At 46.2% G+C, this 143,845-nt stretch overlaps 4 protein-coding genes across 6 annotated transcripts; 3 read left to right on the top strand and 1 right to left on the bottom strand.

The window, feature by feature from the left end:
* The first annotated feature begins 8,433 nt into the window (after positions 1 to 8,433).
* On the top strand, positions 8,434 to 18,537 carry LOC119389665 (leucine-rich repeat-containing protein 47). The gene is made up of 6 exons (XM_037657023.2): positions 8,434 to 9,292; positions 10,315 to 10,473; positions 13,291 to 13,407; positions 13,977 to 14,095; positions 14,460 to 14,562; positions 16,554 to 18,537. The coding sequence occupies exons 1-6, from the start codon at positions 8,465 to 8,467 to the stop codon at positions 16,836 to 16,838; spliced, it is 1,611 nt and encodes a 536-aa protein (XP_037512951.1). The 5' UTR covers positions 8,434 to 8,464; the 3' UTR covers positions 16,839 to 18,537.
* Positions 18,538 to 24,841: 6,304 nt separating this feature from the next.
* Positions 24,842 to 42,165, bottom strand: LOC119389663 (flotillin-2). Its single transcript, XM_037657020.2, has 9 exons — positions 41,825 to 42,165; positions 37,610 to 37,691; positions 36,473 to 36,687; positions 34,599 to 34,831; positions 33,600 to 33,719; positions 32,426 to 32,640; positions 29,755 to 29,938; positions 28,870 to 29,016; positions 24,842 to 27,862 (listed from the first exon to the last, which is right to left on the bottom strand). Exons 1-9 carry the CDS (start codon positions 41,871 to 41,873, stop codon positions 27,830 to 27,832), a joined length of 1,278 nt encoding a protein of 425 aa, XP_037512948.1. The 5' UTR covers positions 41,874 to 42,165; the 3' UTR covers positions 24,842 to 27,829.
* Positions 42,166 to 42,390: 225 nt separating this feature from the next.
* On the top strand, positions 42,391 to 69,906 carry LOC119389664 (serine/threonine-protein phosphatase 4 catalytic subunit). Its single transcript, XM_049414520.1, has 8 exons — positions 42,391 to 42,556; positions 42,936 to 43,094; positions 45,168 to 45,314; positions 50,048 to 50,227; positions 53,549 to 53,675; positions 63,274 to 63,463; positions 64,658 to 64,736; positions 69,271 to 69,906. Exons 1-8 carry the CDS (start codon positions 42,554 to 42,556, stop codon positions 69,319 to 69,321), a joined length of 936 nt encoding a protein of 311 aa, XP_049270477.1. The 5' UTR covers positions 42,391 to 42,553; the 3' UTR covers positions 69,322 to 69,906.
* A 2,180-nt stretch (positions 69,907 to 72,086) lies between these two features.
* LOC119389660 (zinc finger protein 628) lies at positions 72,087 to 143,218 on the top strand. 3 transcript variants are annotated; one of them, XM_049414519.1, is made up of 3 exons: positions 72,087 to 72,780; positions 126,152 to 126,322; positions 128,265 to 143,218. In XM_049414519.1, exon 3 carries the CDS (start codon positions 128,308 to 128,310, stop codon positions 130,072 to 130,074), a length of 1,767 nt encoding a protein of 588 aa, XP_049270476.1. In that variant the 5' UTR covers positions 72,087 to 72,780; positions 126,152 to 126,322; positions 128,265 to 128,307; the 3' UTR covers positions 130,075 to 143,218. The 3 variants fall into 3 exon arrangements, with proteins under 3 accessions (XP_049270476.1, XP_037512947.1, XP_049270475.1); XM_037657019.2 differs by having other exon boundaries at positions 126,146 to 126,322; XM_049414518.1 differs by lacking the exon at positions 72,087 to 72,780 and adding an exon at positions 72,948 to 73,283 and having other exon boundaries at positions 126,146 to 126,322.
* The last annotated feature ends 627 nt before the right edge of the window (positions 143,219 to 143,845 follow it).

Here is a 143,845-nt window from a genome sequence, read left to right as displayed (position 1 = left end):
GGGGGTCACGGCTATTTAATTAGCGCAGCCCAGAGAGAATTATGCAGGCGCCCAGGGAGCCGTCTGTGAAAAGGTGACTTTTTCACAGGAACGGAGCAACACCTGCTTTCTGGACTGTACCACGGGAGTGCAAATGTCTCGGCAGTGCATTCTTGGGGGGTTCACGTATATTAAGGGGAGTATGGAGTGCCCATGGAGTCTTCTGTGAAAAGGTCTTTAAGTAGCGTTAATCCAGTTTGCTGCAGCGGGAGTACAATAATGGTCCTGCATGCACACCAGCTGTAGCGGCGTTCAGAAAACACATGCGCCACGCGGGAGCCGGCGCGTTCATCACACTTCTACATTCTAGCCACTGTAAAGTGGATAAGAGAGGAAGAAAACATCGCCCGCCGTTCACGCCAGGCAGTCGAAGCAGTCGCAAACGTCTTTTTGGAGCCACTGGCCACTTCTGTGTGCGTGCACAGGATTGCGGCAGCAAAATGAAAAGACACTCTGCAACAACGAAGCAAAGGAGTCTTGCGTCTTACTTCAAGAAAGTTCGAACCGATGAAGCGGACGGAGAAGAACCGCCTCCTTCGAAGGATAAAACTTCGCCCTCCTCAGCACTGGTGGAAAGCCAAGCGCGTCGGAACTTCTGTAGCGACTCAGGAGAATGCACCGGTTTATGTGAATCACCTGAGAACGAACACAAGCAGGACACCCATGCGCCGCCGGAAAATGATGGTGGCCGCAGTGCAACTCCAAGTGACCTTTGTTCTACAGTCAACGCTGGGCAAAGTGACGCCTTTACCACTGGGCAATGCCCAAGGAAGGTGAGTGGCATGGCACCTACACATTCTGGTTCGCCTCCCCTCTGTGCGACGAGTGCGAATATTTTGGACTTGGGACTGTTTGTCTCGAAAAGCAATAATGTAAATGATCCAGAGAGGACGGAGAAGCTGCTGCTCAATCCGTGGACCCCTCCGGCTAACTATGATTATCCAGCCACAGGGAAAAGGAATCTGAAGTTCCAACCTCACTGGGTAGATCGTTACCCATGGCTTGTTTATTCAGAGAAGCTTCAAGGAGCATTATGCAAATATTGCGTAGTCTTCGCAAGCGAGTGTGCAGGAAAAGGGGAGCACCAGCGCTTGGGCTGTTTTGTAACTAAGGAGTTCACCAATTACAAGAAAGCCATGGACGCCTTTAAGAGCCACGCATCCAGCAGTTATCACGCCATGTCAACAACGCTATCGGAGAACTTTTTAGCAGTCCGGTCCCGCTCACAGCATAACATCTTAACACAACTTGACCACGGTCTTAAAAAGCAGGCGGAAGAAAACCGCAAGAACTTGCTGCCAATAATAGAAACAATCCTTTTCTGTGGCAGGCAAGAAGTACCGCTTCGCGGCACAGACGACTCTGGTCCGATAAATATGTCTGAAGTGCTGCCATTGAAAAATGATGGAAATTTCCGCGCACTGCTTAGGATGAGAGCAAAATGTGGAGATGCCGCCTTGAGAGCTCACATGGAAACATCTCCGGCGAATGCGCTGTACACGAGCCCAAAAATTCAAAATGAGTTGATCACCCTCTGTGGTAAAATCATACAAAGAAAGATAGTTGAAAACGTCAACTCAGGTTCGTGTTTTTCAGTTCTAGCTGACGAGGCCACTGATATATCTCGCACCGCCCACATTTCCCTATGTGTAAGGTACGTTGGACACGACACGTCGGGAGTGCCCATACTTAAAGAAGATTTTGTAGATTTCGTTCCCGTGTACGATCTCACTGGCAAGGCGCTGGCGAGCACAATCCTGAACAGCCTTAGAGGTCATGGCTTTGACCTGAACCTACTTTGCGGGCAAGGATACGACGGCGCGGCATCAATGAGCGGCCACCTTAACGGTGTTCAAGCCTTCATTCGTCAAACAGCGCCCAAAGCGTTGTACGTGCATTGTAGCGCCCACTCGTTGAACCTTGCTCTGCTTCACGCATGCAAACTCCCCAGCATCCGCAACTGTTTGGGAACTGTATCCTCAACCTGTACGTTTGTGAGAGCTTCGCCACAGAGGACGAACCAACTGCGAGACAAAGTAGAAGATTTAACACAAGAAAATAAAATCAGTTCTCTCCTTTTGCCAAACAAGGTGGGTAGAGAGTCACGATGCACTTCAGCGTTTCCTTGAACTGTACGTGCCTATTGTACAATTCCTCGAATATTTGGAAGAAGAGGCCGCGTCATCTGATACTTCATCAAAAGCTTCTCAACTGCTCAATGCCATTACGAAGCCCGAGTTTGTCGTTTCGCTTCAGATCTGTAGCGACCTCTTCTCTTTGACACTGCCACTTTGCAAGTTTCTTCAAAAAATTGACTGTGACTTGGCTCAAGCGTGCGATCACGTAAAGAATGTTATAGACGTTCTTTCCACAAAAAGGGCTAGTGCGGAAACGGAATTTAATAAGATTTTTCTGAAGTCGCTCTCTTTGCTGAAGATCACAAATGTTGAGATGGCCCTACCACGCATCACTGGAAGGCAGATGCAAAGAAGCAACGTACCTTCTGCTACTCCCGAAGAGTACTACCGGAGGAATGTGTATTTGCCTTTGCTGGCTGACTTCGAAAATCAATTAAGAGACCGGTTCGATGCCCATAAGAAGGTCGTGGTTGGCCTTAACATGCTGCTGCCGAAATTCTGCGCATCGGCTAGCCTTTCTGATATTGATGATGCAGTGCAGTTTTACCTTGGCGACATTCCTTCCGCTAATGTCATCGAAGCAGAGTTCACACTGTGGGTGAACAAATGCTGCCAGATCGAAGAAAAGAATCGCCCAGCTTGTGCTTTACAGGCCTTAGAGATGTGCAACCGCGACTTTTTTCCGAACATCCACAGCCTACTTTCTATCCTGGCGGCTTTACCCGTGTCGACGTCGACCCCGGAACGGACTTTTTCCACACTGAGAAGGCTGAAGAGCTACCTTCGAAATCATATGAACAACGACAGATTGACCGGACTAGCACTGCTCAGCATCCATCGAGAACTTCAAGTGACCCCAGAACAAGTCCTCACAGAATTTTGCAAGTTGCCGAGAAGGAAAAACTTCCTCGTTTAAACTTCCCTCTATGTTTCAAGAGTCAATTAAAAGCTAAACCCAGCTAGCCCAAGCTTCAACCCTTCTATTCTTTCGCAATTACGAGGAAACTATCCAGCAAGCAGAATGTGCGAACGGTAACAAGAAGATCGGAATGTCGGGCGACTTGTTTGTTTGCTTGCATACATACTGTCACGGACTGCCATTTTTGCGACCCGGCGTAACGGCAAATTAACGGGCGCCGCACTCCCCCGCTGACCGGTGGAACCGTTCGCTCATGAAAAGACTGGTCTTTAGTGCAGGGAAGTACTGAATGGGGTGTTCTTCTTCAAACGTTAGTCGCCGATGTTTGATCCTTTGTACCTACGGCGGCGTCGGCAGGGTCGTCAAAGGCCGCGATGCACCCCGAACCAGCTGTAGACTGCAAGACGCACCGGCTGAAACCAAGGAAACTGACCATTCCCACGGGCAAAACTGCTTGTGGACAAGCCGTATGAGAGAACCCCAACAGGTTGTCACTCTCGCTCAGTTGAGGACCCTCTCCTAATTAAAAAGGGACGCGGTCAATATATTTTTAGGGTGGAGTTTCTAACAATGAAACGTGCATGATTGGACCCATGTAGAGGTCTCTTTTCCCCCAGGACGAGAATGAGGGGACACGGAGGTCGATTTAAGCGCAGGATTTCGCCTTGCTAAGCAGTCTAGTTGCTGACCAACATGGTGTAGAAGGAGATCAAGAAGTATCCCTTAAGTGGTTGTGGCTCCGTATCGGCTGGCCACCTAAACTTAGCCATTCGTCTAGTTGTGACGCGAAATTAACGTCTGTAACGTAGGCATCGGTACTTGAATCTCGAGTAAGTTCAACCTGCCCGAGATCGGCTTCAAGCACTAGCCTACCGGAAACACCAGCGCTGCAACACCGCCGACATCGCAGTTGTGCCAGAACTCTCTCTGACTTCTTGCATCCGATCGTCGTGGACTCAACGCTGCCGGTCATCACAGGTATCCCTTCACCTGTTTATACCTTCGGACTTTCTCATCTGTAGTTTTATTGTTGGTTAGTTTTGTGTAGTTTGTAATACTTCTCTCTTGTAAGCTGATTTATTGATTTTATATGTATTTTGTTAGTTGGTATTAAGTGTTGTACTAGATTCCTCGTGCTGCAATATCACTAGAGTTTTGTTTTTCCCCACACACGTCTCTGATCTCTTCACTGTCTCTGCTTACGTACGGAACGACCTAACCTGCTGCAATTCCCGTCGCCGACTTCGCGCTGGCGACGCTAGAGTGGCAGCTTGTAACACATACATACCGTTTTTGTACCGTGGTTACATTGTGTTACTTCATCAGGAGCCGTTGGTCGCGGTGTCCCCGGCTTTGGTGGTGCTATTGTCCAAACTTATTTCTTGCTTTAACCAGAATTTGAGGTTGACATACGAATTTCTTTATTTGGGTACAAATAATTGAAAAGTACCATCGAATTATTACAAGTAAGCGATGTACTTGATTTATTCACAAAAATAAGCCAGTATAAATCTTAAAAAATGGCAGCCGTTCTACACGCAAACCCCCCCCGAAAAAAATTCCTGGGTACGGCCCTGGCATGCAAATACCGTGCATTAGTGATCAGCAGTGAAGCGAACGTGTACGCACATATGAAAAGTGACACCCGGTACTTTCCGCAGCGCACGCGCAACAGCTGGGCATTGCGTAGCTTTCCTAAAGAACACACACAGGGAGCAGCATGCGTGAATCGACTGCGCCGCGGCCCCGCGGCCGCGGTAAAGTCGTAAAGTGAGCTAGCCGCGGCGCCTTGCACGGCGAAAAAAAAAAAAAAAGAAAGGCTCGAATCGCGCATGCGCTTGCAAACGACACGGCGGAAATCGCGAAATGCTTCGAGGCTCCTTCGCTAGGAGGCGATGCGGGTGTTTGCGATGTGGAGGCTTCACGAATGTGACGTCAGGGCCTCTCCTTATTTTTCCTTCCTCCATGTGGTCGCTAGATCGAACAGAGTCGGCACCTAGCGGCGAACGGATGAAGCCCCGAGGTGTGGATGCCTGTGGCGTGTCGCAGCTCCAACAGCAGTGTGTGTTGTGTTTGTTGTTGGAGAATTCACGATAGAAGTTGACGGGTATGATTTGGTCGACGTCGAGTGAACTCATTATTTCCTTTTTTGTAATATAAGTTCGTAAAATCAGTCGCTTTTTTAGAGTAACGATGCGAAAACCATTTGTTGAATGCGACCGCTCCACATACGCTTGTCGCTTTTCAACGTGTTGTGAGTAGAGCTGTGCGCCGCCACGCCGCACCGCCGCCGCCTCCTGTTTTTGCTCGCGCCGCCGCCGCCGCGCTATACTTGCGGCGCGCCGCCGTTTGTCTCTTCTTTTAATATGAACGGTGAATCTGTACACAAAATACAACACACCACCGGGGTGTTCTTGGTGTGCCCATGTAATGGACTGTCCACAACCGCCTCTGATTGGCGGGAGCTCGACGAGAAGCGCGCCCTGTGTTTCCCGTTCTTTTCTCATTTTGACGTCACGAAGCTTTCACAATTCCCAACACAAGTGAGAGGAACAAAACGCGCTTCAAGCTTGCTCTACAACCCTGCAAAAAAAAAAAGGATAGAGTTTTTACTCGCGGGTACAAAACACATGCGCTGCGATGTTGTCGATTTGGACTTTATATGGAACAGTACGGCGACAGTGAAAAGCTGTCCAGAGTGCCATGTTAAAGGGCCCCAAAACAGCCTCTGAAAATACAAACTCGAGCGCGTTATTCTCTTGGCGTTTCTCGCCTTTTTGGCGCACTTCGTGATGCCGCAACAGTGATTCACGTGACATCATTAGGGTACACATTCTCGATTGTTACATATACTGAATGCCAGTTGTGAATTGTCTCCCGCCCTGCTGCCATGGAGTCGCCCACCCTTTCTTCCTTGTCTCGCGTGACTATATATCGTGCGCAATCAACTGATTTCGTTTCATTTTGTCCGTTTCCAACTGCGCAAGAGGAGATAACAGGGTGTAGCATAACAGGCACGAAATCCTGATAGGCTGAACGCTTAGTGCTTACATTGTACACGCGTTTTATGAAGAAACATGTGGCGAGGAGATGTCGCCTGTAAGAAGGGTATGGCGAGAACGAAACCAATCAAAAGGCGTCGGATTATTTGATTCTTCCTACGGACAAACACTTTACAGCGGAGGCGATATGCAGCGCTCCAGAAAAAAGGCGAGCCCTCTTCCACGGTTTTTGTATATTTTTTTATTGTGATAACAATTATATGGACACTCTGGACAGTTTTTCAACGTCGCCGTACTGTTCCGTATAAAGTCCAAATCGACAACACCGCTGCGCGCATCGTATGTTGCACCCGCGAGTAAAAACTCGCGTGCGCTGGCGAGGAACATGACTGAAGCAGAGATGAAACAAGCTGGCCTTCTCTGTCGCACGGAGGGCGCATGAAATAACACCACCCCGCCTGCGAGACTTGCCGTTAATTGCTCTTCAACCAGAAAGGAAACGCCCCGCCCGTGTTTCGCTGGGCGAAGGAGCATGAAGGGACGCCGGGATAAAGGGGATGGGCTGCGTGGCTCGAGCAAACTTTAATTAAAAGGGCGCGGTCACTCTGTCCGTAGACATATCAGCAAATGGCTCGTATACCTTATACGCGCTGTGATTTCACCGCTTCGTGCTGTGTCCACTGATACGAGAAACTGCACGAAAACCGCTTCTCTCCCGGGAGCGGCCGTATTCCCATGCACGAGCGTTTCGTGGAGTTACACGAGATCGAACCCAAAAGAGTTAGCTGCCCTAATTCGTATAGCATTATAACATTACGACATGTTGCTATCGCGTTCACTGCTTCGCCCTTTCCGTGAAACAGACTTTTTACAAAATTCAAGGGACGAAATTCTCCCCCACGATCTCGTGAATCTACGTTTCCCCCCCATCGCCACGCCGCCGCCGGAGGTAGAAGCACCGGCGCGCCGCCGCCAGTGATTTTGGGACCGGCGCACATGTCTAGTTGTGAGACTAACATTTGTAATTCCGTGTTACCCTTGCCTCTGAGTACAATGCTGACTCATGTTAGGGACTGTGCCACGTTTATCGTCGATGGCGACAAATTTGTTGCGGTGGGCCACATCACTGAATTCAGTGTCATCTCTTCTACATGCTGCTCTGACGATGCCGTGCACTTATCGCATTCGTGCTCCAGTCTTCAGGGCTTAGCAAAGACCCCAGAAAAGTCTACGTGAAGTTAACGGACGAGAAAAGAATAGAAGAATTTAACTGCTCATGCCCGGCAGGATGCTCATAAAACCTCAAGTTGTTTGGATATGGCTGGTCGCGGCGCGTATATACCGCTCCTTGTTGTATCGCACCTCGATTGTGGGAGGCCAGCGGGCCCCTTGCCCTCGTAATTACGCTTACGGTATGCTTGTCCTTTTCGGGGCAGCGAAGACACTATATATATATATATATATATATATATCTTCACTGTCGAAACGGTGACCCCAGCGACATTCCCTGTTCAACGATTTGTCATATCACTTCAAGCCTGTCGCCTTCCCCTGAACCACCGTGCCCTGAACCTTTTTCTTGTTTATGAAGTACAGCATACGTCACTCTATCTGGGCTGCCAGTACGGTGACGTGCAGCAGACAAGCGACAGCAGATGAGTGAACACTGACGGCAAGCTAATGTGCATGCGATTAGAAAAACCCAATCATGATCATGAAAAACCCCAATCTGATGTGCGCCAGAAAAATACACAAGGGGATGGGCATAGGCGTGCGCAGGGTTCCCCTTCAAGGGGGGCGAAAAATCATCGCCCCCCCCCCCCCACGGTGTTAGGTCAAAGTATGGGGAAGACTTTGCGCTCCCCCCCCCCCCCCCTCGCGACCCTCCTAGGTAACTAGGGGGGCGGCCGTCCCCCTGCCCCTCCTCCCGTGCGCACGCCTGGGGGGATGGGGGTGCAGTGAAGAGCACATAAGTATTTGCCGTCTCCGCACGGCATGCCAATGCACGGCATGCGAGCGTGCAGCGTTACAAACAAGCACCCAAGATTTACGATCGTAAAGGGTGAAATATGTGGAAATATCTTTAGCGCCTGACAGCATAAATAGAATGATGACATGAATGCCGATTATGTCGTAAGACGTACTGCACGTTTGTAACGCACATTACATGAAGCGAGCAAAAGGAATAGAGACCCTGAGATTGAATTGTTAGGCCCTTTGGGCTTCATTGAAATTGCACAAGATATTTATTTACGATTTGTCGCGAATCTTCTAGCAACCACGAGACGTCGTAGTAGTCGCCGAATCCGAAACTAAAGTCGTTTCAGGCTCGCTTTCTGCCGGCCGATTCCACAACCCTTCGAAAAATGGCTCCCGCGTGGCAAGAAGTGGACCACGCTCGAATAGAAAAACGATGCGAGCTCGTGTTAAGCGGTGCGGAAGTCTCGAAGAGAATCGAGGAGGACTCTTTCGACGTCTCCGTGTACACTCTTTTCCACCTCAACTTCTTAGAGGTAAGCCACACGTGTCTACCGGAGATTCCCGTTGGCATCGCTCGCCTCGTCAACCTCACCCGGCTCGTGCTGAACGCGAACCAACTCTCCAAGTTGCCTCCGGACTTGGGCAAACTGCGCAAGCTCAAGTTCCTCGACGTCTCTAGCAACGTTCTGGAGGAGTTGCCTGTCGAGTTGTCCAACCTCGGAGAGCTGCAGAGCTTCAACGTGAGCAACAACCGCCTCACGACGTTCCCTGACGAGTTCTCAAAGCTGACGCGACTAATCGTGTTCAACTTTTCGAGGAACAAGCTGGAGGAGTTCCCTTCGTTCCTCGCTGGCGAGACCCGGTTCGAGCAGCTCACCGAGCTCGTAGCCAACAGCAACAGCATAGAAACGCTGCCTGGCAAGCTGTCAAACACGCTACCGTCGCTCAAGTTGCTCGATCTCGCCGGCAACTCCGTGAAACAGGTTCCCGGAGAAATTGGAGACATAAGCAAGCTTAAGGAGCTCCTGCTCAAAGACAACCCGCTGAGCGACAAGCGCCTGAAGAAGCTAGTCGAGCAGTGTCACTACAAGCAAGTCCTGGAATACGTCAAAAGCCACGGTCCCCGAGAGTCGAAAGGTTCGGCACAAGACAAGTCCGGTGCCTCCAAGAAAGGCAAGAAGAAAGGAGGCAGCGCGCCCGCCGACATCCAAGAGGTGCGTTGAATGTCGTCATTCTTGACAACAGCAACGCTCTCGTAAAACACAGGCTTATTATATAATGTTCATCTGCTCAGCGCTAATACATCTTAGTTCTGAATTACGGCACTAAGTAGAGGAAGTATTGCTGTAAACTTTGGCGACACTGAGTACTTGTCACCATTTGGTTGCGTTCCAGATGTCTGACAACTTATTTATGATATGTAGCTCTACAAAAAATATTGTTGCTCATTGCAGAGGAAGTATGGTATGCTCTCTAGAACTTGCAACGCAACATTGCACGCTGTAGTTTTGATTGTTGCTGGTACTCTTATAGCATGTTTGTACGGATGAACTTAGAGAACTCAAATCTAAGCAAGTTGGTGTATGTTCATCTAGTCTGGATGCCTCATTTGCCCCTTCCTTGTATTGTTTGTTGGCAATTTGTTTCTTAGATGACTTGTAAAAATCATTGGTATAGAAACTGTTATAACAGTCATTGCTAACAGTGGTTTCTTCCATGTGTGCACGGTAAGAATAATAATAATAATAACGATAATTTTATGAATCCTCCGGCGACTTGTGAGGCTAGACAGAAAACTTGTGTGTCTGCTTGCCTGCCGCTAAAGGGCAAATGATGGCCACAAAGAGAGAGAAGGAGAAGAACAAATGCGCACAGAAAAAGCAAAGTGGACGGGGAGTACGTTTTAGGCGAGGCCTTCACGAGTCATTTATTGCAAAGCTACCTTGGTAGGATAGAGTTAGAAATGCGCGATTCAGCTTAGCAATTGCACAGTATGGCAGGGGCATAGCCAGAAGTTTTTTCGTGGGGGGCGAGGGGTTCATGCATGCGTATGTATTGGCTGCAGGGGCATAGCCAATGGGGGGGGGGGGTGTTTGAATCCCCCCCCCCCCGGCTATGCCCCTGCAGTATGGCATCCGTATTCCACTCCCTGCTCCTGTTTTTTGTGTACTACCTAAAACAAACAGGAATAGCTTTCTCGTGTTTCACTCACTGCTTTGTTCACTGGTGTTTACAGGTGCAAAATGCCTTTGAGGTGCTCCAGCTGAGTTCGCAGAGCCCCATGGTGATAGTCACCGATGCCGTGCAGGAGGTGAGGCCGTACATTGTTTGCTGCATCATCAGGAACGTCTATCTCGACCGAGACAACCGGCTTCGAAAGTTCCTGACTCTGCAGGTAATGCAGCGTTGAGCAAGCCCACGCTTTAATGGTGCATTTCATTGCACTCGGATACAACTTTAGAAGGCAGCGACATTTCCATGTCAGGGGCAGATGCACACAAGCCTGCACCAATAGACTCTTCCATAATTGTAAAGCTAGCTTTCCTGCGATGCATTTAGCCCAACTCACGTTGGCTAGTCACTTCTGCAAACAGCGTGTTCAAGCGCAGTTTGCTTGCGCTATGATGCGGAAAATACAGACTCGGCTCTCTATCTAAACGCGCATAATGGACAAGCCTCAGCAAGTGCAACTAGGACGTCGTCTTGACTTCAAGCACGATAGGTGCCGCCATTAGTTGGGCAAATATGCTGTGCAGGGAAGTGCACTTGCGAATTATGAATGAGGTCTATTAGCGCACATTCTATACTGATGTCATAAGCCGGGCAGTCGGTGACCCTGCCATTGAGGTGCAGTACTCAAAGGGGCCCTGCAACACTTTTTGAGCAGGGTCAAAAAACGTTGCCAATCGGTAGTCGAGGCTCCCGAGAACATGCGAGCCAAATATTATAGCAAAGCGAGCGGCCTGGAATTTACAATAAATTCTTAAAGTCAGCTGAAAATCACTCCCTCTCCTCTCGACAAATGATGTATTAGTCCGCAATATATGACGCGATTGTCGGCAGTTCCACCATTGGCTGATGTTATAATCATGATAACACCCTCATTATTACCTTCTTTGTTAATTTTTAGTTAAATAAGTAGATAATATGTATGTTTGTATTGTGTTATGCCGTTAAAGCACCGAACAAACATTAATATTAGCACTTCCGGTCTCACCGACAGCTCGTCTGCTCGTAGTTGCGTGGTTGCGTTTTCTTCACCATGCGCAGTGCCGAAATCGTGAATATTTCTGTGCTTTTGACCATCGCCGGTTGCCGTTGAGAGTGGCAGCCGTTCGAGTGTTGCCTCGTCAGCTGGAAACTGCATCGTCGGCACGTTCTTACGACCGACCGAGGCAGCGGTGCAGCGTTTCTCCGATAACAATGCTGGCGCCGGCTTGTTTAAGATACCTGTGTTCGCTGTATGGCGATAGTCCCGTTTGCTGTCTGTTCAGTATGTCATCGAGCCGTACCTCGGCGTATCCTCCCCGTAATCTCAGGTTCCCGAGAAACCGGGACACAGCAACCAAGCAGACTCGCATTTTCACGGTAGCTGCAGACAGCCGGGGGATGGGTCCGCGCCGGCCTGATGCCCCACAATCCTTTCTTCTAGTCTTTAGTTCTTTGTTGTCAGCCCGCACTCGCTGTGCGCCCGCATTCGAAGAGCAAACAGCATCGAAGTACCGCCACTGGGAGAAGGGTGCACGCAGCTTTGCCGTGTTGAATACGATTCAAGCGCGAGCAGTGCGACGAGGCGGTGTATCGGAGTGTGGGTTGAAACCCATCTCAGCTGTCATTCGTTCCAAACGCGCACGCAGGTTTGCGTCCATGGTTGGCAGAGCGATGAAAACACTATGGCAGTTCGAGGTGCACACCCAACATTACCAAACCGATGCGCAGTTTTCAAGCACGCGCGATACACGGTGCGATGGGCTCCGCTCGACGACGACTGCACAAGCCAACCGGAAGTGGCGCCACAGACCACGTTGTTGCGCCGAGACGCCAGAGAGAAAAAAATGAAGAAAAAAATGCCGCCGGCGCTGGCGTAACTCTTCGGCGCCTCCTCGCACCTCCGCCCTCCCTCCCTTCACGCCCCGCGCAACTTTCCGCGCGCTCGCGGCGTTGAGTTGAGGGAGAAAGCTGCGGAACGTGATCTCTATAATTTGGTAACACCACTTAGACTTGACGGATTCGAAAAATTTTTGCAGGCATATGACTCGTGAAGAGTCATACGTCAATAATGAGACTATTCCAATATAACTAAGAAAGGTGTTGCAGGGCCCCTTTAAGGATTGGAATGTGAAAATTTAGGGCTAAGTAATGCTCATACATTCCTTTCCAGTGTCTGCAGTTCTTTTCATATTGGCATAATTTTGACTGAGACACTTGCATCAACACCAACATTACCTTTAGCTGCCAGATTTGCAGCGACATGACGGGGTTATCATGAGTAATTGCTCATAGCAGTCGTTATACTAAAAAAAAAAACATTGCGTTTCAATCCGTGAGTACTTTACATCACCGAGTGCATGAGCAGGACTATTTCTAGTCACAGAGGCAATCAGCTGCCATTCTTCGGTCATCTGGGCAGGACCTCGCTTTCCTTGTTAAATAGCACCCGACTATAGTTCATACTACAGTAAAACATGATTTTCACTGATGTTGAGGTTTCTCGACCTGAGATCTGAAGAAATCTTGCCAGAGCTGAACTTTTGTCTGCTCCTAGAGCAGTCGTAGGAATCAAGTAAACGGAATAGTCAGTCCTATCTTGGTCTTGCTCTTAGCTCAAAAGCAACGACACGTCTGAGTACACCGAGCTTATGTGTAGTGCGATGAATAAACCAGGCAAATGCACTCTGAGCAGTCAGTTTCAACTGGCCTCATGTAAAACTGCCCTGTGGTATTCCTCTGTGATGCTTTAATTGGGCATTGCTCTACTTCCTCGGTCATCATACAAGTTATGCCGGTGTTGTTATGACTTGCATGGATTGTCAACTCAGTCAGCGAGTCTATACCTTTTCACACAAACAAGTGAAACATTGAAGATCCATTTCATCAATGACATGTTTAGAGAAAAGGCAGGAATTGTGCAATATTTTCTTTCATTACTGTACTGCAGGCTCTATGCTTATTAATGTTTTTTTTTTCTTATTTATGTTGTCTGACTTTCCAGAACAAATTACACGACACGATTTGTGTGAAGCGATCCGAGGCTACAATAGCTACTCACGACCTCGCAAAGATAACCGGGAACGTCTACTATGACGCCATTGAGCCTGACAAGCTGAAGGTGAGCTGTCCTGAACATCAGCCTTGCTTTATATCCGCAATTACCATTTTGCTTTAACTTGAACTTCTTGTTTGAGAACTTTCTTGCTCATAATGACATTATCGCCACGCGTAAGCTTGCATCAGCTTAACAAACTTCTATATGCAAGTTTGTTTAGAGCTCGTGCTACTGCCACTGAAGTTTTGAAATGTTTTACGATATATTGGCATGTGCTGAAGCTTTCTTTCGTGCATTGTATTTTTGGTCAGTCATAGCTTTTAATACGAGCACTGATTTTAGATTCTTGCATGTGGTAACAGAATGCAATGGTAGAACAATCCAGTGCCCTCTTCGTTGTCGTACTGAACAGCTAAGAATCAAGTTCTTGCGGTCAACAGTGTGAATGTCGTCTACACACGGACATAACTCAAGTACACTGTGTGGTTGCATGGGGATACAAATCTATAGCCTTACACTGCGAATTGTACGCCTTTGCCATTTAAGCATCCTACATTTATTTTTTTGCAATTGAGAAAACACTTGGTTAACACATTGTTCAATAATGTGGCAATCGTTGCTTGTTGTGGCAGCTTACACCACTCGGAAGAAAACAGGAAGTGAGCGGGAAGGAGCTGTATCGGCAGATGACGGAAGAGGCGGATGCTATGCGCAAGGAGAAAAAGCGAAGCACCTACCCGGGAATTTACAAGTGAGTACGCACCACTGAATCTTTACCTCCATCCTGTTCATTAAAAATGTCAGTCGTGGGTGTAGCATCAGCAAAATAGAAGGAACTTGCTTTCATTCGCTTGCAAAATAAGCACCTTTAGTAATGCGCTCACTCAGACTCACAGAACCAGCCTGATTAGGCTTAGGCTCTACAATGTCGAACTGCAGCATGTTCACAAAATGTGTTTTATACACTAGGGCACTCGCAAAAGAAGGTTTGGATTGTTTGTCAAGACGCTGCTACGTGGTGTAGTATGTAGTTATGCCTACACTCCTTTCTCGTCTTTTGTGATTGGGCAGGTTAAGGGTTATGCACGCTATAGTACATAGTTCAATGTTTCTAGGTACCTGTACCTCCTCAAGGACAAGGCCCTGTATCCTTTCCTGAGAGACGAGTCCAAGCTGGTCGTTTCCTTTCCACCAATGACCAACAGTGACGGAACGAGGGTATGTGGATATGTTTACCTCGCTCTCTTGTTTGGCATGGCTTGCTTTGCTTACCTTAGAAAAAAAGATGACAGGCCTGTCACAGTGCAGCACAGTCGCAGCGTAAGCAGGAGTGGGATTTCTAGAGTCCTGTTACAAAATCTCTTAGGTCGACAACTGGTGCAAGTACAGTTGCGAGGTTGCCTCTATTCCATAATCATCATCATTTTGCAAAGTAGGGAAGTACGTACTATGCTATAATTCATCATTTTGCGAAGTAGCAAGGTACCCAGTATGTATTTGTAAGGCAATATGTGCACCTACGTAGCTGCCCACTTTGTCGAAGCTGTGGCTGATGACGAGGAATTATGGCTGAGCCCTTTGTAATGCGTGAGAAGCTTTAAACCACCCACTCGTTACACAATTCACATTGTGTTACGCCTGGTGTTATTTTACTCTTCTGCCATGCAATATTACATCTGTTAACGTGATTTTCTCGTCATCTTAGCATTTGTTTTGGTTCTTTTTGTGAAGAAGTTTTAAGCACCGGCGTGGCTCTGGTGGTAGAATACTCAACTGCCACTCTGTCATGTATTTTACCACAGAGACAGAGACATTGCACATTACATGGTGTCCACGGATATCCGAGGTGCTGCGAAAAAACGTTGCTGAGATTTACGTAATATATCTTCTAACCACCTGCTGCACATGTGGCCTGCTTAGGTGCCATTTAGAAGCTGTTAATAAAATAAGGTGTGCTAGTTATCGGCTTTGTAGCTTTGCCAAGGTTGCTTCAGTGGTATTATGAGACAATGTTTGGCCCACGTGTTGCGTTTATTAACGCAAGTGAGAGGTATAGATGGGGGAGGAATATGATGTGCACACACAGTACTCACAGTACATACAGTCTCGAGAACTACTCAAAGAATTGGTAGGCATTAACTGGTGTATTAATGTCCTTAGCGAGGTTAAAAGAGGGGAAGCATATAATAGTGCTTATTAATGGACATGACCTCAGTCACAGAAGGCTCCCTGAGAAGCAAAAGTATGGCGTGTGGGTTCCAGTCCACCAAGCTATTGCGGATGATGTTGATGAATTCTACGGTATCAACGAAGAGTAGCATGCGTCGTGATGAAGCTAAGTATTAATCTGAAAGCGACTACAAAGTGATTTGACATATTGCTGATTTGATACGAGATATAGGAGCTAGGTAGAACGCTTCGCTATGCTAGTTTTTTATTGCTATTTGTACACTTCACTGCATGACGTGGCTGCTCTACAGTGAAGAATAGTAGGAGCAAACCTGTCGTTAGCAAGCGCAAATAACAACATTGCTTCCTTGGCCACTCATATTTCAAAGCATGCGCCTTGCTAAATTTTTTTCTCCATGACGTGCAATTCGCTTCAGATTCAGTGCCTTGTTTGACAGGATGCGCCTAAACAGTGCAGTTTTGTTGGTCCAGTGACACGAGGAGTGATTGCTGCATCGTTAAAAGAGAACTTGTAGGAGTGGGGAATAGTGAAGTGTTCGATATATGTATCACAATTGGTGGTGAGCGTTTACATTATGCATATTATACAGTGCCACACTTTTGTATAGGATATCCAACGGGCTGTTGCAGCTGTTTGATGCAAATACTTATATAGTCGGATACAACTTTAGAAGTCTGCGGCATTTTCCTCCTCAAAAGGCAGATCCACACAAGCCTGCGCCAATGGGCGCGTACTCCAGACCTGCGGAGTGAGCTGGACTACTGGTGACCCTGCCTTTGAAAAACATTATCGAGTGCATGAGCAGGTGGCAGGTCTATTTCTTTAGTCGCGGAGGCGATCGGCTGCTGTGCTTTGGCCATCTGGGTGGGGCCTCTCCGCACTTCTTAACTTGCATCCGACTATAGGTTCAGCTGGAGCCAAAATGACATTGTGTTGCATTTGGCCTTATATTTTTCTTTGTAGCATTGTTCATTAATGACCATTGTTCTTGCCTCATCTGGCATTCTTTCCAAACCAGATCTCAGAAGAGACGCATGACATTTTTGCGGAAGTGACTGGGAACAACCTTCCGTTCTGTAAGAAGGTTATGGACGCCTTGTTAGCCGAGAGTCTCCAGCTCGGTCTAGGCGATGAGGAGGCGCTCTCCGAGGCTGGAAGCACTGGCGACGGTGGCGCCACCACGCACAGGCTTCAAGTGGAGAAGGTCAAAGTGGTGGACAAGGATGGAAACCTGCGTGTTGTGTACCCTTCCAAGACTGACCTCGTCTGCCCAGGCGTCGTCGTGGAGCAGCGGTCCGAGTGAAGTCTGTCGCGCTTTTTTTGTGCGTGTAGGTGTTTTGTTGGGGGGCTTTACTGGCCGCCCGTTCCAGAAAAAGGACTGGTACAACGTTCCTGGCATTCGGCGGGCATCCAGCTGTTAGGAACAAATTCATACAAAATGGAGGCTTAGAAAATAATGGGAGTCTTGAAGCGATCATTGTAGTGCTGAAACAAGGAACAGTTGTTGGAGCCAATGTTTTGATGAGGGAACTTTTCCAGCTACATTTCTTGCTCTAACCACGTTAAATATTGCAATCTTTAAAGGTATGCTCAAGGAAAGTGTTAAGCCGAGTTAGAGCTACAGGTCAGTAGTGTAGAAGTCTATCATCGTTAACTACTTCTGTGTGGCAATAGTACATATGCAACTTTGTTGCGACAGAAATTACCACCTAAGATCCCGCCGTTGCTCCTTAATTTGAATTGCCTGTGCCAAAACATACAATTTTACGTAATCCTCACATGATTGCCCTTTCAGCTACCTTTTGCAAGTTGGCTAGTACCGACGTCATGCGATAAGTTACCATGGGGCCACAAATATAGGTGGCGCCACTCAGATTTTCCAATTTTATTATCTCCTCTATGAGTGGCAAGTTCATTATTGTGGAAGCCTAATTTTTTTAATCTAGTTCGACCTGATGTCTTCTTTTAGTGTTCCTTTAACAAGTTGATTGGCTCATCAAGATCCAGTGTGCATGCAGGGAAGAGATCAACACCCGAGATTAAAAGCTTAAGGTTTGCCTTGTCCGTGGTGTGAGATTTGGGATGATATACCATAGGGCGTTCCGTTGTTCACTGGTCGATCTGGTGCTTTTCACCGGTCGTTTTGGATCCACTCTCTGCACTAGATTGTTCTCACTGACTCCACTGCCAAGGTGTGGGTTCGGGCGAAAATAAGACAACAAGCATAACGTTCCTTTCGCCTTCATGTAAAATCCGTATGAAACATTGTGGTCACTTTGGGACAACAGCATTAGATTTCATAGCAAAGTGCATGCTGGAAGCCGGGCACCATCTTCAGTTTGCGTGATGCGTGCACGAACAGCTTCCCGTAAGCCCCCCCTCCCCCTGCAGCGAATTTTTGCTATCCACTGGCAGTTCGGATTGATGCAATAAGTGCTTACTTCAGCACTTCAGAAACCGCTCCAGATTTACCAGTGAGAAACACTATTAACAGAGTGCTAGGATTGCTGTTGCCTTGAATGCCAATACAGTCAGTGCTAGTCACGTCATATCTTGTGAAAGTGCAATCCTGAAAGTAACGATTCGACGAAATTGCCTGACAAATGGGTGGTTTCTCACATGTATTTAAATCATTTGCCTGCCTGCCCCTTTCGAATTCCTATCAAATTCCTGGGAGAAGAACTGTGAATTCACACGAGGCTGCCTCTATTGGCATAGTCGCGTGGCTGCTATGGACGACTCTTTGCACATGCCAGGAATGCTAGATTTTAGTGGCATTTTTCAAAGCGAAAGCACAATTACCTTTTCTTGAAAGTCGAACAACTTGCATTGCACTAGGCAGTTACCCTGCCGGTTTTGCTCTGAGGAACTTTGTTGGAGTGAGCTGCTGCCTTTTACTGAACCTCCGCAAGAAAGTGAACCTTAATTTATTGAAAGTTTTACAGTGCCAGATGTCTTTGTGCTTGCTGTTGAAGGAATAAAGAACCTTGCATTGTACTGTTTTTTGTAGTCATTCATTGCCAATATATTTTTTAGCAGCTGTTTACCCTGCTAAAAACAGGTGCGGAAGTTAGAGCGGGCCAGAAATGGAAATGGCTACACTGCGATGCTTTTCTTTGTATAAAATCACAATTGGCACCTTTAGAAAGGAGGAAAATTTATTCAGGTGGCAGTCACCTAACATGCTTGAGAAGATGCAAGCTAAATATGTGCGAGGCGAAGGGAGTGAAATTTCACCCACGTCGCAAAAAATGCACGAACTTTTTCAGCGAGACTGTAAAAGTACACTCAAACCTCGATATAATGAACACTGATATAACGAATTATCGGTGATAACGAAGTAAATGAAGAATGGTGTCGTATATACAGTACTACAAATAAACAGTTATAACGAATTTTCGGATATAATGAAGTTATTTTCGTGGCAGATGTGACTGTTATAATGAGGTTTCAGCGTACCCCACTGCACTGCGCCGCCAGATTCTTGGAGGCTGCATTCTTATTGGTTCGTATGTCGAGTAGCCACCACATTTTCGTATCGGCAAACACAATGGTACCCGCCACGGTGCTGCAGACGCAGAAAAGTGGGTGCTCAGACCTGTGGTCATAGAAAACCCCCTACGATGAATCGGTGACACTTGAAGAAACAGTAGGTGCTTCAAGAAATGCTGTGCGTACACCCTTATTGATGTGCGCTCCACTGCCAAAGCCATGTAGGAATGACGCTCAAAGCATCGAGAAGTGGACATAGCAGTGAAAAAGACGATATGCTGCACTTGGGAAGTTTTTGTTGCAGTTCAGAATGGAGCTATTAAATAAATGTTTCTGGGCAGGCGAGTTGACAAAGTTCAAAGTTCGAATCGACCTTTCAGGGGATCATCGCGTGGAAAACTAAAGTTAATTTGGAGGGAACTTTACTGCTGCTTTTATTCAGCTCCCATGTTAATAGTAGACTTACTTCATGGATTTCTTTGGTAGCTGAACTTGTGGCTTCAAAACGTTAGTGCGACTTTGTTTACTGTACCCTTATCTGCCTTTGTTGGCCTCAAGAAGTTCCCACCGAACAGTATTTTTTTATACGCTGGTAATAATCTGCACATTTGCACAACTACTGATAACTGTTGCATTTATCATAAGATATCTTGTTTATCAGTTTGGGGAAGTCACAAATGCTGTTTGAAGCCAGAATGGCAATGTTTGGGCAAATTGTTGTGTTTAACATTATTCCCATGCAGGCTGCACTGTCATGCTCCTACATCTTACACTACTGACTCAAGAAATGAATATTCTTGATTGGTGGTGTCGCTGGAGCCCAACGTTTCGACAGGTAGTCTTGTCTTCTTCAATATCTATTTTCTTCTGAACTTCTGACTGGTGCCACAAGTCGCTTTCATAATTTTTGTATGAGACTCCCTTGAACAAATCCAGACTTCATACATAGCTACTTTCTGTGGCCAATGAATGTTTCTGGCCACTTCTAGTTTGCCATTCCCAAGTGAGGCACTTATTACATCCTCCTGTGAAATACCATTCTAAGTTTCTTTCTCATACTCTTGCTTCTCTTTGCTAGGCACCATTCACCTGTTGGCTACAAAGCTAGACACACTGTGACCAACATAAATCCTTACTTCCTATTTCTAAAATGGAAAATAACCGTGCTAATACAATACAAGAGCAAACTTTCGCATATTTGAAGACTTCATTGGCTTGTTCCACACTCGTTCTGCAAGTGGGTATGACGGTTTCAGACCGAAAATACAGGCAGATCTGGAAGCCAATGTGGTCTACCACAGTGTCTTACTAAGCCGGATGTCTCGTATTCAAGTAAACTAATGTTTACTTGCTTTAGCACTGGCCCAACATGTTCGTTAACTGATAGCTCATGTTGGCTAATGATTGCTACCTACTATTAAAATATCATTGTCGTAGTTCATCTCTGTCACCTACCATTGTTTGCTTGACAAGACTGGAGCATTCCAGTAGGCTGTGCATACTACTATGTGTATAAGTACTCGCAGGGTGCACATGTATCCATGGATTGCTACACTGAAGAGGAACATACAAATGAGGGAAAGCTGCAAAAATGTAGTTTATTGTCCCTTCACACTGGCGACAGTTGCAACGCAGCAGAGCTCATGTACATTTTTTTTCTCTTCCAGTCTTAACTCTGAAAGCAACACTTTGATGCAAGCGTGCTTATTAGCACTGCGCGAAGCGCCTTCAAAGAGCGCATGTGCCGAAGGCATGTGCAGATATTTAGGACACACGATTGACTTCGTTACAGCTGGTGGCAAATCGGAAGAGTAAAATGTTGCAGGGATGTCGTGGCAGTTCAAAAAAGTTGCAGTGTTTCAATTTCCGAGCCAGACAACTAGCTTTTGTTCAAGCGGACTATTGCCCACCAAAGTTCAAGTGGAGACCTTTGCTACCTTGACCACTGTTCGCTACGCCATAAGACATTTCACAGCCATGACAAGTTTTTTTATCTTTACTTCGTGCCAGTAAACTGGGCTGTAATCACCAAGGAACAGCTCATCACTGTCTGTATGGCATTCTGACACGAACACTGCAAGTCAAGAAGCATGTTTTTAATTTAATGGTTGCGTTCATTATGGCTTTATCTGATTTTGCACTCATGCTCCAGTTATCTGCACATTCCAAGCACAGATGAACTCTGAGTGCTGTTGTCGTTATCAATAGTACATAAAGTTAGGAAGAGCTGTGCATTACACTGAAACTACATTCAATCAAAAATATTTGCCAACTGCGCTGAACACCCACTCATTGTCGGCTGACAAAAATGACACATCATCCGCAGTACACAAGTGGAGTTTCGCTTCAAAATGTTGCTCAAGCAGTGTGCGTTGATGTAATGAGAGCACGCTCGTCATATTACACCATCTAACAAGGTGCTCTAAGGCTGAGTCTGAGAACAGAGTGCACTCTTGCTCATTTAGGTACTAACACTCAAATATAATCGCTTCATCATAGGGCAAACATTCAAGAAAGTACCTGGCCATACGCCTGCATTTGCTTACGTGAAATCATCCCGCCTCATAATGGTCAGCCTCTCCTTTAATATCCATCACTTCAAACAATGTTCTGTGCAATGCAAATGTGCATTGAGGAAAATATATCAATGAAGGATGCTGCACTGATAATGGAGCTCAGTATTAATAGCTCTTCTGGTTAAAGTCGTAACAGTTACATTAGAATTTCATTGAACAGTTGCATGTAAGTGTGTTTTGCTCACTATCGTGCTTGGATTCGGTGCTCAGTGGCTCCATTCAGAGTGAATGAGAAGCATACGTCGGTGGCAACGTGAAATTTCAAAAAAACGCTTTTTGCTTAGCCTAGAGAACAGGGACACAAATTTTTGCCCAAAGAGTACTAGCTGGGTGATCAGTTATCTCTGAGACTTGTCTTTTGAACTTTCGGGCCAGATGATGCCACCTTCCTTTTTTTGTTGTTCTGTGCCCCCGTCTAATTTAAGCAATAGAAGATTGGCAAATACTGCATCCAAGTATGGCATTTTACAAAGCCCACTACGAGGTTAAACAGGTGCGAAATATGAATAAGATCAAGCCCACAATTTTCCTGGGAGGGCTGACTGTACCAGACCCCATCACTCAATGACACAACATACAGTACACGAACGCTTGGAGTTTAAGTCTTCAAGCACGAAACTAAATCAAGCTGTTGCCTCTATAGTACACAACTACCAGTCCACAAACCTAGAGTTTCACGTTAATGCAAGGCATTTCCAGGTGTTCACAAGTCGTTCACAACTCCATTGCAGTGCACGGGAATACTCGATCTAGCAAAACTGAGAAGGCGCTATCTTTTTTTCCTTCTTTCTTTTTTGCCTATGGCACAAAGGCACCGCAACTGTAGGAGAAATAAACAAACCTGAGCACTTTCTTTACAGGGTAGCGAACTGAATTATCACAAATGCTTTCTCATAGATTGCCTTGTCATAGATTCAAATCGAGTATAGTTTAGCAAACTGGCAGCACATGAATTTAGGAATAACTAGGCGATTGGGCAAAGCTCAAGGTTCATCGACGGTAATTGCAATGTTTACAGGGTTTGCATTAATATAATGTGCTGCGCTTTCCGACTACTCCGAAAACATAAAGCTATTAGTATTTTAACGCAGACTAATAGTGCATAATGCATAATAAGTGCGTTTGCACTGCAATTAATGGATTCACATTGACTGGATAATTGGAAATAAAGCCCTGAGATACATTGCCGCTGCACTTGACCTCCTCTGTACCATTATCAAAACAAAACTTTATTTTGCAGACCTATGCCTACTGCCATTGATGCGTTGACATTTTTGCAAAGCTTAGTTGTAAGACTCGAATTTGCTGCAATTGAAGTGCAAAATTTTCAGAAAGAAACAATTATTTCATTATATTCATAACACTGTTGCATGTATAGCGCGAGGTACTACGTAAGGCTGGCGATTTTTAGCAATTTTTTTTTCTGAGTGTTTACAACTAATTTTGAAAGTTACATAGTCATTTTGCAGGAATTTGCATTCTCAGTAAGGTTTGAAGACCACTCAAGAGCATACAGTTGGCCTATGTGTCTCATATTACATCGTTTTGAAATGGTCTGCTTCAGCATTGGAACAAACTTTTACCATTGTGTCAAAACCAATCCACAAACAGTATGTAGAAGAAACACTTCAGTGTGCCCATCGTGTTGAATACTCTCAACACTTTCCACAATTATGCAGTTTAAAGGTGCATGGCTTTTTCCATGGTTTCTCAAATGCTTTTGCCAACATAGCAGCTACACTTCGTACAACAGAGGACAAGCGACAAAAATTACCGAGCACTTAGAGACCACTCCACGCAGAATGCTCACACACCAGAACATGCCACCATAGCAGAAGGTGCATTTAACACTGCAATAGTAAAGAGTTCTCAGCTAATAATTAATACAAATTAGTTTCTTTTAAAAAATGTGGAAAAGACACGCTGTACTCCGTGGTCCAAGCAAATGGCACTGGCTGTACAACTTTGACAATTTGATCTGATCGATGAGAATCGCACGGAGTTCGCATTCGACTAATCTGTAGACTCCACAAAAACAGTGCGCAAGTACTCCACATCTATGTGGCAGTGGTGACGCTAGTGAAAAAGACATTCAATTGCGATTACCAAAGCACCGTACGATGATAAAACCCACAAAAACGTCGATAGATGAACAAATTTTATCCCTTTTACTTGGCACAAGTAAGACTCATTCATGACTGAGACATGGACTAATGACTGGAACGTGACTGGCAGTGAATGAGCGGGACAGTTTCTTGAATGTCTGTGACCCGTGCAGCTTAGCTCTGCTTTAATCTTCATTACCCATGTCATTGCAGGCTCTAAAGCAAATGCACTTTAACCCAATTGCACTGAGCTCAGAATTCAGATCAATAGTCATACGCAGTGGTACTTGTAATGCTGCTCCATTATATTGCTGCGTGGCATTTGACAAAGATGCAGATGATACCCTACTTTAGCTTTTGGAGAAAATGGCTTACTTTAACAAAACATATCTGTAATATTTACTACAGCAGCTCAGGATTAAATTAGGTGTGAAGCCAGTTTTGTGCACTACAGCATAAATCCCTCCACCCCATCCAGCATATTGAACTGTGATGTCTCTTGCCATACATTTGAAATTTCACAAATGCTATTTCACTACTGCAACAGCACGCACACTTCAGAGTGCCCACACAAGCATCCATTCTCGCTCTTCAAGATGCAAAAAGGAAAAATGCTCTCAGCTTTACACCGCTCAACTTCTGAGACATAGGTATAGGTTAATCTTTGTCGGGAGTTGTTCATATTTTTAAGCTACTCCGTGGCATTTATGTTGTTTCTGAGATGAAGATTACGGAGTATACTTCTGCTTGTGCGTTTTCTTTAACTAGTGGATAAGTATGCAGAGGCAGCCCGACTACTCTTTCGCTTGTTTTTGATTACGACGTAATGATGCCTCTTTTTACTGACAATCAACTTCAGTCGAAATGAGACATGAAAAGTTACATCAAGATTACCTCATTTTCTGAGGTTAATGTCTAAGCCGCAGTAACCACCCCAGCCTTTCATCAATAATTTCTGGCGTCATTAAAGTTTGCTAAACCACTGCTCAAAGTCATTAACAAACTTTTGGGTTTAGAAGTGTAACCTACAAGTCTAACCAATAGTGATATGTTAGGGGTGTGCGAATAGTGAAATTTCATCTCGAATCTAATAGTGCAGAAAAGTGTCCAAAAATATGTAATATCAAATCGAATATCAAATAGAAAAGATTTTATTGAAAACTGAAAGAAAGTACAAAGAAACAAAATCTGCTCATGTCCTCGAACACATAACACGGTGAGTGACTGCTACCGAAAGACTAAAAATTGTCATGCAGGAAGACAAGCTGTTCCACATGACCTGGTTTCAGGTTCTCGCCATGATGTTATGGTGTTTCCTGCAGTTGGAAACGCGCCGAAGCGATAGGGGTTTCTGAATAAGTGGTGCGGTGTGGCAGGGGCGACTGCACAGCGTAGACAAATTTTCACTGTGAAGCCAACCATCAAGGGTTTCGCCGGCCAAAGTCTGGACGTTTTACGGCGCTTGCAGCATACGCGACCGAACTATGCAAGAAGTCCATGCCTTCTTTTCGCAAACGAAGCTATAAAGGGCTTGACAGTTTTCGGCATTTTTTTTTTTTTTATATACGTGCGGAAGCGGCATACTCTCCTTCAAAATAAACATGTGCTCTCTTTTCAACCAGGATATCCGTAAAAGTTAATGAAAGACCTACTGTAACGACATTGGCGTTTGTTTTAGCCACCCCACCCTAACCAACTTGCACCATTGGGCGTCGCGTTTTTGATATTCGTCCTGTCGAATTATTCGAAACTTCGAACACTAGCTATTCGAAAGTTGAATCGAATTATTCAATTAGGTATTATTTGATTAGATTCGAAACTCGAATATTCGCACACCCCTAATATATTTCCTTAGCATTTCTACAATACTTTGACAGCAATGCAGAGAGAAGAGACAAATTCAGAACACAGACACAAAAGACACTGTCCATTGTAGTTCCAAGCAGACCCTATGTTGCCAATGTTTTTCATATGCAATCAGCATGTATCAGGCTTTCGAAAAGTGTTCTTTGCAATCTACTTTGTGTTATTTATAGTACTTTTATTACGTCCCTTGCAGTCGCTGGCAAAGAATAACACTCTCAGAAATACCAAAGACAAACAAGGTACAAACACTTCGAACTGACAACGTAAGCAAAAAGAAAAAGCAACAAAAATAAGTCGTGTAAATAGGAGTTTTCTCTTAAATGATGTCACCAGGAACAAGGTGAAGGTACAGAGGCAAAAAACACAAAAGGTGTGACAGCATTTATCAAAAAAAAAAAAAAAAACAAAAAAACAATACTGTACACAGCTGAACACAAGAGTTGTTTCTAAAGTCGTTGTACAAAGATCTAAACAAAAGTTTTGGCTTGCTGTAAAACGAGTACAACATGCAAAGAATGTGCAAAAAACAGCACAGGTAACTGTCTATAGACAGCCTAAAATGTCATAAGTGTTTTTCGTACTGTCCACAGTTTCAGTGACCCTAAAATGCAGAATACAATTTTACAAAAGCTGTTCACTCAACTGTACTCCAGCGACAGTGACAAGAGATTTCTAAAATGAGAAAACATTTGAGAAACAGGTACGAATAAAAACACACACATAGTATCTACAAATATATTGGTTCCAAAGCGATAACGCAAAGCTAGTGTTCAATGCTTTGTCCTGTTGTGACGGTTGTTCCGAGTGCTTAAAAAGAAAAGGTTGTTGCCAATATAAGCCAATACAATGCTCTCGTTAGCAATAACAAATGATTTCACACCATGCTGCTCTCAAGAATATTGCATTTGGTTACTTGCATATCCTTTCAACAAAGAAAAAAGGTACACATATAGGTAAAATTTCTCACATATTACTCTCATCTCTTCCTGCGTTCAAGCACAAGCTCCGGAGCAGGAAATATTTTCACGTAGACGAATCACCAACACCTACATTAAATATACAGCTTGTCTGCTGCTAACCGATCCAGGGAGCATTAAGTTGACATTTGCTAGTGCGTTATCTCAACTGCCTGCATCGGAATGACTGTGCTTTTGACGAACGAGCTCACTGTCAGTTTGGACTGACATTAGCCTCTCCGCAACAACCTTGCAACATTATTTTGAAAGGAACATCTTTGTTCTAATGATTGCATACGTTTCGTAGACGACACGACACACCCATGAAAGAAACGTCTAGCGCTACAAGAAAGTGCGTTGCTGCAGCACATAGCGTCCATTTCAGTTCGCCACTTTTGGACGTGAGCACGTAGCACTGTGAGTTGCTGTCATGACAGCAGATGAGCCGATGCAACACTTAGTGACAGCGCTGTGGCTACATTACACGAACAGAGAGTACCAGCTATAACCGGCATTGTACAAAGTGCCAAGAGCTAAACGAGACTTTCTTGAGAAACATGCAGTTAGATGAAAAGAGGATTGCACAGACAGCTTGCGGTCATTCTCTGTTAAGCATGCACAACTGTGCAAATGGAACTACCTCTAAAAACAAAGAAAGCTGTGAACATTCCAAAACAATAAAGCCAATTAAAATGCCACTTTCTTTAAAGAAGAAATCGACAACAGTGCTAGTAAAGCCGAACGAAGCTGACAAATCAAGTAAAAAAACTAAATGCTTGCATCTGATCCTGATCCACGTCTGCTTGGAGACAGAAAAGCACTTGTGCTGCAGCCACACACGTGATTGGGCAAAGATTTCTTCCAATCAAAAAGTTTGGAGGCACTAGACGGCTTTTTTTTCGCTGGTACGTTGCATCACCAGGCAACTCTCCTAGTGGGGACGCAGCGCATCCTGCCCCCCCCCCCCTTTTTCTTTTCGCTATCCTTTCTGTCCACTGTTCAAAATAGCCATGTATATTATGCGCACCATGCCTTTCTTCCGCTGCCTTGGCTCCCTCTGGATTTATAGTAAGCTGACTGTGACAGGAGCCTGACTAGCCGGGTCACCATTGAAATGGGGGGCTGGCAAAGCTAATGAAGCGACACTGCAAGCACACGTGTGCACACACGCACATACACACATGCACACGCACACACACACACTGCGACAGATGATGCTACACCAGGAGCCCCCCCAAGTTTTCTGTAGCGTTCCGGAACCCCGTGTTCTTTCCTTGACTCTCTTCGCGTCCCGAGAGGTTATTTCGCCATTCCAGGGATTTTCGACATCATCTGCAGAGAGAAGAAAATGTCGAGGGTTGCAAACAACATTTAACAAAGGCGAATTTGGCATCGCATTTTTGGCAACATTATTCCCAGGGGCAGCATGGCAGTTACTCCTAAACCACGGCAGCAGTAGAGCAACACCACAACTGCTGCTGCCACAGTTTCTCGCTTGCCTTCACCACCTTCCCTACAGGTAATCTCCTCTCCTTGTTGCAATGCGGTGAAACTACAGAATACATTAACACATCAGAAAAGGGGCCTCCAGTGTCATCCCCTCATCACACTTTGCACAACACCAACCGAACTGAAGCGTAAGTTCAAAACAATGACAAGATTACGAGCCGTGCTGTTGTGGGGAACTCCCGATCACTTTTGACCACTTGGGGTTTTTTTAACTTGCTCCAATACCTGCATCTGCAGGTGTTTTTGCACTCTGCCTCCACTCTAGTACAGCCGCCATGGCCTTGGAATTGAGCTTGTGCCCTCAAGCTCAGCAGCGCAACAGCTTACCGGTTAAACTTCCACGGTGATAAGGTAACTGTTTGGGCATGTTGGTAAACCATGACAGAAACTAAAAGCGCATAAGACGAGGACAAAGGAGAAGCTTGAGACACACAGCACTCGTGTGTCTCAAGCCTCTTCTGTGCCCCCGTCTCATGTGCTTTTAGTTTGTCCCATGCCACAGAGAGTGAAGGAAGCTTCAGGGAACGCTCATTGGCACACTATAGGCAAGCAATCTTTCTCAAAACATGAGGCCGGCTCTGGTCATGTATGTGGTATAGCTTTCACTAACAGACCAATCAACAGCTTTTACCCTGCTAACATCCAAATTACTAAGTAACTCGGGAGAGTTGGAAAAGGTATAAGCATAAAGAGCTTTGCAAGGACAACCTGCATGCCCAACAGGCCAGGTGATCTCTAGGACGCATAAGTTTGAGGTCTCAGTCTGTAGACATGCAAGTCTTGGTCTGCAAGGGCATACCCATAATGAGTAGCAGCACCGCGATGCTCACCTTGGCGAGGTCTACGCCCGTAAGGGCTTGGACGGTGGGAGGTATCTGGCTGACCAGCTTGGTCACCTCGGCAGTCGTGCGGTCTTCTCCGCTGATCATCACAATCTCATCGGTCTTTGCCAGTGGCGCTGAAACTTCTGCTGCGATCTGCATAAACAAAGGGATGCACGACTGATTACACTCACCAAAACGGCAATACAGGCAAGTCTACCGTAAAGGTTTCACCAAATGGCCAGCATGACCAATATGTACTTCACTGCCTGCAAGCCAATACAAAGGGCAATGCTTTACAATCAGGTTCTACTATAAGGCAATCAAAAAAGTCTCTTGCAGCTACAACCTGCTCCAGTGCTGGCATTTTTGCACATAACCACACTATGAGTCTTTTTGCACTACCTGCCAGTCATTTTATAAACATAAAGGATCAGCGTTAATACGTTATGTTCTTGGATTTCAAGCCAAAAAAGTTTTGATAATGCATCAAAACTTCGAAAAGCGTGAGAAATTATGGGCACAATGCGGAGAAGGTGACAGTGAAAAGAATAACGGGTTCAGAAATGAACTTTCAAATTGCCTCTTAAAACAAAACATCTCTGTGTACACTGACCCAGACAAAATTTCTTAATAAAGCTAATTTAAAACTGACCTCAGACAATGGTTAGCACAGGTCAATATTTAAGAAGCTACTCTGTACGTTGTCATCGGCACACGTTAGGCTACTCCGACAAAGCACGTTGTGTCGACTAAGCCGATGCGTCATAGCAGTGCACTGCAGGCTGCAGTGAAGCCAGACAGCATTGAAGAACTGGTGCATAACCTGACTAGGTACTATTACACAAATGACTGACAACTTGGCACAGCAGTGCTGACGAGAGGATGGCTCACCTTTGGTAAGGTGTCCAGCACAAGACTGAGGATGGCAGCATCTCCAAACTGCTTGTACGCAGCAGCCTTCATACGCATCCGCTCAGCATCAGCCTTTCCCACGGCTTCGATGGCGTACCCTTCCGCGGCACCAATCATCTTGATGCGCTCCGCCTCGGCCCGAGCCACGTCCACTGTCTGCGTTCTGCAGTCGGAAATGCAGCAGCATTTAATATACGTAGATGGCAAGTACTAAAGAGGAACTAGCTACTCCGACGGCTTCTTTATATACACAAAATGTGCGGTTCACAACTATGATGTAGTTTCTTTGCGCAAAACTACAAAGAGTACTGTACGTGGCAAGAAAAGACACAGAACACATCAGTGCAAACTATCAACTGTTTAGCGGTGACGAACATGAAGCACAAACTATCAACTGTTTAGTGCAGTGATGAACATGAGGTATATACATATCACATCAAAGCATTAAACACTTGATAGGTTGCACTGACGTCTTCTGTACATGTCTTTTCTCGCCGTGTCCAGTACTTTTTATAGTTTTGCTGCAAAGAAGTTGATCATGTTTAAAGAAAGTCTATCATTGTCAGGTTTTTCTTAGGTTCACGACTATTTTTCCATTCCATTACCTCCCTCATCAGAGTGCGGCCACTGTGGCTGCAAACCGAATCCACGCATCTTGTGCTCTGAAGAAGAAAGCCATAGCTGCTGAACTGTAATTACGGCTGAATAGGAATGTACCAAACAGTGATGAATTCTAGTGAAGTGATGGTTCTGGTGAAGGAAATGTGTGAAGGGGACAAGTGAGCAGTTGAAAGCCATGCTAGCACTGCCGCAGCAAGTTACTAACAGAGGCCAAAAGCCAGCTTTGTCAAAAAAAAAAAAAAAAAGTAATTTCAGAACCAGTTGTGACTTTACGACTGGTTTTGATGACATCAGTGCCAATGATTTCAACTGACCAGTTGTGCTCAATTAACATTGCACTCTTGTTCTGGTGCAGAAATGCACTACCACAAGAGTGCAAATTCGTTAAATTACAATGATTTATAGGAAAGGAAAGATTTCAATTATACAGCTGTTGCAGTGCTTTTATTTTTTTTTAAATGCCAGCGGTTGTCGCCTGTTATTGCAATAACAGTCCTCCAAATGCCTTCTAAAGACAGCTTTTAATTGTGTCAACATCACTGTTAAGCATAAGTGGTGTCAGATGAAATCATTAATTCGTGGAGAGGTACTGCACATAAACATGCCAACCTAACAAGATTACCACTTGACAAAAAGCTACGTAACTCTGTTAGTTGTTTGGTGCACAGGCTTCAAGAGCGATTGAAAATACACTGCAACCTCGATATAACGAACACAGATATAACGAATTATTGGTTATAACGAAGTATATGAAAGAAAGCATTGTCATAGACACAGTGTTGCGAGTGCACGTTTATAACAAATTTTCGGATATAACGAAGTTATTTTCGTGTAAGATGTGACTTCGTTATAATGAGGTTATAGTTAGGGGTGCGCGAATATTCGAAATTTCGAATATTTTTCGAATAGAGTTTGCTATTCGATTCGATTCGCACTGGAATTTTACTATTCGAACTATTCGAACTTCCCAAAAACAAATACAGTCAACGTCCCATTGAAAGTGACGCCTACAAATTTTCAATATGCTTCACCTCAGTACACCCTCGTATTGCGGCAAAGCTGCCTTTCAAGCTCCGTTACGGTCGAACTTAGTCGAGAGACAACGTCCGATTGAAAGTGGTCTCGAGATTTTCAATATGCTTCACCTCATCACACCCCCGTATTGTGGCAAAGCTGCCTTTCAAGCTCCGTTATGGTCGAACTTAGCCAAGAGACGGTCAGCGTCCGATTGGAAGTGGTCTCTAGATTTTCAATATGCTTCACCTTATCACACCCCCGTATTGCTGTAAAGCTGCCTTTCGAGCTCCGCTACGGTTGCAAATGTACGAACTCAAGAAAACGCTGGTTCCAACATGGCGATGAAAGACGTGGCAGAGGTGGGGCTCAATTAATGCTGTTTTGGACCTGAAATATGGGCAGGAAGTCCGAAAAATCGGACGCCGAAGCTTTTTAGCATCCAAAATTTCAGATGTTCTTTATATTGACGTCATAGGCAGATTTGGAACTCTGGACTTGAAGGGAGCACACTCTTGTCCGCCACATCAGTTGGGCTTCCACAGAAGTTGAAAGAGGAGGAGAGGCTGAGGAAATGGCATCTTTGCCTATCACGTGTAAAGTGTTGTCGGCAACACTTTGGTTGCACCAAATCATGTACATAAATGCAATTCGGCCTCCAGTTTGCCTCATTCTTGATAAGACAACTATGAAACACCACCCCGCCAGTGCTTCATCAACCTAGCGAAAAACACTTTCATGTTGCTATCTCATAAGAATATGCTTAGGAATCCTCTCTACCTTTTTTTTCTGCAATTTCGCTTCGAAGTATTCGAAAAATGTAGACAAATATTCGAAAATTATTCGATCGATTCGCACTCAATCTTTATTATTCGAATTCGCTTCGCACCCAAAATTTTGCTATTCGCACAGCTCTAGTTATAGTGTATTACATCGTATCTATACGCCACTAACAGACCACCGGGGCGGCCCTCTAAAAACTCCGCAATGAGCATAGTAATAGCAGGTGTCGTACCTCTTTCCCTGGGCTACCATTTCTACACGGTAGGCTTCTGCCTCGGCAGGCAACCTGACAGTGGCCGTGAGCTCCTTTTCCCGACGCAGTATCTCTTTCTCTTCGATGGAAATCTGCTTGCGTCGCTCAACAACGTCGATCTCAATTTCCTCGTTACGAATCTTCTGCTTCACCTTGGCGGCCTGAAGCTCGTATGCTAGCTGTGCCTCTGCTTTCTATAAGGTGAACCAAGAAAGAAGAAAAATAAAGCACCATTTAAAATGTGTCGTACAACAAAAACTGGCACTAAAGCATAAAAGCACTACGAAAGGTGACAAGACTTTCAAAAAGTGCTGAGATGTCTGTTCGATTAGCAGTTCCAGACTGTCCAAGAGTGGTATCCTACAAGAGTTCACAAAGTGGATAGCCCATTTTATCGTGAGCTGATTGGATAGAGATTGCAGCCAGCGGTCATGATTGGTGCCGGTCCACTTGCTCTTGTGGTACAGCCAATCACCGCATGCTGAAATGGACAGCCAACTTAGTAGACTCTTACAGAATGCCATCTCAGGACTTCCAGAAACTTTGCAAGCAATGCCATTCATTAGCACCTGTTACTAACTCTGATTAAGTGGAACATTTTTCCTTTCCCCTTGGGTTTTGTTAAAAAGAGGACTACAGTAAATAGCCACGCGTGCTCCCTTTTGTATTTTTATGTAACTGGCCTGTTGCATGTGTAACCACTGCTCTGCTTAGGACAAGCCGGAAGGTGTAGGGAACCTTCTAGATTATTTTAGGCTTCTGATAAGATTATGCAAACAATGCGAACAGTCGTTTATTCTGAAACTAACATAGGCACCAGCGATAACGCTGGAACCTTCGATGCCACATGAATAAAGGCCTTACTCGCTGATCAATTTTTTCTCGGCGACCTCACGATTGTAATCGCCACTATTGTTGCACGTTTGAGCGTTACTTCTTTTGCTGGGCACAAGTTTGCCCAGTGAACAGTTCAATCCCTTTCGGCTTGAGTTCTGTACATGTCACTGCCACGACTACGTGACAATATACTCAATGGTTGAACTGTGGAATACCATACCTATTGTGTAGGACATTGCAACACAAACGTGCATAGTTGGTATTCTTCAAACACAGACCGCAACAACATGGAATGAAACAGTCGGCCCCCGCTTACCCGAGCATTGACTTCAGCGTCAAAGTTGGCCTTCTGCAGTTGGTACATCCGGTTGGAGTCCTCAATTTTGGTGTTGGCCCCATATTTGACATCCATGGCAGACTTCTCACATTCTGCCTCCTGCAAAAGAAAAGAGAAAACGAAAAAAAGAAAAGGTTTGAGGGAACATTAGTATAATTAATATTACGAGAAATATTATTATTATTATTATTATTATTATTATTATTATTATTATTATTATTATTATTATTATTATTGTTATTGTTATTATTATTATTATTATATGAAAATACACACATACTACAGACAGAGGGAAATAAGGATAAAGCACGGTGGCCACTGGCACCGAGAGGGGCACCATACCTGCCTACTATTAGAGCATGTAGGTGCTTTTGTATGACTGCAGAATTATCTGCATTTCAGCAAAGATATTTCCAATTCTTTTCGGTCTATTGTCACGCAGCACAATTTCTTGTGGTGTACAAAAGTGGCAGTAGGAGTAAGTGGTACCACGAGGCTGTTGTGGAGGAGTGAGCTTTGATTGTGCATACAACTGAGTCACTCTTATACACTCATCTGTCTCACCACAAAGAGTACACAGCACAAGCCCCTCTTTCTCTTGACTTTTCAGACACTGCACATTATATATACTTCTTGCAAAAGCAATTTAGCATGACATCGTTATGAACTCGACATTGTTTGTGAGCTTATTTGTAAAGTGATAATTGTTGGGTTATACATCCCAAAACCACGATATAATTATGAGGGACATCGTCGTGGAGGGCTCCAGAAATTTCGACCCCCTGGGGTTCTTTAACGTACTAAATACACAAGCCTCCAGCATTTCACATACACCGAAATGCAGCCGCAGTGGCGGGGATTCGATCCTGCATCCTTCAGGTTACTTTATGAAACAAATGTCATCTCTCATAGCACTAGTTTAAGCCTCAGGTCCAGCAGCACATTGGCACGTGGACCAAGGAATGCAAGACGACGCACCCGAATGCCAGCGTCCCTCTCGGCCTGGGCCACGCCGATGTCGGCGTCCCGCTTGACGGCCGCAGTGCGGGCCCGCCCCAGCGAGGTGAGGTACTCGACCCGGTCGAAGACATCCTTGATGGTGAAGCTGAGAATCTCGATGCCCATGCGGCCAATGTCCGGTGCGGCGACCTCCCGAACAAGCGAGGCAAACTGGTCCCTGTCCCGGTAGACCTCTTCCACTGTGAGTGTGCCTGCACGTGACAAGAAAGGACTTCACCAACACTAGTAGAACAAGAGTGTGCATAAATATAGAGGACTAAAACTTATTAACCCCTTAAGTGCTTTATTTTTTTGAAAATTTCCCAACCAAAAGTGCCTATTTTTTTTATTGCTGATTTCGAATCTGATTGTACTAAAAAATAGCTAGTCGATGTTAAAAAAATATTTGTACCACATACTTAGTCAAATCAAAACATGGAATAACGCAAGGGGGCCTGTTGCAGCTCCTGCACCAAAAGCGAGTTTCCTTTCTCAATTTTTTCCCGTTTTCTCCTCGCTTCCGAGAGCAAACGAAGCACATTTGAAGAAACTGCTGAATATATTCCATAAGGTCATCTGGCAATGACAAGTTGAAAGTTTTGCCTGAAATGACTAAGAATGGAAAGCGAGGAGGCTTCACAGGAGGATTGTCCGCATCAAGCAGGATCCACTGGCGAGCACTCGCGATGTTCGCTTCCGAGCTGTTTTCATCATCACCGGAGGAGATGCTCAATTCACCGCCTTCGCTGTCTTCACTTCCGGACACAAGATAAACATCTGTATCCGAATAATCATCACTCGAAGAAGATGATGAAAACGAAAAGCCTCTTTTCGTGTTGACGAGCCAGTTATGCATAGGTGCCCGCCACCGCAAGCCATGTTTTCATACAAAAACCGCGCTGTTTCCGCAGGAGAAATATAAATTCCCAAGTAAATGCTGCCATCTGGTGGATTACACGCAATCTAAGCTGTAGAAGAGCGCCTCTTGCCCTGAACGCTAGAGGGGAGTACCTGTTCCGCTAGGACGAGCTCTGCTCGTCCAAAGCAGTTTGGGGACAGTTTGGGCAGGACGAGCTCTGCTCGTCTAAAGCAGTTAAGGGGTTAACACTCGAACAAGCGTGAAGGAAACATTGTGAAAATGTTCGCCCGAGTGGAAGTTAACCCAAACGAAGCCTGTATACAGGGCTTTTCTACGAGCAAGGAGGCAGTGGCGGATCCAGAGGGGGGGCGGTAGGGGCGATCGCCCCCCCCCCAAAGCATGTGTCAGCCCTCCCCCCCGCCTGCCTGCAGTGCCTGTCTCTCCTCATCCCTACCCTACCAACCCCCCCCCCCCCCAAAGTTGGCACCTGGATCCGCCCCTGCAAGGAGGGCAGCAGTGGAAAACATCAATGTTATCATTATCAACAGCAACCTAGTAATTAATGACCACAGCATAAAAGCCCCTCTCAGAAATCTTCAATTATAGTAGACTTTCAGTAAACGGAAATCTCTTAAACGGAATTGCTGCTTAAACTGAACAGCGGCTCTAACATGATTGGTTTTGTACATGAATTCTGCACCCCTGTTCATCTCTCAGTAAAAGGAACTCCTGTTAAATGGAATGCATCTTCCTGGTCCTTTTAGGTTCCGCTTAACGAGTCTACTGCACCTTCGACTTGCACCAGCTGACAAGATCTCATGCCCACAATTTCCTAATTAAACATCATAAGCCCAGTATTTCTTGTACATAATGAAAAGGAATCAGAATATAATAGCAGCCATATTTTTACGGCCAAGAGTAACGCTAAACTGCCTCATTTCCTTTTGTTTCTTGCTCTGTTGCAACAGCAACAGTAGGCAAAAAGGTCACGCACCCAAGATTGCACGCAGGTGTCCTTCGAGTGTCTGCAGGATAACTCCCTTGATGTGGTCAACATCCTTGCCCAGAAACTGCTCGGCAGCTGTCGAGAGGAACTCTTTCTCCGTCATCACCTTGCACTGCGCCACTCCCGTGACGGTCAGTGGCACACCTTGCGAGGTCTCCACATGTTCACAACGGGGCGTCAGTGTCATCACTTCTAGTGTCAACCTGAAGAAGGGAACAAGCAATGATTGTAACCTTCAAAAATCATGCAGCCAAATGCATTCATATCAAGCAAGTCTGTCTGCTTAAAGGGACCCTAACCTTTGAAAACACAAAGAACAAGCGTGTTATTGTCTCCTGACATTTCCACATCTTTTTTGGCACAATTCACGACGCCAGCAGTATGTTCATCTGATGTTATGATGAAATAAGCTGTCGATTAGGTCCATATACGAGAGATATCAGTTGTGAATTGTCTTCTACCCTGCTTTGCCATGCAGTCGCACGCCAATTTTGCTTTGTCTAGCATGACTACCATGCGCGATTACCTGAATTCATTTCGTTTTGTGCGTTTTCGACTTCACAAGCAGAGATAACAGCATGTAGCTGTAAAGCGTGAAATCTTGACAGGCTGAACGATTAGTGCAGACATTGCCCACGTGTTTTATAAAAAAATAAGTGGTGAGGAGAAGGTAGCACCTGTAGAAAGGGTAGAGAAGGCGAGAAAGAAACCGCTCTCTCGCCTTTGAACTCTGAATGGTTTAGGGCCCTTTAACAAGCCCAGGGTGTTACATTCTGGTATTCTTGGGGAAAAAAAAAAGGTATAAAAAAAAATAGCACTGCATCTGAAATAATAGCAACAATTTTCAGTTCACTACCATCCATTCAAGGACAGCGTAACCAAAATGCTAATAGGAAATTTTTGAACTATCACATCTACAAAGCTAAAGTCCCATCCATGCCTTGCTTTCCTTACATTGTACTCCTTTTGCATTGATTTGTATATCTTTCCGCGTTTTCTTGTACGTCAAGCAGTTTATGTGTCCCAGCTATGGCCGCCCAAAACCTAAAACTGGCCGATGTTTCCCAGCAGTCCATGCAATGATGCAGATTACAACATTATTGATGCATTTTATAATATACCCACCTTTGTACATCTGTGACCAGCCACCATGCCCATGCCCAGCCACCTACGACCATCTTTTTGCCAGCGTTACCACAGCATCCACCTAAAGGAAGACAGCACAACTGTAGGATGAGTATACCCTTGTTCAACATATTGTTTAATGAAAAGTAAAGTGACGAGAGGTAAAGCTTTAGAGACACCACTTATTGCTTCGTCATAAGAAGATTGCCAAGTTCAGCAACTTACAAAATCCAAGGTCTAAATGCAATATAAAAGTGAAAGTAAAAGTGATCTAAGAGTGAAAGAGATATTCTGTGAGAGTGCCGTGTATAACAAGTAATTTTTCCCCAATACAATTAGAGCCTGGAATTGGCTACCCAGTGACGCTGTGAAGATAAGTTCAAGTGCCGCATTTGTCCAGGCACTCCATGATGTAGTTGTATTGGTATGACCATGTTGTAATGTATTATTATAGTTATGATCGTGTTGTGGTGTTTACTCCATGGAACTTGCACTTTGTATTGTGTACTTTATGTTCTCCCCCACTGTAATGCCTATGAAGGGGCTGTGGGTATTTGATAAATAAACAAATACCATATACTACGTTGCATGCACAGCAGGCAATTCTGTGGAACTTACACAAACAGTGTAGTCATCGTATTTTCACTCTGCACATATCGCAACGCAGTTGCTGATCAGACGTTTTCTGTGGCGTAACCACCTTGCATACTATAAATACAACTTGTGGACGCAAGTTTATGCAAAGTCCCGTATTATGCACATTTGTCCTCACAGCAGGCGATGTACAGTACATCATGGTTGTGAGCACAAGTGAAGCACTGTGGTTGCTGGTCGCAGAAACCAATCGCTTAACTTGTTCGGTCACTAACATGTTCACATTTTCAATGCATTTCACGTAGTTCTGTACTGAATAGCATTTTATGGTAAATCAGATACCAAAGCACTCCACCTAACATTGAACGTGCATCATTGTGCCTGGGCAGCTGTGGGGAGTTAGCCACTGCACACAAAGAGTAATAATAAATGTTGGGGCTTTACGTCCCAAAACCATGATATGATTACGAGAGACGCCATAGTGGAGGGCTCCGGAAATTTCGACCACCTGGAGGTTCTTTAACATGCACCTAAATCTAAGCATACGGGCCTCTAGCATTTAGCCTCCATCGAAATGCGGCTACCACAACCTGTCAGCAATCAAGTGCTATAACCACTAGATCACCATGGCGGGTGCACACAAGCAGTGGTAAGCACAAAGTTTGCACATTGGCCTTGGTGGTACATCACACTAGAGGCCTAGGGTGATAGACACCTTGGGAGTGTACAACGGTAGGAATGCTCGGCAGTACAGTTGTCTTTTGCACAGTTACCTAGAGGATGCCTTACTTTTAGTGCAGTGCTCACAGGCATACATAATTTGCTCTCTAGAACAGTTGTATCTGTGTTTGTGAACTAGAGGTAGCTAAAAAGATTGAAAAGTTACTCTATGCAGAGCTCCCTGTCACGGAATGTTTTCGCACGCAGCAGATTTCACCTGCCATGATCTAGCACGTAACAGTACATTTTCTTACAGCAACCTCAGATTTTTTATTATTATTTTTTTAATCAGAGCATGTTTTATTGCTCACAGGAGAATTCAGACAGCTTCTCATAAAATGTGCCTCTGCTGTAGCACGCACGAGATGTCTGCTTAAGGATTTTTCAGATTAAAGGAGTTTGCAAGCTGCTGCCGTTCTAATTCAATACACAAAATAGAAGTGTGTGCACATGACAAAAAAGGTAGAAACCTTAGTTTTTCACTAATTGGTCCCTTTTTGTTGCATTCAAGAGGGCAGGCCTGACAGCAAAATGAATGTAGCCATTGTCTCACTCGGGCATAATGCCAATTCCTGAGCTTCCAAAAGCACTGGAACAAGGCATTCAAAGGTGAACCACAAAGTATGAGAACCTAACCCGAGTCACCCTATACATTTTTCTGCTTGCAATGTTGGGTCCAGGTACCCTCTTTTGCTTACATCCCCTAATTTTGCACTGGAGCGATACACATACACATTTTAACTAAACAATGTGCCTTATATTTCAGAAGCGTAGATCTTGTGCATTAAACTGAATATCTCAGTACCACATGCTGCTCATAAATCGCATTCTCCTGATTACATATATAACATCCCCCCTCGCGCCGCTACGATTTGGTCACAACTATACAACACCTTTTAATCCAAAATCCTGGACACATTAATTAGAACATCTTGAGGGGCTGGTTGGTGCATTCTAGTAAACCGCACAAAATTAGGAAAAGGACAACACAAAAGAAGACACAAAAAACAGATAGATGCACTCCACCTGTTCTTTGTGTCTTCTCTTGTGCTGTCCTTTTCCTAAATTCACACGGTTTACAATTGTTCTCCTGGATATATGTCTGACTCACCCTACATCAGCACGAAGCTACAAGGACAGTGGAAGAAAAGAATGCCTTACTGATTAAATCAAGCCACTCCACAACAAAAAAAAAAAGAAAAAAAGAAAGGAGAAGCAGCTCCACTACTGTTAAACCTGAAGAAGTGCGTAGCACGGACACCCAGCGATTTCCATTCGTAGAGTTCCCATTGCTCAGTTTGCCAAACTGTCGATGATGTAAATGTTTGAGGTAAGCATGCAGGGTTTCGCCGGAATGAGTAGAATCTTGTTCGGGAGATTCGCAAACTCAGTGTGCGATATGCACTTTATGGACTTCCTGCTTGTTATGGCAATAATATGTGTCGTTTGCAATGAGTTCCGTGAGGTTGTTTCCCCCTTCAGATGTAGCGACGAAGGCGCTGGAGAAGCGCCGGTGTGAGCAGCAATCGCACGCTTGGCGAGGCAGTGGCGCCCTCTCTTGCACAGCGCCGATGTCAGCCGCATGTTTCGGAACCGTTTATAGCGATTTTAAGTTCATTATTGCGATTACTTCTTGGTTATTTTTGTTAATATTACTTTAGCCCTTGTTCGTTTATTTTAACCCGGTTTTGAGCATTGCTAGCCTTGTTTTAGGCCTGTATTGCCCTCATGATTTCGAGCGTGATCACGCCACGTGAGATTTACGGATGGACGACAAGCCGGGCCCCTAAAGTGCTACGAACTAAAAAAAAAGGAATTTTATGCTCATTGCTTGCCGTTTTGTAAGGTTTGTCTTCCGTACGTGTTAAAACGATTCTGGTAATGTGGTTCTTAAAAACTGTGCTCCAGCCGCAGTGCGCTTTCGATCCACCGCGACGTTGCCGTCGGATTGCGCTAGCGCGTGTCCGACAGGAAAAAAACGCTACAAAAACACCGCTACGTCCACGTGCCGAGGCTTGGCGGCTCCGCCTAGATAGCCTCTGGCATGTTTTCGCACACGAGCGCGACCTTCAACGACTTTGTCGTTATTTTTTTGCATCTGTGCAGTCATGTTACATACCAAAAACGAAAGGAACGCAAAAGCTCATCGCGAAAGCTGCGAGCGGGGCGTGACCGCGGAATATCCAGGTCAACGCGCATTTGAGCAATTAAAAGGCCGTTTTACGATCGTAAAAATTCGAGACTAGACCGTCAGACAGTCTGTTTCTCGGCATTTAGCGAAGTCTCGTTCGCAGGCGAAAAAAAGAAAGCACATGTACACTTTTTTTCTACAGCAGCTGTCGCCCTATATATCTTTTGTAGCCAAATTAAAACGTCGATATTGTTTGGACAAACAACGTATTGTTGACTCCGCGAACAGCACTTTCGTCAGGGACTTTGTTACGCATGTTTTCGTGCTGCCGCGAGCAACTGTTTCCCCTCCCCTTCTGTACAGCTGTGCGAAACAAAATAGACGTCAGAAGGCTGCGCAACAAGATTATCAGCGCGTGCCAATTGCCGTCCTCGAATTCAAAAGCGTCCGTGCGATTTGCCGGCTGCGCGCGCGCCTTCTTGGCGCCGGCATCAGTCACGCTCGCGGTCAGCGCTCCGATGAAGCGCGCTTTCGTCACAGCGCCGTCTCACCGAAGGAAAAAGAAGCAATCGACAGAACGAAGCAAAAAAGGAAGAGGCGAAAGCGATATGCTGTTTATTTTACGAGTAGGCCTAGGCGGAGCGGCTGTTTTCGTGCGTGGATGCGGCTATGCGGTTCTCTCGTAGCATCGGAGGCACGGAGAACGAGCGGGCAGCAAGCACCACGAACCGGCACTCCGGGGGGAAAGATTAAAAATTAAGCGCACTCACCGGACACTATGAGGGCCTCGTTGGGGCCAACAGTCTGTATGTTGCCCATGGTTTATCCTTCGAACTAGTCGCACGTTGCAGCCAGCAGAGATCGTATTGCAGAGAAGATGGGACAAAAGACGCCGCCACTCAGTGGAGCAAGCGCGCTCCGCCGAATCCCACCATGGAGTGGTACTAATCCGGCGTCGAAATGCGCCGCGAGTTTGAGCGTGTCGATTAGGGCACTCGTTCGTTTGCGCGTCCGACGCGGCGAGATGGGCGTTCCTGCAGGTATTTCCCGAAGATGATAGTGGTGGTTGCAAGTGCCACAGGACAACTCCCACACCTCATGCAGTGAGAGAAAGCGCGCGGGCGGGAGAGGGGTGCGCGCTTATTACGTGCGTGCAGCGTACGTTAGCAACGGTTGTTAGGTAAGCGTAATCACAGGTTTACACTCGTGGTAAAGCTTCAAACAGTTTCGGGCCACTCTTATATGATTCATCGTCCCGAACAACCGGCTTTATTTCACGATAAGCAAACTAGCGGCAATAACTAGCGGGACGACATCCGCAACTGCGCGCTCACTAGAGCCGGCCGAAACCCATCACGTGTCATTTTTCTTCCGTCCCTTGTTTCGTGGTGCGTCCCAGGCAGGCGCCGAAGTGGTGCGGCGATGGTCTAGAATCGATATTTGTGACTTTTTTTTTTCTTCTCTTTCACCCGGCAAACTGACTTCACGCTGTGGACGAAATGGCAAGTCTATTCCATTCATTCACGTGCCCATTTCGTCTACAGTTAGCCGAGTGTGTTCGTAGACGCCTCGCTGGAATGGGGCAGCGATGCCAGCGCAGTAGTGGTGCCTGTCAACCGTGCCCTGCCAAGCTCTGTTGCAGCGCAGCGGGAGACCTTCGCACTCTTACTCGCGTGTATAGACTTTCATTCACTAAAGCTACGCTGTTTCTTAACTACCCGAGAGTCACCTAGTCGAGAGTAATCGTCGAGTAACGAAAGTGGTGTAGTGTATGTTCTTCCGGCTGGCGTAACACCCGATGACTCGCGTTATGCATTACGCCGGCCTCGGAATCCCTTCGGCGGCTCTTAATTGTTGTTTTGCATTCCCGCGTAATCTCAGGATGGAGGCATGGGCGACTGCAGCGATCTGGATCGCCAGATCGAGCAGCTGCGAAGATGCGAAATCATCAAGGAGTCCGAAGTCAAGTCACTCTGCGCAAAAGCCCGGGAAATCCTCGTCGAAGAGAGCAACGTCCAGAGGGTGGACTCTCCGGTTACCGTGAGTTTCACTTCAAGCTGTGTTGATACCGCCACTGTCCGGGTAAACTGCATCAACATCTTGTACGTATGAGTCGTTTCGAATCACCTAATTACCGTGTTTTCTGTGGAAAGCGCCCTGTATGCGGCGATTATCGTTCAGTTGGTGTCAACTAACCTCGTATGCGCAGTGTTTTCTTGTATCGTCGTCTAGTTAAGTTATCGACTGTATGTATTATGCAAGTGGTGGTCCGTGCATATGCTCCAGAGGGTATTTCACGCGCTGAACTAGGTAAAAACGTTTTGGCTGAGTGGACCGGGGCCTGTTGTAGTTGCGTTGTATAAGAACGCAGAAAGGTTCAGCATCGGATCGAGAATTGTGTGTTAAATCACGACTTAGAAGACTCGTGACGTACTCCAAATGTAGTGTTTAGGTGTTTCCGCTTATGACTCAACCAATTTGCGCCCATCTATTTCCTTGGAGCTGTAATTTTACATCTCTGAGCTGTTGACAATGTTTCGTAACAAAAGAAGAATGGAAGAGTATATTTAGAAACGCGTTTTTGTCAATGCATTCTTGTGAACCAAACCTTTTGTGCCTTAGCAAGCAAGCATGCAGATGTCATAAATACAAAAGCTGTCTCGATGCCGTTCTTTCACGTTGCAAGTGTCCTTGCTCCATGCCGTTCTTTCACGTTGCAAGTGTCCTTGCTCCATGCCGTTCTTTCACATTGCAAGTGTCCTTGACCTGAAATTTCTGTGTGTTTTACTATGGCCTGTATTTCTTTAATGGATACTTTGCAAAACATGTGTGCTACTGTTCCAGTTGACCATGGGCTCTGTAGTCCATTCTTCTGTAGTGTATCCATATTGAGCATATTACTTTTTTCCATCGGTATGTGTTGGCTCATCAGTCATTTGCTATGAGACCTGCATTCCACCATACACACAATACAGCTGCTCATGCACCATTCTTCTATTAGCACATTGAAAGGACAATGTATTGGTTAAAACTAAAGGTGCGCTAACAAGGATTTACATATGTGTGTCTGTTTGTTTGTAAGTTACTATCTACAATAAAAGAAAAACTCTTATTGACAAATTATTGGTAAGCCAGTAAAGATTTTAAAAAAATGAAATGTAGGTTTGCTTTATCCTTAATGAAGGGATCTGAGTGTATCTAATTCTCTATTGGTACATCGTTTTTATCACAGAGCCAAGCCAACAATTAGTATTAAGAAATTTCACTCAGCCATAAGGGCCCACATACGAAGAGATTTTTGGAATCTATCAAGGGCACACTACGTACTCAAACTCTAGCGGGAACTTCGAATAACAGAATGTATCTAACAATAATTTCCTTCATTAATAATCAGCCTATTGCTGCAACATTAGTGATAATGGAATTCATCGAGAATTATTTATCAATCTAAACTGACTTATTCTTTAGCATTAGTGTCCCTTCATTATAGAGCCAGCCCCTGTATGTCACCTTGGCATGTTTACCTGGCTTTTTTTTTTTCTTCAGCATTTTGGCATGTTGTGCTGTGGCATTCAGACATGGTGTTAATGCAATCTTCCACTCGTATGTAAATGAACTCTGCCATTTACGGGGAGACAGTGTTTGGTGCAAATAAGAATGTGCACACTGCCCTGATAGACACCAGAAATATGTTGCGATTGTTCAGGGGTCTGTGGCAGATAACACAATTATCCAACTACTGCAGGTAGATTACTAGCTTGAAAGCCAGATTTTACTTGTACACAATGAAGTATGGCAAACAGTGCAGATGATAAGATCTGTGCACTATCAGTGCAATATTTATTAGGAGGGATAAAGTGTGCAGTAGAGATGGATATATAGTGTGTACGCTCTTGTGTCTTGCTGGTTTCGTTATGTATTGTACAATCGGTGTACTTGTCCTGTTTGCAGCAATGTGTCCCATCATCTGCGCTGTTGACTATGTTAAAATAAGAAATGGTATATCTTCAAGCTCACGCTATGTTCACGAATGAAAGTAACTAGTTCAGGGACACAAAACGGTTGGTCATTTAAACCAGTCATTCTCAGTGACATGTTGCCTCTTACGTTCAGGTATGTGGTGACATCCACGGCCAGTTCTACGATCTGAAGGAACTGTTCAAAGTGGGCGGAGATGTTCCCGACACGAACTACCTCTTCATGGGCGACTTTGTCGACCGGGGCTTCTACAGCGTCGAGACCTTCCTACTACTCCTCGCACTGAAGGCAAGTGCTTCACAAAGTGCTCAACATTGAGATGCTGCTGCTGCCCCCTCGTTTGGAGATGTGCCTCGACACGAAACTCCTTCTCACCCACACCAAGTGTAGGGCGATGCTGCCAGTGTTATGTTTCCGTAATGATTCTTGGCAACACATGTTATGAGAGAAAAGTTGCTTGAGAAACTCCTGTCACACTTTTGGGTGCCTCAGATAACTAAAGTTAGCATTATTCCACCCCTCCCTTGCATGGTCATTTCATTTTAAGCACAAAATTTGATTTCTTTCAGGCTGTGCACAGTTCATTGCATTCGTGAAAATAAACGAAGAAATGAAAACATTGGCTGTACCAGCTTGCACAATTTTTGTGTACATAGGACATGCTGAGAAAAATTTAGAGGTTAAATGTGGTATACACAGGAAAAGGCAGTAGTTTCAAAGAAAGTTGCAGTTGAAGCAGCCACGTCCCTGATGCCTCAACACAAGTAGCTTTAGACAAGTTATGCAAGAAATGCAAAAGCATGGCCAGAAGGCAAGCCAAGACTAAATGATGGTGTTTCGTGCGGCTTGCAGTTGGCATGAACATGAGTGAACTAGCAAAGCATTATGTGTTACTAAAGCTGCTGAAATGTGGAAGCGCTGGTGGCGTGGAGTTGAGAGAAAATTAAATGTTTTGCCACCTGTGGTTTCTTCATCATTCTCTTTTTTTTTTTTCTGAATTTTTATCAGAAGCAGATTTCTTTCATGCTGTAAGGGAATTTATTGATCTTTAAATTTATGATGAAGTATAACTTAACGTTTAGTTTGCCCTTATTGTCCTTTTGGACACACTGCACCTCTGGGAACATGGTCATGTAGCCACTGCATTGGACGGATGTGCTAACCAAACGGCAAACTACAGAGGACACGGGGTGTCGTGTTTAATGTTATGGTTGCTGTCGCATAATTTCATCCAACATCGAAACATGCCGGGAGTGTAGGTGCCAGGATGTCAACAACTAATGGCTGCTAGTTCAGGGACATTCAGCAAATCAACTAAATAACTTTGAAGCAATTTAAATGCCATATTGCAGGGTTAAACTTCAGTACCTTGTATAACTGTACAAATGCTGATAAGGCTTAATATGTCTTTAAAAAAAATAATGCATATCACAATTATTTTAGGCTAAAGACTGTGGGAACCTCAAAGAAAATTCGGAAGCTGTGGTTAACAAGGGAATGCCATCAGATTATTCGTAAAAAACGCTTTATATTTCAGATTTATCCAAAGTAGAGACAGCGGTGATTTAGCCAAATTCAAGAAATTTAGAAAAATCGTTAAAACAAAACCCCATGTAACAATAAGAATGCTGATTTTTTAAACCTATTTGAAAGAGCAAATTCTTGTAGTGATCATCTACTACATTCAGGCGCTTGCCAAACTAAGGAACTGGAGCTCATAGTGCATAATGAAATACTTAGCAGTGAAAAACTGGCAAGTACTAGTTTCAACCAATATTTCACTACTCTTCTCTCAAATAGCACATCAGCTGTGGATAGGCGCTGTGTGTTGCAATTTATAGGCACATCAAATGTGAAATCCACATTTTTAGAACCAGTAACTCAAGAGGAAATACCTTCCACATTTATGGACCTCAAGAACAGTACAGCATGCGATATTGATGACATTCAAATTGGACCAATTAAACATGTACTTAATAAATATCGGGCTTGACATGTACTCGACCTTTTAGTAAAGAGTCCACTTACCTTTCTGATCAACTTGTGTCTGACCACAGGAGTATTTCCTGAGAAAATGTAGCACGCTAAAGTTAGCAAGTTGTACAAATCGGGAAATAAGAATGGTTTTTCAAATTACCGTCCAATCACAATACTCCCGGTTATTTTAAAAGGGTTAGAAAACGTTATCTGTAAGCAAATCCTAGCTTTCTGCGATAAAAGCTCTTTTCTTGCATCAGGGCAATTTGATTTTTGTCAAGGATTATCAACTGAACATGCTTTATTAACACAAAAAGAAGTCATCCTAAAGGGATTTAAAGAAAGAAAGCTAACATTGGGTGTATACGTTGATTTTTTAAAGGCGTTTGACAGAATACGCCACCAAACTCTGTGTACTAAACTAGAACATCAGGGCTTCTGTGGTGTAGCCCTAAATCTCGTCAAATCTTATCTAGGACACAGAAAGCAGTGTGTGTAAACATCAAAGATAGAAGTTCCTCCTTATTAGATACAAACACTGGCATTCCACAGGGACGTGTGTTAGGCCCTGTGCTATTTCACATCTATGTAAACAATATAGTAAGAGTTAGCCAGAATGCCCAATTTTCAGTTCATGTCGATGACACAAGCTTGTTCTCTCAATCTGACGACCTATCACATCTTAAATATATTTGCTCAAGACACACTAGAAAAGTTACTGCAATGGAGGGAAGTGAATTCTCTGGTTATCAGTGCTGCTAAAACGAAGGCTGTTCTTTTCAAACCAGCTAATAAAATAATATATATACTAGTGTAGACCTTCACTTCAGTGATAAAAAGATTGAGAGAGTAGAAGACGTTAAAATATTGGGGTAACTTTCACTTTCATTCTCATGTGTATGGTGTTGTCAAAAAGGTTGCCAATGCATGTGAAGTACTTTCAAGATTCTGAGATATAGTTGCCCCCAAAGTTAAACGGCTTACTTATAAAGCTCCATTTCAGTCGCACATCAATTGTTGTAACCTTGTCTGGGGAAACGCCACGCAAAATAACAAACTAAAATTGCTCGCAATACAGATTGCAGTGTTGCCATACAATGCTCATACATCAAGCTCGTTCACAACATTTAATGTGCTCCAAGTAGAACAGCTGTATGATTTCAATCTCTTTGGTAAATACAAGCATAGTTTGAAGAGTGGGAAGAAAGGAAATAACATTATTCTGAGTCCTGCAAGTTGGTGGGGCGGGCCAAAGGCCCCGCCCAGGTGTTGGCCAGGAGTACTTTAGGTAATGGGGGCTTCTTCAACCCGCTGGATGGCCCAAGTTAATTCTCGAAGGCGTGGCTGAGTAGAAACAATTTATTTCTCACACTACGTCAACTAAGAAAATCATCTGAAAGACCTTACAACATTAGGCAAAAAGACACATGGTATATACCTTTTTCATGAATGAATTATGGCTTTAAAAGTCTTAAGTATATCATGCCAAACTTTTTCAATTTCTTAAACAACAAAGACATTACGGCTGATACATTGTCAAGGAAGGAGTAGAAAGATTATTTAATTATAAGCCTCTCACAGCATCTCTGAACATGATTAATCTTGAGTTTTTTTTTTTTGCAATGTATTATTTATACAAATTTATCTTCCCTTGACATTTAATATCTGGCTTGACTTATACCCCTGTCACACAGGGCAACGTAAGTGCACTTTGAGGGAGTGCACTTCGCCGCTAGTGTCTCTCACACGCTGTCACACGGGAATGCTTAGTGACACTCGCTGCAAAGCGCACTTGCCGGCGAGTGCGTTCGCCAACCTCACTTCGCCAAGACGGAGTGTGTAGCCTCGGTAGCAGTGGCTTGAGAACAAGTAAGTTATTACCGATATTGAGTTCACAGTATTTTTTAAACTATCGTTTTCGTTATTAGGAATATTGTTCTGCATTAAAGCATACCATACCACAAAAAACTACTTTGCTATTCTCGTTCTCAGGCAGTTTACAGCCACGGCTGCCAGGGGCATGCTGAGCACACGCCGTGCATTGGGCGCATCCGCCGCGTTTCTACCTAAAGTTTATTTTAAAGGCTGCTTATAGCTATAATACATTACTTGTTAAGAAACATTGCCGGAAATAACGAATATCTGCTGTTCTACTTAGTTAACCATCGCCATTGCCATCATTTGCAAAGTACACTTCCCTTTCTCGTGTAGCAGCGCGCCGCCAAAGTGACATTGTGGTGGCGTGAGTGCACTCGCTAAAAATGACACTAAATGTGCCAGTGTGACCGGGGTATTAGAAGTGCATGTTTTCTCCTTTAAATATGTGTAATTATGAGCTGTTCATGTATATGTGTTCTTTTTATTATGCGAAATATTTCTGGCGTGTAGTAATGTCTTATTTGCTTGTTTGTTTCTTTGTCTCACTGGTTGTTGTTTTTGCATTTCTTTTTCTCCCATATGCACACCTTATTTTTCACTGTTTGCCGATTGGCATTGTTTATGTAGTTACATTTTGCTCCTCTATTTGCCGATGTTTGCTTGCTTGAGTTTTATTTATTTCTTTATATTACAGTACCATGTGTTTCCTGTCAAACTGCTGAAAGGCCAGGAATCCTGTCAAGCTGCTATTTCAGCAGCTTTTAATTCCTGTCTTGCATCTTTTTCACTCTTTTATCATATTTGCATTTTTTGTGTTGACCATTACCATTGTATAAAAATATTGAACCATTGTACTTTAACACTATCTTGAAAAGAAATGCCAAATAAACTAAAACTGAAACATTAGCTCACTCTAGTGCCTTTGAGAAGGCTCCAACAGCTATAAAAAAAACTGAACATTGTGATTTGCCAAGTTGCGCCGTTGAAGAACACCAACCAAGATGTGGTGCTGCTGTTTGAATCAAACAAGAGATTGTTTAGTGCCATATGTTAGTCAAATAAGGTTGCACCATTTGCCGACTGCTAAGCAGGTCCACACAGCAAGTTTACATGTGGAAAGTAGGAGATCCCGTGGTTTTTCATGTCTCACGTTGTGCAACTTGCAGGTGCGCTACCCAGACCGCATCACACTGATTCGGGGCAACCACGAGAGTCGACAAATCACACAGGTGTACGGCTTCTACGACGAGTGCCTGCGCAAGTATGGCTCTATCACCGTCTGGCGCTACTGCACGGAGATCTTCGACTACCTTTCCCTGTCTGCTGTCATAGATGGCAAGGTACTACACTGTTGCAGGGTTAAGTCACGAACGGTAGCTAGTTTAGGAAAATAGGCAAGCTAGTGCAATTTTGCTGTCTGTATCAGGACAGACATGCACCTAGAGGTGGGATTCTTACTCCAGTAAATCGGAGGATGTTTAATTAAGTTTAGCATTTAAGAGTGGAAAACGATTGCATTTCGTAGGCTTGTGCGAATATCATATTTTAGGTTTGAAGCGAATTCGAAGTGAATAGTGATTTGGTCGAATAATTTCGAATCGAATTCGAATAGTATATATCACATATTTTAAAGAAAAATGAGGCATAGTTGTCATGACCCAACTAACCTGCACAATATTTTTTCAAAAATGAAATGAGGCATGTGCAGATGTCATTCTTTTTGGTTCAAAGGAAGTGAAAGCAACTTTGAATAGTAGCAGGATTTCACTTTTGGTAGAATGCAAGTGATAACCTGCAAAATATGTTACATTTTAAAATTGACTACACTTACCCCCGTATTCACGAACCTAACTTAACCTTATCCTTATGACTTAAGTCGCCCTTAACCATAAGTCCACCCTTAACGCGTTTCAAGAACGAACCTTGTACTTATCACAGAACTTTCCTCGTACTTATCGCCGTCATAAGTAAGGCTCGGTTAAGGTAGCCTATGACCTACCTTAAGGCTTCCTTGTAGACGCACAACATGGCGGGGGACAACTATGCGCAGTTCGTTGATTATATGTGGACCGTAATAAAAAATATTGAACGGCACAGCGTATGCATACGCGTACCCGCCGCGGCGAATCCTCAGTGGAACCCGATGGAGACCTACGATGGGCACGAATTTCTGTGTCGCTTCCGCTTTAGAGAAAGTGCCGTGAAGAAGTTGCTCGCAGTGCTGCCTCTGCAGGAAAATACCGATGGTGGTGGTGGTGGTGGTAAACATTGTATTCAAGAAACTCACAAGATAACACACACACGCACAGAGTACACTGTTTACGAAGTTCATTCACGTTCATGGCCCGAAAGAAAGTCAACAACGCAGTACCTCACGGTACTTGTTGACGAGATCCGCCAAGACGCCGCGACATGGCCGCGATGCCGCATTCTTCGTCGTTGAAGTTCGCCTGGTGCGTCGTTTCATAATGAACGCAATTTAAGAAGGCAAAAGACTCTAAACCGCTCAACCAATTGCATAAATCAAGTGAAGTAAACAAAAGTGAGAGATAACGATAAACGCTGAAGCGAGCACGAAAATACCGTCAACGAACAAAGCAAAAACGTACATGAGAAGACGTCGAAATAGCAATCGTGCTCTCGCGGCCCGACTGTGTCGACGGGGGTTCAACAAATGTGGCCAGACAAAGAATGCGGATTTCACCAAAAGCGGGCGGTGCCTTAGCAAACATTTTTGGTGTTTACGCATGGGTGCTTTTGTGCATACCATTATTGGTTTCTTGCAATGAAACTAATTTATTGTTGCTCGAAGTAATCATTTTGTAACAAAACTTTACCTACCCTGGCTCCCAGGGCACATACTTGACGAGTTAAGGACGCCTTTCATAAGGCGCACTTATGGCAAAATAAGGCAGGTTTTTGAAACTCACCTTATCCTTTTCTTATACTTATACTTTTCTCTTCCTTTCGTAAGTAGCCTTACCGCGATAAGTTAAGGTCGGTTCGTGAATACGGCGGTTAGAGCATATAAGCCGTTATAACAAGCTTTTAAACTTAAAAAATGATGAATCAGTGTGAGGGTATTATGTTCATTTAAGGAAGGACATGGCACTTAAAAATTGTTTTTTATTTCCTGATCGATTGTGATGAAACTTTATAATTTTATGTATGTTTGTGTGCTGATTTCAAATATGCAATTATTTTTCTGGTATAATGAGTAGTTTTTAAAATACAAAATATTACTGTGCCTTTTGGGGAGCAAGATTTTTTTCTAAACTGAGAGAGTTACAAAGTAAATCAGCATATCACAGTAACCTGGAATGAGAACTGAGTGCAGTACTACAACAAAAATGGATGTTCTAAACCCGTTAGAACAAAAGTTGCGGTCTGTTGAACATTACCGAATGAAATCCCAGCTTGAAATCGACGCACTCGTAAATGTTTAACCCTTTGCGGTCCAAAACCTTTACCCACTTTCCGGCTCTAGCGGTCCGAAACTATTTCGCCAGTTTCTGGCGCCGCGAATAAAAACACAAGCTGTGGAAGAGAAACGCACAGGATATTTATTTTTGCTCCTGCATTCTGCAGGCAACTCTTTTAGTGATATTTGGGCAACGTATGATACCGCTCAAAGCATTCCCCTGTGTGCAGGCCAGGGTTATTACTGCAGGTTTCCACCGCCGCCGTCGTCGTCTTCGTCACTCACTTCTGTCGAATCACTGTCATCACTGTCTGGTGGAGGCACGTAATTCTCTTCGTCACTAAAGTCATCCTCGCTTTCGCTAAAAGCACCGCCGTAAAACGCACGCGGTGAAAACGTGGCCATGCTTCTCAGCGAACCGCGCGCGCGAGTGGGTACGCTCTAGGCCCCGTGCTGATCATAGTGCTGCACCCTAGTGTCAAAAAAGTAAAACCTCAACAAACAAAGCTCACTTATTCCTCAAGAGATGGCCCTTCATGTATACAAAAAATGCGCGCGACTCGCGGTGAGAAAACAGCAAAATTTAAACCACGAACACCCTTGTCGGGCGGGGCCCGACAGCGGACCGCTACGGCCGTGTTGCGTTGTCGGGCGCTGCCCGACAACGGACCGCAAAGGGTTAACAATACCATAACTAAGAAACAAGAATGTGCACTAAAAAGTTAAGACTTACTCTTGTACTGCTCCATGTGATCCCATATTACATTTTGTGGGCTCCAAACGTGCTTCGTAACACAGTTCCTTATGCTCCAAATATGCTCTAAAACGTCCTCTTCCTGCTCCATAAATTGATCCAAATCCTAAGCTGGCTGGACCATCACTAGCAAAGCCTAAACTCCATAATAGGTCATAGTTTTGTCATGAGAAGTCTTTAGCACCCTTAGAAGAAAATGTAACTCATTTTTACCCATAAAGAATGTTAGTATGTAGGCCCTAGCAGCCACCACAGGAACATATGTGTTCATAGCATGCTGGTGTGGGGACTTCAAGCCAGGGTCCGCCAACAGTGTTTTCGTTTTGCACGTGACATGTCGAGCATCTTCTTGTGACAAGAGTGGGTTTCTGGTATTGTGGAAGGGTAATTTACTGATATAAGTGTAATCATATCTGTCTTTGGTGTCCCGTTAAATGTACTCAGCAGTCTTTCTTTTTTTTTCCCCCCTGATCCTGACACGTTCAGATCTTCTGCGTTCACGGGGGCCTGTCGCCATCTATTCAAACCCTGGACCAGATTCGCACCATTGACCGCAAGCAGGAGGTGCCTCATGATGGCCCCATGTGCGATCTGCTCTGGTCAGACCCTGAAGGTGAGCGTTTGCAGGACAACGTGGCGCGCCGTTGTACACCGTGTTTTCTTTTATGGCATCTAGTGTGATCTGTACGATTAAAAAAATTTAAGAAAAGATAACTGGATGCATCAGATTGTTTTCGGCAAGAGAAATTGGGATGTTTTGCCATGGACGACTTCAGATTATCCATGGTAATCCTGGAGTTATACAGTAGACTCTCGATAATTCAAAATCTGATAATTCAAACTTTTGGTTAAATCAAATGTTCTCAATGTATCTTAAAGCTGCTTAGTTCAAACTGCCCCATTGCACAAATTCAGTTAATTCAAACTTTTTGCTTATCACTCCTGGAAATACCTACGCGTTTTTATTTTGCAAATAAAGTCGATTGCCTGTCTAAAAAGTGGCCAAACTAGCCAAATCATGCACAGCTGCAAACGCATGCTGACTGAAGGGGGGAGATAAAAGTGGCGGTCTGGCCTTAATTTATCGCGTGCCGAGCCCTTCTTAAAGTCGATTTCACCGCAGTACAGTGGTGTCATGGGAGAAAGCTCCCTAAGAATGGGAAGGGGCTACCAGCTATCACGGGACACATTTCATCCCTCAGTTACACACACTGGAACACGTGTATATTGACGAGCAACACTCCGATCACCGATGTCTGAGAACTTCGTGCACAACTGTCTCTGATGTTGCTGTGGCACTGAGAAACAATAAACATCACAAAGATAGTTGGTATGTTGCCCTGGGTCATATTTTCGAGAACTTCTGATAATTCAAACAAAATTGTGAGGTTCCCTCGAGATTGAATTACAGAGAGTCTACTGTATGTGCCAAAGCCATGACACATTTATGAGGCTCACTATCGTGGGCGGCTCTGGATTCTTTAATGTGCACCTAAATCCAAGTACAAGGGGGTTATTTAATTTCGCCCTCAGAGAAATGTGGTTGCTGTGTCCAGGAATCAAAGTCTCATCCTTGAGCATAGCAGGAGAACAGCTTAGCTGCTAAGCTAGGTACCTTGGTTGATTATGCAGACTCCGCAGCAAGGCCTGAAAAGCAGGTTTACCAGAAAAAGAAAGCGTTTTATTCTTTTATTCTTTGAGTGGCCAGTAATGCTTGTCAAATCATACCATATTTACTTACGCAATGATCACACATTTTTCTTTTTTTCTGTAGAAACTATAAGCCGAATATAACTTGAGAAGGCAGGAGAGACTTCGCCCAGATGATTGAAGCACAACCGCCAATTGCCTCCCCTACTTAACAAATACAGTGGACTTCCATTAAACGAAACTCGGTTAAGCGGAAAACCTGCATAAACGAAACTATGTAGGCACATATGGTTGGTCTTCTATATATTTAATGATAAGTTTCAGGTAATCTGAACATTCTTTTTGCTTACTTCAGTTAAATGAAACTAAAACGGGTGAAGTCCATGAACGTCGAAAATGGCCACAGCAGTCTAGCAAGTATGAAAAGAACAATAGGGAAGCTACTATAGCATAGTCAAGCCAATGCAGCGGTTGCACATGTTCTTGCGCCCCGCAACGATCTCTGGCCGCCATAGTTGGTTTAGTTTGCTGTCCGTGGCATTGACATCTCATCATAGATTCAAGATGGAAACAACAACAAAAAAAAAACGGCAGCACAATGCACTTCCTCTCGCAACAAGAGTAATGATCATCAAAGAACTTGACCGCAACAAGCTATCGAAGACAGAAATCGCGACAAAGTTCGATATCCCGAAGTCCACACTGTAGAGGATACTGAAGAACAAAGGCAGGATCGAAGAAGCTGTCAAGCTTGGGAACCTCGCCACGGACAGAATTCGGATAAGAATAACGGGGCGTGCAATGTAATTGAGGATAAGCTGTTCCTCCGGTTCATTTGGGTGTGCAGTGCAAACTTCCTGATCAGCGGCCCCATTTGGGAAGAAAAGGCCAAAGAGATTTCTTCTCAGATGGGGATTGAGGACTTCAGAGTGAGCGATGGCTGGCTGAGCCGTTTTAAAAAGCGGCATGGTTTTTGTCTTTAAGACAGTTTCCAGAGAGTGTGGGGCAGTCAACAGTGATGTCTGTAGCCACTGGCGACAGGGGAGGTTGAAATAAAGTCATTGCAGTCAACTGCTGATTTTTCGGACGACCGATTTTCCGGACATGCTCGAAAATTCGGACGCTTTCGTGGCACCGTCACCAGCCCCATAGACGTCAGTGTATAAGAACATCCGAAATTTCAGACGCTGAAACTCTTCGGCGTCCGATTTTTTGGACTTCCTGCCCGAATTTCAAGTCCGAAAGGCATTAATTGAAGCCCCCACCTCTGCCGCATCTATCATCTCGTAGGCTCGAACCAGTGCTTTCGCGAGTCGACCTGTTTGCGACAGTAGCAGAGTCCGAAAGTCAGCTTTGTCGCAATGCCGAAGTGTTATGGAGTGAAGCAGACCAGAAATTCAAAGGGTCGGTTATCACGGCACCATGCAGTCTTGGGCAGTAACTAGTTACTAGTAACGCGTTACCGGTAACTAGTTACTTTTTTCAGTAACTTGTAACTGTAACTAGTTACTTTTAAGTTAGAGGAACTTGTAACTGTAACACTGTTACTTTTTTCGCAGTAACTGTAACGGAAAATACCGTTACAGTTAGTTCCGTCTTTATGAAAAATTATCCAACAGCAACACTTTTTCGAACTTTCTTCTTTACCATATATCCTCTCCACCCCTCAACTTTCCAGAATAGGGCTCCCCTCTCAGTTTAGGAGAGGAGGTGACTAAGCGTATTATCTTCCCTGTAGACAGGGTTGCCACTGACTTTCGAGTAAATGTCGCCAAACGAAGAGCAAAAAGTCGCCAAAAGTCGCCAAAGAAGTCGCCATTCTGGATATGTGCGGTATACCTAGTAATAAAAGTTTCCACTCACGTATAGCCCCGTGGAATACAGTACCATCCAAGACCCTGAAATTATGTTGACGTTTCTCAATGCCAGTCGTTTCGCCCGCTTCACCATGGGAGTGCATAGTGCTGCTTCGCCGACTAGCCGCAAGATGTGCGTGGTGGCGCAAGGGTGAATGAATGAAACGCTCATGATATCCTTCCATCCCTGTCCGCTTGTTTCAAAGGTAAAAGTGTGGTAAACCTTGGGCGAAAACCGTGAAAGCGTTGTGTGTAGACAGCTTTACATACCCTTATATGAATTAAAAGTATTAAAAGGTTTATTGAAGGTAACACGACAGAATTCTTACAGGAACCGATCATTAGTGAGTATTATACCTCTTCATTGTGAACTAATATGATACCGGACGCCACTGACTCTTTCTTAAAGTCAGCTGTATCTACACCCGTCAATCTGATGCGTTATTAATAATCGGGTAGACAATGTAAAACGTTACATAGCCATTGTTTTCATTGCACACGCTCACCGAGAACAGTGGAAAATGCCTCAATAAATATTTTTTTAATGCACAAATAGCCGCGTATCCGCCTCTCTTCGCTATTTCAAAACAGTCTTTACGAGCTGAATTGGGGGTACTGAAACAGTGAATAAGTCACCAAGCTGTTCAACACAGTTGGAGCTTTGGCGGAACAAATGGTCGGAACAGGCGGCCAACCCGTCGTCTAGCCCCTTCAGAAGCGAAACTTTAGAGGAGCTTAAAGCACCTAAAGCCATAAACTTATAGTCAAACACTGCCCCCTCGCGGTTTGCAAGGCAGTCCGCTGACTTACATTTTGCTAGAATGTCGCTGGGGGACTTTCCAGTACCTCCTGCATGTGGATGAATTGAGGAGATACGTACACACGAGTTACATGACGGACATACCGAATGACTCGTAATATGCACATACTACTCGTGGGTCTAAACCCAAGAAAAATACAGAGAATGTTGCCGCTCAAGCGTTGGGAAGACACTGAGCTTAGGATGCATAACTCAGTGGAGACATAAGCTGAAAATCGCCAAAAATTCGCCATGTCGCCATTCATAATTTTAGGTCGCCACGGGCCTCTCAAATTCGCCAATTTGGCGAAAAGTAGCCACCATTGGCAACCCTGCCTGCAGAAGACCGAGGTTGGAGGTCTGTCATTAACGCAACATGTAAATCAATCGTGGTTCAACTGAACAGCCTGCTAAGTTCGCGTCCGTTTTTTTTTTCAGCATATATATCCTTTTCGTCACTTGAGCATCTAGCTATGTTCTTGGTGTACAGGTGAAGGAGCATTAGGATGCCATGTTTATAGTCTCCCTCATCTGAGGCTCTGAGCTAATCATGTTTGACAGGTGGCTAGAAAACAGCAGAACGCGAAACGGCTAAGGCCAGAAATTCCGTGAACTAGCGAAGCGATATTTTAAAACTTCTTTGTAACTGGTTGTAAAATGTTTACTCCGACTTAATGCAACAATTATCAACAAAATGACAGACGTTTCACCCCCAATGCAGGTGGCATCCTAAAAAAGAAAAAAAAAAATGAGCCGAGGTCAACCAGTCCACTAGTCACACATGTCCTTGTAAATGTCCAGTGGGGGGCCGCGGCTGTTTTTGCAAGCCGCGACGAATGAACCACGATTCTAGGAGTTGCTTTTCCCCCACCTTCATTCACAAACCGGCGTCGTCGCATTGTTTAGGTCAAAGCTATGACCTGTCATCCAGCAGTGCTCAACAAGCTCGGTCTTAGAACGCGTTGCATGGGTTGCTTTAGCGACATTCCGCTTGAGTTCTTTAGGCCTCGTTGATCATTTCCTGCCCGTTTCGCCGATCCCTGCATCGCACTTTTAGATACCGTCATGATCATCCGCAGGTGTGCAGTCTTACGATTTCATGAACACACGTCATGTTCCAAGGTAGAGTAACGGGACTTGAAAACGGTCTGTATGCCCAGCGGACCGGAAGCTCTCCGAACAGAGTCTGACACACCTTAAACATATGGAGCAGACACAATTAACATCGTAACCACTCGTGATGCACTCCCCGCTGCTCTTCGCATACGCTTCTGGGTATAGTTAATAAACGTCTTAGGATATACTGCCGTCGTTCCAGTACATCAACCACGTTTTCCACTTCAAGTAAAGAGGCGTTCAAAGTGATTGCTGGTGTTGGGCCCCCTTTTATGTTTCCTTCGTCTAGGGTTTTACGACGTGCAACCCTTATTAAATAAATTCTATAATTTGATTAGTGATCTATTATTTTATACAGTAACGGAAAAGTAACGACGTTACTTTTGCACAGTAACTGTAACTGTAACAAGTTACTTTCGGAAACACTGTAACTGTAACAGAGTTACTTTTTTGGCTTAGGTAACTGTAACTGTAACACTGTTACTTTTTACTGGTAACGTGCCCATGACTGGCACCATGCAACGATGTCGTTACGGATAAGGAGTGGAAATGCACGGAGGCCTGATGGCAGCAGGTGGCAAACGCGCCAGTATGGCTTAATCACTGACAACTAGAGCTGTGCGAATAGCAAAATTTTGGGTGCAAAGCGAATTCGAATAATAAAGATTGAGTGCGAATCGAATCGAGTAATTTCGAATAATTTTCGAATATTTCTCAAACATTTTTCGAATAATTCGAAGTGAAATTACAGAAAAAGTTGCAGAGAATCCCTAAGTATGTTCTTGTGAGATCGCAACATGAAAGTGTTTCTTTTCGCTAGGTTGATGAAGCACTGGTGGGGTCATATTTCATAGTTGTCTTTCTTATCAAGAGTGAGGCAATGTAGAGGCCGAATTGTATTTATGTACATGGTTTGGTGCAACCAAAGTGTTGCCAACAACACTTTACACGTGATAGGTAGAGATGCCATTTCCTCAGCCTCTCCTCCTCTTTCAACTGCTGTGGAAGGCCAACTGATGTGGCAGACAAGGGTGTGCTCCCTTCAAGTCCGGAGTTCCAAATCTGTCTTGTAGACGTTGATATATAAGAACATCTGAAATTTTGGATGCTAAAAAGCTTCGGCGTCCGATTTTTCGTACTTCCTGCCCAAATTTCAGGTCCAAAACAGCATTAATTGAGCCCCCAACTCTGCCACATCTTTCATTTCCATATTGGAACCAGCGTTTTCTTGAGTTAATACATTTGCGACCGTAGCGGAGCTTGAAAGGCAGCTTTGCCGCAATACGGGAGTGTGATGAGGTGAAGCATATTGAAAATCTAGGGACCAATTCCAAACGGACGTTGACTGTCTGTTGGCTAAGTTCGACCGTAACGGAGCTTGAAAGGGAGCTTTGCCGCAATACGGGGGTGTGAGGAGGTGAAGCATATTGAAAATCTAGGGACCACTTCCAATCAGACGTTGACTGTCTCTTGCCTAAGTTCGACCGTAACGGAGCTTGAAAGACAGCTTTGCCGCAATACGGGGGTGTGATGAGGTGAAGCATATTGAAAAATCTAGGGACCACTTTCAACCGGACTTTGTCTCTTGGCTAAGTCCGACCGTAACGGAGCTTGAAAGGCAGCTTTGCCGCAATGCGAGAGTGTAATGAGGTGAAGCGTATTGAAAATCTGAAGGGGTCACTTTCAACTGGACGTTGACTGCATTTGTCTTTGGGAAGTTCGAATAGTTCGAATAGTAAAATTTCAGTGCGAATCGAATCGAATAGCAAACAGTATTCGAAAAATATTCGAAATTTCGAATATTCGCACACCCCTACTGACAACCCTTACGATAAGCATCTTCAGTCAACTGCTTGGTAGTGCAGTTGCATGTGTACTGTGCGCATTTAATACGTGAGAACCCAAACGCGCCACGCTGCCATTCATGCTGCCTCTGTGTGCCAGACCGCTAAGTGCACCGCACAGACGCGTTGCCTTCACGAACAAACCAGCTCGTCATTGCCGCACCCGTGTGCGGTCAGGAATGGAGTGGGCATCACGTACCCTTTCATTACAAATGCGTGTGTACGGTACAGCAACAGTGCAGTGACGGCGTCAGCTTAGTTGGCGATGTGCTGCACACAACTAGAAACGATCGGCGTCACACAACAGCAAATTCTGCATATCGGCAGATATTCGGCGATATGTGTGCACTTCGTTTACGTATGCACACTCATCGGGGAAAGCCGGACGAGTCGTCCGCTCTTCCACCACATTCCTTGTGTTCCGCGTCATTGTTTCCAAACGCTCCTCGCGAGATAGCCGTAATCTATTCAGCACTTTCCTAGTATCGGCAGTGCTTATCACGAGACGCAAATTTGCAAGTGGTGGTTGGCACGTAGCACGTAGTTATGCGGGGTTCGCGGCAGGTACCGAATGTATTTGTGAGATCCTGGGCGCACACCAAAATCCCTAAGTGTACTGGGAGGCACTAAAGTTATTTTGGACGTAGCTGTGGTGATTTGACTGCTTGAGCGGAATAAAAAAGCAAGAATACGTTTTTTCGGACTACTCGATTTTTCGGATGATTTCGCGGTCCCCAGGGAGTCTGAAAAATTGGACGTTGACTGTATTTCATTAATTTTGTGTGCTTTGCTTAACGGAACTTCTCATAATTGGAACAAATTCTCTTGCCCCTTCGAGTTTCACTTGAGAGCTCTTTAGTCCACTGTAGCCCCACTGACTAATCTGGAGTGCACACCCATTGGTGCAGGCTCATAATCATCCAACTCTAAGGGGGATATTCCGCTGTCTTCTAAAGTTGTATGCGACTGTAATGTAAACTTGTGGGTCGTTTCAATTATGTGGGCTGAAATTTTCCGAAGAAAAATTCTAAACCGCTGAGAAGTTCAAGTGAATTTCACCTTACTCTTTTTTCTGCTCACCCTACTTTTACTAAACAATTCAGTCACTGGCAAAGGGTCTCGCATGTATTGCAACATGGTCGCTGGTTACCTGTAGTAGGTTTCGCCTAGGTACAGCAACGCTCTGTGCGCAAACATACACAATTTACTGTGTATGTTTGCCACCAAGAGTGGAACGGGAACACCGTCCTGGGGCCTAGTACTGCACGCATTTTTAAAATTATACATGTGCTGACACACTGTCCTGGATCACATCACAAACACTGATACATTTCAGTGTACTAGTAGCCATTCAGCGCTGCTTTGGGTGTAACCGTGATGGTTTTAAGCAGTTCCTTTGTTACGGGCCCATCAGTGTTCCCCACAGGACATTTTGTGAGGTAGACATTTGAGGAACGGAGGTGTGTGTGTGTGTGGGGGGGGGGGGGGGGTGAGAGGGAGTGTAGGTAGGAGTGGCCTATGCCCCATAGAGTTAAGGAAAATAAGGTGCGTCAGAAATTTCAGACAATAATAACTCTTTGGCATCCTATTTTTTAGACATTTTACACTTCATACTATCATTGCAGGTCTGAATTGGCAATATTTGAAACCACAACCGCTGCCACGTTCATTATCTTTCAGCCTTGAGCCAGCGCTCTCATATGCCAATCTATATTTGCTGCCATAGTAGGGGCTCAAAGGTCAGTTTCTCCTCAATGCAGATATGCTACGCACCAAAGCATACCAGGACTTGGAAGAGGCCTTTGTCATGGGACACATTTAGGCACACAAGTGCCTGCCGTTTTCTGTCAGTAAAACAGGGTTAATGTTTACCCGTTTTTAACGTACTAATGGTGAAAACATGGCTGTGATGAATCCCCGACACAGTCTATCTAAAAATTAATGCTTTTGCTGCCTGCACTGCAGTGGCTTGTTCTGCGCTGTGCCTATCGGTTAGTGCATTTTATTCGCACAAAGTGGAAGTAAAGAAGCACGCAATAGTTCTTTTTTTTTTTTGACGATTTCATGGTTCCTATGGAGTCCCAAAAATTGGATGTTGACTGTACTCGGGGGCGACAGCACGTTGTCCTTGTGTACTGCAAACTTGAAGTCGGAGAAGTGGGCTGTGGTGGGCGCAGAATCATAGAGGGGGGCAGTCAGCCAGAGTGGTGGGTGGCAATACTAGTGCTGCCCACTGTGAGGAGAATCATGCCCGTAGTACCGTGTGCAGTTGCAATTTATGTAGCATTTGAAGGATGGCACTCTGCATTCAGGTGTAATCCAACAATGACACTTGCAGCCATAAGAGTGTGGTGCAATCATTTTGCAGTTGGGGGCTCTAAGATAATTCAAGTGCACTTGTTTATTTGGACAGCCCCACCATACCACAACCATACCAACACACGTAAGTATATAAAGACAGCTGACTCCTTGCAGCATTCCGTATGATAATTCATAGTCTGGCTGATTTGGTTGCTAACTAGAACTGAAAAAGCCACAATATTTTGTTTTGTATTTGTCTCTTGTGGGACCCCGAAAGTGAAAGCAAAATATATTGTTACCAAGTAGTCACCGACTGCACCCAAATCACGGGATAGGCCAAGCCATTCACCCAAGGTAATCTGCAGTCACTTGGAGCATGGTGAAGTCAAACCCCGCTTTTCTATGCTTTTTGTTTGGTACCCTTTGAATTTGAGCGGCATCTGTCAATCATGGTCCCCAACCAATATTCTGGACTCTTTAGGATGCAAAAATGTCCAAGAAGGTAGCATTTGGGAAAAAAGAATTGTTATGCATTGTTATTATGTAGCACATTATTATGTATCTCTTAGAACAAGTAACGATTGACTCGCCCTGAGAAACAATATTGATTGCTTCGCTAAATTGTTGAATTCTCTTGGCCTGCAGACACACAGGGCTGGGGAGTGAGCCCGCGAGGTGCGGGCTACCTCTTCGGCAGCGACGTGGTCTCGCAGTTCAATGCGACCAACCACATCGACATGATCTGCCGCGCCCACCAACTTGTCATGGAGGGGTACAAGTGGCACTTCAACGAGACCGTCCTCACCGTCTGGTCTGCGCCAAACTACTGCTACAGGTGACTGACTGCATTCTGCTTCTTCGCACGTGACAGTTGGTTCCCAGGAATTCTTTCTTGGGGCAAATATGTGTGCAGAGTTAATGACCTGGAGACTTGAAGGGTTAAAACGTAAAAGGAAAACTGAAGCTCTCTGAATGGTGTTATTGTCGAACAAGTCATAGGTGATCAGAAAGGATTTGTAGCACCGGAAATACAGACACAAAAGAAGGTATGAGACGACATACAAGCACTTAGCTAACAGCAGCAATCACACTGCTTATTTACTAAGTGCTCATATGTCGTCTCATATCTTCTTTTGTGTCTGTGTTTCCTGCACTACAAATCGTTTCTGGTGTACAACCAAGAGGCCCAAATCGCCACAATTCTTAAGTTCACCGGTGATCTTCTACAATGGCCCAGTGATTGCTGTGGAAGACGCAGTCATGGGTAAAAGTACCCTGTTTGTGAACCTGATACCTTTAAAGCCTATTTCTTCTGCTTTGACCCGATTAGAGAAACAAAAATTTACTTAGAAGAAGTCAATGTTTGAAAACATTTTGTAGTTGGTGCAATCCTGTACTAGCCGTAGGGACTATTAAATGACCCCAATATAGTTGAAAGTCAATTCAGAGCTCTCTTTGACACCTTTTGTAGCATACGTGAGTTGACTCAACTCAAACAGTTAGTAAATACGTGGTGTGATTGCTGCTCTAGCTAATTGTGCTCTCGAAACACTTCAGGCAAGACAACGAAAGGGAAAACTGCCACCCACCCATTCATAGCACAGAGCAACAAGGAAATCCAATTGGATTTCTCAGAAAGAAATGCTTCTTAGTTTGTCCTGGTCCACGGATTTGAACTCTGGACCAACACCTTTTCGAAGCAGTCGCTCTACCAGTTGAGCTAACCAGGAGGCTAGCAATTGGCAACGCGAGGGCGAATTAATTGACGACTTGAAGCACACGCACACTGAATATGGCCATAAGTCGAGACTCCCACAGTGTATCCATAAAGTGTCTTTCGGCAAATGAGTTCGATCCCCAGACCAGGACGGATTTTCTTCAACTAGAAGCTTCCTTTTCTGAGAAATCCGTATGGATTTCCTTGTGGCTTCGTGCTACAAACAGGTGGTTGTCAATTATCCCTTTCAAAGCGTCTTTCTTCATTCTTTTTCTGTACACTCACAGCTGAGACGTTTTTGCTTCCTCATAGGTGTGGAAACGTGGCCGCCATCTTGGAACTGGATGAGCATTTACAACGAGACTTTACTATATTTGAAGCTGCACCTCAGGTTGGTACCCTTGCGCATTAGTCCTAGAGATTGTTGCACTGACTCGTGACCTAAGTTTGGCTGATTGCTTGGAACTTGCGGCTGTGTTATAAAGCTGGAGCAGTGGGTCTCCATGAAGTGGAGGCATAGAGGGGACATTGTTCATGACGTCTATTCACTTGGTGTCACTATTGCAAAATATCGCTCACGCACAGCTATAGTCGATTGCAACCTAAGAAAATATGTAAGCTCGGCCCACAGAACTGCAGCGCGCCCACTCTTCACCTGCGAAAGGCAGTCGTGCTAGCTGGTTTCTGCTCGAACCATAAATACTTTTTCTTGGCTAATATAAATACCACGCATAATACGAGTTGAAGGTTCATTGTTACTGCCTAAAACATTAGGTATCACTTAGCAGCAATGTCAGAATCCCTGACAAAATTTACCGGGACGTTTTAAATTTCCGACATAAAACCAGCGCCACATGGGAAAGTCAACTATCTGAAACATAATTCTGAACAGTAGCGCAAAGAAGCACAGGGACGGCGACAGATCAAGATGGGACAGAATTATGCACTACCAACTAGCCCATCAGTCTGTCCTTTTGAACTTTATCTGAAACACTTGAGAAGTGTTTTAACGTAACGAAAATGAGTAAGTGCTATTGAATGGAGCATTTATGCAAATTCTCTGTATGAGGGACAGCAATGGCTGTGGGTTGAGCTGACACTTTTTCTTGGGTTGTAGCAGACGATAAGCCATAGCAAATGAGCAACCACACTTGCAGCAACACTTGCAGCACCTTTTTTATTGCAACAAGAAACTGTAGCTCAAAACAGAATGTGCCTCTTGCTGTATGCAAGTGAAACTGGTTTATCAGCATGTCAGAACTAGCAGGCTTCAGTGTACATCAACACTCTTCCACTGTCACATAGCTGAAGTAAGAATTCAGTACTCAGGCACTGTAAAATAACTGTAACCTACAGTAACCTGGATTGCCAGGTTACTGTAGGCGTGAGCAGCTGTAGCGAAGCTGGTAGGGACATCTAGTGGCGTTTTGTCTGACTAAAATGTGTCTGGAAAACTTTGGTCTCACATCAGTAGTGCCACTTCCTATTACAATGAGATGCCATTTTTTTCTCAACATTTTTTTTTTTTAAGAATGCAGCTTTCCCACCACCATATGACAAGCGAGTGCCCTCCTCCTCCATTGAAGATGACAGAGAATGAGTTACACTTATGATGTATGAATGCTGCTAACGAACATATAATTGCTGCTGGGATGAATACAAGCTGCATTGCTGTAAACTTGGACCAGGGTCATCTGTGGGACATCCTCTCGTGCACTGTTGCTGTGCCACTGTGCCTTCGTTTCATACTGCAAATATTTCACATGTGAAGTGAAAGAATACTTTGTAGTTGGTATTTCAATGTTATGATTTTGATGTGCTACTCAAAGACAGGCTTTACAGTGTTCAAGGGCTGTGTGGAATTTTGGTCACTTCGATGGGCAGGTGACTTTCCCACCCTTTCATCGGCCAAACACGGCGACCGCACAGCACGGTGAAAGCAAGACTCCGACGCTCGATACGGTGTTTTATCGAATTTACACACCTAGTGGATGTTTGGTGTTGCACACACAACAGGGCTTTCAAAACAGCCCAGCCCACTACATGAACATTGGTGCCTGTATTGTCACTTTCACGCTCATAGGTGCTGCAAGCTTTTCTACACCAGCCTGAAATGATGGTAGGAATGCAAGTCTAACCAAAGTCTGTCACTGGTACTAATAGTGAACTGGCACGGTGATGTTGCAGCATTCACAGGCTACCTAAATGACCATATTGTTGCTGTAATAGACGAGGGGGTTTCAACATTGTACTGTAAGGGCCGTTCCATTAATGTACTGCAGATTCATACAGGACCTGCAGGGCTGTTTCTATATTTTCTTTTGTTTTTCCATGATAATAACGTCAGGAGTTGAAATTTGCAGACAAGCTGCCATTGCTCGATGTAGTGGTTATAGTTAGGCTTGTGCGAATATTCGAGCACTTCGAATATTCGAACGAATATTACAGTATTCGAATTCGCTTCGAAACGAATTTAAATTCTCGGAAATTTCGAAGTATTCGAAATGAACGAGTAGACATATAAACCGCATGTAACTTCCTGTAAAAGTGGTTTCACTGCAGTGGCGGCGTGCTATACCGTGAATACACCTTTACAGGAGAAATCAGCACTGCCGCGAAGCCCCACTTTAAGTCTAAATGAACATACAGTAAAACCTCGTTAATTCAAAGTCACTGGGACTGTAAAAATCTAATTAAGCGGGTTTTCGAATGAACCAAACATAACAAAAAGCGGGATGCAAGAAACTTTGAATTACTGGAAGTAAGCAGAGGTAGTCGTTTGCTGTTCCTGCTAGTTTGCGACTACAAGGGTTATTGATTGCCGTACGAGTGTGGTGTATAAGATTCCTTTCAGCTGCGGCCGCTTCTACGTAGGACAGACGGGCCGATGCATCAACCAGAGATTGTTGGAACATAAGAGATCGCTTACAAAGGCTCACCTTCTAATCTATCTTTACATTGTCGAGATTGTAAGTGCACGCCAAAATTTGATGAATGCGCAGTGTTGTACCGGCATAGAAATGAAGAAACGCGCCTGATGATTGAAGCATGGCATATCGAGAATAGTGGTAGTGCATGTGTGAGCCAACCGTCGATTAACTTGCATAAAGATGAAATCAAATGCCTTAACAGTTATCTTCCACGTAGACCACCACGCGTGCCGGATTGATAGGTTCGCCTGTTGCGTGGGCATGCGCAGATAAGTTTTCGTGCCTTCTTTCTTTTCAGCCGTTGTGCGTCTCTTCAGTTGTTAGTCGGCGTTTGTGGTGTCCTGACTTCTTTCTTGTGTCCGTGTTTGCACGCCCTGTCTTTTTAGAATGAATACAAGGGTTATGTTTGCCAGCAATACCTGGTCCCAATTTTGCCGCCAAACCGGGGAAACGGTGGACGTCGCTGCTGCCAGCGCAAGAAAAAAGAAAGAGGGAAAAAAAATGGTCTCGTGGTCAACTGAAATGCGCGCCTGTGGAAAAGACGTGCTTCGCTGCAACACAGCGGTGACACGCGGGCAGCATGTCACCTGCTCCTCGCAGCGTCAGCGCGTCATGATGAGACCATTCGCCCATTCTTTCTGGTAAAATAAAGAATTTAATAATGACCAGTGTGACGGAATTCGTGATGTGTTCTGGGTGGAAAAGATGATGACTGAAGTTTTCGAAGTAGGCGTTGCAGGCAAGTACTCCGCCAGCAGTGGAAGTGCGCAAATTGCCGGAACAACCGCCATTCGGAGGTTCGCATACATTGCGAATTCCGTCAGACCGCCCTTTATTAATTTCTCTTTTTTCCCAGAGAGAATGGGTAAATCATGACGCGCTGACGTTGAGAGAAGCATGCGTCATGCTGCCCGCGTGTCACCGCTGTGTTGCAGTGAAGCACGACTTTTCCGCAGGCACACATTTCTGCTGATCATCAGACCACCTTTTGTTTAGCTTTTTTCTTGTGCTGGCAGCAGCGAGGCTGGGATACTTCACTTGTCACTCATTAGTATCGCTACATTGCATTGCCTTGTGGCTCCTAAGGGCCATCGTTTCTGCAGATTTGCGGCTAAATCGGGATCGGGGAATTGGCACATGGCACCCAAAGTTTTCGAATTAACCGTGCTGGTACTGACCGCCACTTCAAATTATCCACTCAAATTTACATTCCAAAATACGGGGCCAATGAAATCCTAATTATGCGGGATCTCGAATTACTGAGGTTTTACTGTATTACCCTTGCACTGATTCATCATTTTTTAAGTTTAAAAGCTTGTTATACCGGCTTATATGCTCCAAGTATAGTAAATCTTAAAATGTAACATGTTTTACAGGTTATCGCTTGCATTCTTCCGAAAGTCAAACACTGCTATTACTCAAAGTTGCTTCCCCTTCCCTTTGAACCAAGAAGAATGACATATGCATATGCCTTGTTTAAACTTTTAAAATATTGCGCTGGTTAGTTGGGTCATGACAAATATGCTCATTTTTCTTTATAATATGTGATATAAACTATTCGAATTCGCTTCGACCAAATCACTATTCGTTTCGGATTCGCTTCGGACCTAAAATTTACTATTCGTACAAGCCTAGTTATAGTTTACCTTTGCATAGCCATTACGTCAAACCTTGGTGTGGTTGCCACTTTTACAACCTTGTTTTTACATCTAAGTTGTCCTTGTCTATCCTGTGCCATCGTTGTCATCATCATAGTATAGTAGCAGTAGCAGTGGATGTAACACAGGTCACATGACCCCCTGGGAGGAGTGAATAAATGAAATGACAATGCTGGAAATGATGATGATGGTTTTGTTCAAATAAATAAAACAAAGTGATGATGATTACTTTCTTGTAGCGAAAGTCGTCATCATCATGATCATCATTGTATCTTCTCTGTCAGGCGGTTCTCACGACGTGGAACTGACCGAATTTTTTTGTCTTCTCGCTTTGCAGGAAAGCAGAGGCATACCAACCAAGAAACCACAGCCCGACTACTTCCTGTGACAGGACTCTCCTGCCTCCACCTTTTCCCCAGCCCCCTTTTTGCACCCAAATGTTGTACCTCCGTGTCAACTCCCTCTCCCGTTACGAAGACGCCAAGTCTCATTCACATCGACATTTCTTGCAAGACCGACACTTATTGGACTTCTCATACCGGTTCCTTCCGAGGTCATTAATGCTCTACCATTAATGCTCTACCTTTCTTGGCTGAACGCACCCTCGAAGTGAGCCTGCCAGGACGACAACAACAAAAAAGAAAGATTGTTGCGCCACTTTCACGGCTGGGTCGTGTCATTCTTTTCATCGTCAGTGTCTCGAACTGAAATTACATTTGTGTGTGGGTTACAGGTGTTCTTTTTCCTTTCTTCTTTTTTTTTCTCTCCTAGCCTTTCTGCAGCTACTAGAGCTCGTATTTTATCTTGTTTGGCTGTTTGTTTTATAAAGACCACAGTGTACATACTATAACGGTTTCCGTTTTCTTTCGTTTGGTGTGTAGTGATCCTCTTCTTCACATCAGTTGGTAACAATTTGCGAACCATACTAGATCATTGCAAAGTGAAGCTCTGTTTCAATAAATGCAAAGACGTGCCCATGCAGTTTTATTGACCGTGTGTTGTCCTGTGCTTGTTGACCACCGCATGAATAGACTTGTTGCAGGGAGCCAAAGATTACATTGTCCGGAACGACTAGGTTGTACTTGTCATTCGAAGAGGCAGGCATGCACAACATGAACGTGAGAGGAATAGAGGATAACACAAAGATTGTTGGCTGTCCAGGGCTCTACTACTTTTTAAGTTCTGCGTTTTAGAGTGTTCATAGCATGTGCTTCGTTACATGCTTTACTTTATGGACCAGTTTACCAACACATTTGCTAGACAGATCTGCGTTTGTAATGGGCTCCTTACGTAATCGTAAATTCAACCGCGACAGAATACATCTTGTGCATCTGGCCGTTATACGCTGTGCTGGGACTGTCATTGACAGAACTTGTGTCAAAATCCATTAACCATTATCTGAAAAGGTTTTATTGGGGCCTTGGCAGAGTCATTCTCTCCAACGTGATAGGTATTCTGAATGCTTTAGTCAAATTTTCGCGCCAGAGTGAAGTAGAAACAAGGCTTTGAAAAGCCTTTGTCGATTAAACTTTATTCACCACTATCTCATCCTTGTAATTAACACTTTCCCTCTTTCTCCCTCTTTTTGCACCATTATCTTTTCCCAAAGCTGAGTAGCAGGTCAGAACTTTAATTCAGGCCGACCTCTCGTCCCATTTGCAGTCACATTTGCAGTCACATTTGCAGTCGCTGCATATAAGTGTTGCCTGCTTGTCTTATGAGAGAAAGTGGTGTTGTGGTGAAGCCTTTTGCACGAGATAAGCCATGATGGATGCTATCATTTAGTTGGACAAATCCACTATTTAGGGAAGCACTCCTGTGCACTGGTGGAAGGGTTTACAGTATTGCAGTTATGGTTTTAGCAGTTTGTTTTTTTAGCTTTTCTTGCTGATGTTTGCTTGTTTTGCTCTTATGTATTGAAATACAGTTATTGTACATTACTGCAGTAATGCACTTTGCAAAAGTTTGTGCTAATGAGATTTTTACATGGCCTTCTGTATGTATATTTAACTAGTGTTATGACATTGGAATAGCAGCAGTGGTTCTTTTAGATGATGGCACGCTAGAAACTTTGTGCCTTTAGCTCTCTCTGAATTGCACATAATTGGGAATTGGGTGCCTTGTGATTGTATGCAGTTACACAGGTACAGATCTGTTGCTTTTTATTTTGCGTAGGGGGCATATGTGTCAAGCACCCACGTGAAAGCTAGTTTATCAAACCGTTGGCATGTTCTTGATGTCATGCGCTGGCATATCCCAGAAGCGGTGGTCGTTAGCAGAAGCTGCTTGCTCATTATGAGCCACAGTGTAGCATGTGATTATGTCGTGCGAGCTTAATTTCATTGCTGCAGACACAATGGTCCAAAAGAGAAAGGTAACCTAATCTCAAGCCTCCTGTTGGTCGCCTAGAGGTGCGCTTGCCAAGTTGCTGTCATTGCTGGTTCGCTTCTTTCTACTTGCCATATTGTACGAGTGTTATACCAGCAGTCCGTAATGGACGTACATGTTCCCTTAATCTGCTACTGCTTTCCCTCATTGAGAGAGGGAAAAAAAAGGCAAAAGTTTCTAATCGGTCGCGTTTTCTGTGCCCTGGAAAAAAAAGAGCTTCGTGTCTCGCACTCGAGCAGAAGATTGGGGGAACGAAAGCCGGAGCTACTCCCGGGGGTGGGTTGCCTCTACCATAAGAGTGCAGTCGCGAGGATCAAGCGCGTAAGGAGCTTATCCCTGACGCAAAGCGGCGCAAAAGCATGAATAGCTGCGCAACTCCCTAATCTATCTCCCGGCGTTTTTGCTCCTTTTGCCTGAGCTTTCGCAGCGCGCCCACAGCTGGCGCGCGCGTTCGTAATCGTCGCGGTGGCCGTCCCGCAGTGGCAACAAACTGTGCAGTTGAAGAATTCGGCTCCCAAGTCCAGCCATCTCGTTCTCATTTGAAATCTAAAATACCACAGATATACAAATTGTTGCGCCATCTATGTTCAGCGATAGTTACCATTTCATGATTCGATGGCTACCACTGGTGGCTACGTTAGTAGTGCGTTAAGGTTTTGTTCATTATGCGAGAGGTGGTGCTACAATTTGTCAACGCGGAGCGAACCCGGCGCGCTAGCTTGTCGAAGCATCGTGGTGGCGCGCTTGCGGTCAGCGTCAGCAGCGCTGGCGTCTCCCGCCGGCAGACGACGCGGCAGCAGCGGCGGCTGCTCCTGCCTAGAGGGAGCCGCGGGCGCCGCGAGAGGGGCCCGGCGACCGAGGCGCGCTTCGTCGAGATTGTAACGTGGTTGCAAACCCCCCTCCTCCCTCCCCCACTACCTTCCTGAACATCGATGAAAAAAAATCTTCCTTTTCGGCGCTTTTCCCGGCATTTTCGATATACGTGAGCCTTGTTTCGGTACCGTGCGGGACATCGACGAGTGGAATTAAAATGTGACAGCGTCTACCGACATGGAGCGTCTCCCGAAGCGGCTGCCGACGGACAGACCCGGTGGTGGTAATGCCGTCTGCGGACCTGGCCAGGAATGGCGCTTTTTTTGTGCATCGCGAGTGGTTTCTCTTCGAGCGCTACGAATGATTAAAAGCGAGGAGGTGATTAGGCCTACCGCTTCGGCTCGCCAACTCATCTGTCAGCGTGCGAAGTCTCCGACCGTCTCCATGGTGAAAAAACGGTGCCGAAACGAGAGGTGAACGGCGGCGGTTCCAACGCGAGCTCGTGTCCGCAGCAGGAGAGGAGCAAGAGACGCTTGTTGTCTTGATTTTTTTTTTTAAACTCGCCTCGAAAAGAAACCGACCCCGGCCCTGCTCAGCACCGCCGCTGGCTGCCACCGTCGGATTGACGCTGTCGATCTACGAACAGGTGAGTCGCACGAGCGAACACACCTTTCTTGCTATTTTTGATCGCGTTATCGGGCCCCCCACTGGCGTGTGCCGAGAGTTTAGCGCTTCGCTCGCATGTCCACCAGGCAGCGGCCTCTCCTTTTACCTCTATTTCTGACAAGCGTCCGGTGTCTCGAGACACTTGGAAACGGACCAATCCTCCTCGATGCGATAAAAAGAAAAGATAAAAGAAAGATAAATCGGCGCGTGTCGTTGACTTTGCCGGTGAGGAAGAGTGGGGGGCACTGCGTTTCACGAGCCAAGCGGCACGAGCGCGTGCATAGCGACGCGGTGAGAGAGAGAAGAAAAAAAAAACGTTCTTTTTTTTTTTAATTATCACACTCGGCCATTTTTCCTCCGCTCCCCCAAGTTCGAGGCGTTTCGTATCGTAGTGGTTCCCGAGAGAAGAGGCAAGCTTCAAGAGCGCGCACCGGGTTTCCGATGTAGGAAGTCTGCTCCTCCAAGACGCGAGAATAATACCAAGTAGGTCAGACAGCCGACCGGCAGCGGCAAGCGCGAGAGAGCGAACGCGAAAGAGAAGAAAAAAAAAAATGGGCGAAAGAAAAAAGGAGCCAGCCAGCCGGCTGGCTTTCTTGTTGTTTATGCCGCCGCCACGCTTTGCTGTGATCTTTTTTTAGTGCGCTTTTTCGCGCTGCCATTGAGCGCGCAGACGGCGGGCGGCGAGGGAAAAGAGAAGCAGCAATCGCACAAAGATAACAACCCTAAACACTTCTCTCTCTCGTCGCCTCCGCCAATGCCGCGTCGCTAGACGCCGTTGCGACGTTTGATATTTAAAAGAGCAGTACGGCCTTTTTCGGAGTTCGCGAAGGTCTCGACGGTTCTATTTGGTAATGAGACGATGTGATGCCGATTGCTGATTGTTTTTCGAGTGCCCATTCGTGTCCTTTTTTTTTTTCCCCCCATTGTGGGCAGCGCAGCTGGTTATGTCGCGCTTGCTTTTTTTCTCTCTCTCTCTCTCTTCTTGTTGGGGGTGTCTTTTCGCGGTGTTTTTGCCGGAAATGCGATAAAAAGGTAGCCGGCCGCCTCGCTCAGCTGACGGGAACGTCGCTGGCCGAACACAATTAGGCCTAATCGAACGTGCCGAACGGGTTTCTTGCGTCGCGTCTCTTGCTTGCATTGAGCGAGCGCGGACAACTGCAGCGGCGACTAAGCCTAAAACAGTTAGGCCTAAATGTGAGGCCTAATTTTTTTTTCACTTCATTTTTTTTTCTTCTGACCCCTAATGGTCGCCGAAAGGGTTTGAAAGCGAAATCGCGGGAACTGATGCTCGCTCGTCCGCGCTGGTTTGATTGTGGCTGTTGTCCTGTGTGACAAACACCATACAGCTGCTGTTTCTCTTCATCGGCGCGTTGTTTTACCCTTTATTATTTTTTAAACTGTCGAACAGTTCATCTGCCACGGTTTTGTACGGTGCTGAAGGCCGGCGTCGTCTACATCAAATCTGTGCGCAATGCAGCGTATGTGCGAGCTCGAAATTTGGTCGCAGCTTGAACTACCGGTGATTATAGAAGATGCTCAACGAATGCCTCATTCAAATGTATAAAAATTAAAAGCATTTTTTTGCTGTTGTTGCTGTTACATACTTCCGGAATGACCAGCTCATCGCTCATACAGCTTACCGTTTGTGATATTTGTCATACGTTGGTTGTCGGATTGCCTTGTGTATATCTAACCCACCCTTCCCCCCGTTCTTTTTTTTTTTTTAACCGATTGTCGAGGGAGTGACTTCGTCGTCAGCGAAGTGGTCCGATGACTCCGGCAACAGTATATATAATTGCGCGATCTCCGTGTCCAGCGTGGCAGGCACCTAATGACATGTGGGGCTAATCACTGTATCGGTTGTATAGCTTTTAATTAGATGCTTCGCGACAGCTTTGGTTCTCGTATACTCCAACATGTAGATCGATACTTGTTTTTCGACAGCATGCTCTAGCTGTCAACTACGCAGCGCCGTCCGAACCACATGGTCGACATCCCTCCTTTCCCGCGGCTTGACGCTGATCTCATACCCCTCCCCCCCCCCTTTTTTTTATTTCTACCGACTACTAATAGCGGTGCCACACGGTGCACAGTTGATCGCGATTAAGGCTGATCGGGATGAAATTTCTCAACTGTGATTGGCTCCCGTCTACAGCTTGCGTAAGATGAGCCTATCACGATCAAAGTGACCGCGTTAACGTACCTTCGCTATCGCGATTCGCCCACAGAATCGCGGCGCGCCTGCCCATCGCACGTAAAATACAGACGTGCTAGCTGGCTTCCGCTCGAACCATAGGTGCTTTTTCTCGGCTGATGTAAATACTGCGCATATCGAGAGTTAAAGGTTCGTCGTTACTACCTAAAACATCCCGTTTGGCTGAGCGGCGATGTCAGAATCCCTGACGCAATTCGCCAGGACATTCAAGTTTCCGACCCAAAACCCGCGAAACAAACGACTGTCTGTACAGGAAATTCAACTATCAAACTCTCGGTCAAAGTGCTTGACGTCAGGAAAATGAGTAAGCGCTCTTGGATGGGGCGTTTATGCATATCCTTTGAGGGAGAGGGGTAGCGATGGCTGTGGGCGGAGCTGACACTTTTTCTTGGTAGGTTGAAACCGACTACAGCGAGCTGCTTGCGTGCTGCCAACCAATCTGTGTAATGAGAGTTACTCAACGAGCAAAACAAAACGCCCGCTTTTGTTACGCGCCGCAGTCCCGGTAGTACGTGTCCCCCTCCTCCTCTGGTCCTTGACCCATTGAATCCCCCGCGGCAGTCTTTTTTCTTGGCACCTTCTCCACTCTCCGCATATGCCTTCTTCGGAGGGGAGTGCGCCCGGTTTTTTTTTAGGCTCGCTGGTTCCGATAGGCCCCTTAAAAAAGCGCTCGACATTCTTTTTAGTCATCTCGGTCGCAGCGCACGCTTGCGCATTTTAAAGACAGTAAACTTTCCCTGACCTCCTCCAGAACGCAAGTTCTGTAACTAGGTACGATGACTACATCTGTCCGGGATAAACTACCGTGTTTATTCGCCTACAAGTGGCACTGGTTATAGCGTCGGGTAACGCTGGCTACGTTCTTATTGGTGTTCATTGACGTAGCTAGGGGCGTTGAAACTCACCCCAAATTTTCGAATTTTACATATACATTTTTAAATTTAAAATTTTTCAAAATACGGTAGCGATGACGTCACTGATCGCAAATAACGTGTTGTGTGTGTGTGTGTGTGTGTGTGTGTGTAGGGGGGGGGGTGTATCACTAGGAGGTGCTCTCGCACATAAAATAATATAGTCGAAGCCGGATATATGGAATCTGAAGGGGATCACAAAATAGTTCTATATACATACGTAGGTAAATCGATATATAAGATATTGTAGTTATCGAAAATATCTTCAAGGGCATTTTACAACTGTTCGATACCGTTGTAGACTGTTATATGCGGGTTTGAGTGGAGGTACGAACTTGCATACAGAATAGTTGACCCCCGCCTACGTAAAAATCTCGGGCTAAAACATGAAGACGTGCACACGACGTCTGTGCACAGGACGAACGCTCGTTCATGGGAGTGCACAGGACGAGCGCTCCTTTAGCGCTCGTCCTTCCTGTGCGCTCTGTTCTACGCCTTCGTGTTCTAGCGCTGCATCAATCATGCAAGTATTCCAACTAGCCCAACTTTCCATTCTACAGCTTTCTTCGCTTCCTCGCATAAGCGAACGTCGTTCGTGTTGTTTCAGACCGGCAGTCGTTGTTTGTGTACACACACGCAACCACGCACGCGCGCGCACCAAGTTCACGGCGGCGGCAGACAGCTTCGCGCGTTCATCTCTGTCGGAGATTCCGCGTCTCTCTCCCTCTCCCAATCGCTCTATATGTTTCCATTAAACATTTTTTTCGCTTGTTTACGTCGGTGCCGTCGCCGCGTCTGGCTCTCAGGGTTGCCAGGTACTCGGAGGGCTACCCGCCAAATTTCCGCCCGTTAATAGCCCAAAAGTAGCCAAACGTAATTAATAAAAAATAGCCCAAAATAGCCAAAGAGAGCAAATATAGAAAAAGGTTTCTATTTATTATAATTTATACACAGAGAGTTTATACATGTCTCCAATTGTGCTGCTGCTTGCAAGATCGCGTGTGTGGTGCAGGTAGCAGAAATAGAAAGGAAATGTCACTTTATTTGCTAGAATTTCTGTTTTCTTGTTGCTCTTTATTAATTTGTTTTCTTTGAAGTGACGACACAATGTGAGGATTGTAGTCAAAGGAATGGAGAACCCCATGGAGGAGATGAATGTTTTTAGTAATTGCTCGTTTGGTATTTCACTACGTTTTTTTTTTATGTAGCGGCCGTGGTTTAAAGCAAATAACTAAAGCTAAATGATGCGGATCGCATTCAGAGCATAAGTTGGAATCCACATCAAGTTAAGCTAAAGTAAAGCGGTAAATTATAACCTTTAAAATCAACGGTGATGCGTAAAATCTGGTGATAGTAGGCATAGCACAGAAAAACGTTACGAGGGTCCAAGTTACTTCTTGCGTGCTATCATGTACACTTTATATTTAAATCCACAAATTTATTCGCCATGAGAAGGAACAACTTAGCAGCATCGCGAAACCCGGCAAAAGAAGCTTCGCCTTAAAAGGCAGGGAATATATTCATTATTACTGACTACCGTAATTGTCTGGTGGAGGCTGCTGATACCTAAAGAATGCAAACACACAGGTAAACGATAGTAGAAAGAGTGAAGTAAAGATAACTGTGTACGTAAACACTTGATTCACAACGAACTGGAGGCACAAAACCACCACTAAAGAGGAGAAAGGGCACTGAAAAACAAGCGTTTGAAGCGAAGGCAGGTAATAGCCCAAAAGTAGCCAAATAGCCAACGACAAAAAATCCCGCCAAGTCCACAAAAATGTAGCCCAATTTGGCTATTTATAGCCCAACCTGGCAACCCTGCTGGCTCTCCGTCGCGGCGCGCCGCTGCGCTGTAGCATTTTGCTTGAAGCACAGCGCCGCCGCCGCTGCTTATGCCGAGCCCTTCTCGAGTGTGGCTCGTACTCTCTCTCTCTCTTTCTCTCACACACATATTTTGGCGCTTGTTTTTTGCGTTCGACGGCGTTGCTTCCTTCTCTCTTTCCTTCTCGGAGTTTTTTTTTCTCTCCCCTCTCCGTCTGCCGCTCCCTCTTCTCCGGCTCTGTCTGGAAACGCGACTCGTCTTCTCCTCCGGCGAGGAATATTTTTTTCTTTTTTTCTATTTCCATCTTTCTTGCTTTATGGGGCTTGTTCTCTCGTGCGCGCTGCGTTCAGCGACGAAACAGGTGGCGCCGCCGACGATGACGACGGCGCGGAGAGGTACTGAACAAACACTGTTTCTCTCGCTCGGATCGAGATACCGCGCTTCCTCGCTAGGCTCGGCGACATCTATACGCTGACCGAGTAGGAAGCAAAAAAAAAAAAAGAAAAACAGATGATTTGAGAAGCGGGTGTGGAAACGGTCGACAGGGGCCTGCCACCGATGAAATTCCTCGCAACTCGGGTAGGGATCAACTCGGGTTGTTGTCGATGTAAATGCGAAAGCAACAACCCAATCATTGGAGTATGATTGAGTACAATGTTGCCAACGATACGAATCATTCGGACACCATATGGCAGCAATAGCCAATATTTGCTAATATTTAAAGTTCATTGTCTGTCTGTCTGCCAGTGCTAACCAGTGCTGGTAGCATGCGAGAAAATAGAGTATGCCGTGACGTCACTGTTCGCAAATCAGGTGCCGTGGAATGGAATTGGGGGAAGGGTATCACTAAAGAGTGCTCTTGCACATAAAATAATGTAGTCGAACCCGGATATATCGAATATGAAGGCGCCACAAAAGAGGTAATGCGATATTCAAAATATCTCATATATCGAAAATACATATATTCAGTAGGATTTTACAGCTGTTCGATATACACAATAATTCGTTATATTTGAGTTCGGTATAAGGGGCTTCGACCGTAAAGCGAAGGGAGCTTGACGTGCGGGGTAAAGAAAACTGACGCTAAGGCTGTTGATACGTTTCTGCAAGTAATATAACGTCTATGAGCCCCGTATTTGCCATTTAGATAGGGAAATGTGCCGTATTACGCAATCGATAAGCATCTGACCGCCTGGTTCGATGGTGTTAGTTTTGCTCGTGAAATTCTTCGGATTACCGTGCCATTCTAACGTATGCCGTCGAGGCGCAGCGCAGCTCGAATCGTCACCACAAGAGACATTTCGCTGCTTAGAAGGCAGCTGATGTAAAGCTGTGCTCAAAGCTTTAAAAAGTAGCTAGCTCTCTCGTGTTTCTGACAGACACACCTGCCGCACATAGCTGATAAAGGTTAGCTCTCATCTGCTTCGTTGTCATTACTGACGGTCAGTGTGCGTTTACACATGGTATTGCGCGTTTTTTGCTTGTCTAAGGCCGGCTGTATACACTCCAAGAAGAAAGAAAAAAAAACTATGCATTAATCTTTGCGGTGAGTATTCACATAATATGACCCTGTTTAAAGAGAGATCTTAACTCTCTTTTGGGTCCCACGACTCGTCGACGATAGTGTAATGATTTCCATAGAGAGTTCACGTATCTCTTTAAAGAGAGTCATATACGTGGCAAGTCAGGACTCACATGAAAAAAGAGTCAAAGGACTCCTTTCTATTTTTATTTTTAATTTATTATTATTATTATTTTTTTTTTTTTTGCTTATACAGTGTATGCTCCACCCCTGCAGCTGGACATCGCTGCTCGTAAAAAGGTTGCTGCAAAGATGTTGGATTAGAGTGCTGCTACGTGAAGAAGAAACCAAAATGTCTACGCGATGGAGTGAAATATAGTAGTCGAAGCGCCCGCCCTTGCCACTGGCGAGATCGATGGGCTGCATCCCGCTGTAACGCCCTTCGCGCCGTACGGAAATACGTGGAACAGTCGCGTAAACCCGATTCGTTGACCTAAAGACGCATCCATCATCTTTCTTTCTTTCTCTTCTTTCTTTCTTTCTTTCTTTCTTTCTTTCTTTCTTTCTATCGCACTGCGCAATGCTCCCTTCTAACGTTTCCCTTCCTCCATGGCGGAAAAAGCACCCACGTGCTTAGCATTGCAACAGTCCCGTTGCTACAGGCAACAACGACGGTCATGCGTGTAACAGTGAAGTGAAACTATGAAAAAGGCAGCGGCGAAATGCGGCAACGTGAAGTGAGCAGTGACTTCGCAAAAAAACAACAAAAAAAAGATCGGATTTCCACATCAGAAACGGCTGATCGCCGAGAAGCCCACGATCGAGAGATCATCAATTTTTGGGAAACTGCGCACACGAAATACGCGTGTGACTGCTGGACCTTCGAGTGCCGAATTTGTGTGCACCCGCATTTCTGTGCACTCGCCGGCTCCGGGTTTTGCGCGAACTATGCCGCCGCCACCGAGATCTGCAACTCGTATAAGCTTCGCTCAAAATCTCTGCCTAGCTTACGTAAGGCTCACGAGGAAAGTCTTAGTGTGAGCTGACGATTCCATCCCGGTGACTTTCTGCGAGCCTTCCGCACAGCCGCCATCTTGTGTGGACGCGGCAAAGGTTGCAATGTTACGTTTTTCTTCTTGTACTTCGATTCATGTCTTTGCGAAAGCTGTCTTTTTGTTGCCGCTTCGTCAGGCTTCGAGTGAGACCAGAGATGACCATTTAGCTGTCGTTTAGCAGCACAGCCTGTTTCCAGCAACGGTTCAGCGCACGTTATTGATGGCCGCTCACTTCGCCAAGGGTCGGAAGTCATTATTATCTGCTCTTCGACCGAAGTCAATTTTTTTAAGCGCAGATTTTCGCGCCTATAACGATCCTACGCGGGCTTTCTTTCATTCTTTCTATCTCTTCCTGTGCTTCATAAAATGTCGCGACGAGTCGACTTCTGTAGTACGCGCTATGTGTGCTCCGTTTCGAGGTAGCAGCAGCAGCAGCAGCAGCAGCAGCATGCAGCAGACTCGCTGAAGCAGCTTGAGCGACAAATGTAGAGGCTGCACCTTTCGCGACTGAGACCTCTTTTGTTATTTCTTTTCCTTAGCCTGCGATGGGCTGACACTGCGACGTGTAGCCCATCGCACGACCTCCTCTATAGAATGCTCGAGCGTTAATGCCAGCCCGCTTGTTATATAAACTCCTTTATTATTTTTTTTTTCAAAACCCTTCACTAGCCATGGCGAAAATTACACTTGAAAAACTGTCTGCCGTATAAGTGGTTTGCAGAGCAACGCGTTGGCGAATTGCTCTCCACGTCCAACGCGGCTCGAAATTTATTGCCAATTATCCGACTTGAATACGGACTGCGTCGTCCTTTATTATGTTTTTTTTTTAATTTATCTTGAAGATCTCGCTATACCTTGACTACAGTGAGCTATGTACCTTGACCGACGTGGAACGCGACTATATAGCGACGTACTTTTTTTTATTAAGCTCGGGGTGCGTCGCCCTCCTCCCGCCGATTTATCGCCGCGCGGCGCAATAAATACACGCCGTTTTAATATAATGGCCTAAGTGCTTGTCTCGTCTCGTCGCGTCTACTTTGGATCCGTAATACGAGGGTCACTCGCTGTTACTGCACGGGCATTTTGCCTGAGCGGTCTCCCGAGATTCGCAGCTATAGAGCGCACGCACGCGCTGCTGGGCACTCGGATCTTGGAAGCCATGACAAACGCGCCGGCGCCGCCGCCGCGCTTGTTGGCGCGACGCCGAAAATACATCGGAAAGCGCTCCCATGTGGTTTCCGCGTCAATGCAAATTGAGGTTGAAATTTCGGATTTAGGTGGGCGCAGAAAGACCACGAATAATGTTATTATTATTATTATTATTATTATTATTATTATTATTATTATTATTATTATTATTATTATTATTATTATTATTATTATTATTATTATTATTATATAAATGAACTGTTGCTGTACTCCCGGTCATGTCATGTGGACTGTCAGTTCAGTGGTGCGTAGATTATATTTATACGCCAGCCAGGGTAAGAGAAAATGGGTTTTCAAGTGTACAAGATGCAGTAGACAATGCAATCGGATTTCATTGAGTGTCTCGTGAGAGCATAGGCTTTCGCCTGTGCACTCTTTATCGTCCCCTACTGGGACTGTGACTTCTTGCTTGCTGTTGCACTCTCTAATCGAGACAGGCTTTTTCTAGGGAGGGGTTCAGATAGCTGATGTACACTAGGCTCGCGCTGTCCTCAGTTTTGCAGTAATCTGGCATCGGAACGAAATTTACGAGGCTGTGCTGGCTCTTGATGCTGTGGGCGACAGGATCTGCTGACTTTATCGAGGAAGACACGTTTGGCGCGGTCATCGTTCCTTTTGCTTGGCGTATAGTGACACGTTCCACAGTTTATAGTGGCGGACGGCCCTACGTGTTCAAGAAACAGGGCCCGACAGTCGTGTTTGTGTCGACACTGTCTGTCGCACATTTTATCATACGTCGTCGTATATGCCGCAGCACGGTTCGCGCTTCTGGTTTCTTTCTCTCTGTCTCTCTCTCTTTTGTGTGTGTGTGTGTGTGTGTGTGTGTGTGTGTGTGTGTGTGTGTGTGTGTGTGTGTGTGTCTGTGTGTGTGTGTGTGTGTGTGTGTGTGTGTGTAAAAGTATTGTCTTGCGTACTGCGGCCTTTATCACGTGGCACTTAGAAAAACCTAATCACGGATATTTGTGCTCAATATCTCCACTCGAGGACATCTACTTTATCAACAACCATTCCGTGTCCCTCTTCTTTTTTCTTTTTTTTTCCCTTTTTTTAATGCGGGTGTGCCTCCTTGTGGAAAGCTGTGCCCTCTCCTGTCCATTACATGTCACGCCGTAACGTACTGTAAGGTCCCGTAGTTACACACCTGACGCAACCAACCACCGCGTTGTCACTCTGTTAACAAAGTGACCCAGATTAGGACGTGGCCTCCTATATGGTAGGGCGACTACTCACGCTTCGCAACTCTCTCTGCACGGCCACGTCTGGAGCGGCTGCTGAATGGGCAGAGCGTGAGTAAAAAAAAAAAAAAAAAAAAAAAAGGCGAGCGAGCGCTCGTCGTACCCTCTCGGCAGTAAACATTTCGAGCGAGCGATCAATTACAACGGCGATGTTTTGTCTGCTACTCGCACCCTGCCGAGCGATTGACCCGCCTGATGATACCGGGGGCCTCGGCGGCGCTCGTAAAACCTAAACGTCCTTTTGTGTCACGCGTCGTTCTTGCGTGGAAGTCGTAACATGACTTCGTTTGCACGGGAAGGAAGGAAGGAAGCAAGGAAGTAAACGTCGGTGGCGGAAAGTATAGCTAAGGGATCGTCGTAGCTTTTATCACGCGCTACCGTGTGGCGGAGGCTACGGCTTCCGCCTTTTCCCGCTGCTCTATGTTCGTCTTCTTTGCTTCTTTCTTTGTTTACGCCGCCGTCGTCGACTTGTCTGTCACTCCTCCTCCCTTCATTTTCATTCGTCCTTGCACCTTTCCCTCCGTTTCTGTTCCTTTTTTTGTCGTCGGTCGCGCATTTCGCGCGCCATTGTTTCCATCTCCGGCGGCGGTTTGTTCTTTCCCTCTCTCTGGAACAAGCTGTCTGGGTCGCCGCCACCAGTGTATATTGGTTTGTACCGTGTTTCTCGGCTTCAGCTATTGCAACGATTCGTTTTCCATACTTCGATCGCGTTGTCGTTTGTTGTTTGCTTTACTTTTTTCTGTACTCTTTCTCTCTCGCCCTTTCTTCCCTTCTGACGGGAAATAAGAGAGTCCTTTTCTTCCTCGTCTCTCCGGCGTCTGTCAAACCCGCTCGATGCGGTGACGTCGACTTCACCCCCCTCCTCCTCCCCCACCCCTCTATCTCGCATTTTATTGTCTCGTGTTTTCTTCTTCTTTTTCTACAACACATTTGCTTCGTTTCATTGTTCTCTCTCCTTTCTCCTTGGCCTTTAATCATTGTTTCCTAAGGAAACGCTCGCGGCGGCGGTGTCTGGCGCTGCTATTTCTTCGAGGAAGAAGAGGAGGGGCCCGGTGCTTTTGTTTTCCGCGCCGTTCTTCTCACACCTGCGCGTACGCTCTTCCCTTTCTCTCTCTCCTCCTCCGTCTTACTCTCCTGTTCCGTCTGTCTGCCCTTCTTCCTCCGCCTCATATTCTTTGCATCTCCCGGAACGATTGATATGCGCGCGCTCCGTTTCTTGTACTACCGTCTCGTTTCTTTTCGCGCCTTTTTCTTTAGCTTCTTCGCCTGTTTTTTTTTTTTTTTTCGCGTGTCTGTGGCGGCGGCGGCGCGCTTGTTTGTTTTGGGCTGATCGTCTCCGGCTTGCTTGCTTGCTCGTTCGGAGGAGGGCGGTATTTCGGTTCGTCGTTTTCTCGGCGGACGCGGAAAGGGAAGTCGGGGCGGCTGTGTAAATGACGCGTCCTTGGCCAGGGTTACGCGCCGCGCGTCCTGTTGGTGTTGGTGGCGGTTGCGGCGGTGGCGGCTTGTTGCTTGGAGAGGCGAAAGGGCACGCGCCTCCTTTTTGTTCTTGCTTGCTTTTTTTTATCTTCGTGAGGTCGTTCGTCTCCCCTCCTCCACCTCTCTCTCTTCGACTATTAGTGTTTCGCTCGCTTGGTATGTACGTGTGTGTGTATGTGTGTGAACGCGTAAAGAAGGTGGGCCTCCTCGCGTCGCGCGTACCTTGATCGCTTCCTGGGTGTGAGTTCGCGAGGGCGCGCGCTGAAGAAGACAGGTGAGAGGCCGCAAGCAGCAAGGTGGCGGTGAGGGGATGCACAGAGGCCCCTCTACTCTTTCTTGTTGCCGCATGCGCGCTCGGCGGGTTGAGGGACGGACGTTGGCCACCCCGCCCCTGAATGATCGATTTCCCTTGTCGCCGCCGGCAGCCGCCCGAAAGAAGCTGCGAGACTGCGCGCCGCCGCCGCCGCCGTTCGCGCGATTGCATATGGCGTAAACTCGCTGCTCTGCGAATGTGAAACACTGTCGCGGCGGAGGTCCGGTGCGTTTGGGTGGGGCTGGGCCGCCAGTACCGGTGCAATGAACGACACCTTGGGGATTCCGGTGGCATCGTCGGGCTGTGAAGCCAGTTGTATACTACGTCGTCTTGCTTACTTGCATGACGTACCTGTTCGCCTGTTTTGCAGTGGACAAGAGTAACCGAACCTCACGTCACTGAATTCGTTGTTGCCAAACTCCGATGAACGCACATCCGAGCCCTTGACAGCAGCGACAGAAACAATAGGCAGTTTGCCGTGCGGTGGCCCAGGACCCGTAAAGGGCCCAAACTCGCTCGTCCAATAAAGTTTTTCCTTCCTTCCTTTAGAATAGGGTTCGCAAAACTTTGCATTCGCGTTTGTCGCCCCTGCGCATGCGTCCTGCGCTATCCTCTTGGGTACCCTCGATCGTTAAGTTACGGAAAGAGCGTATCGTACCCCAAACGAACGCTAACGCTACTAACTACGTTACTAAGATACGCTACTAAGATACGTTGTAAATGTAAAGGGGGAGAAAGCTGGGTCACATATTGCGTGTCATAACGTTGCTTTATTTTCGCCAATGTGTAGCGACACACGTAAAGGTAACACTGACGCAGCCGTGGTAAGGAGTCGTCGGTAAAAGATCCCGGAAACGGTGATCGATTGGCGCCGAGATACGCGCGTTGGCGCGGCGTTCGCACTCGGTCCGCTCCGGGAGTAGGTAAGTGGGAGAAGTTGGTGATTCTTCCCTTATCCGGGATTCGAACCCTAGGCAAACACTTTTGTTTTTTCGCTCCATGTGTATACTACCATCAGAGCCAACCAGGTGGATAGCAGATCCTTGACTCTTTATCCCTGACTTCAGGCACAGGCTTTTGGTGTGATCACGTGAGCGATATATCTATTTTTTTTTTCATGTTCCTTGTAAAAGGTGTTAGTTGGAAGTCAGCGTCAGTCCTCGCCAGCCCCTTGTTCTTTTTGTCCCTTCCGCGCCATTTATTCCACAACAGTAGATCGATGCGCGAGGGCGAATCAATCGAAAGCTCGAAGCAAGATCATCAGATTTCTGCGGAAGCCTCGAGCGCCTACATTCAATGAAGTCATAGCGCCGAAAACGCAGGAAACGCCGTAGTCTTCCCGTCCTCTTTCTTGGACCCTGTGTTTTCGGCGCTACGGCTTTGAATGTATCGAACCAACTCGTCCCAATGTCTCTGCTGCAGCGCTAACTCTTTCGTGGACCCTTCTCTACCTTCGATGGAACTGATTTCGTCCACGTGTGTGGCTCCTCTCTTCTCTCGTGTGTGGGCGGCCGGACGTTTCGTAAGAGCATTGCGCGCAATGCAGTTTTTGCGTGTGTGATTCTGAGCGACTCTTATATGCGCGAGAGGAGCTCCTCGGCGCCACAGTGCCGCGCGGCCTCCGCACGTTCCGTCGCCTCGCTGGACGTGACCGGACCTGCAATGCCCGCCGGCTGCATTTCTCCAAGGACCGAGCAGTGCGATGGTATAGAATATACAGTGCTGCTGCCGGCATGCTGTTTTTCGTCGTTACTTTTGCTTCTAAACGTTTGAACTGATTAGCAAATAATTAGCGGACATCATCTTGAGCCTATTATCCAACGAAGCTGTGTAGCGCACGGATTTGTTTATTTCATTTATTCATTTTTATCTGTATACATTTATTTCTAATTCTTGAATTTAGCGTTTGCGGGGACCAAAATGCCGCTCGTAGGTTATTTGTGCAATTATTTATTTGTTAGATTACTTATTTATTTATACATGTATTCATTAATTCATTTCAAGTTGTTTACTTATTTATTTTACTTTATTTGTTTCTTTTTAGTGGGCCAGTGTGGAGTAGTGGGGCTTTCCTAATTTCTGTGGCGCATACCGGCTGGGGGTTTTCCGTTGAGCAGGTAATTGGCGACGGCGTAACTGTTCGCGTAGTTACGAATGGCCCTAGTTGTATGCAGCTTCGCTGTTTGACAAAGGAAGAAAAAAAAAAATCTGACTAGAAGGGAGTGCGTCGCTTGTGTGGAATAGCAGTGCGGGAGGTGGTGACCGCACTGCTACTCCAACTATATGTGGTAACTATATTCACCTTGACGGATTATAAGTCAATATTGCGAAGTTGCTGATGGTACTTGAGGAAGCCTCCGCGACCATTGTGGCCGAGGTCGCGCGAAGGCACCGTGCGAACAATGTGCGCAACTATTTTTTGCGGAATTCGCACGGCAGCCTTGTGTCATGTTTTGGGGGTGAATAGGTTTTGGGGGGCAGTTACGCGTGGGGCCTGTGTAAGAGGAGGAGGAGAGGTTGAGGAAAATACGTTATTTCTGCGCTCTTTGTGAGCACGGCTCAACGCCTGTAGGAAAATGGGAGAGAGAGCGATGGAAAGAGAAGAGATCTAGTGGCATCCATGGCCGAGGACGCCGCCCGCCGCGGGCGGCTTCTACAGCCGGTTGTTCAGTCCGGTGTCCGTGAAGAACCACCCTGAAGACCTGGGTGGGGCAGGCCCGTAGCCAGAAAGTTTTTTTTTTTTTTTTTTTTTGCGGAAAGGTGGGGGAGGGTGGGGGGGGGGGTGGGGGGGGCTCACTTGCTGAAGACCTTGACGTTGAGCATAGTCTTTCAATACTTCAAGCTATTGAGGGACTGATGCTTTGAGGAAAGCACCTACTCTTTAGCAATTTTTCTTTCGCTAAAAATCGCAGTGTGTAAATTATGTGAATTTTTAAACACTATTTTATTAATAGTTTATTTCTTTTTTAGTTTAGAGGAATCATCGTAATAGTAAAATATACTGTGCGGACTATTTCGATTGGCTATGGGGGAGGGGGGGCGTACGGGCCTGGGCTGTGGCTAGATGACTACGTCGTTCTGTGCCTTTTCCACTCACGCACTATAACGAAGCACGATGAGCATTGCTTCATAACGAATTGAATTGTAGCAGCGCAGAATACAAGACGAAAGGACGAAGAAGCGCACACGAACAGCGCTGACTCTCAAATGAAGGTATATTGCGTACGATACAGGCGTAATCATGTACCCACATGCGCGAAGACAATTGATTACAAACAATAATAACACGAGAAGTACCACAATCTATTTGCCGCCCGTGCGCGACATTCAGGCGTCAATGATTTGAGTGAGTACAGATGAGTTCGTTCATATCGCCGACCTGTATACGCTGCATGTGTGAATGCATTGCGGCGACGGCGACATCAGCCGCTTGGGTCGCAGCGCCCTCTCGTGGCCTTCCTTCGTGCCTCTCTTCATTTTCCGACTCTGTTCAGAGTCTAGCCACAATAGAGTCGCTTTTGAGAAGAGGGACTGCGTAGACACGCGCCTATGACGACAGTATGGCGCGAGCAATACGGGCCAGCAGCAGCTGTGCTCTCGCAGCTTCGTCGTATACGCTGGCGTATGTACCCTCCCCCACACCACCAGCGCATCGTGTCTGTCTGCCTGCTTGTCTGCGCTTCCTCCTCTCCCCGTCGCCCCTGGAAGGAAATTTCGCGCTCGGTGTCGCCGCGCTATCGGAGTTTCAACCCACGTCGCCCCTGCTGTGCGTCGTCTGCGTGTGACACCGACAAGGCCGCCTGATTTCATTCGCTCGCTGCGGCGTCCTCTCCTCTTTGAAAGAAGAAATTTATAATGCCAACTGCGCTTGGCGCTGTCTGGCAGCCGCGGCGAGCGCCGCACACGTAAAATAAAGCGAGGAGGAACTTCGTCGAAGGCCTCGTCGTTTTCTCAAAGCGAGGCTAGAGGGAGAGAGAGAGAAGATAAAAAGATTTCACTCGTATTATTAAATTATACCCTTCCACAATACTATTGTCGCGAAAAGGTGCTTCAGTGTTAAGAAGACTGGACGTGCAAGCACGGACACAAGAGAAGTCAAGACACCACAAATGCCAAGACATTTGACGCCATACCAGGAAAAAAAATAATAAAAACGCTTGTTAATGCCGGAAAAGTCAGCATGGTTCGTTATGCACTTGCGTAAGACGACTAGAAGGCGAAAGCCATCTTTTTCTTCTTAGTCGATTGTATATTGACCCCCCCCCCTCCCCGTTCCCCAGCCTTCGAATGCTTCCTGCACCCAACGTGCTTTTGCAATGCCTCCGGGATCGGCCCACCTTTGACCAAGCAACGATGTCATGGTGACGTCATAGTGCCGTCCTGACGACGTCACATATCTTGGAGACCCGTGATGCGACGATGAAGGTCACAGGGTGACGTCATCACGTGGTTTTCCGCATCACTCCTGTTCAAGCCGAAGGGCGGCGCTTTTTGTGTTTGATGAGACATCTAATAAGGCTTTTGATACTGCCTTGATAATTTAGCATGGTAAGGTGTAGACCGCCGCGGTGGTGTATCTGTTACGATGCTTGGCTGCTGACCCGAAGGTCGCGGATTCGATCCCGGTCGCGGCGGTCGCATTTCTACGGAGGCGAAATGCTAGAGGCCCGTGCACTGTGCGATGTCAGCGCACGTTAAAGAACACCAGATGGTCGAAATTTTCGGAGCCCTCCACTATGGCGTCCCTCATTCATGATCGTGGTTTTGGGACGTAAAGTCCCAACAATTGTTATGGTAAGGTGTACTGTTAAGCTCGAGGTCGCGGGTTCGATTCCCGGCCACGGCGGCCGCATTCCGATGGGGGCGAAATGCAACGTACAACACCCGTGTACTTCGATTTAGGTGCGCGTCAAAGAACCCCAGGTAGTAGAAATCAATACGGAGCCCCCACTATATGAGGTGTGCCTCGCAATCATATTGTGGTTTTTGGCACGTATAGCCCCAGCAATTTTTAATGTCAGAAAAGGCGCAAATACGAATTATAGAGGTGGCAACGCCGCCTCTAAAATTTCCTGGCCGCCCCGCCGTGATGTCATAGATTTTGAGGGCATCGGCTAGGAGGAGGAGGAGGAATAAACTTTATTAAGGGAAACCAGCAGGTTTAAGTGGCCGGGCCTAGGCCTCCCATTAATCGCATATTTTTTTTATCAGTAAAAATTAATTACGCTGTATTCTGCAGGTGCCAGATATTTCACGTGCCTACAGTTTCATGAAGTTGTATTGAGTCGGTGTCGCCAATAAAAAAAAAAAAAGAGGGGTGGGGGGGGGGGGGAACTGGTGTCTGTGACGTCAGACTGACATTCAGGTGTTGGGATTTTAGCGCGAAGTTTAAAAAAATGTAACTTTGCCGTTTTTTTCTTCGAATCATTAACCTATTGGGTTTCGTATAATTTATCTAACTATTTATATATTTATATTTGCTTTGGCAGTATTTGTTTGATTTGGTTTTCTTTATGAGGTTTACCGTCCCAAAGCGACACCGGCTAGCTATGAGATACGTATACGCCGTAGTTGAAGGCTCCGGGTAATTTCGAGCACTTGGGATTCTTGAGCGTACACCTAATCGCATTTAGTGCAGCATTCCTCCAGCATTTCTCCATCGAAATGCGAGCGCCGCGTCCGTGATGGAACCCACGTCTTTCGGGTCAGAAGCCGAGCGCCATAACCACTAAGCCACCCCGACGGCTTTGTAGTGTCCTGTATGTATGTGTGTGTGTTTCAGATTATTTGCCTTATCTACCAAGACACCAATTTTGTTTGCGCTTGTCTGTTATGCTAACAGACAAGCGCAAACAAAATCTCGAACTCAAGTAATTACCGTCCTCAAACATTTCTGCCCTGCGTAGTTAAAAGCAAGGTTTCCACCGTCTAATAAGCACGTATAGGCGTGGAAGGATTATTTATGTCGCTCTCTGGGCATGCTTTGGGAATACCCGGCCGCGGCGACGGTCGTATTTCGATGGAGACGATATGCTATATAGACTCCCGTGTACTGTGCGATTTCATGTAGACGTTAACGAATTCCATCTGGTCGAAATTATCCGTAGGTGTCTCTCAATGTCTGGGTTGCTTTAGGATGTTAAAACGCCCGTAAACCACCCATCTACATATGCTCCATACGCCGGGATTTCGCAGACTAACGACGTCTTGCGCACTTTTTCGACCAGTGTACAGCCGTCGTAAACGTTGAAGGGCGCTTAATGGTCATGTAAATCGGTTCGTTTCTCTCTCTCTCTCTCTCTCTCCCTTTTAGTTTCTTGCAGTCTACGAGTAGTCAGAGCGACGAGCTATATCTGTGATTTATAAAACAGACAGGCAAGGCCTGTACTCTGGTCGGCAGTATGCCGAGTCAGCCTACCGTGCGCATACCTCATCCAGGCTAGCTTTTTTATATGCGACAGCATACCATAGCCTGCCCCGCCCCTCCCACTTCGTGATTTGTGAACGGCGAGGGGTGGTACCGTGGCCTATACCGTGTCTGCTCGCATAGGAGCAGCACTCGTGGACCTCAGGGTACGAAGTTGTCTAGACCATAGGCGTGCGCATTGGGAGGGCAGGGGGGGGGGGGGGCAGCCTCCCCTAATCACGTAAGAGGGGGGTCGCAAAATCTGCCCCCTGCATTGACCCTTCTGGTCACATAAGAGGGGGGGGGGGGGGCGCAAAATCTGCCCCATACATTGACTTAGTAGGGTGGGGGGGGGGGGGGGGGGGCGCTGCGATGAACCTTTGCCTCCCTTGATGGGGAACCCTGCGCACGCCTATGGTCTAGACCCATACCATGGCTAACGTCGGCTAGTGCTGGCTTACTGTTGGGGAAGGATAGCTAGTGCTGCCGTATTTTGGCTAAATTATGGCTAAATCTGGCGAATGTTGGCTATCAGTTGTTGTAATAATTGTTGGGGTTTTACGTCCCAAAACCATGGTATGTTTATGTGAGACGCCATAGTGTGGAGGGCTCTGGAAATTTAGACCACCTGGGGGGGGGGGGGGGGCTCTTTAACGGGCACCTAAATCTAAGCATGCAGGCCTCCGGCATTTTGCCTACCTTGAAATTCGGCCGCCACAACCGGGATTTGATCTCGCGACATTCGAGTCGGCAGTCGAGCACCGTAACGATTAGACCACTCCGGTGGGTGGAAATGAACTGTCGTAGCAACATTTTCTTCATTCAATCGTCACGATCCAATAGATGCTTTGCACGTGACGTCATGCACACAGTTTCCCGCCATAGTGGCGCTCCGACGTGGTGGCTGTAGGATGACGTCTGCAATGTCATCATATTCAACGAGATGAGCAATCTGCTTCAGTGTCGGCAACGAGACGCATTCGGAACGCTTGGCTATGGGGCAATGGCTGTATGCCATTCTGTGCCGCCACAAGCAATCTGCTTCAATGTCAACGAGGCGCGATCAGCACGCTGCTAGTGTGTGTGACCGAGAATTTACAGCAGGTCCACCGCACCTGACCACAACGCATGCAACTTGCCGACATTTCTGGTCCTCCAACATGGCGGCTATGATGACGTCAGTGCTAGCCAGTGATATCCTCACGTACACACACAGACACGGCAACATATTAGTTGGTTCTGCCCAATTTTTACAGCGAAAGCTGTTATGAGATCATTTCACTGGCCGTTTTTGGCGCCGTAGTTGTCCGCCGCCGCCGCCGCCGGTGTCCGTAACCAGTATCGCTCGAAATAAGAAAAAAATTCCAGGATGGAACGAGGTTCGAACCTGGGCCCTCTGCGTGGGAGCCCAGTATTCAACCTCTGAGCCATTCCGGTGCTTGGAACTGCTATGCAAAAAGGTCCTATACAGACTTCATGTCGGGAAGGAACCACATTAGCATATGCAATATAGCGTGGTAGAGAGTAAAATAAGCACCAAGCGTCGCGCAACGCGTCGCACAACGCGAATTCTGTAATCAGGCGTCACACAATGCTAATTGCGCAATGAGTAGGTTGTTGAATGCTTCCAACCCATTACAAAGGACTCTGCCATAATTCTTCATCGTCGTCAGGCACAGCATCAACAAAGTGCGCATAATGCCTTACATGCGTTTAGCAGATACCACGGCTCTTCGTAGAATGACGAAAAATGGCCCAGTGCCTGCTGCCCTACTTCCCAAACATTACAATGATTTATAGTGTAGTGGGTTCCTCGCAAGTGCACTTGTAGGGGTTGCCAAGGAAGCCCATAAGCGCATGATCCATTTCCTCGGGGTCTCAGATAAATTACAGTGATTTAGAGCGTAGTGGATTTCTCGCAAGTGCACTTGTATTGGTTGCCAAGGAAGCCCATAAGCGGATGTTCCATTTCCTCGGGGTCTCAGTAAAATTACAATGATTTAGAGCGTAGTGGGTTCCTCGCAAGTGCATTTGTATTGGTTGCCAAAGAATCCCATAAGCGCATGATCCATTTACTTGGGGTCTCAGTAAAGTTCTTCACCCCACCCCGTCTCTCTCCCACGGCAACGTATGTTATACAGCATGACGGGAGAGGGAAATAGCAACCGGGCGTCACCCAATGCAAATTACTTAACTGGTGGGCCGTTCTTCCAACCCATTACAAAGGGCTGAGCCATAATCCTTCATCATCATCAGTCGTCGCGTCAACAAAGTGCACATAATGCCTTACAGACGTGCGGCTGGTGCCTCGCTTCTCCGCAGAATGACGAATAATAGCTTAGTAGGTGCTTCCCAACTTCACAAAAATTGTGATTTATGGCGTAGTGGGTATCTTTCTAGTGTACTTGTATTGCAGCCCCAAAAGAGCTGACAACGGGCTCTAGAAACGCCGCTCTTCCAGCTTTCGCTGTGACTGTGCTGCGGTTTCAGCGCAGGCCTGGCGGCTTTTTTTTTACTTATTTTATTTATTTGTTTAATTTTTTGCTGTGTTTGTTAGCTTGCCGAAATCGCGTCGTCTTAAATTTGCGCAGCCGTCCCGGAACAGTGGTGCTGAGGTTTTGAGTGTGTGTAGATGAATGGGGGTAAGGGGGGGGGGGGAGATGCGGTTCTGCCCTCATCGCACGTGATGGTTATGGAAAGCATCCGTTGTTGCCTGAATGGCCCCCTTTTGACCTCGATCGATCACGCCCAAAGTTTTGCCACACACGTGCGGACCGTCTCTGCACTAAATGTGTGAGGAGGCGGCCACTCCACTTATTCACGACTCGCCGCGAGGACCGCCTTCTTTTACCGTTTTTATTATCATTTATCTGGACTGCATGCGTACGTGAATAAGTTTACTATATAGGTGTGGGAGCGTATATATTCTAGTATGCACCTGTTAACCTCCCTTCCAGTTGTGTCTGGGTGCGCGCCCATAATTCTTTCAGTTGCCCGTTTCGGTATCGCACGCCATCGCCCTAGACAATCGCCGTCTCTCTCCCTCGCCGTGCTATCTATATATAACAGCGCGCACGACTAACTATACCATACCACCACGACGGTCATCTCGCTCGATGAAATCTCACCCGTGGGAGGGTTCGCGCGCACCCTGTTCACCAGATACGGTCCGCCGCCATATATTTTCAACTCCCCTCTTACGTTCCTCCCTATATAAGACGAACTGCGTACAGTGCACGCTTCGGCCTCCAAAGTGGGCCCCGCTCGTGCTTTTTGCGGAACGCGTGCTCGGCATCCCTCTTCAGATATGCACAGTTTCGTTCCTGCACTGCATCTTGGACCTTTCTTTCTCTCTCCTTTCTTGCAATACTGCTGCGATGCACTGCAAGAGGCATCCAGCCAGTCAGGCAGGGCAGGCCGATGCTGCGCGTTGCCCAAACCAGCCGCCTCCCGCCTGTGTGTGTCTGTAATCTGGTTTTTCTAGTTGAGAGCGGCAATAATTAAGGCGAGCACTGCTGCTGCACTGCACTGCACCCCCCTCTTCCCCCCTTAACTTTTTAGTTACTGGCCGGGCCACGTGGCCTGTGGGACCGCGGGACGTGGCGAGCCGCCACTGCGTCCTTTGCTGCTGCTGCTTCAGCTGCTGTGGCAACGCGCTACATTGCAAGCCTCTTTTCTTCGAGGAGAGGCGACCGTCACGGCCGCCAAGATCCTGGTTTATTCTTTGCGTTCCCGTCTCGTCGGTTACCGCTTTTGTCGCTGTTTTAATTCTCCAACCTGTCTCGCTCCCTTCTTTTATTTCCTTTTTTTTTTTGAAAGCCTTAGATGCCTCATAAAACACGAAAAGTGACGCGTCGGCGTCAACACGAGTGATGCAGCAGAAAAAAAAATAATGTGATGGCGGCACCCTGTGGCATCATCGTGACGTCACATATTGCCAAAGTTTGTGACGTCGTCGTCATGACTTCTTAGTGACGTCACATGATGACATCATCGCACAATATCGTCGCTTGGTCATAGGTGAACCAATCCCAAAGGCACGTGGGGTACAGTAGGCTTGCAGTGTTTCCGATCCCGGAGGGCAGTGCAATAACACGCTATAGGTGCAGAGAGCTTTCGGGGGCGGAGGGATCAATACATAGACTGTGAAGAAAAAGAAAATGGCTTTCGCCTTCGAGTCGTCATCGGTCAGTGGTTCTCAGCCATAGATGTTTCGGGGACCCCTTGTGGACCGGTGGGAGTGATGAGGGACTCCTTGCAGTGAAAAAAAAAAAGGGGGAGGGGGGTACAAATTAACGCAACACGCAGCCTGCATTTTATTTCTCCCTGACAAGGAATGGTCAAACTAATGTGCCACGCCAATTCGATCGCAGCAGCGAGTCACTAAGTTGTGCTGTCTACAGCCACATTCAACCTGTTTTTAGCTATGTTTTCTCTTGAAATATGCAAGCGTGGAAAAAAGTATACTCGCGTGCATGTCGTAGAAAATTGGAACGAAAGCATTGCAGCCATATCGTGGATAAGGGGAAACATGAGTCAGCTACGCCGCTATGCAGAAGTTTTATGCGGTGAAACATACCAAAAATCAGAAGGGGCCGCTGTCACGAGTGTGCCTCCAAACAAGGTGTTCTTTTTTTTTTTTTTTCGACGATGGGTTTCGCGGACCCGCAAAAATGGCCTCGTAGACCCCCATTCGCGAACCACTGTCTTAGGCGAATGCATAAAGGACCCTGTGAGCTTTTCATGCTTTTAGGCTGCGTTGTAGCTCACTCCTGTTGTCTATCAAAGAAATGCGTTCCGTCGGCTAACAGAAATCCGGTGTGATCCCGGCCGCGGCGGCTGCGTTTTCGATGGAGGCGAAAATGCTTGAGGCCCCTGTGCTTAGATTTAGGTGCACGTTAAAGAACCGCGGGTTGTCGAAATTTCCGGAGCCCTCAACTACGGCGTCTCTCATAATCAAACCGTGGTTTTGGGACGTTAACCCCCAACAATTATAGAAATCCTGTTTGCATTGATCTCGCGTCCTTGGGCTGGCTATCACAGACATTCTTCTTTTGACTGCGTTATATATAGGGCCGCAAGAAGCGTAGAAAATATCTTGGTAATTTTAGTCTGTATGAAGCCGATGTGGATTGACATAGGCGTGAACGAAATATTTGCCTGAAACCTTCGCATGGTATGCCAGGGTCCTGTAGGCTCATCTATATGTCGTCACGTAGAAAAAAAAAAGGGAGTCATACAAGATGCTCTTACTGTGTACTTATGAAATTGAAGACATATCGAACCAAGGCTTCCAGCATGCCACCACCAGCCGTAAGTTCGTTCGCGACTGCAGTCTCTGGAGCGCACTCCAGGGACAGCACTCGCGAATGTATTTGGATTAATTATGACATTTGAAGGGGGAAAAAGGTACACTAAAAAGGCGCAAAGTTAAAGAGACAGCTAAAATAAAACAACGACGTTGGAAACACACGCTCTTTTCTGTTTGGTCGAACACATCTCCATATGACAAAATGCTTGCATGCTTTCGAGATGACCTAGGATCGTTTCGACGAGGATCCACCAAATGGAATACGCACGGCAAACGAAAAAATAAAGACAAGGGCTTCGACTTTGACGTCCTTTCTTCATGTCGTGTGCTCTAACGTACAAAGAAAACACCACATAAATCCCACAACATACTCGCGCACCTTTCCGTGGGGTGCGTGGGGAACGGCCAACTCTCGCCCACATTACGTGGGAATGCGAATCGCTGCCCCAGAACACTGGTTCTCCCCTATTGAGGACAGCACCTCAAACGCGGCAGAGGGGAGACCTGAATTGCTTGCAGGGATCGGGAGAGCCAGCTGGCTCTACTCGACCAAGCCCAGCAAACCGCAAAGGCCAGTGGAGCCCTGGACTGAGGACCCTAGCCACTTGACCAGGAACCTTATTATTATTAATAAACATTTTCACTACTACTACCTTCGTTTGTTTTATGTCTTACTCAGTGGAACATGCGCCAGCTAGCCCAGCAACTAGTTCCATTTTGACAGGGACACTTCGGGGTGTATGTATAGTCGGATATGCCGAGCTAGATGTCTTAGTTGCCTTTTTTCCCCCTCTCACCTTGTCTGTACTTCGACGGCAGCGTTGAAAAAAAAGTATATGTATGGGTCTTCCCAGTTGTATTCTTCACTGCTAGTTCGTATCGGCCATGTAAACTGGCCGATACGAACTGAATTGATAATAGATGAAAAATTTTAATGGTTTCCCCGGAGATGATAGCCAGGTTCATCGTCTGGCTTGCTACTCCAGGTGTGGGCTGTTGACTATGGTATGCACAAGGATCACGTATACACACAGATAACACGTACAGTCACGCACACACATATGCACAAAAGAGTTATTCAGAATGTTTCTTCAAGGTGTGTAGTCCTCAAAAACACCAAACGCGCTTTCGTGTTGCGCATCGCACAGGCGCTGTTTTGCCACGGGCCTAGAAGGCGCCAAGTTCAAGCCGCGTTGCGAATGGAGTGATGCCTTCATAATTTGTCCCACTACGCGGTAACGGGAGCAATCCGAGAGGACGTGTTTTAAGTCTTCCCGAGTGTTACACGTGGTGCGCGTAGGAGAGTCCGACTGCTTAATATTAGGAGCTTGCTCGCCAAGCTTCTTATGCTCGCGCCTTGTCCTCACCTCTGTGACCGTCGGCGCGGCGGCACACACCACGCTTGGCGCAGCTGCGCTCTCTCCGGTGATTTCCAAGAATGCTCACTAAATGGCGCCGCCGCTCAAGGCGGCACACACCACGCTCGGCGCAAGCGCTAGTTAGGTGACTGCTCGATGGCCGCACCGCTCGTTTCGCTGGCTTCCTTTCTCTTCGCCGGGAGCTCACTAAGTGAACACTCTTCGTTGCCGCTCCGCAGCATGAACGGCAGCAGCGCGACGGGCTCGCAACGCAGCAGCAGCTCGGGAAGATCTCGCCTTTTGTACTTAAAGTTGTTCGTATATGCAACGTCTAGTCTCAGCCAGTGAATGCACGTTTCGTCTTGCCTGGTTAGTCCTTGTGGCATGCATATAAAAAATACACGACAGGCCTATTCCGTGCTACGGTTCGTACTGTTTACTTGCGTCACACCGTTTGCTGCAGATTCTAGGCAAACGGTCGACTGAATTATTGCTGTTATTGTCGCTGCCCTCTCTCACCGCATAGCTCATAGACACATAAAGGGTGACCGGCCACGCGGGAGGTGATAAAAAGAGAGGATGCTCCTAACAAGGGAGGGAGGGGCTATATAAAGGAACGACCATGCGCAACATGGGCTCAACTTTTTATGCGCCTTTCTATCGCTTGTTTGTTTGTTGTCGTTTCCGGTCTCGAGCCGCGGCTTTGTATTGCTACCCTTTCTCTCTCATTGGTGTCCTCGCGGGAGAGGGACCGCCCGAGCCTGTATATATAGATGAACCGGTTAAACGGGGTGCGGTGTTTTAGGGCGAAAGGGGGGGGGGGGGGGGAGTTGCTTGATGATGGAGGTCGGCTCGAAAACGGCCGAATTGTCGCTGTTGAATCGAGAGAGAGAAAGAGAGAGAGAGGTGGAAGAGCATGAACAGCGCCGGGCTATATCATGACGACGATACTCCTGATGGAGATGGCTCCTCCGCGGAGGGAACGCATGCTTACCCGAAGGTGCCAACACCACCACGATGGAAAGAGATACATACGCAGGAGAGTTGTTGACCATCTCTCTTTTCCTTTCTTTCATTCTTTCTTTCTTTTCTTTTTTAGCGGTCGACCGTTTCCTGGTTTATTGCCTCTCTTCCTCGACGTTTTTTTGTTTCTTCACCTGCTCTTTCTTTTTTTTCTTTCTTTTTTTATACGGAGAGTTTGCGCTTGTTGGGACATCCGACTGATACGAGGCACCGAGGCGATGTGACCCCTCCCTGCCTTCTTCTTTTACTCGAGGAGGGCCCAATTTTCTGGCTCATCTGCTCGGACAAGCTGTCCGCCATTGTTCATCATATTTAGGGACCTTGTTCCCCGAGGCGTCGGAGCAATTACTTTTTGTTCTCTCTTTCATCTTATTTTTCTTTTCTTTCTTATTCTTTGGTCAAGTTCGAGGTACTGACGACTATTTTTTACGGTGCCTGTTTTCTTTAGTGCAGCAGGAAGCTACCGGTCGTATCATACATCACGGTAACGCGGAAAACGGCGTGCAAGCTTCTTGTTCAGAATTGTTTGATGACTATGTCGTACATGCAACACATGCTGCAAACAGTGGTAGGTGAGCGCGATAGCTGTTCGCTGCGCATGCGCCGCAGCTCGGCATGGTTCCACTAGTTGCCGCGAACGAAGGCAGTGCCGCTTCGCAGCGTCAATTCCCTTTACTTCGTAATAAGCATAAGCCTTTACTTCGTAATAAGCACCCGGGATGCCAATAATTGACAGACTGTAACTTTAACCACTAATTTTGGTGCGCCTAAACAACAGCGCGCACTACGCACAGCAATCATGACGACTGAAATAACTTTATTTGGTCCAGAAAAGGCGTGAGAAGGTCCGCACGCCACCTGGTTAATCCCACGTGGGCCGGGCCGTCAGTACAAAACCTTTACATATGGCTACGCGACGTGCTGGTTTTTGGGACTTTCAAACGCGCTTTAAAAGTGCAAATCATATCGAAATCGCGAGGCGAATTCTCGTTTCTACCGCCATAATTCACCCACAGTCTTTACGCTTCCACCCGTGTCTTATGACACGTTCAGGCCTGTTGTTGGTCTCTGTAAACGCAGCTAGGAGTAGAGCACTGCACGGGCCCGGGCCGGCCCGAAAGCCCGGGCCCGACCCGGCCCGCGGGCCGGGCCGGGTAAGGAATTGTTGGATCGGGCCCGGGCCGGGCTCGGGCCCGTGATCTTCGGGCTCGGGTCGGGCTCGGGCCTGAGCCAGGCCCGTATTAGGCCCGGGTCTCATACGTATCTGTATAATTGCGTGTGTACGTTGTTTGGCTTTGTTTTTGTTGTTTTGTGGGGTTTAACTCTCCGAAGTGACCCAGGCTATATGAGACGCCGTCGTTGAGGGCTGCGGGTAATTTAAACCACCTGGAGTGCATTGGCGTGCACATAAATTGCACAGTACAAGACGTCTACAATTTTTCTCCATCGGTATGCTACACATAATTTCAAGAAACGCCTAATATAAGTTTCCTCCATCATAGTGAGTGAAAGACGTTCTCGGGTACCGTGTCAGAAAACGGTAAAGTGCATAGATTAGTGTATATAAGATTTGTTCACTTCGGCGCTCTAATAGACAGTTGTTTTGGAAGCCCTTAGTCCGGTCTTGCTTTAAGGTGTAACATTTTCAAAGATCGAAGGCGGTCACACGAAGACGACGAGACAGCCATCTTCAGGGAACAGCGAGGACGGTGGCTCGCTCGCTAACGGGTGTGCCTTGCTTTGACAGATCTATGGCACTGCGGTGGCGGTGACTTGGGGAAGAAGGATGGGACAAAGAACCTTCTTGTTTTTAACACGAAAGCGTAGTGTAGGTTGGGTGTAGTTGCCTGCCGAGGAGTCAACACGACAGCTTTAATTTATGTAACGCTGCCCAGCCTGGTGTATTCCTCCCAGAAGCAGCTAGAGCACGTTTTTTTCTTCATTGCATTGTGCAATGGCTGCAGTTTGCAGGAGACTTGCTACTTTTACTCAACAGCCCTGGCTCGTATGCAATTGATGCAGACTCAAACTAAAAATGTCTGCCATGTTTTTTTTTTTTTTTCACTTTATGGAGGTATTTTGTAGTCGTTCTTTAAAATGCAAAAATAAGATTGCGTGGTTAGCACTGCGTGCGTACATGAAACAGCCGACTATGACTCCAATTATATTTTATTTTGCCCTGCAATTATTTCGCAAGAGCGTTACGGGCGTAATTAACCGAAAGTATACACAGTACCAGTGAAGGTAGCGACACTGAAAGAAGTTCCTAAAACAATCTCTAGAAAATATCTGGTGTGCGGCAGGTATCTTCACAAGAACCGAAGGTTGGACAGTGTCTCCTTTTGCTCAAGGCACAACTAGCTGAAACGGGCCGGGCCGGGCCCAAACCTTTCGGGCCGGGCCGGGTACGGGACACATTTAAGAACATCGGGCCGGGCTCGGGCGGGCCGGAGCATGGCGTTTTCGGGCCGGGCCGGGCCGGAAAAATCGGCCCGTGCAGTGCTCTAGCTAGCAGTGCTCAACCGACCCCCACCGCCCCGGCCCCCCTCCCCAAACCAAAGTTTCTTTACTTTTTGTGTATGTGTATCTACGCGCACATGTATATACAAAGCACGGCAATACGTAAAGTGAGTCAGACCTCTCACTCCCCCCCCCCCCCCCCCCCCCCCCCCCCCCGCCGGAAAAAAGAATGTTCTGGCTACTACGCCCCTGGGCGAACTGGTACCCTCTCCGTTGCGCACGAGACCAAGAGGTACGACGATTCACGGCACACGCAACGACAAACTAGAAGGAAAACAAAAGGGCAGGAGGAGTTAGCCAACGATGCGTATCAGCAGCCTGGTCGGCAGTGACAAAAAGACAGCAAGAGAGAAATTGTGGAAGCGGTCACCCTTGAGCGCGCGCCCAAAGCGTCGCCCGCGTTTGTGTCCCGTCTTTCTTTCCTTCTTCGCGCCTTTTCGCTCCTACGCGATTGTGTCGCTGCGCCCTTTACTTTGACTACCTCGTTGTCCACGGACTCGGCTCATTTGTTTTCGCGGCGTGTCGAGAGCTGCCGAGATTTTTACTGCTGTAGCGTGTCCCTCCCTGCGGACTATCGCTCCCGGCACCCCGGCCGGCCGCTCCTAGGCTTCGGCGTTGCTTCGGCGGATAAAGGGAGCTGTGACGGAAAGCTGCTGGCCGTGGCGTCTTTATTTCGCGACAACGGACTCAAGAACCAGCGCGGAGGCGAACAAAGAAGGGTGCGACTCGAGGGTTTTCTGCGGTAAAACTAAGAAGAGAGAGCCGTCATATGTAAAAGTCATATGGACATACCACGGCCTCTGGATGAAAAAGCATACTGTATAAGATTCCTTTGCTGTTTTTACTGCAGTGGTGGTTAAGTGGTTAGAGCTAGACTACATGGAACTAGAATACTTCTAGGACACTGTAGCTTGACTTTGAGCGTCCGCCTCTAATGCGTAAGGTGCTGAGTTTGATTCCCAATGCCGCCGAGTACCCACCGGTTTTTTCTAATCGGGAGAGAGGTACCTCGGCCTGGCGCTTGGTGTTGTGGGTACTGATGGCATCTCTTTTCCTTTGTCTTTTTTTCGCTCCCCTCCTCCCCCCCGCTTCCTCCACGAGGCTGAGCCGCGCTTCTTTATGGGTTGCAGAAATATATGCGTCTTCCTTACCGTCGAACCATTACTACTACTGGTGTAGTTTAGTATATGGCGCGCCAGTGAGTTAGACACCTTACGTTGTCATATGTCGCGTAGTTATCATTTAGTGCAACTCCGATATGATCATGTTAACGTATTGCACCCCGATGTGTTAGTGTTCAAATAGCTATGTGCGCGAGCTAGTTGGTTCGAACTTTTCAATAGTGAACTGCGCTACAAGAACACGCACAAGAGAGGGACAATCGCCGGCTGTCAACTGAAGGTTTATTGTGCTGTTCACACATTCATGCCTTGTGATATACTCAAAGGGAAATAGAAAGCAGGAGTGTGCTTCAGACACCTTTTGCTGCGCAAGCGTCGGATGACTAAAGAAACTTTGAAGATGATAATGAAAAAGACAATTCTTGAATGAATCTGAGCTCTCGGTTCCGGAGACCCCATTTTGATGGGGCCGAGATGAAAAGCCACTTGTGCACTTAGATCTAGCTGCACGCTAAGGAAGCCCATGCGGTCATAATTAAGTCGGGGTGCGCAACTGTGGTGGTTGCCTAATTATCATATACTGTGGTCTTGGCACGTAAACCTCCAAAATACAATCTTTTTCGGGTAATCTAGCTTTGTGTGGTTTCAGTACGTTGAAGAGACGAATATTCTTAAACACGGAGTGTCGCTAGAGCCAACGTTTCGACAAGTCGCCTTGTCTTCTTCAAAGTAGCGATGCGTTGAAGAAGAAAGGACAAGGCCACTTGTCGTAACGTTGGCTTAGCGACACCCCGTGCTCAAGGATTTTTAAAATTTTCTCCGAGCTTCCATCTTCCCCTGAACTTCTTCCTTATTTGGATTTAGTACGTTGAGCATCAATAGTCTCAAGAGCTGGACGAATTGCCGTTGCAGAAAAGCCAGAAAAATAGCGCGTCTTCTGGATACAAGTCTGGGCCCTTTTTTTTCTTTTTTTTTTTTTAATCCGGTAGCTGCGCGTGCCCCACCCCTTCTTCCAATTGTTGGCGACCCCGTTCGAGCGCGCGTGTTTCGTGCGCGCGAGCCCTTTGTTTGAACACCTGCCGAGGAGCCTTTATTCGAAAGGTGCACGGAGTCGCTGAGGCCGTTTCGCGGTGCAGAATTGCGTGAGCGCTACCCTTTCCTGAATAATAATAATAACGCGCACGCGCGAGGCGATCGCCGTTGCTTAATTCATCTTCCCCTCTCTAGATCTCAGCCTAATTAATTGTTCGGTGCTTTCTTTCTTTGTTTTATGTTCGTGACCTACGCACACAATGCCAAACTGTTTGCGTGTCAGCGCACGAACCGCACCGGTTTTCCGCTTGCCTCGTCCAGTCTCCCCCCCCCCTCCCCCCGTTTTTTTCTTTTGTCTTTAATTCGTGTTTTTCTTGGTTTCAGCTGCGCGTGTGTGTTACCCGCAGATGTTTGATTGGAAGTTGCGATTGGACGTCTCAATGCATGCATGGTTAACTTTGGCAGGTATATGTGGTGCGTGTATAGTTGTTCAGTGGGGAGGGGCGACTTCATTTCCGTGCTGATTTCGCATAAGTTAGATCGAGCCAATAGGGAGTTTTAGCTTGTAACGTATACTTCTTTACGTTACCGTGTTACCGGATACCGGATGGAATCTGCGCATGCGCGAACGTTTACGGAACGTAAAGGTTTACGGAACGTAAACTACTCGCCGGATAGGCTTTACGTTTACGGCCCTATCTCGCAAATCCACCGTCGTTCGTGGCTACTCGCGATATCCGCTTCGCGGAGACTCCAGCCGCCGAGTCAAAATAAGCCGAAGTGCGAGCGCCACTTACGATCACCTTATTTCAGCCGCATTACCGAGGCTAGAGCGACGTAGAATACCGAATCCGCAAACGTGAGAGGACTAAAGACGCTGACAGGCTGGATAGGTGGCGCCATCTAGCGGGGCCAAGGTGTACCAGGCGAGCACAAAACTGTTATTGCAGAAACATCGGGCATTCTACTACCAATGTAAATGCCTTTAAGCGGCATTATTACGAATGAGTTGCCTTTTTAATCATTTTTTCCCCTCAAGAACACTAAGCGAAAACAAACGTGTTCATGATTGTGATTGCGAGAAGCGTCACAAGATGTCGACACCATCGCCCGGTAACCTGGTATTGCTACACCCCTTCGCTTATACCGGGATACTGCGCACGCTAAAAACCTCTCTTATTATTTTTCCGCAGCGTAATTCAATATTATCTAAATTAAATGTAGTTTAAATGCAGTTTAAATACAGTTGTCATCACCATTTAGTGGCTTGCGCAAACGTAAAGATTTACGTACGTACGTAAAGGTTTACGTTTGGGCAGCTAAAAAACTTTACTAAAACTCGAGTTCCGGTAAAACGGTAAACGTAATCCGGTAACGGTAACGTAAAGAAGTATACGTTACAAGCTAAAACTCCCTAATGCCTCAGAGCTAGCGTATACGTAGCTGTCGTTATGTTTTTTCGACACACACACACACACACACACACACACACACACACACACACACACACACACACACACACACACACACACACACACACACTATCCTATCTGCATGCATGTTCGTGCGTGCGTTTGTATGTGTGCGTGCATATATACACAAGCAAAATTGACAATTTTCGGGGGGGTTGACCCCCCCCCCTTTGTCTACGCCCCTGATACACACACGCACGCACGCATCACACAGTCACTCACTCACTAAATTGGGATTGACTGGAACACTGAATTCATGTTTATTCAACGATTACTTGTAATGCATACCGATACGAATGTGTAGTATCGAATCGCAAGAGATACCATTCCGCTTCGGCATCTAGCGCTAGGGACACTCTTGCTCGTACCAACTGCGTTTATCCGCTATGACCTTTAAAATGTAATTTCAGTGTTGCAGCTCATATCACTCACGACTATTCATGTGGCTCGAGATCTTGTTACCGATGGCCACGATGCGAACCCAACATGTGGTCTTCGTCGCGGTGCACGGAACTGTTATATGCCGTTTATTAGACGCCTGAAAGCGAAGTAGCGACAACTCTGAGCTCGTGTGTTCCATTCCGCGCGATATCCTTCAAAGGCAGCGGCGGGGCGGCTCGTGCCTATAAGACGAAAGCCCTTTGCGGTGGCTTCGAATACTGGAAGTATGTGGGGGCGGACTTTAGCTTCTGGAGCACGAGGCCGCGACTTTGGTGGCCACGTGGCCACGACGGCGCTATTCATGTGGTAGCTGATTGGAAGACTTACCTTCGAGCGCCGATCTTTATGTCCACGCTTTGCAAAGAGAGTCCGCGAGATCGTCGAAATGAACCCGGAGCAGCTCTGCGTGGGGTCTCATAATCCTGTAGTGTTTGCACTTGAATGTCGAGTCCGGTCATTCTCATTAAAAGAAGGAGCGTGCCCGCCCTCTTTTATGACGAAACTGGGGGCCGTAATTATGAAATGAGTTGGCTCTTTCTATAACGAAACTATGGCTATAACGCTGGAAAAAATGTCATATTTATTTCCAACGCGCTTGGTTTTATAATGCGCTGGTAGACGCGTAGATGGGTTATATTTACAAAGTTTTCAACCGTGATGAAGGATTAGATTTTTCAGTTAGATCGGAAGGCAGTAGAATGAGTCAGAGAACAGAGGTAGCCGATATTCTAGTTCGCATTAAGCGAAAGAGATGGGCCGGCCACGTAATGCGTAATGCGTTGGTCATTTAGTACGTCGGAGTCGATACCACGAGAAAGGAAAGAGATTTAAGTGCACGTTAAGGAAACCCAGGTGGTCAAAATTTCCGGAGCCGTCCGCTACGGCGTGCCCCATAATCATATCGTGGTTCTGGCACGTAAATCCACGTATATTATTATTATTATTATTATTATTATTATTGTTATTATTATTATTATTATTATTATTATTATTATTATTAGTATTAGTATTATTATTATTATTATTATTATTATTATTATTATTATTATTATATTATGCGCAAGTTCATTCCCCCAGTATACACCTCATCATTGTAAATATCCCTCCTGGTTCTCATTAGAACTTATAAGTGCACTGAAACATAAAGATCGTGCACACAGGAAGTATAAACGTTCTGCATCAACTCATTTGAAGGAAGAATTCTGTCGTTTTCGTACTCATTGTAAACGCCTTTATAAACGGGATCACAGTCTATATATTTCATTTTTAGAAAAAAGCGCGTCTGAAGGGCCGGCTGAGTTTTGGAAGTATGTGCGCAAACGGTCGAGCAAAAGTGGCGAGTCCTTCAGGATACTGGACCCAAATGGAGTAGAAGTTCAAGCCGTTGCTGACTGTTTTGCCATGCATTTTTCATCTGTCTATAAGTCTCCAGCCTCTGTAGCTAGTAAGGGTCGACAGGATAAGGCAGTTGGCACAGCTGATGCTGTGAGATGCAGATTCCATTTCAGAATGCATTAAGCGCTTGAAACCATCCTTTTCAGCTGTCCCAGATGGCATCCCCTCTGCCATACTAAAAGCCTATGGCAGTATACTTGTACCAGTATTGACTACCATATTTAATAAGGGTCTGCATGCTTCAACGTTTCCTAGCATGTGGAAAACTGCTCGTGTTTTCCCAGTGTTTAAGTCTGGCTGTAAAAGTGACGTCTCGAACTACCGCCCTATTTCCCTTCTTTGTGCCGCATCCAAAATCTTTGAGCTTGCTCTTCACAAAATATTGTCTTTTGATGTAAAAAAATTCATTGATTGTGAATCAGCATGGGTTTCTCGCTGGCCGCTCAACTGTCACTAATCTTGCCAGTTTCATGATGCAAGTCTCCACGCCTATTTCGCAGAGAGGACAGGTTGACGCTATTTACTGTGACCTTAGCAAAGCTTTTGATGTTGTCAGCCATTCGCTGCTTGTGGATAAACTAGCACACTTTGATGTTGATTCTTCAATTGTGAATTTCCTCCATAGCTATCTTCTTGATAGATTATGTTACGTTGCCGTTAGTGGCCAAACGTCCTCTTTGTATAAAGCTACTAGTGGGGTTCCTCAAGGGTCGGTACTGGGCCCACTCCTCTTTTTAATTTATGTTAATGATGTTTCTTCTGTCATTCGGAATTCTTCTTTCCTTTTGTATGCCGATGACATAAAGATATTTAAGGAAATTCATTCAGTTATCGATTGTCGCTTGCTGCAATCTGATTTGTGTTCTTTCTGAATGGTGCAGGAGCAATAACCTCTCCCTAAATATTTCGAAAACTAAGGTAATGAGTTTCACTCGAAAAACATCTAGTGTGCCATTTTTATATTCTGTCAATTCTGTGTCGTTGTGTAAGGTATGTGAGATAAATGATCTAGGTGTTCTTTTTGATAGCACCTTACACTTTTATGCTCACGCTAAGCGTGTTGCTTTGCGGGGTCTTCGCACCCTATAGGCTGTGTTTGCAGAATGTCTAGAGAATTCCGTTCTCCTGCGCCCTTCCGAAAATTGTACACCGCGCTATGTCTTCCTCAACTAGAGTATGCATCTGTGATCTGGAATGGCATTCCTAATTCCAGCAGCAACGCCATTGAGCCAGTCCAGAAAAAATTCCTAAGCATTTACAGCCATCGTTTCGCTAGAAATGACTCTGGATCTCGTTCTAACGCTGCTGGATTATTATCATTGCCATCACTTTGCTGCCGACGAAATCGCGCTGATCTGTTATTTCTTTACAAGCTAGTGCATGGTATCCAGTGCTGGGCAGTATCGAAGATACATGTATCTTAGATACTATCTTAGATACTCTATGGGTATCTTGTATCTGTATCGCGATACTTCTCGAAAGACGAGTATCTGTATCTGTATTTCCGATACATTCGATAATGTATCGTGTATCTTAAGATACAAGATACTTCTTTTATTTTTATTTTATTTTATTTTTATTTACAGATACTGCTGTCTCATGCCTGAGACATTGCAGGAGTGGTTACAGGAAACACAAAAAGAACAACAAGAAACTATTAAAACATCAAAATACATAATTGGACACTTGTTTTACATCCACGAGGTCATTCAAATCGCTGATCTGTATGAATAGCGCACGAAGCATTGGGAAGGCATCGCAACACAACCGTGTGAAACAATAATCGCTGGCCAAGCTCCGCTTCTCAAGCTGGTACCGGTGCCACTAAGCCATCTGATTAAGCCTTAGTGCAGTGGCGCAATTTTATTTTTCTTCTAGAGTACCCCAGTGAGGGCAGAAGATGAGCAAGTCAAGCGCGCGGACGTCTACGCCCATCCCACGTACCTTTTGTCTGCTCGATTTCTTTTCTTTTTAGTTGCGCCAATGCCGCGACACCTGCTCTTAGCCACTGTCCTGCGCCGCGTCTATCGCGCAAATTCTTATATTGCTACAGTGTCGTTATACATACTGAAGATTCTCTTGCGTCTTGCGTCTTGCTCCGTAACGAGATGTAATGCGTGCAAGAATGGGGTTCCTTTGCGTCGCGTGGATTTTACATATCAGCGATTTGAATGACCTCGTGGATGTAAGTTTGACTTGCATGCCATGAAATTACTTATATGCAAATGAGAATCTAACAACGTTGGGACCACTGGTACTGATGCTAGGTCTAAAAGAGCAAGCGTCTACCTAACAAACTATCTTGGCATACCCTATTTTTTACTTCTTGCTGCATTTATTCAAACAATTTATGAAATCATAATTTGATTATTAGTACAAGTGCTTTCTTAGCTGTCATTTTACATCCCTTACATTACCTAAGTCTCTGCACTGTTTTTCCGGTCTGGTCACCGCAGTATGTCTTTTGCAACGCGCTCCCAAAATAAGATCTCTGCTTTATTCTTCTGTCTACTTTATTTCCACTACTGTTTACACATATACACGCTGCCAAGGCGATTTTGCAAACAAATATATAATTATGTGGACGTACCTTGAGTAAACAGTACAAAATATTCTGCTTACCGCGTAGGAAAATAACGAAATTGAGTTTGCATTATATAAATGGAAATCATTAGGAGGCATCTTAAAGATGATAGGAAGGGGATTCGAGAAACGTTGTTTTACTGAGTGCTCCGTTTTGCTCATGAGTGTCCCAACGAGCCGTTTCAGGCAATTTTTCATAGGCACTGAATTTTCTATTGTCTCAACAGGTAATTGGACAATACTTCATGCGCATAGCTATTAAGGGCGCCGTCTGTATTGTGTTTCGGTACTCATTCAATGTAAATGTTTGATACACAACCACCTCTCTCTTTTACTTATATTTGTTTTCCTGTTCTAGGCCTTCTTAAATATTTTTCGTATTACTAACCGCCAGCTAATGGGAGCTATAAGCGGCAATAGCGCGAATAGCGGTGGTGTCCTGCGAAGCTTTGTGGAACTATACAATACGTCTGAGACGTTTCTGTGTTGCACATGTTCCCTCGTTGAAGAATAATTGCTAAAAAGATTGCACGTTAGTGAGTATCTCAACAAATAATCCTTTACGCCAGCAGATAAGTAGAATATGACAATTCATTGCAGTTTTACGTCATCTACGTGTACACCACGGGTCTCAAACTGAGCTTACAGCCGGCGGGCCGTAGTCGCGAAATTTAGTTGCAAGGGCCGGGACAGTGAAAATGGTGGAGAGAGTTTGAACAAAATGACGTTTGAAAGGAAGCCTTTCCCATATCTCATATATAGGTCATTTCTGAAGAGGATTTGGAGTCAGGATTCGAGAAACATCGATAGCGATGTAGAGAATGACTGCTATCTCGACGCGGATTCTGAAATATAGCTTTTGTTCCACGGTTATGTTTTAGCACATGGTGACCACATGTTCCTCACGAAAGGAATGCTTGAGACCAGTCATGTCCGTGCAGCTCACGAACACACTTATTTAGAAAATAAAAACAAATGAGACGAAGACGGTGATGTGTGCGGGCCGGGCCGCTAGCGAAATGGCTCAAACCCCTAGTATACACCATGCGCACCCCCCCCCCAAAAAAAAAAATAAAAGAAAAAAAATGTCGCTACCAGCGTTGTTGCTGCTGTACACCTGTCCAGATATACGGTATTGTGCAAGCTGTCTTTTACGTACAAGGTAAAAGTCCACACCGGTATTTGCGCCGTCGTGAGAAGGCTTCTTATTGAAGTTATTGTGATTATATGGCAACCTGCTAGATGGTCGGCAAGCTGTGCAAAAAAGCAAGTACCGCTGACAGCGAACTGGACAAATAGTTGTCCTGTGAAGAAGCTAAAACAAACCCCAATAAGTTATTTTGGAAGGAAACTAATGTTTTGAGCAAGAAGGGCAAAACTTTTGAGGACTAAGAGACATTTCATTAAAGTGGAACAAAATAGGTCACAGTTAAGAAATTTTGAAGCAGACATACATACATTTTCGTACATAGGCGTTTGCTGCTACATTATATGGATCTATAATAACAAATTTGAGAATGTATCGAAGTATCTTAAGATACAATTGCCAAGTATCGTATCGGATACAATTTTTGCGGCAGTATCTTGTATCTGTATCTCCAATACCTCTTGCCTGAGTATCTTGTATCGTATCGCGATACAATTTCAAAGTATCTTTGCCCAGCCCTGATGGTATCATATCCTGCCCTGTACTGCTCAACTGTCTTAATTTCCGAATTCCACGTAAGCTGACCAGTAGGGGTGTGCGAATATTCGAAAGTTTCGAATATTCGTCGAATATTACATTCGAAATATTCGTATTCGATTCGATAATCGTGTATTCGAAAACTTTCGAATAATCGATAACTTCGAATATTCGAAAAATTCGAATATGCGATTTGATTATCATGCATAATAAAATACTCGTCTTCCACATTTCTGCTGCGTTCGTATCGCTAAAAACGTTGCCGAGAGGAGCGATAAACATCGTAAGTACACGGAGGCACGATATCTGCCTGCGACGAGCGCCCCAATACGTATGATTTATTGCTGGTGCACCTCCGACGTGCAGCGCTGTTGGCGATCATGTAACCGTACATTTTCAATATTATGCGGCCGTAACTTGCCGCACTACCGCTCGTTCACTATGCGGCACCACTTCTGATGAAAGACAGTGACCCACGTGACTGGTGGCGTACTGTAGGCACCTTCAGATACCCCAGTCTGGCAAAGCTTTGCCCCATGTAACTCCCTATACCGGCCACTTCTGTTCCAAGCGAGCGTGCCTTTTCAGTGGCAGGGGGGGGGGGGGGGGGGGGGGTGTCTCTTTTACAAGGGAGCGCCTGGTGCCTGATCATGTGGAGCAACTCATATTTCTTCATGATAACTTGTAGTCATTACTTTCATTGTGCCGTGATATTTTCTTGTGTTGTGATGTGCATTGTGCTAGCCGGGACATTGTGTTCTGGAGATAGCAGTGTATGTTGTGTTGCCAGTCAGGCTGTTAATGTTTTTTTTTCTTCAAATAGCTACATGTTAAATAAAATATCGTTACTGTGGAGGCATTTTTCTTTTGATATTCGATATTCGATTCGATATTCGAAGGTGGATATTCGTATTCGATTCGTATTCGAAAAATTTGATATTCGCACATCCCTACTGACCAGAGAGAATAGACCTTTTCATGTAACCGCCTGCCTCTGTGAACATTCGACCATTGGCAGGATACAACGTCTTTACAATGCTTACTTTTTGGAGCTCGATGTTTTTCACAGCTCCCAGTCGTTGTTCTGCTTCGAGCTTTGCACTGTACTTACATAGCCTCGTACACTGTTGATATTTTTTTTCTGCCTGCGCATAGTTGTATATGTGCAATTTTATAACGTTTTTTATCCCTGATGTTTTATTATGAATGTTTGCCTTTGTTTTTTGTTTTTCGTGCGCCAGTACAAAGACCTTACGGTTGTTCCTGGGCACATTAAATAAACGTTTGATTATTATTATTATTATTATTATTATTATTATTATTATTATTATTATTATTATTATTATTATTATTAATGTTCACCTGGCATTGCCTCAATTGAACGGCCTCACGATGGCGGATATTCGAAAGTGGTGTGCGCGAATTCCACTATCGGCGGCGGGTTCCAACAAAATACCGTGGCGTTCTCTAAAAATCTCTACGGGGCCGGAACCTGGCACCTACGTTCCTTAAAGCCCACGGTCGCAGCCCTTCGAGAATATGCAGGGTGGGCCTATTATTGCGCCGACGCCGAATGCGCTAGCAGGGGTGCGCGTTCCTCATTCCGTCCTTTGTGTGGTCGCCGCGAACAAAGACGACGTCGGCGACGCTTCTCCCGCAGGGGACCTCCTTTCGTTCTCTCTTCTTTTCTTTCTTAATTTCAAACCCACGCGCGCTCTCTCAATCCCGACCACGCGCACGCTGACGAAGCTCGGGCGATGCGCTTTCTGAACGCCCGGCCAGGCAGGCGGACCCCGGCGCCAGGCCAGGGTTGGAGTGGTGCAGGCAGTCGTCCCGCGGCGCCCAAAGCAGCGCGAGGGGAAAAAAAAAAGAAAAGAAAAGGCGGCCCTTCTTTCGTTACGTTTTTCTTTTTCGGCGAGTCTGAGTCATGCTCATTTTCAAAACCAGCGCTAAAGGGGAGGGAGGAGGTTGATGCAAAGGCTTCTCACGCGAAAGTGGCAGTGGCGATGGTGCAAACACGTATACGAACCCGCTCCCTCCTTCTCTGCGAGCGTGCCTGTGCGTAAGCGAAAGGGCTACACACAACGCGGGGTTTCAACCCCGAGCAGATCTCTGTGAGAGATTGTGTGCGCGAGCGTTGTGTGGCTCGGGGCCTTGCTTGCGGGGTTGGAATGGGACGCAGAGTGGGTGTGGAGTGGAGTGGAAAGGAAGAGAAAAAAAATCTGGAAATAAAGAATTGGATGGTGAGGGAATGCCGAGAGAAAGCGGCGCATGGCACGTGCGTGTATATACCGTCTTGTTCTCGCTTACAGCCCGCGTCTGTATAGTGATTTAGGCTGCAACCCTGGTCGGCATTGTTGAGAAACGCTACCGTGGTATGCGCAGATCAGGCGCGTAGCCAGAATTTTATTCGAGAGAGGGGGGGGGGGGGGGGTCAACTGTTCTTTATGCATGTACGTGCCTGTGTGCATGTATGTATACACATGAAAAATTGGAATTTTCGGTGGCGTACAGCCGGGGGGGGGCTTGTTGAACTCCCTCCCCCCCCCTCCACACCCCCCCCCCCCCTGGCTACGCCAGTGGCGCAAATATGCGTGCAAGCAAGCGTGTGTATCTTCGAGTGTGTCTTTCTGAACAGGGAGCCAAGGTGTTAAGGCGGGTGCAAAGTGAGTTCTTTGTCTCGCTAAAATTCTTCAGCCTTGTAGTTTCTCGTTGTCATTCTCAGTTACTCACTTGATCCTCTCCCATCATCCTTCTTGTTGGTTTTCTTGTAACCGTAACGCAAATAAGGGAAAGAAGTGGAAATGTAAGGGCTCATTTTTTTTTCTTTGTTAGACACAATATTAATGAAAACTAACAGACAATCATGCCAAGGAAAGTATAAGGGATGTTATTAGTAGTAATTGTAATGTAAATGTGAAGAAAGAAAAGTGCACGAAAAGATAACTTGCCGCCGGTAGGGACCGAATGGTCAAACGAATATGTTGTGCGTTGCGTTGCATCGAGTTTCTGCGGGACTTCGAAGTTTTTTCTCGGAATCGATCGTCTGTGAGCACGTTTATAATCTTGAAAAGGGACAAAAATTAGCCACATACTCAGTCTTGATACTTCCTGGCCTTATTTGATGCAGAGCACGGAATCAAGTGCTGCTGGTGCGAAGCCAAAAGTAAACTCAAATCGCTTCTGTGCCGAAAAAAAAAATGAAGCCTGTATGTAGGTTTTCGACGGTTTCGCGTCTTGCACAGTCGTAAAAAAAAAAAAAAGGCTCACGTACTCTTTATATACTTTTCGCATGGCTTTATGCCTCATAACTGTTTTGCATTCGTCATGTTTGAAGACTGTCATAAGGAAACGTCGCTGGCAAGTAGGCTTCCCTTCAGTCTATCTGTGGTACGTAGGCATCTTATCAAACTTTTCATACACCTTGTGTAGGGTATTAGTGGCACAGAAATTGCGGGGACATATAGATGGATCTGCCGTGTAGGCTGTCTCTGTGGGTGGTCTGTATACACTAAAATTCAGTGATGGATTGTTGATCACAACAACTACATTGCTAGGATTCACCAAGAAAGGAGGTATAAGACATGCAGACGCAGGAGAAGGGAGAGCCAGTCGCGACACAAACGCCGACAGCACACGTGCACCTTACCTTCTTTCGTGGTGAATCCCCCCCCCCCCCCCGCACCCACCACCAACTAGCTCAGCTTTGTCTTTCTGAACTTTGCAGAAGTTCCGATATGCATGTTCCCCCTCTTTCATCACGCTACATCTTAATGCATGGTATTTGCCTAGCGTAAGCGTGAAGCAGATTTCTTTTCCTAGGAGACTATAGTCTATGTGATACAGTCTCTTTTGGCGTATAACGCGTGCATCTGCCCGATGTACGCCCTTTGAATGAAGCTTGTGAACATTGATGCAAACCGCGCTCCTCAGGACGGGACCTTGCGCTCGACTGTTCGCCTCCTCATTCAGAGTGCCATTGTCGCGCAGTTTGTATAAGCTTACCCTTACCTCTTTTAAGGTGGTTCTGCGTTTGCTTTCGTATCGGCTTATATTATCCATGACAGGCGTAACCAGAAAAGAAGCGGAAGGGCGGGGGGGGGGGGGGGCAAACTTTGGGACTTTGCATGCATATATATTACACGCGCAAATATAAAACGCACACACACATGCACTTTAGGAGGTTGAACCTCTGCGGAAAGAAAATCCTGTCTGCACCCCTGTTACCCGTGTCCATGTTAGCCCAAGTGAAAACAAAAGTTGTCTACAGGTGTACGTTTTCTTTCTTTTTTTTTTTTTCGCCCATTTGTTAATTCACACCCATCGAAAGGCGTTTTACTTTCGAGAGCAAGTTATACTCCGTGTGTTCCGGTCGGTTTTTCTCGATTTCAACTCTTTATCAGAATCGTATCGTGCGTCATATCACCTTCCAAGGTGCCTCGTCTCACGTCATTTTGCTCAAGATACACGGTAGTGTTTCCAGCGGTGCGTGCCACCTTTCCAAAAACCCGTGTGGTACCTATCTTGTATGAATAAACACCCCGTGCTTGGGGGACGACGGGTGGTGTGACGTCTTGAAGGGGCCCTGCAACACTTTTCCTAGTAATTAACGAATGGCCTCATTAACCCACTGCTGCCCGCAGTTCATTGCCTCGCAAATCGACTGCCGCAAGAAATTTTAGAATACGTCAAGCACGAGCAGAGTTAGATTTATCGCGCGCTGAAAGCTACGCGGGGGGGGGGGGGGGGTGTTATGACAAGGGGGCAAGAAGTTACGTTCGTTCGTCAGCGCACCTCGTGGCTTTGAGCACTTTCTTTTTCTTCGAACGCGTGGCTTACTTTGTGTGTGATCGCGAGCGAGCGTGCGGGAAGGTCGCGGCATCCCGCGGCGGCCGCGGTAACTATCTAGCTCACGATGCTCAAATCAGCCAATGGCCGTGCACTTTGGGTTTATGGCGTGGTCATTTGGGTTTATGGCGTCACTTATCGAGAAGAGCGAGCGATTTTTACCTGACTTTGAGAATTAACTGCAAATTCCAGGTCGCGTGCTGCGCTATAATATTTGGCTCGCGTGTTCTCGGCAGCCTCGACTACCGATAGGCAGCGTTTTCTAACCACGCTGAAAAAGGGTTGCTTGCTGGGCCCTTTAAATTCACAGGCTGCCTACGATGGACTATCCGTGTCGCCAGAGGAGAACCTCATATACAGTAAAGAAGCAAGGAGTACCTAGTTTCTATAAACATAGAACCTACCTGCCGCGTTTTACATGTAGCTCACCATCCTCCTGTTCGCCCATTTTCCTTTAATGTAGTTTGGCATTAATACACAACATACAGTTTGCCCCTTTATAACTTCACGGTGCGTGCGCCTAAAGTCTGTCGACGACGTGCTCGTTTGATGTAGGGCTGGCAACTTCTTACTGACCTATTGTTCGCCGAAATAGACGGTACACGCCGCCGCTGCTCCCGTCGCCGCTGGGGCGAACGGGAGGAGCAGGCGCTGGAGGAAGCTGCAGGATGGAGTGGGGTGGCGCCGTTTTCTTTTGGGCAAGGAGAGAAAACCGGTTCGTTGGGCAATATTGATTTCTTGGGGGGAGCAACGGGAAGCCTTCCGCAGTGGCGGCGTCGTCGTGTTGTGCCGTGCTCCTTCCTGTCTGCGTGGGCCCTCCCCACCCTCCTCCTCATTGCCCAACCGACCCTACCGTCCCTACTCGAGGGGGGGGGAGGGGGGGAAGGAAGGGAGGGGCAAGGAGGAGAAGTCCTGCCTTCTTTTATCCGGAACTTTTTTTTCCTTGCGTCATTCTTTCCTCCTCGCCCTCGAGTATTTTTCATTCGCGCGCCCGCTGATGAATGTCCGCCCCAGGCGCCCTCTCGTCCGTACTCGGTTGTTCGGTCCCCTCGCTCGCTTTGCCGCCATCACCGCTGCTGCTCTGTAGAGCTGGCTACTGGTGCGGACGCAGTAGGCCTCTGTTGCCTCGCATGCCTTGCTTCTTTCCCGCTTGCTTTTTGTTGGAGGTAGTGAAGTTGCGGCTGCGTGGGCCGCCGTTAAACAAAGAAGCCTACTACTTCTCTCCCCCACCCCAGGCGCTCTCTCGCCTTTCGCATTGCGAATGGTAGATATGGGCGGTATAATGGCCGCGTTTCCCACTTGCTTGCTTGCTTGTCGTGGTGTCCTATGGCGCCTCCTAACGTGACTTCTGGAGCCTGATTGTGTTGCGAACGTTGTGACTCACTAGTCTCGCGTTGCGCGTGCATGTTGGAGAGCTTGGAAGAAAAGGGCGTGATTCTTTCTTTTTTTTTTTTTCGCCAACCGTGGTACTTTCTCGTAATTAGAAACAGCGTCCCCTCCCCAGTCTCTCTCTCTCTCTCTTTCACTTGCGTCGTTTCCAGCTGAACTAAAGTGTGCATTGTGATGATAAATCTTCGACTGTACCTCGAGCGAATACGAAATTCTCTTACCTAATTAGCCTGCAGTTCTGTTTAGTTCTGTAGAATTTTTTTCCCTTTAGATCGATCATATCAGTGTGTTCTGCTGGCACTTCTGCAGCTGTCTCGTGTGTCTTACTTGATTAGATTGGAAGCGATAAGCCTTTCTCGGCTATCGACCCGGATACATTTTTATTTGCATTCATAGTTTTTTTTCTTCAATATCAAGCTATCTCTGAATATAAAGCTCGCATACCGAGTATGAGCGTAATGTTGCCCTTTGTGACTGTCTTTCCTAACAATTTTTTTTAATGCACTCTTTCTTTCTTCGTTATTGGCTCACGAAGCACGTGACTCTTATCACGCCTGTTTATTAAAACAGTAAAGAAATATGTCCAGCCCTGGTGTGTACACTGGCGTAGTTGGTAGGATGGGGTTGAAGGATTCGACTCCCCCCCCCCCCCCCGGTTTTTCGTCAGTCGAAACAATAACAATATTACGAGTAGTAAATTGAAAAAAAGCTTCTCGTAAAGCTCGGATCTCGCGAAGGCAGCTGACGGCAGATCCAGACCGGTGTTATGCAATTTCTGGGAAATCTATAGACACTGACCTAAAACCGCGTAGCATGTGGTTTTAATATTATTCTGTTTTGACGCGCATGTTGTAATGGATTGCCCTCCCTACATGTTTATCCCGAATGATGAGTTCAAGGAGAAAAAAAGAACGGTCGTTTGGCAGCGACGTTCGTTGTTCTGGCTTCCGGCTCATTCAGCTGTTCGATGGCAAAAAAATAAAAATAAATAATAAATAAATAAAAGGAATAAACAGAAAGGCGAAGTAAGATCCGGTTTATTATTTTAACGCTTGGAACCTGCAACGACATAGCTGTGTAAACGATACCCCTCCCTCCTCCCCCTTTCCTGTCTCTCTGCGGCACTGCTGCTTTCCACTGCGCCGGGCCGTGTGCTGCTGCTGCTCGCCTTCGAAAAAAAAACGTTCTGCTGTCGCAGCTCTGCAGAATGCCTTCGCGCAGCGCACTGGTTAACGATTTGGCAACTCGTCACGGTTTCCATAAACCAAGGTTTTCTTTCTTTTTCTCTTTTCTTCTTTTTCTTGATATGTTTAGCGCTAGAAAAACAGACCACAAGAGGAGGTCTATACTTGTGCACAGTTTTTCATTCACTCCAGTTAAAAACGGGTTAACTTGAAGCAACTCGCCCAATTCTGTCTTTTGCTCTTATCCCTTCGGTGTCCTTCATTCCTTCCTTTATTTCTTTCGTTCGTTCGTTCGTTATCGGTGGGCTTGCAAGTGGAAATAATTTTCTCTGGTTGCACCGCTATCAACTATCCGAACATGTCGCACACATTCGCATTCCTTCACCCTTTTCTCTTCACGTTTTCGTTCTTCCATATAGATCGCCGAATTCCGTTCCCGACGGAAATAGTTTTCTCGGACATTTCTTTTGCTTAAATTTGGTCCATCTACTCCAAGTAATGTATAGGCTAACGTCACGTTCTCTCGAATTTTTTTACGCTTTTTCTAAGTTGTATTCATGTGGCAGGTTTGATTATTTAGGTTTTTTTGACACTTTGAACACTTGTGTAAACTTCATACTTGCTCTAGTGTGAAATTTGTTACGTGCGTTAGAGAAGCGTGTGGTATAGAATTTCTGGTATTTCGAAAATACGCTTCAGTTTACCTTTAAAAGGGCGTAGAGGTGTAAGACGATTGATGAATTCTGTCCCAGAAACGTTTTAACGTCAAATAAACGCGCTTCGGTTCCACAGCAAATCCATAATATATCGTCCCTCTCTACAAAGGTCCTGTTTTCTTCTTTCATGAACAATGTATGTGTGTTTAAAATGCAATCGATATGACAATCACGAATATCTTTGAAATTGTATGGGACTCACGGTCAGTGAACACCACTGTTACCTGTGTTTTACGAAGTGTGAAATCCTTTAAGCTTTAAGGGATGCTGAACAAAAACATGAAAAAATTACGAAAGCATTGAAATTCGACTCTTAAGATGCTTTTGTTCCGATAAGCGGTGTTTATTTCACACATATTATTTTTTTTTTTTTGTGCTGGAAGACTGGAGGATTGTGAGCGCGCGGAGGCTGCACGCCAGCGCGCGCGGAGCTGCGCGTTGACGGCCGTGACGTCGGCGGCGGAAGCAGCAGAAACAGGGGCGGGCAGCCGGTGCGCGCTTTTCTGTCTTGCTGCTTCCCTTTCTCCACTTCTCCTTTACGTCCCACTCTTCCCAACCTACAAAGGCGCTGAGACGCGGCTCCACCTGGGAGGCGGAGAGCAACTGCGTGGCTATTGAATTGAATGCAACGCGGAATGGCTGGCTGCAGAAAGAGAGAAGATAGATAGAGAGAGGGAGCGACAGAAGGAGGGAGAAGCCATAGTCGCATGCAACTTAGAAGTCCGCGGCATTTACTCCTCCTCAAAGGCGGATGTAGACAAGCCTGTACCAATGGGCACGCATGCAATCCGGACTGACGTCGTGAGCCGGACGGCCGGTGACCCCGCCTTCGGAGAAAACACACACACACACACACACACACACACACACACACACACACACACACACACACACAACACACACACACACAACACACACACACACACACACACACACACACACACACACACACACACACACACACGCACGCACGCACGCACACACAAACACACCACACAAAACACACACACACACACACACACACACACACACACACACATATATATATTATATATATATATTACGCCCGACATCGCATTCTTGATGTACTATGCTGCGTTTCACTATTATGGAAGCTTTTAGTTCGTTAGCATGGTGATGATTATTACGCGTGTATTATTCTTTGAAACAATACATACGTCCCGTTTTAATTATTTTATATATTCGTCACTATACAGTGTTCTAGAAGTATAGTCACTATAGTTTTACATGCCCATATATGTCGTTCAGTAGCCTTTACTACACAAAGGGCGTGACGTATCTGTGAAGTATATAAACCTTTATGCTCTCTTATTCCTCTTGTCTGTTCGCGACCAAACGGGATTTCGTCAAACCCTGAATTTCGAGCTCTTTCGCAGCTACCGCGTCTTTACGCTCCTCAGACGTATTGTCGTGCGCTCCCAGCGGATTTCACGGCTGCTGAGACAGAAAGGTCAGCTGTAAAATGTTGACTGTCGCGTTCAGCTGACCGCAGCGGAATGCGTTTTTTTTTTTATGTATATACAATTTCATTCTATGTGAACGCTCGGGCTCATTTATACCAAGGTCGGTGGCGAAACGCGACGCGCTGTCTGATGCTATGAGCGCGATCAGTCAGTCACTCGCTGCTATTGTCATGAAGGAGCAGTTGTTTCTCTCTCCATCTCGCTGCTTTTTTTTTTCTTTTCAATTGTTTCAGCCGCTCTTCGCGAGAATTTGCTTCTGTGCAAACGAGCTCTCCATTATTATACGATATTGGGGGTCGTGCATGAAACAGAAGTGAAATGACAGAAATGCGGCGGCAGCCGGAGGAGCTAGACCTTATAGTGCCGACTGCAAAGACTAACTTATAGTTTGACGACCCTTGATCTTTTAGTTTGCCGCTGAAAGTAGAATGTAACGCCGGCGGTGAAAAAGCCGAGGTACATGCGTACACGGCGGAGATCCTGGAGAGTTTTCGTGAATCGTTAGTAGAGGGTTGAGCTCTGTATCCCGCCAGTTCGAGTTTCCAGTAAACGCTGAAATGGCCTGCCGTGAAATCGCGATCTAAAACGCCGACATGTACATGTGGCAGAGCCGTTGGAGAGTTTTCGTGAATCGTTAGTGGAGGCTTGCCTCCATGCGTCCATTGAAATTATTCGTGAAATGTTGAAGTAACCGCGAAAACTGTATGGGACGCCGATATATGGTGGAGCCATTGGAGAACCATCGTGAAGCTCAGTATAGAGAGTCATTGTCCAAAGTGGTCCGCGAATGAATGCACGCTATAGATGGAAAGCAATGTTGTAGATAAGATCAGAACGGCTTTAATTTGTGGATCGAGGACGGATCGATCAAACCGAAACGAAATATAGGCTGTCTGGGTTTCTTTCTTTCTTTCTTTCTTCTCTTCTTCGTTCTTCTTTCTTTCTTCTTTCTTCTTTCTTTCTTTCTTTCTTTCCTTCCTTTCTTTTCCTTTCCTTCCTTCTTTCTTTTATTTCTTTCCTTCTCTTTCCTTCCTCCTTCCTTCCTTCCTTCCTTCTTTCTTTCTTTCTTTCTTTCTTTCTTCTTTCTTTCTTTCTTTCTTTTTTTTTTTTTTTTCTTTCTTTCTTTCTTTCTTTCTTTCTTCTTTCTCCTTCCTTCCTTCCTTCCTTCCTTTTTTCTTTCTTTTCCTTCCTTCTTTCCTTCCTTCTATCTTTCTTTCTTTCTTTCCGTCCTTCTTTCTTTCTTTCTTTTCCTTCCTTCTTTCCTTCCTTCTACCTTTCTTTCCTTCCTCCTTCCTTCTTTCTTTCTTTTCCTTCCTTCTTCCTTCTTTCTTTCCTTTCTTTCTTCTTTCTTTCCTTCACCTTTCTTCCTTCCTTCTTCTTTCCTTCCTTCTTTCCTTCCTTCTCCTTCTTTCTTTCTTTCTTTCTTCTTTCTTTCCTCCTTCTTTCCTTCTTTCTTTCTTTCTTTCTTTCCTTCCTTTCCTTTTTCCTTCCTTCCTTCTTTCTTCTTTTTCCTTCCTTCTTTCCTTTCTTTCTTCTTTCTTTTTTCTTCCGTCTTTCTTCTTTCTTTCTTTCCTTCCTTCTTCCTTCTTCTTTCTTCCTTCTTTCCTTCTTTCTTCTTTTTTCTTTCTTTCTTTCTTTCTTTCTTTTTTCTTCTTTCCTTCCTTCCTTCCTCCTTTTCTTTCTTTCTTTCTTTTTCTTTCCTTCTTTCTTCTTCTTTCTTCCTTCTATCTTTCTTTCTTCTTTCCGTCCTTCTTTCTTTCTTCTTTCCTTCCTTCTTCCTTTCCTTCCTTCTACCTTTCTTTCCTTCTTTCTTCCTCTTCTTCCTTTCTTTTTCCTTCCTTCCTTCCTTCTTTCTTTCTTTCTTTCTTTCTTTCTTTCTTTCCTTCCTTCCTTCCTTCCTTCTTCTTTCTTTTCCTTTTCCTTCCTTCTTTTTTCCTTCCTTCCTTCCTTTCTTTCTTTCTTCCTTTTCCTTCTTCTTTCTTTTCTTTTCTTCCTTCTTTCTTCTTCTTTTCTTTCCTTCCTTTCCTTCTTTCTTTCTCTTCCTTCCTTCCTTCTTCCTTCTTTTTTCTTTTCTTCCTTCTTTCTTCTTTCTTTCTTCTTTCTTTCCTTCTTTCTTCCTTCCTTCTTCCTTCTTTCTTTTCCTCTTCCTCTTCTTTCTTTCTTTCCTTCTTTTCTTCCTTCCTCTTACTTCTTTCTTTCTTTCCTCCTTCTTTCTTCTTTCTTTCTTTTCCTTCCTTCTTTCTTTTCCTTCCTTCCTTTCTTTCTTTTCTTCCTTCTTTCCTTTTTCTTCTTTCTTTCTTCTTTCTTCTTTCTTTCTTCTTTTCTTCCTTCTTCCTTCTTCCTTCTTCCTTCTTCTTCTTTCTTCTTTTCCTTCTTTCTTCTTTCTTTCTTTCTTTCTTTCTTCCTTCATTCCTTCCTTTCTTTCTTTTCCTTCTTTCTTTTCTTTTCTTCTTCTTTCCTTCCTTCTTCCTTCTTCTTTCTTTCCTTCTTTCTTTCTTTCTTTCTTTCTTTCCTTCCTTCCTTCCTTCCTTCCTTTCTTTCTTCTTCTTTCTTTCTTTCTTTCTTCCTTCCTTCCTTCCTTCCTCTTTTCTCTTTCCTTTCTTCTTTCTTTCCTTCCTCCTTCCTTCCTTCTTTCTTTCTTTTCTTCTTCTTTTCTTTCTTTCTTTCTTTCTTTCCTTCCTTCCTTCCTTCCTTCTTTCTTTCTTTCTTCCTTCTTCTTTTCTTTCTTCTTCCTTCCTTTTCTTTCTTCTTCCTTCCTTCTTCCTTCCTCCTCTTTCTTTCTTTCTCTTTTCCTTCTTTCTTTCCTTCCTTCATCTTCTTTCTTTCCGTCCTTCTTTCTTTCTTTCTTTTCCTTCCTTCTTTCCTTCCTTCTTTCCTTCCGTCTACCTTTCTTTCCTTCCTTCCTTCCTTCCTTCCTTCCTTCTTTCTTTTCCTTCTTTCCTTCTTTCTTTCTTTCTTTCTTTCTTCTTTCTTTCTTTCCGTCCTCCTTCCTATGGAAACGCAAACAGTGGCGCGCGTTTACCGCTCTGCCGCACACGGCACGCATGCATGTCGCGTAATTTTTTAATGGAGCTGTACTACACGTGGCGCGGTTTGAACAGCAGGCTGCCGTGCCGCCCCTGTTGGTTGAGGGAGAGAGTGTCTCGCGAAGAATTGCGCGCGCGCTCCCCGCGATGCCGTGTCGCTAAATAAATAAATAGGAAAAAAGCTTGTCAATCATGGGAAAAAGGCCATACCCGTGATTACGAGGACCGTGTTGTCATACCGTGGTTTACGATGGGACTTCATTACACTTTCGCTTTTGCCCGACGTGACGTCCAACCCCAGCCGGACTGGTTTTTTAGCTGGTTTTTTAGCTCGATCATTGACCCGCGAATAACTGGTCAAGAGTGCGGTCCCGATGCGACTAAAACAGCTGTCGCTGGCTGCCCGCTTTCAGCTGCGTAGAGACGGGTGCGCCATATGTCGTGACCTGGGCTCTGCCTTTATGTCAACCGGAATGGAGGAACCTGCCATGCCGCGTTATACAACTTCGTTATGTCATCTTTGACCGCGTTAAAGCGGCATCTTCGCGTCTGTAATACCGTTCAAGCTGAGCAGGGGGGCTGTTCTGTGCTCCATTAGCTTTTATTCCGCCATATTAGAGAGTTTTAGTGGTCCACTAGCCGTTGGGTACGCGCGTTCTTGCGTCCTATTGTACATATCCCCGCTTTCTTCTGTTCAACAGCCGCCACCGTAAAAACACAAAGGAATGCAAGAGCGTGCGTACGCAAGCACCTCTGGAGCCCTATACCACTAAAACTCTTTATTAGAGAGTTTTAGTGCCGGGGACCCCAAGCCGCTTGCTTACGCACGCTCTTCCGTTTCTTTGTACTCCCATTGGTTTGTTTGTATACACCCGGTGGCTCGCTTTAGCGAGACGGCGTACCTTTCGGCTGTATTCCAGGACAAAGTGGTTATCTCGAAACGCGAAACACTGTTATGTAACGGGCGGTTCTATTAAAAGTCCAGGCAATAGAGTTGTTTGTCTATTTGGAAAACGCCATACTTGTAAATATTTTATCACGGAAGTTAGAAGCTTGCATTTGGCACATGTGAATCGCAAGAGACAGGCAGTTGTATGTTTCGGCTGATTGGCAATCCACTCGCAGCATGTGTCTGCGTCATGCCTCTCAGTTTGGGATGGTGAAGAACAGGGCCGATATGTTAACTGTAGCGATGCCTTATTCTTTGCTATTATCATCCATACCACTTCTGGCCGTCTGATCCCGTTGATAATGTGCGGATCGTTGCTCCCGTCACTGCAGGCCAAGCGCGAAAAGCACAAAAAGGCATTAGCATTAGAAAAAAAAATCTCACAGGTTTCCTTATGCATTCACATAAGACGACTCGAAGGCGAAAGCCATCATCATCTTTTTTTTTCTCAGACTGTGTATTAATCCACTCCCGCGTCCTCTGACGGCTTTATGCGTATAACGTGGTTTTGCACTGCCTCTGTGATCGGACCACCTTTGACCAAGCGACAATGTAATCGTGATGACCTCATAGTGACATATGATGACTTCACAAATTTGGCTATCTGTGACGTCAATTGTAACTGTCATATGGCGACATCATCACGCGATGACGATTTTTTGCATCGCTCGTGTTGACGCCGACGGCCAATTTTCGCGTTTGACTGAGGCATCTAAGGCTTTCGCCATATAAAGACATCGCTACAAAATACCGGTCCAGCTCGAACGTCTGGCACGTGTTCGATACGTTGATGCAGTGGGCCGTTCTCACGGACGCTGCAGCCATGTTTGCGGAAGAAGCCACTGTATTTGCTCTGCTCTCGGCGTTTCCCTCCCCAACTGCTACTCATATATCTTTTATTTATGACGAAGAAGCGTCTCCTCCTCCTCCCCCCTCTGCCTGTGTGCGTGCGAGCAGCTGCGCCGATTTTTATATCGATTCGAGCCACGAGTCACATACTGCGGAACCCTGGCTTTGTTTCTTTCCGAGCCATGCGGTTTCCGGTTATGTAGCTTATGTTGGCATTCGAGCAGCACATGTATGCAGGAAAAAATTTAGGTGATGTTCATATAAAGTCACATGGACGTCTATCTGCATGCATGTTTACGACCTTCTGATGTGATTTTATGGGACAGTTTATAAATAAGGTACATTTATAAATTCATATTCCACATGTCCTGTACTTGTATCCTGATGAAGCAATATGAAGCCAAACTTGTGCCATATATATATGGCACAAACATATATGACCATATATGAAGCCTAACATTCATTCACATATAATAGTATATGGCCTTACAAGCACCCTTATATAGCATATGTATACAGTCATACATGGCAGTATATGACCTTATGTGGACCCTTATATGGCAGTTATGGCTTTATATGAGGCCTCATATGGTATTCTATAGATTCATATATGGCCATATATAAAACATATGAGCCGTATATGGTATTTCTGTAAGGGTTGAGATTTGTCGCTACCAGAATCGCAGCCCTGTAACATTGAGACGTGAGATGTACGTAGCTCTGTGTACTCAACACCTGTGCCTCTTTCGCGGAAGCGCCCAATTAGAGCGTGTCGCATGTTGTCTTCTTGCAGCCTGAGGAGCCGGAAGAAGAAGCAGCAGCAGCAGCACAGCGGCGGAATCGAATCGCCTTCTTCTCCGGCGGCGGCCGCTGTCCACCGCCGATGGGGAGCCATGGGGAAAGGGGGAAGCCGGGCGGCTGACGCGCGCTTCTTGGACAGCAGCCCTCTTCTGGCGCCGGCCAATTGCCGGTGAGCAGCCCTCTCACTCAGTCCTTCTCTCTCTCTCTCATCCTGACTGAAAGATGGTATCGAAAACGGTCATAGGATTTAGTTCGAACAAATTATAAAGCTGTGATGACGTAGCACACACACACACACAAAAAATTTGAAAGGAGGGGCTAGTGGGGTGGGGATTAGGAGGGGGACAGTTAAACGGAGCTCTTAACTTCCGACTGTGTATCCAAAAGCGCTGCGCAATTTCAGAAAAGATCCTTCAGCGGATCATCCCTACGATCCCATCCGATCCGGTGACAGAATTTATTTCGAACAAGACATTAAAACTGTGGCGACGTAGCGCAATAAAATAAAGGATGGGGAGTAGTGGAGTTTAGAAGAACTTGTTGGTGGGCGAGTTGGTGCATCTTAATACAAAAGGGATAACTGCGCTACCTGACACACACGTAACAACCATAGACACACACAGGCGCAGGGGGGGTGGGGGGGTGGGGGAGGGTGTTGGATCAGGAGGAGGCAAGCAAGCTGAACGCTAAACTTCCCAGTGTTTATTTAAATGCGCTGCACAATGTATCAGAAAGCACTGCGCGATTTCACCGATATCCTTCAGCAAATCATCCCTCCGATCCCATCTCGCACCCAACAAAAGTATCAGCTGGTAAGAGGGTGGTTTACGCGTCACCGATTCATAAAGCTTTCTGATAGCGTCCTTGCTTCTTCCAAGAACCCTTATCCTGTGAGATCGTGGCTCACACGGATGCTCGTTTCAGTGCACAGGCATATTTCGGCTCCGTCTTTATGCTTAATAGCCGGAAGATCGAGTCAGCCAAACTGAGTATGTCCGTACGCTGAGGGTGCGTGAGCTTTAGAAGGTGCATCGTATGACACACTCTACATTCTAGAAGGACGTTACCTATGCGGTCGGAAAACCAGCTGTCAGGGCTGTTAGCACTCGGAAGTTGAAGTGGGCGGTGTGGAGTAGTCCTCGATCGGCAAACTTAAATTGCTCATTGCCCACGCTCTGAATTCCCTCGTCTTCATTTCTGCAGGCTCCGACGCCATGCTCACGTTGGATTAGTTCGCCGGGTCGTCCACTACTCATCTACACTGCCTCGAAGACACACTTGAGCTATGTTTGCTGGGCTCCTTCCCTGTAGCATCCATCCGCTACACGTAGTACTGAAGTACTACGTAGTACTACACGTAGTACCGATACACTGAAGTCGCACGTAAAATACCGTGTCACGGTGCTTCAGTGCTAGCTTCGCCGCGTTATCCTTCACTATGCAGTGAAGCGACATTTACGGGGGTGTTTCGCAGGCCATAAGCGGCGTCGCGCCTCGGGAAAGGCTCCCGAACTTGCTCACGGTGAGGCTGGAAAGAATAACGCTGCCGTTTGTCGGTGCAGACGAAGAGAGGCGTGATAGTATTATAACGCAAACAAATGAGGGCGGGGTTTTCATTCTAGCGCCAATGTTTCAACTTCGGCGTTGCCGTTGCAACGATTGAGCCGTTCTGTCGGACGCCTCACGCGTACGCACGACCTGAGAACTTTGTCGAATATGACTGACTCTCCCCTTTGTGCCTCATGCTGTTCATCGTTAGTTTCACAGCTGGGCACGAGCTAGCACGTACCATCCGTACGCCGTCGCGCAGTTATCGTTAGTGTGTAGATATTTCATACCTTGTCGGCGCTCGACCCGCCGCGTCCTACACTTTTCTTTATGGACAGACCTTGTCAATAAACCAACGGGAATGGCCATGTCACTTAGTCATTGAGCTGAACATTCTTGTCAACAGCACTGATTGATTGATTTGTTTATTGATTGATTGATTGATTGATTGATTGATTGATTGATTGATTGATTGATTGATTGATTGATTGATTGATTGACTGCGACAGTGTGGCGTGAAGAAGGTGTCCTGACCGCGGCGTATATGTTGCTTTCTTGATTAGGCGCCATCCCGGCTGAACCCTGGAGCTTCCCCTGGAGCGGCGCATGTCGCTGAGCAGCGGCGGCGGGGGCCAGCCGCCGTCGGGCGTAGGTGGCGGCGGCGGCGACTGCTACGGGGCCCCACCGACGAGCAGCGGTGGCGGCCCGGGGGCCCCCATGCAGAACGGCGCCTACTCGTGGGTCGGGCCGCCGGCGGCGCTCAGCCAGAAGAGCTGGCCGCCGGGCTACCAGGCCAGCCTGACCAACCTGTTCCTGAAGAAGAACCCGCTCCACTTCGGCACGGGCATCTCACAGCTGGCGGCCGCGTCCTCCTACCTGGAGAAGATGTCCTCGCTGGGCGCCGCCGAACACCACCACAAGTGCCCGCACCCGGACGCCAAGGACAAGCCGTACCCGTGCGACCTGTGCCACAAGTACCTGACCATCTGCAACACGCTGCGCGACCAGCAGCAGCCGCGGCCGTCGCACGGGGGCGGACCGGGGGGCGCGCCGCCGCCGGGAGTGGGAGGGGGAGGTGGGCCGCCCCCCCTCGGTGCCGCCTCGGCACTGGGCGCCGAGCGCAAGGGCGGGGGACCGCTGCTGGGCTCCTCGGCCTCGGCGCAGCAGCCACCGCCAGGACAACAGCAGCAGCAGCAACAGCAGCAGCAACAGGGCGCGGCGGCGCTGACGCCGGCGTCACTTCTGGAGCGCACCAACGGCCACGGCCACCACCACCACCATGGAGCGCACCACGGGGCCGCTGCTGCAGCGGGGGGCCACGGCGGTGCGCCCAGGCCGCGCCCACCGCCCACCAAGCAGTTCCTGTGCCCGGTGTGCCACAAGTACTTCACCCAGAAGGGCAACCTCAAGACGCACATGATGATTCACACGGGCGAGAAGCCCTACTCTTGCCAGGTGTGCGGCAAGAGCTTCACGCAGAAGGGCAACGTGGACACGCACATGAAGATCCATACGGGCGAGAAGGACTTTGGCTGCGAGGCGTGCGGGAAACGCTTTACCCAGAAAGGAAACCTGAAAACCCACGTGCGGAGCGTGCACACGAAGGAGAAGCCCTTCGCGTGCGGCGTCTGCGGCAAGTGCTTCTCGCAGAAGGGCAACATGCAGACGCACATGCGCACGCACAACAAGGAGGACCGTTTTCCGTGTACTCTCTGCGGCAAAACGTTCTCCCAGAAGGGGAACCTCAAGACGCACATGCAGCGTCACACGGGACAGCTGCCGCCCCGCCGCTACGGCTCGCGGGGCTCGCGCGCCACCCAGGCTGTCACCGGGGGTCTCCTTCACCGGCCTCACTTGGCCGCCGCCGCCGCAGCCTTTGCCTCACTCGCCTCCACGTCTGCCCAGCAGCAACAACCGGGCTCCTCATCGTCGCCCAAGCCGCACACCGGAGGAGACAAGTCGCCCGCGCGGGGCAGCGGTCCACCGACGCCGCTCAGCCCCGACCTGCGCCGCGGGCCTTCCGAAGACACGTCGCCCGGCCCTCCCGGCGGGCCCGATCCGCCGCGGCCTTTCTACTCGGCGCCGCCGACGCCGGCGCCTCCGCCGCCGCACTCGCCACGCTGGTTGGTGCACCCGCGCCACTACGACGGCGGGTTCCAGGCGCCTCCTTACCCGTCGTCGTTGCACCATCCTCCGCTGGCATCGCGGCTTGCCCTTCTCGGCGCCGGCTCACCGCAGCACCAGCCGCATAGCGGCGCCGCGTCACCCGATGACAAGGCGCCGTCTCAGCATCTGGGCTCCGCCGGGAACCCTAGCGGGGGTGACTCGTTCCACTCGCCGGCCAACCCGGACTTCTCGCAGCTGCTCGAGTGAGAAGCCGGGTCGTGACCAGGACACACAAGAAGCCTGCGCTGCGTTCGACCTCCGAACCCTTCTTCATCCCCCGAGGAGGGAGTTCGCGGCCAGCCCTGCTCAACAACAATCGCCACACCTTTCCCCTGCCCACACTCCTCTTCGGACCAGGGTTTCTCTCTTCTTTGGCCCTCCTGCTGTGGCCATCCCTTGGCACCCTGCCCACCACCACCACCACTACAACAACTGTACATACTGCTGCAGTGTGCCCTCCTCTCTCACTTCTTTGTACCTGTCTTCTTTTTTTTTGTTCCTCGTCTCCTTCCTCAGTTATTTGCCTTGTCCTCGGGTTATCCACAAAGTTCTCTCTTATGTGCGTGTGTGTGCGCAGCGGTCTGTCCGTTGCCACATCTACAACGTCATACCGTGTACTCCCATTTTTCCTACCCAACCCGACTCAACCATCAACATGCTCACTAAATGGTGCGAGGGTCTCAATTACTTTAAAGGACATCCTCGAGATAAATCGAGAGGAGAGCATGCCCGGCCTGTCCCAATTTTTTATGGGTCTCACACTGCAGGCTTAGAGCTTCTTCGCACAAATGCTTAGAGGTGAAACATTTCTAGAACCACACAGTGGGGGCAATCACTTCTTTGGCTGCGGTTGTTGGATGCCTGGCCTTTCAATCATTGAATCATTCATTACTAGCGTTGATTTCGTAAAACACTTGCCAAATTAATTAGCCTCCTTTTGTTTTTCGCCGCACAAGCGCCGACCTTACCGTGACATAAAATGGGGTGCTCTGTCTTGTCTCTCTGTCCAACACAACCGAGTTGCGAGCCGCGAGGTGTTGTGTGTGTGTGGGCAGAACAAACAAACAAAAAAAAAGGTGTCTGTGATAGTCTTTTTCTTCTCTCTACTGTCACAACATTGCCCACCCTTCTACACTCATGCCTATATTTTTCAAAAGGTGCCAGGGTACACTCAACCTTGTTAGCCTCTCCCCCGTCTTTCATTTTACTATCACGACCATCCATCCATTGAAGTCGGGACTCGTGTGTGGCAAAACGGTACAACCTTTAGCAGCTGGTGGCTTCCAGGAGTGCGAGCATTTGTGTACACGGGCAGTGCACGTATTTGTCTAATGGTGCTTTGCGTCGGTGTACTTGTGCACAGGGACCCTGCGCATGAAGCCGCCGCTTGTGTTTTTTTTTTAATTCGTAGAACATGATAGTGGATGAACTGTAGGCGTGTTCCAGCGAGGACACACGTGGAAAGTTCTTAGGCGTTGGGTCACTTGGGAAACATGCCGCAGAATGTGCTATGTGTGTTCCAAATACTAGAACATGCACATGGTGGAGCCATTGCTATGTTCTGAGCATTTGAAGGAGAACTGTAGGCACCTCGTTTGCCTACCGGCTCAGGCAGCCGACTGCTAGGAGCTGATCTAGAACTGGCACTATGTGCTCTTTATTGAATACGCTGTGCTCTCGAGATTATTACACATTGGCAGAAAACGAGCAGTGGACATTCCAATCTTTATTAGAATTGATTTACTAATATAAATATTCGAGCATACACTGCAGGAGATGTGCGTACATAGAAGGAACGACATCCCATATTCCAGAAAATATAACATTGTTATTGCGTCCCGTAAGACTTTGGTGGTTTAGTATCGGGAGGTACGTTGCTCTTCGCAACACTGCCAAAGGCACCATTTGCCACACACGACTGGCTTTTGTCTTCAATTTAACTTCCTCTGTTCTGGAGCACGTGCTCAGTCTGTGCCGCTGTCGTCTTGTCGTCACTTTGCTGTCTGCACTGACGCTGTCACAATAACTTCAAAGCCGCAGCACTCTTTGTTAGCTACGTGCACCTGCCCCCTGTCACCTTATCACTTTATTCTTGCATGCTAAGTGTGTGCCCCCACCCTTCTCTACTGTGTCGTAGTCTGTCGAGTCACTTTTGGGCCTTTCGTTCGCTTCACTTGGTCCATTCGTCCCCGCCAATTCACTCTGCACCTCGGTTCACTTTGTGCCTCGGTTCTCAGAGTATTGCTTGCCATTTTCTCTCCTTAGTTATCTCCCTTGTACACTCGAGATTTGCCTCTTTCTTTCCTTATTATTCGCTTTCATTTTTTCTTTATTTCCCGTCATTTTTCTGGTCTCCAGATGCTCTCTATATGGTGCTCTCTCACACTTTCTGTCATTGTGTCCCGCATACGTACTTTTGGATCTCACAAGTCATGGCACAGACTATATTTTTTCCCCTCTGTCCTTCATAGCTTGCTTCTCTCGGCTTGTCGCTTTCTGTTTTCTGCCGGTGTTTTACAGCGGTGGCTTTCTTTATAAATTCCACCCCCTGCTGTTTTATGTACATACAGGTTTCTTTCGTCGCGGTTGTCGCTTCGCGACACCAATATGGCTTGCTATTACTTTTCCTTTCTAAAAATTTTCATTTTGCGCATCATTCCTTTCAATTCTCACATGGTGTAACGAAAAAGTTACTGCCGTGTTTTGACCACGTCTCCCGTCGTAGCTGAATTCAATGTCCCGTACATGTCACTGTCGGTGTGCGTATCGGAAAAAAAAAAGAGAAACAAGAAGTGGCGAAGATCAAAAGAAAAAAAAAAATAGTATCGTAAGATATATACATACATATATATTATATATATTTACATATAGATTACATCTCATTGTTTTACGTGGCCCATTGTCAGTCTTCTCATCCGTATCACAGTGCACTTAGTATCCTTGTTTTTTTCTTTCTTTCTTTCTTTTCTGCTTTTTTTAAAATCCCTACCTTATTCTTTGTAGGAGACAATTCTCAAGAGATTTAGTCATTCTAACAGCGGTTTGTTTTTTTTTGAGTAAATACAAGTCTCAGATCTCTCGCGTGGCTTACTTGTGGCAATGAAATCGGGCCCACTCCATGGCTAGGTTATAGTGCATTGTCCTGCTTTCACTCTTTCTTCTGTATAGTTTTTTCGCGCCTTTTCAGGTGTGAATCCGAACCAACTCTCCCAACTTTCCGTTGCGTTGTAAAGAAGTCGGGCTCGTTACTTTGTTGAAATCTTCAATTCTTCACTTTTCGTTGGTGAGCTAAGGGTAACATCTAAAACCTAGATATTTGGTGGTGTTTTTCTGTTTGTTTCTTTTTCTTCGCAGTATCTAGCCCAGGCGCAAAGACAGAGCTAGTGAAATAGCGTGTGGAAGTTTGAGTAAGCACAATAGCGTAGTCTTTTAACATAGTTTTTCGCTAGAGACATCATGATCGCCCAGACGTAGCCATTGGCTGCGAATAGCATTACTTCCCGATCTGTGCTACACGCAAAGGTTGTCGAGCATCGCTCACCTCATCAGCATTGTCTCCTACATGGTTCTTTTTTTTTTATTCTGTCTTTACAACAGCTTTTCCTTCGACATTCATATTAAGTTTCCTTGGCCTTCTCTACACCATCTCTTCTAATGTTTATTTCGCTTTTAAATTTGGTTTCCATTCACTTCTCTATGTGAGTGCTTACTGATGTCGTCATCACGCGAGAAACTCGTTCCACGTAATCACAGCTGTCCGTGCAATATGGGAAATGCGTAATTCTGTCACGTGCTATCCTCCCCCCTAAATAATCCAGCGGCACTTCTTTGGACTGTGAGTGGTCCCGGTGTGCTAGGACATAAGTTGAACGACCTGCACGATTCTGACTTGTTGTACGAAACGAAATTGACTCGCGGGGGAGATTTGCGAAATTTGTTGGAGATCGAGTGTAAACAGTTGGGAGGAAGCATTCACAAAACGCAGATGGGAGGTAAAAGTTTGTACCCGGCAACCAGCGCTGTTACACCTCGAAGAACCTCGGAATGGCGAAATGCGAAATTAGTTTTCCTTCATAGAGCATAATTTTGCGACTCGATTTGGCATATCTTTCGTACAAAAAGCAAAACATATTGCAGGACAGAATGCAAGCAAGATTTCACATTTCGAATTTGCCACCTGAGCTGCAGTGCTGACATCACTGCGATGTCGCTTGTTTTAACATATTTTCACACAAATGCAGCTTACGTGCTAAAATAAAGCTTGAAAAATGCTTCCAGGTTGAATTGTTGCTTGCTTTCATAGGCTGCGTGATCCTCTTAATTGATTCATCGGGAGCAAAAGATGCCTGCAGAATTCACGAGGAAGCTTATACACTGATTTCAATGCGGTGTCGCCATCCATGTGTCTTTCCAACGCTTGCCACAGCTTTGCTCATATTGATACTAGACTATTTAGTATTCTAGAAATGTAGCAATGAAGCCAGCTTAATGTAAGAATTGATGTCCATTTGAACAAGATTAGTTATTAACACAAGGAAATCCTTCATGTGCTGCTAGGGCAAACAAAAAATAAATCGCATTACTTTTCATTCACATTCACCTCATTCAGCAGCGGACATTTCTTCAAAGGCATTTACTATGAAAGACAAAAAATTAGAATTTTTAGTGATGGAGAAGTCTGCCCTTTGCTTCTTCATATTAATAGTGAGTCACAGACTTTAATGCGAGCACCGACTCTTGCTGCTCTGCTGCTATGTTTGTGCATAAAGAGCTAATCATTCAAAGAGCTTCTGTACTGGAAGCCTCGCAAATGTACTTTAAAGGTGTGCTATCAAGATGTACAGTATGTAAAACCCAGACCAATGTGCACCATTTAGGCCTGCACTACCGTAGTATGAATCATTGCCATGGCACCACTGTGCTTCCAAATGTTCTCGTACGTATACAGGTGTATAATCATTCACTTGGCGTATACACTCTCGGTCGTTTGATTTAGGAGTTACACGGAGATTGAGCTAGTGCTTTCATCACTCTCTATGATAAACATTTCTGTACAACTGAAATTTAACGCTTTAACCACCAAGTTTCTTTTGTGAAACGCTGCAGTATATCGTTCCTTGTTATTTATACTACCAGATGATTGCATGTTACATCTGAATTCAATATCACATATGTTACTTATCTTTCATATTGGCCCAAAATATTTATAAAAGACTCTGCTCCGGAAAGTGTTCCCCTCTGCGTGCATATAAAATTCAAACGTAATTAACTGAGCAGACGATAATGAAAGGAATCAAAAGCACCAAGGAACATTTTTCAGGCAGCAAAACTCAAATGCACGACGCAAACTGTTTTGGACTCCGGCAGGCAAAGTTTAAGCTTGCAGCTTGAACAAATATGGCTCATCTTTGGCAACATTGGTACATAGTTAGGACTTCTACAGCTCGGTCTTGGCGTTTGAAGGGTCAAACACTTTACCCACACTAAAAGCCCACTTTAAAAGAGGAATGCTTGCCATATTATGCATTTATTTGACTTCGGATATGAGTTAGTCATTGTTGAACGTATACAGTGCAAGTGACAGTTGGAAGCTTCATTGCAACATTTCATATCTACTGGTACATTCTTATAGGGCCACATTTCTTAGTATGCCAGGTTGGTTGCTCATTGGTTACTCACACTCGCAACCACTTGCCCAGTATATAGCGAAAGGTGTAACAGCGCTGTCCGCCGAAAAATAGCCGGAGAGATTTGCTCCAAGACTTCATTCCCCCTGAAACGAAACCGGTGAGACTTCAAAATGCATAATGAGCCACGTAGTGAGATCACCGTTTGCAGTACATCAGTTTTTCATGGCAGGTCTGCCATAACGCATGGAACAACAGCTGACTTTGACTTGTGTGGACTTTTCTCCGAGACCATTGCGGCACATTATGAACACGCGTCACGTGGTTTGTGTAGTCGTGCGTGCTCCCGTGATGTTTTGTCTGTGTGTGATGCGGAGGGGAGGAGGAGACGTCTTTTGACGATGACGATGATGATGAAATGGTTTAGTTGTGCTATTCCGCCGGGCGCGCGGTGGCTTAGCACAGCAAAGCTGTCATCTTCTCAATATCTTCCTTCCCTTCCGTGTCTTCAGTGTACCGTATGTTTTTTCCCCCTTTCGACGATTCCCGATTGTCGGCTGAGGCTACGTGAGAGAAGCAGTACAAAGTTTGAGGGAACAGTCTTGGCACTGTTCTGAAAGTTGTTTTCGTTTGTTTCCGCAATCGCTCCTCTTCATGTGCGCACTACGGAAGCACGTAGCACGTGGAACTCTCCAGCTGGGCTGCGACGGAGAAAAAAAATTGTAACGCAAACTACGCTCACAGAAGACCGTGAGCCGAGGATGCAAAGTGTAGAAAACACGCACGAGCTTATACTGATGTGTGTCCTCTCGGTTAATTTCAAGCGAAGTCGTCTACTGCGCTGCCTGTCGGATGATCCAGTCGCGCCTCACAGCTGCCCGCAGCTGCGTCAGCTCCCGGAGATAAAAACGTGCACGTTGCTCACCGAGTGTGCGCATGAAAGCAACTTTCAACCTATAGATGGAAATATATATATTTTTTTTTTTGCTCACTCTCTCTCTCTTGAAATGAGTGTTTTTGTTGTGAAGGGACGAACTTTCAATGGGTCTGCGCGTTACGGTCGGTGCATCGCAGAGCCATCCTCCTCGATTGTCATCAGCTAATGGGTCCTCCCCGACAGGCGGCGCCCGACGTTTCACTTTTACCACCAGCGACTTCGATTGAACACGACGTGCGAATGTTTTCTATGCTAGCTGCGCAGGCTCTGCGTGCCCACCAATTTCCAGGCACATTTTTTTTTTGTGACGCACCATCGCAGACTCATTGAAAATTCTATCCTGTCTTGTCCCGTGCTGTTTATCCCTACTGCACTGTTCTTATTCTCTTGTGTAACTGAGCACTTTCCTTTTTCCTTCTTGGAAATATTGTCACGGTGCTCTTTTTTTTTTGTAATCTTTTCATTTTGCTCGCTCGTTGGTGTACGTGCAGCATTGTGCTGCACTCATAACGTCGCACGATTCCTCCCCTTTATTTTCTCTCGTGTGACTCGATGAAGCGGCAGAAGGTGATGTTGCAATTATTTTGCTTGTGGGGTCATTCTGGTGTTTGTGCAGCATTTTGTCAAAGGGCATATTGTACCGATTAACTGGCCCGTTGCAGGGCAATGTGGGTTTGTTTGTCGAACGGGCGGGCCATACGTCACTGGTTTAACCGGGCATGCTTTGCCGTCGTTTAGGCGTCCCAAGGGAGGGAGGTAGTTAGGCAGGTGGCGGAACGACACCGTCGCTGGCGTAATTCACCTTTTTTTTTTGTTTTTTATAAACCAGCATTCTTTGTTTTTTAAGGAAATGTATTCCCTCCCTTTTTCCCTTTCCCGAAGTCAAGAAGAACCTGTGAGAAAAAGGAGAGGCACAAGATTAAAATAAGAGCTGCGCGCAGCAGGTGACCGTTGGCGAGTCAACGAAATGCAATACCCGCCCTATCTTGTGATGGGCGGCCCGCAGTCATACGCATGTGTTCGAGCAGTGATGTGTGGTGTGCGCTTGCCGGTGAAGAGAGCAGCGCGCTTGGAGACATTTTTTTTTTTTCTGTCGGACGCAATTTCAGCTGGCTTGCGCTGCTGCTCCGTACAACGGAAGACGATCGTCTCGACAACCTGAAGCAAGTGGACGGTGGTGTCAGTGAGTGCCGCAGTGGTGGCACGTGGGGACTCGTTTGGGCTGCCATGTGGGGGTCGGCACGAGGTGGAACTCTCTCTTTCCCTCGTGCCAGTGACGTGCTGCCCTCGTTCGTCCAGCGAGGAGTGCGAGGGCGCTGGATTATTTGCATACGTATGCGGGACGTGGCGGTCTGGCGACTGTGCAACGCAGATATGGGGCGGGGAAACATGGAAGGAGAAGAAGAGGAGCTACAAGATTATGTGTGTGAACTGTGAGTTCGCGCTGCCACAAAGCATTGTGTCAAGAGTGTTCGTTCGCTGTCTTTCATATACAACACGTGGTTTTCTTTCTTCCCCCTATTATTACCTCTTACGTTGACACGGTTGTTGGGTGGCTGTCCTAGTAAGACTAGGCTTCCTCCATCGGTTTCTTTACCCGCTCTCTCTCTCTTTAAAAAGACTTTTCTTGCTGTGACAGTCTTTTTTTCTCTTTCTGAAGGTGTGTCGTCCGTCAAGAAATGTGTGTGTCATGGGGACTGCTGCATTAGCAGCGCACGTTGCCCGTTTGTCCGGCCCGGTGGTCTTCTCAAAGAAGGAAAACGAAACAAAAAACGATAAAGTGTACTGTCAGTAGTTGTTCTCGTAGAAGCCGTCGTCGTCTGCGGAGTAATAATGTTGCGCAGTCGCCACCGAGTTGGATATCGGTTCGTTCTTCCGCACCCTTTTTTCGTTCTTCTCGAGGAAGAAACGTTGAGGACGGGAAAAAGAAACCCCTTGCACTAATTGTCACTGTAGTGCCTACTGGCTTCCCCTAGAGCAGATTCTGCTTCGTTTCCAGTTAACGAGTTGCTGGGGGTAACGGACGTGTTTGTTGGTTTCTTTCTTTAAGGGACACTAAAGTGAAACAATGAATCAGTTTAGATCGATAAATTGCACTCTGGGAACGCTAATGTCATTAATTCCGTATTATAGGCTTATTAATAGCAGAAAATATCAATTTGTTTTTAAATTCCGCACCGAAATCTCCACGCGTGACATCACGGGTTTCAAAGTGTATGTTCCGTATTTATTTGACATTGACTCAACGAAATTTCCCGAAACTTGGTATGTAAATCTGTGGCGCCCTCAGAGAACAATGTACTTCGTTTTTTAGAAACTATGTAGGACCTAGTGGATGCCATCAAAACCTATGACGTCATGACGTTTGGTGCGGGAATTGCAAGGTGGCTTCGCCACCCACATTTTCTTTTTGCATGTTTTCTCACTTCATAAGCGCCTTCTCATGGCATTGTAATTGTGAAAGAGTAATTTACTAATATAAGAAAAATCGTTTTTCTCTTTAGTGTCCCTTTTACACTGCCGGCTTTTTTTTTTTTTTTTGTTATTCACCAGCATTGGAGACGTATGGATACTCAAGTCGTTTGACTTTCTCGGAGCATTTAGTAGAATTACAACTGATCTTCGCTTTGACTGTGCTCAGTCGTACGCGAGCTCGTAGCTTACTTTTATCGAAATTATCTCGATTTGTTTCCCTTCCTTTTCATTTTTCCGTGTCCCCCTCCTCCTTTTGCAGGCTTTTTGTGTCTCTCTATGTTTTTCTTTTTGCACGTGCTTTCTTGTTCTGGTTTTCCACCATGTGATGCGCAGTGACGACACTAAAGAAACTTTTTCTTCTTTTATCCTAAGTTTGAAACGTTTTAAAGAAAGAGTAAGAGCAAAGCAACAAGGGTTGGCCCTCTGTTTTCTTCTTGGTTCGGCAGTTCCTATCGAGCCAGATTCTGTGATAGCCGCAGCAGCCCTGCAGAGTGTTTCCCCCCCCCCCTCACGTTTCAGTCAGTGATGTACAAGATAGTATTCGCTAAAAGCAGTGAGGTGCCGGGCCTCACTGGCCATTGTGTTCTGTAAAAGATAATACAAACGAAAAGGGGCTGCTCGCGATTCATTCCAGCAAAGCTGCTTCCTTCCTCAATTTCCCCTCTTCCGTAGAGAGGAAACCCCCCCCCTTATTTTTGTCACTCACCACTCAGTCAATTATTGCGAGTGGTGACTGCTGGTTTGTTTTTTTTTTTTTTTTTTCTGACGTCTTTTCGGATGACACTATGCAGGGTAAAAGTGGTAGAAAGGTGCGTCTCGAAGGAGGAGAGACTTTGCAATCTAGTCTTGTGACGATGCGTTGATTCTCCGACTGGTCCCTCGCGGATCACCCCTCTTCTTTGTCTCCCAAACATTTTTTTTTTTTGCTTTTTACTCCACCACATATTTTTTTTCTTCCCCTTGGGCAGTCACTCGCCCATTTTTGATCTCTTACGTTTTCGTATTTACTTGTGGTGGCCGACTGGACAAGTCTGCAGACGACATGAACACTGATGCATTTTTGTCTTGTCTGAGCCTGTTGTGCTGAGCGTGGATAGAATGTGTGAAAAGTGTGCTAAAAAATACGAGTGTTTTACCGCGCATCTATTGTACTCGTTGCTTTGGTCAACGATTTCTCATTTGCTTTACTCTTTTCTCTATATATTTTAACGGTAGCTCACACTGCTTAGGCAATGGCAAAACTTTTTATTATTATTTAGGTAGCTCCCACTAGCTCATTAGCCGTCCCGACATCGATCAATGTGCCAAGAAAGAAGTAAATCAGCTAGTTAGTACTGCGAAGGGAGGCCGACCTCGTGTGGAGCTAGCTTAAACTTGCAAAATTCTTTGCTGAAACTGTGCTTTACATAGGCAATTTTTTTTTTTTCGTTTGTGGGTTTAGTGAACGAAAATCACGGATGAACGTTTTGGCCATAGTCACGCCAATACTTTCAGCTGCAGCTGGTCAAATGGAAAGTTTTTAGTAATACCGGACGTAGTGGACACAAGGTTAGCATACGCTGTTCACTAAACAGACATCCCCTCCCAAGTCAAGCTGGGGCCTGGCAGTTATACAGTGTGGCTAAGCACTGTTTTTAAGCTATGCTAAAGTTAGCATATGCAAACTGCCTATGTCCTCTGTTTCATTGGGCTGACGTGTCGGATAGATGGAAATGCAAGCGCATAAAAAGGCATACCTCACGTTCCTCCAATCTGTAGTGCATGTGGTGCGCGTTTTTACATTCTTGTTTCTCTGTACACTCCTCACGACCGCTCAAAGAACGTTCAACCAGCTAATCCGTGCGCTTTAAACCCACAGCTTGAAAACTCTCTTATCATTCCTTTCACAAATATAGTCCTTCTGAATCTATTTCTCTTTTGTTTCGCTTAGTTTTTTCCTAAACGCTCGTCTTGCTCGTGGAATGAATCCCACCGGATAAAAAAAAATGAGAGGTATGGTTGTTTGTAAAGATGCTTGTATTTTTACTAGAGTGCCCTTAGGCATGTTGGTTAGAGGCTTAGGTGACATATTGCAACCCTTGTCTCGCGCCGAGTGTATGTTTATGTAGCAGACAGTAGATGGCGAGGAGGACGCGTAACAAATAAAAAAAACAGCCACTTCGAGTGTAACGAGTGGAAAGTATGCGCACGATGCAGCAGACGGCTCATCGTTTGAGCCTTGCAGCATCTGCCTCCTATGGCCCAACAGTGTGTATGTGTGCGTGTCTGTATGTGTGGGAAATATGCAATGCTACTGTCAGAAACAAAAAAAACAAAACAGGCAGGTGTTTTCGGATGGCCCGCCACCAAGCAAGAAGAAGACTGTGATGAAACAAAAAAAAAAAACAACCAAGCGAAGCTGGAAAGCGAAGTTCGCACTAAAGGGAGAACGAACGTTTTCCACTTTTCTGTTTTTTGCAGATTAAAACGAAAAAAAAAGGAGTTCTCTCTCTCTTTTTTCTCTCCCGCGGTCGCTCCTTCTCAAAAGAGGGCGACCTCTTTTTTATGTGACACGTGCGAGCGGCCAAGCCGCGCCCCGGTTCTTCTACTTGCTTGCAACTTGTGTATCGTGTGTCTCTCTTCTATGCTCTCTGTAACGTGTTTGCCTCTCTTCTCGACTTATTGAGCGCGGCTCTGACATTTGCATTCTATCTTTCTCTGCCAACTTGCATATCGCTTTCTTTTTGAGAACGCTCCGTTTTTTTGTTGTTGTGACGACAGAGTCTGTTTGTGTGTGACCATGTATGACAAGAGGAGCAGTGTTTTCAAAGTAACGGTGCGTGCAAAAGAAACCCGTGACCCCGGTGCGTTGGTACTTGTCGATGTGTGATCGAATCTCGTCATGTCTCGAACCCCTCCTTATTTTTGGTGCCCTTTGTTTACACAGCAGTGGAGGAGTGTTATTTGGAGAAGAGAGAAAAAAAAAAGAGGATGCGAGAATGTGTGAAGCGAGAACAGGAATTTCATTTTGCTGTCCCTTCTGCCTGGAAATGTACTTTCATTGCACCTCTCTGAACTACCAGTGTCTTTGGTTCTTGCCCACATTATGCGACCTTACTCCTGCTATGCCGTGGTCTGGGAACTCGAAGGGGAAAAGGATCTCTTGCTCACAGTCATCTATTGTAGAAGTACCTGCACTTGCATATGGTGCACGGTCTTGGATGTGACACTGAAACCTTTCAACGAATTGGGTTTTGTGAGACCAGAACTGCATTTCCTCCCAGTGTGCTATCACCGCATCAAATTTGCTCCCTCCACCATTGCACAGAAGTGCTTCGCACCAATTTAATGTCACTTCAAAGAAGTTATTGGCTATATTCTTGCCTCAACGTTGTTTGCTTTTCTCAGCTTGCATTAAGCACCACTGGATACATTTGACAACAGCTAAAGAGATCGTGTAATGTTTTAGACTTGATGACAGCGTTAGTAGCTAAACGTTGCACATACAGTGGTAAATGTGAGCACTGATTTTTACATTGAATAATTTTCAAGCACCCAAGTGCACCCACAAAAATCACTGACCCCGCTGATATAATGGGTTTATGTGTCGAAGGCTTGCAAGTTCTGAGCCAGTCTCCAAGCTCACCGTTTTGCATCCTCCGTTGTTTTCAGACTGTTTATGTTGCTGCTATTTCTTTCACAGCTGTAACACTTTTAAATAAGTGCTCGTTTGCACAGGAGACTCAGGATTATCAACTGCGGTGAGGTGTTCATGCGAGGCTGCTCGATGGTTTTGAGAGACACCGCGTAGTCGTTGCTACCCTCGGTTCCCCAGACCACGACATTCGCAGAGGTTGGGGGGATAGCCCTGCTTGCTTTGCTGGGCATGCGCCTGTCTTCACGACAGTTGCACGCACGCACACTATTGCCGCAATGTCTACCAGTGGTGGACTCTGAGATGAAGTTGTGAAGTGCGTCATATCTTGCGTGCTCTGTTTGAAGCTGCTGCCCGGTGCGGTATCGGTGATGACATGCTTTGGTTTGGCTGCCGCGCTCCCACAAACCGCCGAAGACCTGGCTGCTCGCCCACCCCTGCCCCGGTCGTGTCATGTCACGGTCGAGGTGGGACTGTGGTCAGGCGAGCAGTCCGTGCCGCTGCCCTCCATCTCTACACTTCTGTCGTTTGTGTGCTTTGATGTTGCCGCTTGATAACTTTCTGCCCCCCCACGCGACTCTTTGGCTGTTCTCATAGTCTCCCCATCCCTGTTCCTTCGGCGGAAAAAAAAAATGAACTCATTTCGAATAAACTTTTTTTTTTAGTTGAAGTCTGGAACATCTTGTCAGTGTGTGCTTATTGCTTCTGTTCTTTAGCTTTGCAGACACCACGTGGAAGAATGGGTGGCTTTCGGAGATGAAAGCTCAGTATCTCTGGAGATAGTAAGGCACTCTAGGCTCGCTGTCTAAGTTTGGCATGCATGATGCTTGAAATACCAAATGGTAAAAGAAAGCTATACGGTAGGTGCCCGACACATTCCCGGCATGTAAGAAAAGAAAGAAAAGAACACGTGCTTAAAACACTGACAAGTTTTATTTCTACTTATAATCAGCTAGGGGGGGGGGGGAGGAGAGAGAGAAGCGTCCCTAGTCCAAAAAGTGGCGAGGCGAACAATCGTGGGCCCATGAAGTGCCAATGGTCATGATATTGCGCACAGTGGCAGATCCAGAGGGTGGTCAGTAGGGACAATCGCACCCTCCCTCCCTTCAGTGCCTGTCGTCCACCTCCTTTGTAGGTTGCCACGGCCAGCACTGCCTAAAAGGGCGAAGGAGAATCATCTTGTCCCCGCCCTCTACCTCTCCTCCCCCCCCCCCCCCAGTATAGGCACCTGGATCCGCCTCTGATTGCACGCCAACAGGTACTAGCTGGTTCGCACCACACAACTGGTCAGTGTACCAGTTGGAC

Source organism: Rhipicephalus sanguineus, chromosome 4 (assembly GCF_013339695.2).
Source record: "Rhipicephalus sanguineus isolate Rsan-2018 chromosome 4, BIME_Rsan_1.4, whole genome shotgun sequence".
Classification (NCBI taxonomy): Eukaryota; Metazoa; Arthropoda; class Arachnida; order Ixodida; family Ixodidae; genus Rhipicephalus; species Rhipicephalus sanguineus.
Note: the sequence above shows the minus strand (reverse complement) of the source record. Positions and strands in the feature narration are given on the sequence as shown.

Excerpts from the sequence above, each read along its gene's own strand:
- LOC119389664 (XM_049414520.1), top strand. Across the intron at positions 45,315-50,047 it reads CCTTCCTACTACTCCTCGCA|TTGCAGGTGCGCTACCCAGA; the intron begins CTGAAGGCAAGT and ends ACGTTGTGCAAC. Across the intron at positions 53,676-63,273 it reads GCTCTGGTCAGACCCTGAAG|ACACACAGGGCTGGGGAGTG; the intron begins GTGAGCGTTTGC and ends CTTGGCCTGCAG.
- LOC119389665 (XM_037657023.2), top strand. The coding sequence starts at position 8,465 with ATGGCTCCCGCGTGGCAAGAAGTGGACCACGCTCGAATAGAAAAACGA. Across the intron at positions 10,474-13,290 it reads GAAAGTTCCTGACTCTGCAG|AACAAATTACACGACACGAT; the intron begins GTAATGCAGCGT and ends CTGACTTTCCAG. Across the intron at positions 13,408-13,976 it reads TTGAGCCTGACAAGCTGAAG|CTTACACCACTCGGAAGAAA; the intron begins GTGAGCTGTCCT and ends TTGTTGTGGCAG.
- LOC119389660 (XM_049414519.1), top strand. The coding sequence starts at position 128,308 with ATGTCGCTGAGCAGCGGCGGCGGGGGCCAGCCGCCGTCGGGCGTAGGT.
- LOC119389663 (XM_037657020.2), bottom strand. The coding sequence starts at position 41,873 with ATGGGCAACATACAGACTGTTGGCCCCAACGAGGCCCTCATAGTGTCC. Across the intron at positions 37,692-41,824 it reads CGAGGCCCTCATAGTGTCCG|GTGGATGCTGTGGTAACGCT; the intron begins GTGAGTGCGCTT and ends GTCTTCCTTTAG. Across the intron at positions 32,641-33,599 it reads ACGCTGAAGTCAATGCTCGG|AAAGCAGAGGCACAGCTAGC; the intron begins GTAAGCGGGGGC and ends TTCACCTTATAG.